This window comes from Grampus griseus, assembly GCF_964374135.1.
Source record: "Grampus griseus genome assembly, chromosome: 2".
Classification (NCBI taxonomy): domain Eukaryota; kingdom Metazoa; phylum Chordata; class Mammalia; order Artiodactyla; family Delphinidae; genus Grampus; species Grampus griseus.
The window spans coordinates 15,721,338-15,865,516 of record NC_139018.1 but is presented as its reverse complement, the minus strand read 5'-3'; the positions used below and the strand labels follow the sequence as shown (position 1 = coordinate 15,865,516).

The 144,179-nt window shown below is 39.9% G+C and overlaps 2 protein-coding genes across 2 annotated transcripts; one reads left to right on the top strand and one right to left on the bottom strand.

Moving 5' to 3' along the window:
* Positions 1 to 62,355: 62,355 nt before the first annotated feature.
* GALC (galactosylceramidase) lies at positions 62,356 to 121,743 on the bottom strand (the record flags this gene model as incomplete). Its single annotated transcript, XM_082648577.1, has 17 exons — positions 62,356 to 63,022; positions 68,626 to 68,702; positions 70,134 to 70,297; positions 74,442 to 74,622; positions 75,633 to 75,783; positions 77,846 to 77,932; positions 78,648 to 78,737; positions 83,897 to 84,024; positions 85,666 to 85,790; positions 86,723 to 86,878; positions 94,127 to 94,257; positions 98,228 to 98,266; positions 100,153 to 100,292; positions 102,295 to 102,408; positions 103,977 to 104,040; positions 104,301 to 104,369; positions 121,549 to 121,743. The coding sequence occupies 17 exons, from the start codon at positions 121,741 to 121,743 to the stop codon at positions 62,876 to 62,878; spliced, it is 2,058 nt and encodes a 685-aa protein (XP_082504703.1). The 3' UTR covers positions 62,356 to 62,875.
* Positions 121,744 to 142,383: 20,640 nt separating this feature from the next.
* Positions 142,384 to 143,772, top strand: GPR65 (G protein-coupled receptor 65; the record flags this gene model as incomplete). Its single annotated transcript, XM_082648845.1, has 1 exon — positions 142,384 to 143,772. The coding sequence occupies exon 1, from the start codon at positions 142,747 to 142,749 to the stop codon at positions 143,770 to 143,772; it is 1,026 nt and encodes a 341-aa protein (XP_082504971.1). The 5' UTR covers positions 142,384 to 142,746.
* Between the last annotated feature and the right edge of the window lie 407 nt (positions 143,773 to 144,179).

Genomic DNA, 144,179 nt, shown 5'->3' with positions numbered 1-144,179 from the left:
ACAGCTAAAGGTGTCCGTGGAGCCTGTGGGCCCACTGTGAGCTAGACTTTATCCAGGACATCATTTATTACCCCGTCACTGTAACAGGGAGCCATGATGTGGTAGGCAGAATTCTAAGATAATTCCCATGACATCACCCTCGCATAATCTCCTCCCCTTGACTTCACGGGATACTTGTGAATAACATGAGATATCACTCCTGTGACTATGTTACATTATAGAGCAAAAGGAATTCTTGCAGATGTAATTAAAGTTACCAGTCAGTTGACTTTGCATTGATCAAAAAGGAGATTATCTGGGTGGGCCAGCGTTTTCTCCAGCTATGGCAGAGGAAGGAGTGAGAGTAATTCAGAGTGTGAAGGGGAACTCAACTTAAGGGATCCTGCCACCACTGTGATGAGGTAAGATGCCCTGTGATAAGGTTGATGACAAGAAACTTGGCCCCTAATAGCTGAGAGAAGCTGACCTCTGACAGCCAGGAAGTGGGGACCTCAGCCCTACATCACAAAGAACTGAATTCTACCAACAACCTGAATGCAGTTAGAAGCAAATTCTTCCTCAGAGCCTCAGAAGAGATTGCAGCCACCTGAGACACCTTGAGTGTGGGTCCCTGACCAGAGAATCCAGTTGAGCCATGCTGAATTTCTGAGCTAAGAAACTGTGGGATAATAAATGGCATTGTCGTAAGTCACTGTGTAAGTGAACTGTCATACAGTGAAAGAAAACTAATATACCCTTCCTTCCCCTCTCCTCCCTCAAACACACAAATTAGTTATGTATGTATGAGGGTAGTTACATATATAGATAGATAGATAGATAATAGATATAGACAGACAGACAGACAGATAGATAGATAATGCTTATCACAATGCTCTCAAAAGCTCGTGTCCTCACACAAGTTACTTAAGCTCTCCCACAACACAGTTTCCCTGTGTGCAAAAAGTGAGGATGAACAAAAGCAAAAGACAGGTTACCTTGCTAACTAATCTCTACGTTTCTTTCCAGTTCTAAGATTATCAAGACTCTATTGTTGTAATGACGTGCATAATTTGACAGATCCCATTTTAGTTTACTAACCTTCCTGTATTAATGTTTATTCATAACAATTTTAATAAAAATAGTTACCCTTTCTTAAGCCTTTACTGTGTACCAAGTACATATATTATTTCATCTACTCCTCACCAAAATCCTATAAAGTAGAAACCCTATAATGGAGAATTTAGAAATCATCCACTTTCTTATAGGTTTGTTTGTTCACAGTATTAATCAAGCACCTACTATATGCTGAACACTGATATAAGCCCTAGGGATACAGTGGCAAATAAAGCATTAAAAAAAAATCTTGGTGCTTTCATGGAGCTTATTCTACTGGGAAAGCTAAACAGTAAATGAGTAAACAAGTAAATGAAGATGTTTCAGATTTGATAAATGCTATGAGGGAAATAAAGCAAGGTAATGGGATAGTGAGTGACTGAGGTAGAGAGTGGCCTCTTTGGGCTGAGATCTGATTAATGAAAAATATCCCATAATGCAAAGTTTTGGGGGAAGAGCAGTCCAAGCAGAAGCTACCGTGAAGACAAAGACCTGAAGCAAGAAAGAGCTTCGCATAGTCACAAAAACAAGGGCCAGTGCAGAAGCTGAGGCTCGAAACAGCTAAGCTGCCAGGTTCGCCCAGCTAGTAACTTGTAGAACGGGGATTTGAATTCAGGTCTAGCTGCTGGGCCTGGGATAGTACCTATAATGCTCTTCAGCGGAGGTTGGCAAACTGTGGCCCCTGGGCCAGATCCAGCCCATCACCTGTCCTTGTATAGCTCAGGGGGTACGAGTGGCTTCTACATTTTTTAAATGGCTGAAAAAGTCAAAAGAAGAACAATATCTCATAACATATAGAAACTCTATGAAATTCAAATTTCACGGTCCATAAATAAACTTTTGTTGTTACACACCCATGCCCACTGGTTTATGAATTGTGTTTGGCTGCGTTAGCACTGCAATAGCAGAGGGGAGCAGTTGTGACAGACACTGCAAGGTCCATAAATCCTAAGATATTTACTATCTGGGCCTTTACAGAAAAAGTCTGCAGACCCCTGCTCTATAGCCTTTTATCACACCATTTAAATCAGAAGGAAAAATCTGCAACAGTGAACCACTATGATCCCCATTGGAAAACCTGGGAGGGAGATCCAGGAGCCACGCTTTTCCACTGCTGGGGCTTACAGGCAGGCAAGAGCAGCTGACAACCTGTAAATAGATGTCTTGTTTTATTGTTAGGATTATTTGTGCTAGTTTGTCATTACCATATCTTCAGCCCTAAGGGGATGGTTAAGAGAGGGGAGAGAATTGAGAAGCAAAGAGACAGAAGGCAAATACACAGGATAAAAAGGGGCGTGGTCACTACTTCCGAAATGGGGGGAGGGGAGACAGACCACTTACCATCATGAGGAAGAGAGTTAGCATTTAATTTTTTTTTTTAATTTTTCTTAAATTTTTAAAAATTGATTTACAATGATGTATGTTGTTTTAATTACTGCTATACAGCAAAGTCATTCATATATATATATATATACACATACATAAATATATATACATTCTTTTTTTGTATTTATTTTTTATATTTTATATTCTTTTCCATTATGGTTTATAATAGGATATTGAATATAGTTCTCTTATCCATTCTATATATAAAAGCTTACATCTGCTCCCCCCAAGCTCCCCCTCCATCCCTCCCTCCCCACCACCCCTGCCTTGGCAACCACAAGTCTGTTTGCTATGTCTGTGAGTCTGTTTCTGTTTTGTAGATAGGTTCATTTGTGTCATATTTTAGATTCCACATATAAGTAATAGCATATGGTATTTGTCTTTCTCTTTCTGACTTAACTTCACTCAGTATGATAATTTCTAGTTGTATCCATGTTGCTGCAAATGGCATTATTTTGTTCTTTTTTATGGCTGAAGAGTATTCCAATGTATGTGTATATATATATATATATATATACACATATATATATATATATATATATATATATACACATACACATATATATATACCACATCTTCTTTATCCATTCACCTGTCGGTGGACATTTAGGTTGTTTCCATGTCTTGGTGATTGTAAATAGTACTGCTATAAACATAGGGGTGCATGTATCTTTTTGAATTACAGTTTTTTCTGGATATATGCCCAGGAGTGGGATTGCAGGATCATATGGTAATTCTATTTGTAGTTTTCTGAGGAACCTCCATACTGTTTTCCACAGTGGCTGCACCAACTTACATTCCCACCGACAGTGTAGGAGGGCTCCTTTTCTCCACACCCTCTCCAGCATTTGTTATTTGTAGATGTTTTAATGATGGCCATTCTGACCAGTGTGAGGTGGTACCTGATTGTAGTTTTGATTTGCAATTCTCTAATAATTAGCGATGCTGAGCATCTTTTCATGTGCCTATTGGCCATCTGTAGGAAATACAGCATTTTAAATGGACTCCCAGAAGACCCTCTGAGAGTGGCTTTGAAGAATCACAAGGAATCCCCGCCTCATTACTTACTGGTCAGCACAACCATTTTAATGACCCTAACCCCCAATTATCTCAATTGCAAACCCTATTTGGGGAGGGGCCCCTGCTGTTCATTCTCAAATCACCCTCTACGTGCAGCCTGGCACCATGAGACCTGTGTGCTCACCTTGTAGACCCAGCATCTGACCTATTTTCTGCTTATGGGTAGGCACTTAATAAATGTAAGCTGAATGACTAAAGGAATGCTGTGACAATTTAATGAGATGCATGTGAAATTAGACCTATATTAGATGTATGTTACAGCCCATAGCCTATGATTCAGTCTGTTCAAGAGCTCGATACATATTAGTTTCTTTTCCCCCTTCTCCTTCCTATTTGAAAGAAGCTAAATCAACTTGCCCCTCTCCTTGCTGGCTGTTGCAATTTCACAAGCTTGTCATGCTAAACACCAAAATGCCACCTGCTGAAGTTTCATAAACCCTAGGGGAAAAACTAGACTCAAAAGCAGTTTCCTTGAAAAATTACCCTGGTGTTTCTTTCAAAAGCTGTTTGCCGATGACATAATCACTCATAAGAACTGACTCTTGTTCTCAGCTACCATTCTCAGATACAATGACTTATTTCCTAGAGAAAATTGAAGAAAGAAAAGTGTGTCGACCTTTTCTGCAATTCCTCATGAAGAACATTCTCCTTTTGTTGTTTTTGTAACTTACTTGGTCTGGTCTCCCAGTAGCAGGGCTGAAAGAATGAGTACAGCCACTAAAAGAGATTTCACAATAACTCCCATTCTTTATGTGAATTTCCAGACCCCTTGTAGATCACAACAAACCTCTTTTAAAACACTCCTTTTCTTTCTCCCTTCCACTTCCTTCTCCAATGGCAGCTGCTCCCACATCTGCACAGGTGAAACTGGAGGTACCTGAGTTTTACTTGTTTTAAAGGCCAAAAGGAGGTCCTGAAAAATCAGTGATTTGTCTTCCCACTTACCCGCTGGGATACTTTGGGAAAGCTATGTAACTTATCCAAGCCTCAGTTCTCTCATCTGCAAAATGGGCATACCGTTGCCTATATCACAAACTGTCATAATGAACAGATGAGCTAATGGGTATGTAGGCAAAGTGCTTAATATATTGCACTCACTAACTAGGGCCTTATTACTGTCTTTGAAAATTATGTTAATGATGTGATTAGAAGCAGTCTCATGTTATCTAATAATAGCTTTCACCAACTGAGAGCTTACTACAGGCAGACCTCGGAGACATTGTGGGTTTGGTTCCAGACCACCGCAATAAAGCAAATATCAGAATAAAGTGAGTCACATAAATTTTTTGGTTTCCCAATGCATATAAAAATTATGTTTACACTATACTGTAGTCTATTAAGTGTGCAATAGCATTATATCTAAAAAAAATGTACATATCTTAATTTAAAAATACGTTATTGCTAAAAAGTGCTAACCATCATCTGAGGGTGGAGGGTTTGAAATACTGCAAAGAATTACCAAACTGTGACAAAGAGACATGAAGTGGGCAACTGCTGTGGGAAAATGGCACCAATAGACGTGCTTGACACAGAGTTGCCACAAACTTTCAACTGGTGAAAAATGCAGTATCCAGGAAGCATAGTCCAACAGGTCTGTCGGTATGTTGTAAGCCCTGTTCTAGGAGTTTTTTTCCATGTTTTTATGTTATCCTTGCAACAGTTACAAGAGGAGGTTTTATCATCCCCAGTTTACTGAGGAGAAAACTTGGCCAAGTTTATCCACAGGTGAGCACTGGGGTTTGAACCAGAACTACACTTGACTGCCAGTCCGGACTGCTCGTCTTGAAAACACCACTGTGGGTTTATAGTCCAGAGAGACTCACAGAGACACTAACTACCAACTGGAAAGAGAAAAAAGGTTCTGACAGTAACGACACGTGTTCTTTTTAAATTTTTTACAGTCTTTGGCTTTGATTTCCAGAAAAGTGAGCTCTACTCCTTGGACAATTTGCCCAGACTTCCATAAATTCTCAATAAATATTCATTTCACATAAACAGAAAAAAAGAATCATACAAATGATTTCGTGTATTACAATGTAATACAACTAGGCAAAATCCAAACACTAAAATAACAAAGCGTAGAAAAAACAATGGAAAGAAATACTCCAACATGTTGATAATAGTCGTCTTCTAAAAGTGATTCCTACCCTACTTTATATCTTCCTGTATTTTCCAAATTGTCTATATATTCCTATGCAGCACTTTTATGAAGGAAATACATATTCTTTCATAAAATGAATATGATCTGTTTTATCAGTTGATTGCACAGAAACCAGCATTTCTCTTAATATCTGAACTATACAGTGGAGGCCAACTGCTCTTGTTTAAATACTCCAAAGTTCCCTTAAACACATAAAAAATTAACATCTTCTATTTAAATTCAACAATCTATTCTCTTCCACTTTTCACATATGCTGGTTTAAGCCTGACATTTAGAAACTGCTTGAAACCGTTTCTGGAATGGAATTCCGCCCAAGAAATAAAAGTTTATTTTCTCTCTGGTTTTATGCCATTGGACTGCTTTGCCCTCTCTCATCCAGTTGTTCTACAAAATTCTTGCATATGTTTACCAGCCATTACCATTGTGCTAAGTACTAAACAAACATCAAACTGATAATAGAGACAAGTAAACTATATGAAGTGTCGTTCTGCGTCAGACCTAAAAGCCAGCATCACACCACAGTCAGAAAGCTTTGAACAGGCATCTTCTAAAATGTGCCACGAGTGGGACTAGGTCCTTTTGCAGACTGTTAGTATTCTGAGAAACCTGTTGCATTAGTCAAGGCTCTCCAGAGAAAGAGAACCAAGAAGAAATATAGATAGATATGAGAGAGAGAGAGATTGAGCTTAAAGAATTGGCTCACACAGTTGTGGAGATGCAAGTCCAAAATCTACAGAGAAGGCCGGCCACCTGGAAATCCAGGGAAGAGACTCAGTCCAGTTCAAAGGCCATTTGCTGGCAGAATTTCTTCTTGTTCAGGGGAGATCAGTCTTGGCTCTATTTGGGTCTCCAGCAACTGGATGAGGCTCCTCCACATCATGGATGGCCATCCGCTTTACTCAAAATCTACCAATTTATTGCTAATCTCATCCAAAAAATACCTGCATAGGAACATCCAAATTAATGTTTGACCAAATATCTGGGCACCATGGCCTAGGCAAGTTGACTCATAAAATCAACCTTCACACCTCTGATGGCTGCCATGGTTCAGAAATGAGCCTCAGAGCATCTCTAATTCCCCTCACAAAGCCCTTCTGTAGTCGACTTTTAGTAATATTTTCAAAACCCCTGTGTCATCTGTTTATATTTCTAGGAATGAAAATTCTTGAATATAAAATTCAAACATAGGAACAGAAAGCTGTCAACACTGAAGTACAGAACAGTCTCATTAATTAGGTTGATTCTGCAAATGATCCGTCAGAGAAAATAATCCTGAATTATTGGATGTTTAAAGATACTCAAGCTTATTAAGTACAGCTGTATATTTTAGCCAAAACAGGATTGCTACAAAGTAGCCAGTCAATTTCTTTCAGGATCTGCTTAAATAATCAGATTTAAATGATCAGTAAACAGCACATCAATTACTGATATGGAAATAGGGGCCGAATGGATTTTCAAATAACGTGTTCTCACGGGAGGTCAACCATGTGCTCTGCAAACTAGTTTTTTTTTTTTTCTTTTTTTTTTTGCGGTACGCGGGCCTCTCACTGTTGTGGCCTCTCCTGTTGCAGAGCACAGGCTCCGGACGCGCAGGCTCAACGGCCGTGGCTCACGGGCCCAGCCGTGCAGCCTAGTTTTTGTTATTGATAAATGTAATTTTTCAAGCTTATGTCTGACTTGAAGTAGATTCTATATTAGTGAGGTCCAAATTATTAATGTTCTTCTAAGTAGGGGTAAAGCAGTGTTTGTCTAACAATTTCACTGAGTATATGGACTTTTTTTTTTTAAGACACAATCCTTTCCATTAGAGCAATTCCAGGGAAGAAGCCAGAAAATGCCCCATGTCTTCCACCATGAGGCATGCCCCTGTTACTGTGGTCAGTGGAATTCCTGAGGGGAGAAATACCTCAGAAGGACATAGAGGCAAATGTCTAGTGCAGGACCTGACTAAGTGGCTGCTGGATCAGAATCTGCGTCTCCTACAAGGCCAAGCTGAAGAATAATTTGCAAGTTGATGCGAGTGCAAACCGGTTTCATGATAGGCTCAAGGGAGACAGAACAAATGAGGGCAGTTTATCAAATGGGGAATGAAGAGTTATTCTAATGATAAAACTAGATTGATGGGGTCTCCTTCCCAAGAAGTTTTCTTTCTAAAATTCCAAAGCTCTTTCACAAGCGTGACTTTGTTCACATGGAATTTGTGGTCGCCCCCTTTTAATAACAGAGAGATAGTCAAATGAAAAACTCTTGAAACCTCTTAGCGCATTTTACGCACAGGACTTGCCCAGGCTCACGCCTCTGCATCACCACACTTCATGCTTTTCCCTGATGGCCAGTCACTGCCCATTCAAGACTCCATTTTTCTTTAAAGCTTCAAATAAATAACTTATAACACAATCACTACAGTTGGCCACACTCTTCTCGATTTCAGTTTATCCTATTCTTCATCCTTTTGGCCTTGAACTGCACTGACTGCTGATGACCAGCCTCACATCCTCCCCGTAACGTGTTGGCAAAGAGACCGGGATTCCATTTCCTATGAAAAATTGCTGGGTAAACATGGGTGTGGTTTGAAGCCCTCTGCAATTATTCTGCTTCTGGATATGTCTCAGAGCTGAACAGCTTTGAATATGTTCGTTCAGAGGCCCCCCAAATTCAGGAACAGGCGTTTCCTGGGCACCTCCTGAGGCGATGAGCAGAAAGCAGGCTGAGGTCCAGGAACACTTTGGTTCAAACACTTGCCTTGGCACTGAGTAGGTTAAGTTACTTCGGCAAACTGGAGTCTCCGTTTCATCCCTTGTAGAATGGGGATAATTCCACATGTCTTGCAGGCTTAACTAGACATAATATAAACATAAATGGCTGAGCGCAGTGCCTGTCACATAGTAGGTACTCCATAAATGTTGAATCCTCGATATTAGAAAAGGAAAAATTGGGCTATAGAATTCAGGTAGTTTGAGAGAATGGCTGCGGGAAGAGATCTACTGGAAAGAAAATAATTTCTTCTTCATACTGATGCAGCATTTTTATAAGAAGTTTGACACATTCGCTTTCGGTTTTAATAAAGAGAAAAAAAGACATAGTTAAACTGGCTGCCTGTGAATTCAGCTCAGCTCAGCTCTGTCCCTGAAGGCCGTGCTGACTCAGAAAGGCCTGGGTACCTCAGGGGGTCTTTCTGTACAAGAAGCAGAAAGAAAGACGTACATGTCCTCCAAGGCAGGGGCCAGAGTGGTCTCAGAAAGCCCTTGACGACAGCAACTGCCAACACCACGTTCTTCCCACTTTTCTTCACGGCACACCTACCTGCTTACCTTCCCCAACTCCACAGGTGATTGCTAAAGTCACCTGGAACGTTAAAAGGCTTCCACCACAAGGGCTCGGAACATCAAAGACCATCCAAACTTGGGCCTTCCTCACTGATTGTTGGGACATGTCTGCCCACCTGCTTTCAACATCAGAGCTAAAAGAATCATCTGGCAAAGGCAACCCCCGAGAGGGAAGAGCCTTGCACGTTCTCTAACGCTGAACTGTTGATTGTACAGAGGTAGATGCTGAGATTCGTTTGATGTATTTATGGCCCCTACTCTGTCTGTTGCCTTCAAAGAATGCGATGACCAAACACCACAAGGCTTCCTCAGAAACTCACCATGGCCCCAATAAATACATACATAATATGACATTTCTTTGACGTTTATTGGCTTCCCTGAGGCTCGTGGTATATGAAATACAGGCTGCTTGAATTTTAAACAGTATCCTACTGACCCAGTTTGGGTTATTGTTGAAAACTACTTTATCTATGGACTATCCCCCCAATACAAGTAAAATAAAAGAAATGGGTATCAAGGAACTACACACATGGATATTGGCAGGTGCTTGAAAGTCGATGGAGACAGACGGCCATTTCTTCCCCGAGAGGTGGAGAAGCGGCACCGCAGAAGGTGATGCCTCTTCCAGGAGTCTGACCTCCCATCTTGTAAGAAGGAGTCCGTTGCTCTAAAGGTTTAATGGCGTCACTTCATTTGGGGTGAATTTAGCCAGTACATAAATGCCCTCCTTTCATATAGGTGACAACTGTGCTAAGAAAAACTAACATTACTTCAGGGCCCAGAGTCAAGTTTTTCCATTGGAACCACCTGCACCAAGAGTTAACCTAAAATCCCCCAGGAGAAGCAGGCATTGGCATGCTTCCTTCTGACATCTTGCACCAATATGCTCCAACCCACCGAGGAAGCCATAGCTGATCTTCAAATGGCTGAGTTTTCTACTGCAACTCTTAAGAAATGCTATTTGTAATTGTAACCAGATTGTCCCCCCAAACACGCCATAGAATCTGGTAATGAGGGTAATGTTCTTCTATAAAACAACAGTTTCATAAAATGATCAGAGCCTGGCCCGGTGTCCTAAACACTTACCTACCCCCATAAAGTGTTGGATTAGACTAAAGTGCCATGGGGACATAACTGATGTAATGTTTCAAAATCCTAAATGCAGGGCAAGGGATTTTTAAAGCTGGATAATGGAGAGAATGGAATAATACAATAAAAGCTGGCTCAAACGCTGAGCCTGTGATACTTGATTTATTGTTTTAATATAATGCTGTAAAGGCCATGCTTGATTAGACAGCAGTATTTTATTTATCTGATAGCCATGATCCTAACAAGGGGTGTTTAACAACAGCTTTATACAGGGGATGGTGGTACACACTGATGAAGCTGGTTTCAGGATGTTCCCTGAGAAAGGTAACAAAGCAGCAGGGAGAGGTCCCTGAGAGCCCCTCTGAAAAATAGAATTCCTCACCTCTCCAGCATTGGCTCTGTGGCTTTAGAACTGCCCCCCAACCCTGCAAAGCTCAGCAAAGTGGACACAAGATGGAGACCTGGGTGAACAATCACAGCCCTGGCCCTGAACTTATAGTCTGGGTCCTCCCTAAAGCTAGCATTGGGGAGCATACACAGCAAGGGAAGAGTGCCACAGGAAGGTAGGGAGAAAGAAGCACCCCCATCTTCCCCATCTCCCTAAAGACCCGTCTCTGCCCTCTTGGAATGTATGAGAGAAAATGCCAAGCCATGGGGCCAAAGTTCCACTTCATTCTGGGGAGTTTTTCAAGTTGTCCTCAGCTGAGAGACAGAGGATCAGGCTTGGTACATTGGCTGACATCCTTCTTAAAAAATTCAAGGGCTTCCCTGGTGGCGCAGTGTTTGGGAGTCCTCCTGCCGATGCAGGGGACACGGGTTCGTGCCCCGGTCCGGGAAGATCCCACATGCCGCGGAGGGGCTGGGCCCGTGAGCCATGGCTGCTGAGCCTGCGCGTCTGGAGCCTGTGCTCCGCAACGGGAGAGGCCACAACAGTGAGAGGCCCGCGTACCACAAAAAAACAAAGAAACAAACAAACAAAAATTCAAAACTCACCACCTGTGAGCTATCTCCAGCAGTTCATTGTCAGACTGTCCAATGGTAGGGTCTTTGAATGAACTACCGTATATAACCAGTATTGCTGGAACAAGAGAGTTTCAAAGGTTGTAATGAAAACTCAGAGCTTCTCTTCAGAATGTATTCAGTGGGAGACGATTTTTCTTTGCAGTTGATGGAGGTCTGTCTGAACCCTGGCCCACAACTAATGAGGCCTAGATGATAAAATCCATCCAATCACTTCTCAAATACCATCTCAATTCAGAAATGGGAAGGTCCAGTTCTAGGCAATAGTCACATGTGACTTGCTTTCGAATCTTCTCCCCTCGCCAAGAGAGTGTCTATTCCACAAAGACTCTGTCCCTCTAGAGGGTCCTCTTGGGTTGTCTCCTTCTAAATGACCTTAGACCCAATATTTCCACAAGTCTGCGCCTCTGGCCAACTATTCATGTACCTTTCTTTGACCTGCTTCCCTATTTCCTCCTCCCTCCTGCCCCCTCTCCCACGTCAGACCCAGCCAATCTCAATGTGCCCCCAAATTACCAGCACAGACAATCCACTCTCCAAGTAGGTCCCACTGAAGCCCCCAAATGTGGGGGGAGGAGTTTGGCATCAGCTGTCTCCAAAGAAATCCTCTTCACAAATCCGCTCTCTCTACCCTTTACATCCTACGGGTGGGTGTGCCTACCACCGAGCCCCTGCTCCTTTGAAAATCTGCATTTAGTCTGGCATCTCACTTTGGAATTTCACGTCTATGGTATCCTGATGCCTTTATTGGAATTTCCAGTTTACTTCCTATCACATGTGTGCGTTTGCTAGCACATGCCCAGCATGTGTTTAATAAATAAGCACTTACTAAATGCCTCTACCCATAGCAATAATGTGAACATAAATTACAGCACACTGAAAGCACATCAAGTGACATCAAGTCTGGAACACGATCAGGGCACATCTCCGCTTGGCTAAAACCCGCAGCGGCCTCTCATCACACTTAGGATCACACACCCTCCCTATCACACGCCGTCCAGCCCCTGCCTGACTCCCAAGCGTCATTCCCTTCCCATCTCCATGCACTCTTCCTCCAGCCACACCAGGCTTCTTAACGCTGTTCTTTCCCCAACACCCCAAGCTCTTCCCCATCTCAGGGCCTTCGCCCTCCTGCTTCCATAGCCGAAATCCTCCTCCCAGATCCTTGCTCTCACTTGGATTCCAGCCCAAAGAGGCCCACCCTGCCTACCCAACTGGAGTAGATTTCTCTGTCCCACCCCCTTCCCAGGCACAAACAAACCCATTCTTATGAAACATTTTCTTCCTGGCATTTACTGCACTCTGAAACCATCCCTTAAATTTTCTGTTTGCTAATAGCGTGGACTGAATGTTAGTTTTCCCCCAAAATGTGTATGTTGAAGCCCTAACCCTCAATGTGATGGTATTTGGAGGTGGGGCCTTTGGGAGAGAATTAGGTTTAGATGAGATCATGAGAGTAGGGCCTCTACGATGGGATTAGTGCCCTTATAAGAGGAGGAAGAGAGACCAGAGCTTGCTCTCTCCCTCTCTCTCTCTCTCTCTCTCTCTCTCTCTCTGCTACACGAGGACACAGTGAGAAGACAGCCATCGGTAAGCCAGGAAGAGGGTCCTCACCAGAACCCAACCTGGTGACACCCTGATCTCAGACTCCAGCCTCCAGAATGGTGGGAAATAAATGTCTGAGTTTAAGCCATTCAGTGTGGTATTTTGTTGTAGCAGCCCGAGCTAACTAAGACAGCTTATTATCTGTCTCTTTTCCTCCCCCAAGCAATGAGTGACTCCCTTACAATTTCCATCCAAAGAAAAACATCTCCCTCTTCCCAAACGCATGATGATCTCCCAAGCCCATAAGCTATGATAAGGGCATAATAATAACTGTTAACATGTATTGAGTACTTACGTGGGAGGCAAATGGCTAATGGGTATTAACAATTTAACAAAACCCTCTAAGGTTGTTGCCATTATTATGCTCATTTTCTCCTGAGGAAACTAAGGCACAGAAAGGGTTAATAAACCTGGTCATGGTCACACGGCTAGTATACGGTGGTGTCAGAATTTGAACACAGACCATCTGGCCCCAGAGCTTTGATTGTTACCCACCATGCAGTGTGCTGTCTTGTACTTCTCACCACCTCTGCGAGCAGGAGGGAGGTCCACCAGAGGGGAGACGGACACAGTCATCTCCCACCACCACACCCACTCTCTGCCTTTCCAAGTTCTCATCACAGCTACAGATTTAAGGTTGAATTTTTCACACAAAGGCACAGAGCAGTCATAAATTTATAGATGTTAAGATGCTAAGATTTTCCCACTCAAATTCTTATTCGCTTAATCATCATTTTATGATGCTTCTCTGAATTTTTTCTATCAACATCTGCTTGGCACTAACTTGAATGCTAGACTATGAAATCCGTTAATTGCTTACTGGCAGTGTCACCCGCATGTGCGTCGCTCGGCCACAGGATGGATGTCACTCCCAGATCAAGTCAATGAGAACATCTCCTGCTCTCTTCTCTTTCCCTTTCTTCTGTCTTTCTTATTCTGAGAGAAAGCAGAGAAGAACTACAGGAGTCAGGCTCCAAAACATTTATTTCTGGGCTCTATAAAAACAGTAATAGTGACCGTTTACTGAGTACTTCTTGCAGAGAGGCAGTGGAGGACAGTGGTTAAAATCTGGACTCTAGGGCTTCCCTGGTGGCGCAGTGGTTGAGAGTCCGCCTGCCGATGCAGGGGCCACGGGTTCGTGCCCCGGTCCGGGAAGATCCCACATGCCACAGAGCGGCTGGGCCCGTGAGCCATGGCTGCTGAGCCTGCACGTCCGGAGCCTGTGTTCCGCAATGGGAGAGGCCACAACAGTGAGGGGCCCGCATACCGCAAAAAAAAAAAAAAAAAAAAATTCTGGACTCTAGAGCCAGAAAATCTTTGAACACTCACTTGAGATTTTGAGAAAGTTATACCCTTTCTCAGTTCCCTCATCTGAAAAATGGGGATACATCCATCATAGAATATTTTGAATATTAAATGAGTTAAAGTATATAAAGTGTTTAGAACAGAGTTGGTATACAAATGCTATATAAGTACGATAGGTCTGTCAGTTTTGGGCAAGAGAGTATAAAAGAGAGGAGTGTCAGAAGAATGGGGGAACCCCAAAAAGAGTAGGAGAGGGGCTCAACTGGCTTGTGGATTAGTCCAAATTGGCTGAAACATACCCCCAAGAAAATGCAATTACAGATAAAAGGTTTTCTGAGTTGAGATGAAACATTAGAGCACAGGGCAGAGAAGAAAAGAGAAATTCTTTCATTTAGGGGTGGTACAATTTTCCCTATTGTCTTTCATTGATAATCAGTTTCTAAATGCCCACGTGTCTCTCCCAAATAGGCTTCCAGCCAGTACAAGAATCATGCTCTACCATTCCCCGCCGCCAAGATGTCCATGCCCCAAACCCCAGGACCAATGAACATCAACTCATTGGCAAAAAAGGACTTTGCAGGTGTGATTAAGTTAAGGCGTTTGTGAGGGGGAGATTATCCTTGGTCATACAGGTGGGCCCACGGACTCACAGTGTCCTTATTAGAGGAAAATTTGAATACGGAAATAGACAGTTTGATGATGGAAGCAAGAGACTGAGTGCTGGAGGAAGGGATCACAAGCCAAGGAATGCAGGTGGCCGCCAGAAGCTATGAAAGGCAAGAAAATGCATTCTCCCCTAGATTCTCCACAAGGAACCGGCCCTGCCAACATCTTGACATTAACCCACCAACTATTTAAAGTGGTTAAGTAATTTGTCCAAAGTTGTAAGGCTAATTCCTAGCCAAACGGGACTTCAAGCCCAGTTTGAGTCCAAAAATAATTACATTGAATTTAACATCTAAAAATATGTAAAACTTAGATTTTCTCTCAGTGGTCTTTCTTATACTTTGGGAATCTATTATCACATGTCTGCTGGTGTGTGCTAGCAGAGGACCACACAAAAGAACTAGAAAGAATTGATATTAACAGCAAAATTCAGGATCATCAATGCCCAAGATGCAATTGTTTATTTAAAAACCCTAGGTATTTGGACCTGTAATTATAATGTTATCATGTTTTATGGAATGTACTATTTCGTTATATTCAATATTTCTAAGCATTGTAAATGGGGAACAAATAAGAGGTGACTTACATGCAAAGATGCTCATCATTGCTAATTATTAGAGGAATGCAAATCAAAACTACAATGAGGTACCACCTCACACTGATCAGAGTGGCCGTCACTAAAAAGCCAACAAATAATAAGTGCTGGAGAGGGTGTGGAGAAAAGGTAACCCTCCTACACTGTTGGTGGGAATGTAAATTGGTACAGCCACTATGGAGAACAGTATGGAGGTTCCTTAAAAAACTAAAAATAGAGTTACTATATGATCCTGCAATCCCACTCCTGGGCATATACCCAGATAAAACTCTAATTTGAAAAGATACGTACACCTCTATTTTCACAGCAGCACTATTTACAATAGCCAAGACATGAAAACAACCTAAATGTCCATTGACAAATGAAGATGTGATGTGTGTGTGTGTGTGTGTGTATATATACATATAAAATATGGAATATTAGGGCTTCCCTGGTGGCGCAGTGGTTCAGAGTCCGCCTGCCGATGCAGGGGACACGGGTTCGTGCCCCGGTCTGGGAAGATCCCACATGCCATGGAGCAACTGGGCCCATGAGCCATGGCCACTGAGCCTGTGCGTCCAAAGCCTGTGGTCCGCAATGGGAGAGGCCACAACAGTGAGAGGCCTGCGTATCGCAAAAAAAAAAAAAAAAAAAGGAATATTACTCAGCCATAAAAAAGAATGAAATAATGCCAGCAGCAACATGGATGGATCTAGAGATTATCATATAAGTGAAGTAAGTCAGAAAGACAAAGACAAATACCATATGATATCATTTATAAGTGAAATCTAAAATACAACATGAATGAACTTATCTATGAAACAGAAACAGACTCACAGACATAGAGAACAGAATTGTGGTTGCCGAGGAGGAGGGGGAGTGGGGGAGGGAAGAATTGGGAGTTTGGGGTTAGCAGATGCAAATTATTATATATAGGATGGATAAACAACAAGGTCCTACTGTATAGCACAGGGAACTATATTCAATATCTTGTGATTAAATCATAATGGAAAAGAATATATATATATGTATAACTGAATCACTTTGCTGTCAGCAGAAATTAACACAACACTGTAAATCAACTATACTTCAATTAAATTTTTTAAAAATAAAAAAAAATAATAAGGTGTGCCTCTTGAGGTTGCCACCTATGTAGAAGGCCCCAGGCCATGATAAACATTTAATTATAACAACTGTACAAATACACCAGTGATTTTTATTTTCCTCATTTTACAGTTGGGGAAACTAAGGCTTGGAGAGCTTAAATAACTTGCCTAAAGTCGCCCATTTTATGAGTGGCAGAGCCTTGGGTGAAACCAAGAGCAGTCTGCTTCCAAAATCCATGCTCTCTTCTGTAACCCCACTGAGCTGGGAGAAAACTACCAAACTCTATCTGCCTTCCCCTCAAAAATCTGTCATCCAGAAAAGCGTTCCACCCCATCCTCAGTCCCTGATGATGACTCAGTCTGAGGGTAGCATAACAACTAGCTCTGGGGAGAGATGGGGCAGAAAGGCCAGAGGCAGAGTGAGAACTGCTCAGCCCACCGTTTTGTAGTGCTCTGCAAAGAACACGATGACTTCTTGGGATGAGAAGAAGGGATGAGCTAGAAAAGTATTCATTTTGTTGAGGCCAAGTCTGTCTGCACATGACCTCAACCCCGTTCCCATTCCCCGGTCTCTGGGGTCACAGAGAACAAACCTATGCCCCCTCCAGGTGATGAAGCATTCCTGCCTCCTCCCTGTTTTTATTTGTCTCTAAGCTAAACACTTTCCTCTTTTTCAACCACCCTCGGTGAGACCAGGTTTCTGTGTTAGGATCTGTCAGAATCGGAGATGACTCTCTAACTGGCTGCTGCCTTGATTTGATTCCTGCCATCGCAGCAAAACAGACGCCTCAGGACACAGAGAGAGAAACTGGTCAGAGACTTGGGGTTTGTTTTTCTTTTCCTTCAGTTACTACTCAAGACAGTGCAATGCAATATCTAGCTCTTCTAATCGCTGCTTCCAGCCCATGGTCAAGGGAGTGATGACTTGAATGAATGGCAGCCGTGATCCCCTAAGCTGGCACTGCTCACATACACACAGGGGGCGACATACTGTGGTAGCCCACACCCCGCAGCCAACCCCATGCATGACCAAGAACCTGCTTCAGTGGGGTAGGGGGAGCATCACCTTTGATTTCCTCCCCAGGACAGAAACATTCCTGTCTCATCCAAGGCATTCAGGGGAGGTTCCTCTCCATCTCCAGAGATACAGGCAAACATAACCTCCAGACACGGAGCCCCCTGTCACAGGAATGCCATAAATATCCCAGGGGAGAGGGCCCTGAGCACAGGGACAGTGGCCATGCTCAGTTAAGCCAATTTGTTCTCATGAAAAAGGAGAAGTTCTTCCTTCCAGGTGAGCCCCTGTGGGGTCTTCAGGCCCCTGAAGGGAATCTGACCCATGATCTCCTGTAACAGTTTCCATTTTCACCATCTTGGCTCTCCTGTAGAGAATACCATTTACGATGCCCTATTTCACAACGCAGTACAACTGAGGTGTTTAAGAAAATCAATGACTCATGGTGCGTTCTTCTCTAAGAAAGACGGCACCACCTCCTTCAGACAAAATCCCCTAAAGCATACCTGTGCTGAAAGAGGGGCGCACAGACTTGACCTGGATTTTGTCACAAAACAACCGATTTAAACACATATTGACCTAGGAGGATGCTACCACCTTGCAAACCAGATGCAGGGCTCCTGCCAAGAAATCTCTGACTTTCCAACAGTACGCTTTGGGCTCCAGGGTCCTCATGGACTTTGGTTCCGTAACCATTTTCACCAGGGTCTGGGAGCCCTGAGGTCTGTGGAACAAGTAGAATCAGGAATCTGGGGTTCAGGTTCTGTCTCTGCTTGTTTTCCTTCTGGGATTTTGCACAAACCCCTCAGGCTTCTGAGCTTTGACGACCTCATCTGTGGAATCACTATCAGTTCCCACAGCAATACTTGCCTTCCAGGTTACTGTGAGAAGTAATGAGGGAAGCACTGTGTCGCACAAACATAACTTGTGGGATATGATCAAGGGGCAGATTCAGTTCTCACCAGCTCTATGGGTTCATCTCCCAGAACTGGTTTTTTCTTGCCCCTGTATCAGATTTAGGGCAAGTCACATGATTCTTCCAGACACCTTAAAGTAATCAAACAAGTCTTGGTTGGGTAATTCATATCTTTGGGTCTGAATGGATAAATAAAACTTTTCACTTCTTTGTTCACTCACAGCTTCTCCGTGTTCACTGTGGGCAAGAAGGTGGGCTGCCTGCCTGGGAGGAGGGAGCATTTGCCTTCTCTTTCCCATCCTGCACATTCATCCCTTCTCCTCAAGCTTGTTAATCATGGTTTCTGACCCTTCTGGATCAGAGCTTGAGGGAGGGAGAGAAGAAAAGGAGTTTCATCTCGGGATGACCTGGCGTGAACCCCCAGCTTCCCTCCTGGGGCTCTCCCCTGAGCCTCTGAAACATGCCCTCCCTGGCCCCATAGCTGGGGGTTGCTCTGCTGTAGTTCTGTTGACTTGGACAAATGCCTCTCTTCCAGCCGACATTCACGCATCCTGCTTTAGCCCCTGGAAATCCAGAGCCCCCTCTCCTCTGTGGTGGGAGGCACCTCACCCCTGCTGGTTTTAACATCCTGGTTAAAACCTAAGACAGCCCCACTGTCCACAAGCTCGGCCCCATCTGCTCCACAGGGCCCACTTCCTTTGCCTAGAGAAGCGCTGGGAGTGCAGCTGACCCCAAGGCAGCCGCAATCTCTCCATCACTCCATCCTCTCAGCAACTGGCCGGTCTCTCGCCCTCTGGGATCCTGGAGATGAGTCGTGTACCCATCTGTGGTACCCACCAAGCTGCCAGAGACACATAGTATGTTGTAGTACATTCTCTGGGCAGACTCCTTACTGCCCTCCTCTCTGGACCTGAGGTGACGCACCCTTAGGAGACCAACTCACCCCCCCAACACCTCCATCTTCAATTCTCTTTTTCATCTCCCACCCTCTTGCCCATCTTTCCAACCTCTTTGAGGCTGGAGGTGAGTGATCAGGAGGAAGTCAGAACCCACGTTTAGTTCACAGTCTTGCCTGTGGTTTTCCCCCTTACTTTGGATGGTAGCCTCTATTAACACTAAGATGTACTGGGCACTGGACCAAGCGCTTTATGAGTATTCTCTCATTGAATCCTCATTACAACCCATGAGGAAGTTGTGCTGTTTGCCTCACTTGACAGATGAGGAGACTGAAGCTCAGAGAGGACCAGGTGACTTGGCTGGGATCACAGAGTCCATAAGGGGCAACGGTTGGATTAAAAAGCTGTTGGGTCTCATTCTGAGGCCAGTGCCCCAATCACTCTCTCATTAGACACTAGAAGGCTTGTGTAACCATCAAATCAGTCATTTATTTGATAGTCTATGAGAAAGCCTTTTGTAAAACGATAAAGTATTCTTCAATTATTTATATTGTTATTGTAGTTGTAAAAAACAGTAATTTTTATTATTCCCTTCTATTGGTATGGCTTTGGGCTGCTCATATAAGACACATTAAACACTCCAAAATGATTTAAACTGAGGCTGGGAATTGGGAGGTGATAGAATAAGTGTTACAGCAGCCATTAAAATGTCTTAAACATTAAGATTCCTAAAAATGGAATATTTAACTACATTAGGAGCGCCAAGTGAAACTGGCTAGTTTCCCAAAGCACAATCTCCAGTAATTGCCACTTGACTGAATAGTGAACCGAACAAACTGACACGTAGGCAACACAAATGATGTTCAAGTCCCCCCCACACACCATTAGGTACACGGAGCTTCACTGATTCCTCAGAAAACAGAACACCCATGCTTTGTTTTGGATACATACAAACATCAGAAAGATTTGCACAGGTTTCCCCTCTACTTAAAAGAATTTAAAAGAGAAAGTTTTCCATTCAACCATTACATGGGTGAAAAGGATAATAATGTCAGTGGCTAACAGGAAATGAGTCGCTGCTCTTTGCCGGGCGCTGGCCTGAGCGCATCAAAAGAAAGGCTTCCTTCAACCTTCTCAACAACACTCTGAAGTAAAACCAGGAGGATTCCCGAGTTACAGAGGGGGCTTAGGATAGTCACCGTGGAAGGCAGAATAATTCCGCCCAGAGATGCCCACATCCTCATCCCTGGAACCTGTGAGTGAGCTACATGGCAAAAGGACGTTGCAGGGCTTCCCTGGTGGCACAGTGGTTGAGAGTCCGCCTGCCGATGCAGGGGACACGGGTTTGTGCCCCGGTCTGGGAAGATCCCACGTGCCGCAGAGCGGCTGGGCCCGTGAGGCATGGCCGCTGAGCCTGCGCGTCCGGAGCCTGTGCTCCGCAACGGGAGAGGCCACAACAGTGAGAGGCCCGCGTACCGCAAAGAAAAAAAAAAAAAAAAAAGACGTTGCATATGAGATTAAGTTCACGATCTTGACATGGGGAGATGATGCTAGATGATCCAGGTGGTAATCACAAGGATCCTTGAAATCACAATGGAATCACAAGGAGACTTAAAATACGGAGGAGGGAGGCAGAGGGTAAAGTCAAATTCAAAGTCAGATTTGAAGATGTTACATTGCTGGCTTTGAAGATGGAGGAAGGGGCCATGAGCCGAGGAGTCCAGGCAGGCCCTAGAAGCTGGAAAAGGCAAGAAATGGATTCTCCAGATTCTCCAGAATCTCCAGCAGGAACACAGCCCTGCTGACACCTTGACGTTAGCCCACTGGGACCCCTTTTGGACTTCTGACCTCCAGTACTCTAAGATAGGAAAACCGTACTGTTTCAAGCCACTACATGTGTGTAACTTGTTACAGCAGCAACAGGAAACTAACACAGTCACCTCACATTAGTAAACGATGGAGGCTGGGTTTGCGCTCTGGTGTGCCTGACTCCAGATCTCATCCTGTGCTTTCTCACTGTTGTGGTTTGAATTGTGTCCCTGCCTCCCCATCCTCAAAAAAAAAAAATAATAATGTTGAAATCCTAATCCCCAGTATCTGTAAATGTTACCTTCATTAGAAATAAGGTCTTTGCAGATGATCCAGGTAAATTGAGGTCATTAGGGTGGGCACTAATCCAAAGTGATTGGGATCCTTATGAAAGGGGGAATTTGACCACAGACGTGCACAGAGGGAAGATGATATGAAGAGACATAGGGAGAAGACAGCCATCTACAAGCCAGGGAATGCCTGAGGCTACCAGAAGCTAGGAGAGATGCCTGGAACAGTCCTCACACCCTCAGAGGGAGCATGGCCCTGCCAACACCTTGATTTTGAACTTCCAGCCTCCTGAACTCTGAGACAATAAAACTGAACTGTTCTAAGCCCTAGGAAAATGGCACACCCACAGTGCAGAACAACCTCAAGGCATTTGAGTCTACAGCCTAAGGGAGACACATTCTCCACAGCCAGCATTAAGGAAGCTATTAATAAGAAACTGGAAACAATACCAACTTACTTGTATGCATAAGTTTTTATTTTATAGGTACTTTTTACCAGTATAAACTTATCTGATCATACCACGATCATGTAAGCAAGGCAAGGATTGTGTCACTAGCATGGCGCTATCATAGTAGTATGTATGTTTCAGACACCAGCCTTAGACTCTGCAAATCCTACCCCAGTCACTGACTCAGGAAAGTTACTAACCTTTGATGATCCTCGGTTTCTTCATCCGTGCAACAGAAATCATCATAATAGTTCCTGCCTCATGAGGTTCTTGAGATGGTTAAATTAGAGAACATGTAGAGTTCTTCATCCAGCCCCAAAGAAGCCCCAAGAAAACCCTTTTATATGATAGGAAAACTGAAGCTCAGAGAAGTTAAGTGATTTCCCTAAGTACATTTGGCTTCTAAGTCACAAAACCAGGACTAAAATCCAAGGCTTCTAAATACTAAGGCAGGGGCTTCCCTGGTGGCGCAGTGGTTAAGAATCCGCCTGCCGATGCAGGGGACATGGGTTCGAGCCCTCGTCCAGGAAGGTCCCACGTGCCGCAGAGCAACTAAGCCCATGCGTCACAACTACTGAGCCTGTGCTCTGGAGCCCGTGAGCCACAACTACTGAGCCCGAATGCCACAACTACTGAAGCCTGCACGCTCTAGGGCCTGTGCTCTGCAACAAGAGAAGCCACCGCAATGAGAAGCCCACGCACCACAGGGAAGAGTAGACCCCGCTCACCGCAACTAGAGAAAGCCCGCGCGCAGCAACGAAGACCCAACGCAGCCAAAAATAAAATAAATAAATAAATTTATAAATACCAAGGCAGAACTCTTTGCACCATAATATCCTGTCTCTCTATTACCTTTCATTTTCATTATTCTTTGGTTTAAATAAATCTGAACCTTTTTATCTTTTGAGCAATTCTAAATTTAGTTCTGCTTCCCATGCCCACCCCATCAGTCAAGAAAGATTACCGTTTCTATAAACCACTAAGTCTTCTTGCCCAATTCTTTTACGAGACCCTTTATGCCAAGAACTAAGTCATCTTATTGCCCAACAGCAAAGTAGTTCTCTCAAGATAATGCCTTCTCTAGGTAAAACACTGAGACGTAAAAAGATGGAAGACGCCTCAGCCCCTGCCGCCAGCCCCCAAACTGCTGACTCCCCCAAACCTGCCATATTGTATTCCAGAGTCGCCATGGTTTGGCAAGGCAACCCTGAAAACTCACGAGTTCTTTTGGTGTTTGTAAATAAACGCAGCACCCTGCAGACTGAAAAGCTGCCTTGGGACCTCACTTCCCCCTCATTATATTTTCTGCATTTATCCAACCATCTCAGAAAGCGGTTCTCCTTAAAATTATGAGTGCAGAATGAAAAACCCATCGGGATTTAATGACCATATTTCAGCATCTTATTGCTTAAAGGAAGTTGGCTTTTTCAGTGCTTTTGCAACTGTGCAAACAGGAAGCAGATCAAAAAGGTAGAGGGAGAGTTTGATTTTTTTTTTTAACCTCCACAAACCACCCATCAAAGTTAAACTATTGATAGGGAGAAAGGAGAAGGTAGGAAGAACCACGGGTGAGGAAGATTGGAGAATATTAAAAAAGACAATCTCTCAGTCTAATAAAATACAATTAACTGAATTTCATCAAGGCCTCTATAAAAAATACACAAAGAATCAATATTAGGCATAAAACCCAAAAGTGGGTTGTTATCTCTAAACCAGAGAAAACATTTCATTAGGCTGAAGGGTTTTATACTCCCATTGGGAAAATTGCATTTTCCTCTCACCACTCCTTTGCTCGCTACAGAAACTCAATTGAAAAGTCAATCATCAAAATCACTTAGCAAATGTCAAAAGGTACTGCCACTTTCTAAATATATTTGTTTATGGAAAATTCAACCCCTAGAAACCCTGGCACCTTTCCTCTGAACTGACTCACACCCCTCCATCATTTTGCTGTTTTTACTTTTTCACAGATTTCTTTTTCTGTTTGCTTGTTTTTGCTGTTGGAAACAGAAAGCCCATTTTATAAGGTTATGGCGAACAGCTTTTCCCTCTAACATTTCAATGTTCTTTCATAGCCACTGCACCGCTGAGCCCTCCTGCTGCCCCGAGTTATAAATAAGTATCGCTCTTAAGTCCCACTGGCCACAGCAAGAAAAGCCTTTTCCAGGCTAATCACATGCGGGGTAGTCCTTCCACACATCTTCTCTGGAAAACACTGTTGTTTCATTTACCCTCTGCCCAGTAACAATGCTGGTTTGGTTTCAGGTCCTGCCAGCCCCAGCTGGACAAGGCACGCCCCTTCCTTCATGACTCACCAAAACACAAGTGGAACAGATACACAGAGACCCCAGGAGCGGAATGTGAATATCAGGCACACACACACAGTCAGAGCTGGTACTTAAAGAATCACCTGGAGACCTCAAGTCATAAAGTCTTGAACCAGATAGAGCGTGATGTAAGACTGCTATGCCTGGATACCAATGACCTGACTCCTAGTAAATAGTAACCACAGTAAAATAGCAATTGATGGGGTACCTCCGATGGGCACTTGACATGTTTTATCCTTCTACTTCTGAATTCTTTCTTCACTGGCAGCTGGGGTACATTGCTGCATTTTCTGGGCATAGTGTTGTTAAACTCACATGTAATATATCTGAACACGCTTTATCAACTATCAAGTGCTTTAAGACAGGAAAGAATTATTTTGCCTAGCACAACTTGTTCTGTTCATCACCAGTCTGTGTGTGTATTCATTTATTCAGCTAACTAAATTAACCAGACTGTCTACATATTTCTAACATTTTGCCTTGTCCATGTGGATGTCTCCTAAAGATGACAGATGGTGACAATAGTGGACAGCTGCAGCACAGTCCTGGTCCCTAAAGAACATGTCTGGTGTCGGTGTTCTAATAATCCTTGAATTTGGAAAGCCACCTCTGATGCTGTCAGGTCCAAACCCTTTTCCTGATCACCCAGCTCTTTCCAAAAGAACTTTCCATCATCAACAGGGAAAGTATCTAAATCTTAAAAGGACTTGTAAAAAAAGAATTTACTTAGTACTGAAGGATGTACTTTACCTATGTGTCGTGGTATATTTCATTAGCACGTAACCGCCATGAAAACCTTGGTCTGCATTGCCAACAGCTCACACACAGCCTGGCACTCAGTGAAAACATAATGACAACATATTGCATCCACAAAATATCAAAAATCGGACTATAGTTAATATTAAATTGTGGTAGAAAAAGAAGAAATTGACTACATCATACAACTGAGTGAAAATCAGGATTGACAAGTAATTAGCAGGATCACAGCGGTGTGGCTAATGTACACTAAAGCCATTTAATAAATTAGCATTTGAAGAACAAAGGCAAACGTTGGGATTATTCAAGTAAGGGTGGTGGCAGCCAGCAAAGGACTTTTAGCCATAACATTAAACCTGCCTAAATCACACATGGATCTGAGTAAAGATAGTAAGAATTATGGTAAGAAAGCCAATATGATACTTCACACAATAATAGTAAGAATTATATATTAGCTATATGTAAATATATAGTTTAGTTTATAATATTTTAACAGCATATTCGTATCCATAAAACCTTTGACTTCCAACCTCTGATCAGAGTAATAAATCCCCTTTTCCATGCCAGAGAAAGCTACTGAGACTTTAACCATAGTCATGCTGTCATCTAGTGGACATCCCTTAGAACTGCGGTTCTTCCATCTCCTGGAAATTGTTAAGAAAGGATTTAAAGTGCTAAGGTTCATGTCAGACATCGCTTTTCCCTTAGGAGGCTAATTTGTGGAATTCCTTTATAGATTTCCTTGAGTGTATCTCAGAGAATTCTTACACTATCCCTTTCTCCTGTCTTGGTAGAAAGATATTTTCAAATATGTCAGTGACACTCGGCGAGTCAGAATAGAATTTCTGTTTATCTGCTTTTGTCTAAAAATGAGAAGCTTCTCACAAGAGAAAAGATGTCCCCTGGAAAGAAGCACCATCAGAGGGGCAATCGCCTGCCTTTTGTTGAGCTCCATGGCGTGTCTTTGAGGAGCTAGACCTCAAACGGAAACTCTGGCCAATCGCTTCCTCTTTTTTTTTCTTTTTATTGTTGTCCTGAGACATTTATGAACACTGTTTTGTGACAAAAGTGCTACTCTTTGGAAAGAGATGTTTTGCTTTAGCCCCTTTACATGCATGGCTGCAGGATTGAGGTCACACCAGGAGGAGGAAGGACATGAATGAAAAAGCAGAGAGGCTGGGCTCTTTCCTCAGCTGTGCACCCTGAAGGAGTCATCTCTCCGAGCCTTAGTTTCTCCTTCTGCCAGAAGGGCAGGGGCATTAGATGATGAAAGTAACTCCTCACTCAAAAGCACATTCAGGTACATCTACCTACATATGTGAGCTTTACTGCCCTATGAACAAAGCAAGTACTGTGCCAGGATTACAAACACATATAAATAGATAAACATGTAATACGAATAAGTACATAACATACACAATGCATTAGTTTATACATTGCCTGCTATACATAAAATAATATATAATGCATAAATATTTATATATATATGTATTTGCCAAAGTGATAAGCCAAAAAATGCTGTCCTTTTATTATTTTAATTAATCTATACATTTTCGCGATATCTCCTGTGCACTAGAGCAACGCAGGTCTCACATGGTGACCATCAGAATGCTTTGGTTGACTTGGTCTCCGCCTGGGAATGGCAGCTAAGGTGGCTTCCTCACCACAAACTGCTAAAATGGCCATTCTCCCTGGATCCTGCAGGCTTTGCAGAGGTCCTCAAGGGAAGAACTGTTTTACCTGCACACCCCGGGGTGCACTGTTCTGAAACGCATCACCCTCCAGGGCAACACTCCTGAGGATGTGATCAACCACTGCTGAGCCCCTGGTGGCCATCTTGTCTCTGTTTGCTCTGTGGTGTCCCCATTCACTCAGCAGGAAAGGCGAGCTTTTGGTTTTAACTGTAATATAGAACTGGCTCTTCACTGGTCGAAGGCTGTTCACAGGACTCCCAGAGGCACTCAGATGGGTGCCCCTTAGGGATCTGCAGCTCCCAGCTTGGGGAAGCCTGGCGAGTTGGACACACACACACACACACACACACACCCAAGGTGCCAGCTTCTTGACTTGGGCCACCTACGCCATCTCTCTGTGCTTTACTTTCTGCAAATAGTACTTTACAGGATTAAAAGAGCTCACTTTGAAAGTAGCAGAAGCAGAGGCTGCCTCCAAGATGCCGACTCCCTCTTCTTACTGGAAGGGACTTCTGCCCCTGTTCCCTGGGTCTTTTCCTTCTCTGCTGAAGTGAGTAGGTCCACCTAGAAGGCAACCTTAAGGTTCCCTCTGCCTCTCTCCATAACCTGCAGCCTTGTATGCCAGCCCCGTGGGGTCTTCTCCTTTGGAAACCCCAAGCCCACCCCCACTGCTGCTGCATCTAGAAGCACTCAGGAGCCCCAGTCGTCCCTCTTGAAACACCTCAGCTACAAAGCCCTCTGCCCAGCCCCAATCAAAAGGACCCAGCTCTTTCAATTCTCCAAATCTAGAATCCCTTGACTCCTTCTACAAAGGATATTCATCTTAGGTGGCCGAAATAGCTCAGTTGGGAGAGCGTTAGACTGAAGATACTCATCTTTGCCATGTATATAAAAACCAGAAGCAATCAAAATGACTAAAAACAGGGACTATTAGATTAGGGTCCACAACCTCTAATGAATGTAACATGGCCACTAAAAATTACAATTATGAAGCCACATAAAAATACAGTACATTTTACAAAACTGCAAACTATAGACTAATGCTTTGAAGACTGATTATGACGATGTCAAAATGTGCCTATACACGGGCAAAGGAATCCAGAAAGAGGGAAATTGCTTTGTTGTTAGGATGTAAGTATTATGGCAAATTATTTAAAATTTTTAAAATGTCCTTTCCATTGTTATAATGTCTTCTTATAACAGATAAAATTTGACCTAACAAGCACGAAGAGCAGAATTTATTTAAAATTTCCATCTTAAATGGTTAAAATAAATAGAATGCTAAAAATAACAGTGTTGAATTAAATACACGTACTACAAGTTTATAGTAATGATAGCTCTCATTTCCAGAATACTTAGTATATGCCATGCGTGCATAATCTCATTTAACCTGATAACCATACTTATAGGATTAATTTACCTAGTTTCACACATGAGGAACCTGCAGCCCAAAGAAGGGAAGTGTTGTGCCCAAGATCAGAGAACAAAAGGCAGAGGTGAGGGAGGTCTGTTTGGATTTCCAAGCCCAACGATGGGGGGGCAGGGGGCGGTCACTTATATTGCATGATTCATTGCTAACACAGCCGAGCACCTACGGAGTATTAACATAAAAGTTTGGTAAAGTTTTCTGCCTTATTTAGCAGTGCAATCATGCCCAAATACTTCATTTGGGTAATTTATATTAGTGGAAAATGCTTAAAAGCAGGTTACACTTTTCACTTTGCCTATCTCTGAAATGCAATTAATGGGCTACAGGTAAACTATGTGATACTTATTAAAATGGACTTTTATTGCATCCTAAATAGCTGTGGTAGCTTCACTGCAAATTTTAAATGTGCACTGCCTTTATTTTCACTCTGAAAATACAGTTGATATGATTCCTTGCTAATCCATTTCTTATCTGATTAGTATTTGATGACTGAAGTTCAGCAGCTGACACATACTAATGATTCTGTCTACAACAGTGGAATAGGGAAGGGGTGGTGTGACCCACACGAAAAAGTGCCTGTGATGTTATAGACTAATTCACATCTGCAAAGCCATTTAAGCCTTCAAGAAAACACTGTACTCATGTTTTGTCATTTGGCCTCTCAGAACCTTGCATGAAAACATAATTCATCTCACACAACTGGTGTCCTAGACGTTCCAAGTAAAACAAGTTGCTGTTATCGAATTATACTTTTTGGCCCCCAAAAAGTATTGAAAGGGCCCTGCATCCCAAGCCACTACAGAAATCACACCCTCACCCCCAACAATTTTGTCTGCTAAAATTAGGTTCAAGTGTGTTTGATAAACGAGGAGACGGAAAGTTGTCATAAAGATGATAACTACAGAGGAATATAACGATAGAAGAACAATCCCGATTATTTGCTTTGTTGAGAGTGGAGGGCAATTATGGTCAGATTATCAATCTTTTAGCCTCAGCCCTTTATATTCTACCAGAAGTTAATGGACAATCCATAACACATGGAGAACGCATCACTGGCATCACCATGTCCCTTATAATCCAGACAAGATTGGCTGTAACCCCCATTTCATTTCAACCATCCACAAGATTTCTGGGGATTCATGCCTTTCCATGGCCTCTGATTTAGAGTCCTGCTTCTGCCGAATTGGCTAAATTTCTGGATTATCTCCTCATCCGATCCCTGTTCTGCTCTGCACCAACCCTCCCCGGGGACATCGCAGTTTCCTGTATCTGCACAAACCACCTTTTCTCTTTTTCTGTCTCTCTCAATTTCTCTCTCTCATACACACACATGCTTACATACATCATACATGCATACCCACAACCATGCCTGCATTCACATGCACACACAAGCACATATACATTCACACAAGCACACCACATAGAAAAAACATACCCTTGTGTGCACAATATACTTCACCAAAGATCTCAACAAACTGGGAGGGGGGAGAGCTACATTACTAACATGCAGCCCCTTGGTGTTGAGCATTGGTCACCTCTGTGCATAAAATTCCTTTGAGCTCTTTACCAACAGGGGCACCATGATGTTTAGCTGTATGTGTCACCCTGACAAGGTCACAAGATGCCCAGATATCAAGTTAAACTTTATTTTGGGGTGTGTCTGTGAGAGGGTTTCTCAAAGAGGTTAGCATTGGAATTGATGGGCTAAGGCAGGTGGCGCTCCTCAGGTATGGGTGGGCATCATCCAGTCTGTTGAGGGCCTGCATAGAACAGGAAAGTGGAGAAAGGTTGGATTCACTCAGCCTGACTGCTTGAGCTGCTGGGACATCGGTTTCCTGTCTTTCCTCCTCCTGGTGCTCAGGCCTTCAGACCTTGACTGGAAACTCCATCTCGCAAAGAGCAGATCATAGGATTTCTCAGCCTCCATAATTATGGGAGCCAATTCCTCATAATAAATCTCTTTCTAGATTTACATATACATGTACATGTACGTATACATATACATCCATACCCTATTGGTTTTGTTTCTCTGGAGAACACTGACTAATAGAATAGAAGCACTTCATACTTCTTTGGCCTCTGGCCCCCTCTCCAGCTTCATCCTCCCTCCTCCTTCTCCCCAAGTCCTGATATCTATACACAGCACTTTTTTTTTTTTCTTTGCGGTACGCGGGCCTCTCTCTGTTGTGGTTTCTCCTGTTGCGGAGCACAGGCTCCGGACGCGCAGGCTCAGCGGCCATGGCTCATGGGACCAGCCGCTCCGCGGCATGTGGGATCTTCCCAGACCGGGGCACGAACCCACATCCCCTGCATCGGCAGGCGGACTCTCAACCACTGCGCCACCAGGGAAGCCCTATACACAGCACTTTTGAAATTCCTTGGGTTGTCTTGACTCCTAAGAACCCACAGTGCTTCCACTTCCATTCCCAGATGCCTTCTCAAGATATTTTCCTAAAATAGCTCCCTTCCTGGGAATATTTCCAGTAGCAGATGTTAAAATAATACATTCTTTCCCTCTTCTTTCCCTGCTTCTCTCTTCCCTACTTTTCTCATGCCTATTTTCTCCCTGACCTACTTTGTCCTGGTAGCCAGGACAATAAACAAAAGCCATATTCTGGATTTGATAAAGCCCAGTAACACAAAGAATCATTAATTAAGTTTAACACCATTCTATCTTTAGGGGTATCCCACTAATCTACAGGACTTTACTGGCCCAGTCTGTGTTAAACACAGAGTTTACCTGTATATTCCTTGGCTTGGGATCCAAACCATCCAGAATCCCCATCAAGTTCATGACGCTCAGCTCTATTCAGGGACAGCTGGTCATCCCTCAACCACAAGATTTGAAGCCTAGAAGGCAGATGTTCAGTAATCCAAGAAGAAAGAAAAATTAAGAAAAGAATCCCATTTACAACTGCATCAAAAAGAAATAAAATACCTAGCAATTAATCTAACCTAGGAGGTAAAAGACTTGTACTCTGAAAACTATAAGACACTGATAAAAGAAATTGAAGATGATGCAAACAAATAAAAACATATATCATGTTCATGGATCGCAAGAATTAATATTGCTAAAATGACCATAATACCCAAAGCAATCTACAGATTCATGAAATCCCTATCAAATTATCAATGGCATTTTTCACAAAACTAGAACAAATAATTCTAAACTTTCATGGAAACACAAAATAACCCAAATAGCCAAAGCAAGTTTTAGAAAGAACAAAGTTGGAGGTGTCACACTCCCTGACTTCAAACTATCAAACTATACTACAAAGCTGAAATAATCAAAATTATATGGAACTTGGGGGGACCTTCAAGATGGTGGAGGAGTAAGATGTGGAGATCACCTTCCTCCCCACAAATACATCAAAAATACATCTACATGTGGAACAACTCTTACAGAATACCTACTGAATGCTGGCAGAAGATCTCCGACCTCCCAAAAGGCAAGAAACTCCCCACATACCTGGGTAGGGCAAAAGAAAAAAGAAAAGACAGAGACAAAAGAATACGGGTGCTTCCCTGGTGGTGCAGTGGTTGAGAGTCCACCTGCTGATGCAGGGGACATGGGTTCATGCCCCAGTCCAGGAAGATCCCACATGCCGTGGAGCGGCTGGGCCCATGAGCCATGGCCGCTGAGCCTGTGCATCCGGAGCCTGTGCTCTCCAATGGGAGAGGCCACAACAGTGAAAGGCCTGCGTACCACAAAAAAAAAGAGAATAAAAAAGAATAGGGACGGGACCTGCACCTCTGGGAAGGAGCTCTGAAGGAGGAAAGGTTTCCACACACTAGGAAGCCCCTTCACTGGTGGAGATGGGGGGGTGGGCGAGGGGGAAGCTTCAAAGCCACAGAGGAGAGTGCAGCAACAGGGGTGCAGAGGGCAAAGTAGAAAGATTCCTGCACAGAGGATCAGTGCCGACCAGCACTCACCAGCCCGAGAGGCTTGTCTGCTCACCTGCCGGGACGGGCGGGGACTGGGAACTGAGGCTCGGGATTTGGAGGTCAGATCCCAGGGAGAGGACTGGTGTTGGCTGCATGAACACAGCCTGAAGGGATTAGTGCACCATGGCTAGCCGGGATGGAGTCCGGGAAAAAGTCTGGACCTGCCTAAGAGGCAAAAGACCATTGTTTTGTGGTGCGCGAGGAGAAGGGATTCCTCCCCGTGTGCCTACAGAAGTCAGAGCACTGCCTAAACGAGCTCCAGAGACAGGCACAAGCAGTGGTTATTAGCTCAAACACCACAGATGGGCATGGAACGCTAACGCTGCTGCTGCAGCCACCAAGAATCCTGTGTGCAAGCACAAGTCACTATCCACACCCCCCCGGGAGCCTGTGCAGCACACCATTGCCAGGGTCCCATGATCCAGAGACAAGTTCCCCAGGAGAACACACGGCGCACCTCAGGCTGCTGCAATGTCACGCCAGCCTCTGCCACCACAGGCATTCCAGTTATAACTACTGTACCCCATCTTCCCCCCAGCCTGAATGAGCAAGAGCCCCCTAATCAGCTGCTGCTTTAACCCCATCCTGTCTGGGTGGGAAGAGATGCCTGAGGGTGAACTACATGCAGAGGTGGGTCCAAATCCAAAGCTGAACCCCAGGGGCTGTGCAAACAAAGAAGAGAAAGGGAAATTTCTCCCAGCAGCCTCAGGAACAGCAGATTAAATCCTCACAATCAACTCGATGTACCTGCATCTGTGGAATACCTGAATAGACAATGAATCATCCCCAAATTGAGGCAGTGGACCTTGGGAGCAACTGTAGACTTGGGGTTTGATGTCTGTGACTGATTTCTTTCTGATTTTTATGTTTACCTTAGCATAGTTTTTAGTGCTTGTTATCACTGGTGGACTTCGTTACTGGTTTTGTTGCTCTAAATTTTTATTACTTTTCTTTTCATGTAAAATTTTTTTTTCTTTCCTTTTTTCTCCCTTTTCTTCTGAGCCATGTGGCTGACAGGGTCTTGGTGCTCTGGCCTGCTGTCAGGCCTGAGCCTCTGAGGTAGGAGAGCTGAGCTCAGGACATTGGACCACCAGAGACCTCCTGGCCCCATGTAATATCAATCGGTGAGAGCTTTCCCAGAAATCTCCATCTGAACGCTAAGACCCAGCTCCACCCAACAGCCAGGAAGCTCCAGTGCTGGACGGCCCATGCCAAACAGCTAGCAAGACAAGAACACAGCCCCACTCATTAGCAGAGAGGCTGCTTAAAATCATACTAAGTTCACAGACACCCCAAAACACACCACCAGAAGCAGGCCTGTCCACCAGAAACACAAGATCCAGCCAAACCCACCAGAACACAGGCAGCAGTCCCCTCCACCAGGAAGCCTACACAAGCCACTGAACCAACCTCACCCATTGGAGGCAGACACCAAAAACAATGGGGAATATGAACCTGCAGCCTGGGAAAAGGAGATGCCAAACACAGAAGTTAAAAAAATGAGAAGACAGAGAAATATGCAACAGTTGAAAGAGCAAGGTAAAAGCTCACAAGATGAAACAAATGAAGAGGAAATAGGCAGTCTACCTGAAAAAGAATTCAGAGTAATGATAGTAGAGATGATCCAAAATCTTGGAAATAGAATGGAGAAAATACAAGAAGCATTTAACAAGGACCTAGAAGAACTAAAGAGCAAACAAACAGTGATGAACAACACAATAAATGAAATTAAAAACGCTCTAGAAGGAATCAATAGCAGAATAACTGAGGCAGAAGAATGGAAAACTGACCTGGAAGAAAAAATTGTGGAAATAACTACCTGCAGAGCAGAATAAAGAAAAAAGAATGAAAAGAATTGAGGACAGTCTGAGAGACATCTGGGACAACATTAAATGCACCAACATTCGAATTATAGAGGTCCCAGAAGAAGAATAAAGAAAGAAAGTGTCTGAGAAAATATTTGAAGAGATTATAGTCGAAAACTGCCTTAACATGGGAAAGGAAATAGTCAATCAAGTCCAGGAAGCACAGAGAGTACCATACAGGATAAACCCAAAGGGAAACACACTGAGACACATATTAATCAAACTATCAAAAATTAAATACAAAGAAAAAACATTAAAAGCAGCAAGGGAATAACAACATAACATACAAGGGAATCCCCATAAGGTTAACAGCTGATCTTTCAGCAGAAACTCTGCAAGCCAGAAGGGAGTGGCAGGACATATTTAAAGTGATGAAAGGGAAAAACCTACAACCAAGATTACTCTACTCAGCAAAGATCTCATTCAGATTTGAAGGAGAAATTAAAATCTTTACAGACAATCAAAATTTAAGGGAATTCAGCACCACCAAACCAGCTTTACAACAAATGCTAAAGGAACTTCTCTAGGCAGGAAACACAAGAGAAGGAAAAGACCTACAAAACCAAACCCAAAACAATTAAGAAAATAGTAATAGGAACATACATATCAATAATTACCTTAAATGTAAATGGATTAAATGCTCCAACCAAAAGACATAGACTGGCTGAATGCATACAAAAACAAGATCCATATATATGCTATCTACAGGAGACCAACTTCAGACCTAGGGACACATACAGACTGAAAGTGAGGGGATAGAAAAAGATATTCCATGCAAATGGAAATCAAAAGAAAGTTGGAGTAGCAATTCTCATATCAGACAAAATAGACTTTAAAATAAAGACTATAACAAGAGACAAAGAAGGACACTACATAATGATCAAGGGATCAATCCAAGAAGAAGATAAAACAATTGTAAATATTTATGCACCCAACATAGGAGCACCTCAATACATAAGGCAAATGCTAGCACCCATAAAAGGGGAAATCAAAAGTAACACAATCATAGTAGGGGAACTTAACACACCACTTTCACCAATAGACAGATCGTCCAAAATGAAAATTAAAAAACACAAGCTTTAAATGACACATTAAACAAGATGGATTTAATTGATATTTATAAGACGTTCCATCCAAAAACAACAGAATACACTTTCTTCTCAAGTGCTCATGGAACATTCTCCAGGATACATCATATCTTGGGTCACAAATCAAGCCTTGGTAAATTTAAGAAAACTGAAATCATATCAAGTATCTTTTCTGACCACAATGCTATGAGACTAGATATCAACTACAGGAAAAGATCTGTAAAAAATACAAACACAAGGAGGCTAAACAATACACTACTAAATAACCAAGAGATCACTGAAGAAATCAAAGAGGAAAGCAAAAAATACTAGAAACAAATGACAATGAAAACATGACAACCCAAAACTTATGAGATGCAGGAAAAGCAGTTCTAAGAGGAAACTTTATAGCAATACAACCGTACTTCAAGAAACAAGAGAAATCTCAAATAAAGAACCTAACCTTACACCTGAGGCAATTAGAGAAAGAAGAACAAAAAAACTCCAAAGTTAGCAGAAGGAAAGAAACCATAAAGATCAGATCAGAAATAAATGAAAAAGAAATGAAGGAAACAATAGTAAAATCAATAAAACTAAAAGCTGGTTCTTCTTTTTTTTTTTTTTAATGGAATCATACAGTATCTGTCTTTCCTCTTTTTTAAAATTAATTTACTTATTTTTGGCTGCATTGGGTCTCATTGCTATACACGACCTTTCTCTAGTTGTGGCGAGCGAGGGCAACTCTTCATTGTACAGCATGGGCTTCTCATTGGGTAGCTTCTCCTGTTGTGCAGCACAGGCTCTAGGCGCACAGGCTTCAGTAGTTGTGGTTCGCAGGGTCTACAGCACAGGCTAAGTAGTTGTGGCGCACAGGCTTAGTTGCTCCACGGCACGTGGGATCTTCCCAGACCAGGGCTCAAACCCGTGTCCCCTGCATTGACCAGTGGATTCTTAACCACTGTGCCACTGGGGAAGCCCTAGAAGCTGGTTCTTTGAGAAGATAAACAAAATTCATAAACCATTAGCCGGACTCACTAAGAAAGAAAACTGCAGGCCAATATCACTGATGAACATGGATGCAAAAATCCTCAACAAAATACTAGCAAACAGAATCCAACAGCACATTAAAAGGAACAGACACCATGATCAGGTGAGGTTTATCCCAGGAATGCAAGAATTCTTCAATATATGCAAATCAATCAATGTGATACACCATATTAACAAACTGAAGAATAAAAACGATATGATCATCTCAATAGATGCAGAAAAAGCTTTCGACAAAATTCAACACAAATTTATGATAAAAACCCTCCAGAAAGTAGGCATAGAGGGAACTTACATCAACATAATAAAGGCCATATATGACAAACTCACAGCCAACATCGTTCTCAATGGTGAAAAACTGAAACCATTTCCACTAAGATCAGGAACAAGACAAGGTTGTCCACTCTCACCACTATTATTCAACATTGTTTTGCAAGTTTTAGCCACAGCAATCAGAGAAGAAAAGGAAATAAAAGGAATCCAAATTAGAAAAGAAGTAATGCTGTCACTGTTCGCAGATGACATGATACTATACACAGAGACTCCTAAAGATGCTATCAGAAAACTACTAGAGCTAATCAATGAATTTGGTAAGTAGCAGGATACAAAATTAATGCACAGAAATCCCTTGCATTCCTATACACTAATGATGAAAATATCTGAAAGTGAAATTAAGGAAACATTCCCATTTACCACTGCAACAAAAAGAATAAAATACCTAGGAATAAACCTACTTAAGGAGACAAAAGTCCTGTATGCAGAAAACTATAAGACACTGATGAAAGAAATTAAGGATGATACAAACAGATGGAGAGATATACCATGTTTTTGGATTGGAAGAATCAACATTGTGAAAATGACTCTACTACCCAAAGCCATCTACAGATTCAATGCAATCCCTATCAAACTACCAATGGCATTTTTCACAGAACTAGAACAAAAAATTTCACAATTTGTATGGAAACACAAAAGACCCCGAGTAGCCAAAGCAATCTTGAGAAAGAAAAACAGAGCTGGAGGAATCAGGCTCCCGGACTTCAGACTATACTACAAAGCTACAGTAATCAAGACAGAATGGTACTGGCACAAAAACAGAAATATAGATCAATGGACCAGGATAGAAAGCCCAGAGATAAACCCACGCACATATGGTCAACTTATCTTTGATAAAGGAGGCAAGAATATACAATGGAGAAAAGACAGCCTCTTCAATAAGTGGTGCTGGGAAAACTGGACAGCTACATGTAAAAGAATGAAATTAGATCACTCCCTAACACCATACACAAAAATAAACTCAAAATGGATTAAAGACTTTTAAGACCAGATACTATAAAGGTCTTAGAGGAAAAAATAGGCAGAACATTCTGTGACATAAATCACAGCAAGATCCTTTTTGACCCACCTCCTAGAGAAATGGAAATAAAAACAATAATAAATAAATGGGACCTAATGAAACTTAGAAGCTTCTGCACAGCAAAGGAAACCATAAACAAGATGAAAGACAACCCTCAGAATGGGAGAAAATATTTGCAAATGAAGCAACTGATAAAGGATTAATCTCCAAAATTTACAAGCAGCCCGTGCAGCTCAATATCAAAAAAACAAAAAACCAATCCAAAAATGGGCAGAAGACCTAAATAGACATTTCTCCAAAGAGGATATACAGATTGTCAACAAACACATGAAAGAATACTCAACATCATTAATCATTAGAGAAATGCAAATCAAAACTACAGTGAGATATCACCTCACACTGGTCAGAATGGCCATCATCAAAAAATCTACAAACAGTAAATGATGGAGAGGGTGTGGAGGAAAGGGAACCCCCTTGCACTGTTGGTGGGAATGTAAATTGATACAGCCACTACGGAGAACAGTATGGAGCTTCCTTAAAAAAAACTAAAAATAGAACTATCATATGACCCAGAGATCCCACTACTGGGCATATACCCTGAGAAAGCCATAATTCAAAAAGAGTCATGTACCACAATGCTCATTGCAGCTCTATTTACAATAGCCAGGACATGGAAGCAACCTAAGTGTCCATTGACAGATAAATGGATAAAGAAGATGTGGCACATATATACAATGGAATATTACTCAGCCATAAAAAGAAACGAAACTGAGTTATTTGCAGTGAGGTGGATGGACCTAGAGACTGTCATACAGGGTGAAATAAGTCAGAAAGAGTAAAACAAATACCGTATGCTAACACATATATATGGAATCTAAAAAAAAAAAAATGGCCATGAAGAACCTAGGGGCAGGATGGGAATAAAGATGCAGACTTACTAGAGAATAGACTTGAGGACAGAGGGAGGAGGAAGGGTAAGCTGGGACAAAATGAGAGAGTAGCATTGACATATATACACTACCAAATGTAAGACCTATAGCTAGTGGGAAGCAGCCGCATAGCACAGGGAGATCAGCTCGGTGTTTTATGACCACCTAAAGGGGTGGTATAGGGAGGGTGGGAGGGAGACACAAGAGGGAGGAAATATGGGGATATATGTATACATAAAGCTGATTCACTTTGTTATAAAGAAGCAACTAACACAACATTTTAAAGCAATTATACTCCAATAAAGATGTTAAAAAAAAAGAGGTACAAACCGCTTACAATAAATGTCACAGGGATGTAATATACAGCATAAGAGATGTGTTCAATAATATTGTAATAAGTTTGTATGGTGACAGATGGTTACCAGACTTATCTAGGTGATCATTTCATAATGTGTGCAAATGTCAAATCACTATGTCGTACACCTGAAACTAACATATATTATATGTCACTATATTTCAATTTTTAAAAAGGACTTCAGGTATTAGAAATATCTGGTAAAGAATACAAATTATGTTTGATGTTTCTCTAAAAGTAGGAACTGAAACATAAGTAAGAAGTAATAATCTAACAAAATGACCAGCATAAAATTTTTTAAATAAATTAAGAATATGCTCGTAGTATTAAAAATATTACCTTGTGATGATGGATGTTCATACATTAGGTTTAAAAATAATCTTCTTTCCAGAAAGCAGTTTAGTTTTATTAATTTGGGAGGAAAAAAAGCATCCCTGTAATAGTTTATTTAATGATTTAAAAGATAAAATTCCAATTTTCATTTGTTTTTTTAACTTGCCAGCCAAAGAAACACATATCTGTTACATTCGCTTCTTCATAAGTATGCCAAAAGTAAGTGTACTGGGTATAAATTGAATAGCCCGAAATACTGAATTTAACAGAAGAGATTGTTTTAAACAAGAAGACACGTGATTATCTTCTGTGAGCGAGCTTATGCTTTTTTCCTTTCCTATTCTATTGTCAGAAACGTTGCCCCCAAACACATGTGAATTCTACATCTCTGACCAAAGACCTAAACTCTTCTCTGTTTACACAGAAATAATTCCCTAGGTTAATGCCTGCAAATTACATTTATTAAATACAAAAAAAATCCAAGAAGACTGTTGGGGGCGTGGAGTGCCAAGGGCATGATTCCGTGTCAGAACAGAAGCCTGCCCCAGACTCTTCGTAGGGGGAACCAGAGGGGATCATGCCAGCAGGAGGGATTTCAGGATAATTCAGTAGGAGTGGGCACGGAGGGGACAGCTGGAGTGTTGCTTTCAAACCTCAGTCCCTCATGCCAGACACCCGAATAGAACAGAGTAGGAAAAAATAGAACAAAAGCATGAGCAGATGTGAGCTCAGAATGCCAGGTGTCATCTTTGTTGTGATGGAAAAAGGAGAGAGGAAGGAGGGGACCAACTCCCTGGATCCATGACCTTAAACATGGGGCCAGTTCTCAGTCACAGATACTCAAGATGATACACAAAAAGCCTGCTGCCTCCAGTTTCAGGGTTTCTGCCTGGGTCTTTCTCCTTTCGGCGGCCTCCTCGGGCCCCCGGGCCCTTCTCTCTCACCTCTGTCCACCCTCCCTCTCACCCCACGTTTGCTCTGTGCACACAATCACAGGCTCAGAGAAGACCATTCCTGTTGCTCCTGCCTCCATGGGAAACTGAGGATGCTTCCCACAGCCCTCAGGGGAGCTGCATTTTCACGCTGTAAGGGGAAAGCTGCTCTCTTGGCCAGGAGAGTTCATCCTGCCCCAGGGCGTAGGGAAAGGGGGTGGGTGGAGGGTATATGATGTGCCTGTATTTTTGTTAGAAAATGTTCCTCTTTGTTCCAGAAATCATTCTCTGGCTCTGCTGGCTTCCTTTTTTCAGTACAAAAGGAGTCAGCTTAGCCAAGGATTATGAGCAATTTGGGAGGTATGATTTCCCTGCCAAGTTGCAAAGAAAATGCAACTGGTGAGGCAATAAAAGGATCAGGGAAGAGTGATGGCCTGGGAGTTTGCTGAAAGCAGCAGCCAGAACCACAGGGGAACATGAAATGCAGAGTCCAAGAGGCAATGCAAAGAGCTCTCCAGCTGAGCTCCAGCATCTAATCACAGGAAGCCCCGGGTGCAGGGCTTAAGAAGCAAATGTGGGCATGCCACTCATGCCCCCCCCCGCCCTGAGCCGGCTCTCCCTTGCCTCTCTGCTATCACGCTGCCTCCCCACCCCCGCCCAACCCTCAGCCTCCTTGACTGCTTTCTCCTCTCCCTGCTCTCCTCTTCCTGACCTCCAAACTCAGAATCTCCCAGGGCTCAATCCTTGGACCTCTTTTCCACGCAATTCTCATTCTTTAGCTGATCTCATTCATGCTGCAAGGACCATCCACATGCTGATGACTCTCCCCTTAATCCCCGACTCATCTATCCACCTGCCTGCTCAGCAGCTTTATTTGGGTGTCTGACAGTCATCTCAAACTTAACATGTCCCAAACAGAACTCTTCGTCTTCTGACCAAAACCCATACCTCCTCCCCTCTTATTCATCTCAGTAGATGGAAAAATCATTCTTCCAACTGCTCAGACTAAAATCTTAGAGTCATCCCTGAACGTCCCTCTTTTATTTAGACCATGAGCAAAGTCTATTGGTCAACTTCTAAGTCTACCTAGAATGCAACCGCTTGTTACCACCTCATCACTCCCATCCCGGTACCAACCTCCACCCCTCTGCATCTGGACCATCACAATAACTTTCCAACTGGTCTCCAAGTGTCCACCCTTTCTGCAATGTACTCCACTGGGCCTGGGAGTCAGAGCAGACCATTTCCCTGTTTAAATCGTCCAAGGATTTCCAATCTTACTCAGCATAACTTCCCGCACAATCTGTCCTCTGCTGTCCACCATGTCTTGTTTTTATTCTTAGCACTTTGTCATACCTGCCATGTTAAATAACTGTTTTATTGTCTAGAACAGGAATCAACAAACTACAACACCCAGGCCAACCATCTGTTTCATAAATAAAGTTCTGTTGGAGACAGTCATGTCCACTCATTTATATTTTATCTGTGGACGCGTTAGTGCAGAAACAGCAGAGTTGACAGTTGTACCCAGAGACCTATGGCCTGCAAAGCCTAAAATATTTATGGTCTGACCATTTACACACACCATAAATATATTGACAGACAGCCCCTCACACAACCCCCAGAATTCCCCTGGGGAGGGGACGCCTATGTCTTAGACGCAGAACATTACAGTGCAGGTACTTAAAAAGGAAAACATGACCTTATTTGGATCATACCTTTGAGACTAGGACATTTAGCTTATAATAAAATTAGTAATTTAAAGGTTATTATTTTAATGATCACCATCGAGTATTCATGTATTTATTCATTCAATATATATTGATTGAGTGCCTGCCATGTGCCCATTATTGGGCAGGTAACAGAGATAGAATAATGAGCCCAACTGACATGGCTGTGTTTTCAGAAGCTTGTGGTCTAGGAGAAGGCAGACAAAAAACAGAAATTAAACAAATGTTTATGTGCTTGTAAATTCCACAAAGGAGAAGCACAGGGAGGGAAACACAATGAAAGAAAGAGAGGGAGGAAGGAAGGAAGGAAGGAAGGAAGGGAAGGAGGGAGGGAGGGAGGGAGGAGGAAAGAAAGAGAGACGAGAGATGGAGAGGAAGGCAGGAAGGGAGTAAGAAATGAAGAAACAAGAAAGAGGGCTTCCCTGGTGGCGCAGTGGTTGAGAGGCCACCTGCCGATGCAAGGGACACGGGTTCGTGCCCCGGTCTGGGAAGATTCCACATGCCGCGGAGCGGCTAGGCCCGTGAGCCATGGCCGCTGAGCCTGCGCGTCCGGAGCCTGTGCTCCACAATGGGAGAGGCCACAGCAGTGAGAGGCCCGCGTACGGGAAAAGAAAAGAAAAGAAAAGAAAAGAAAAGAGAATGGATTCTGCAACTTCTCCACACTCCTAATTTCATCTGACCCACTGTGATTTTCTGGTCTAAGGAACGTGCCCTATTCATAGCTAACTGGCTGGGTAACTCCATCTTACATTCCTAATCAATCTCCTTCCTTTGATCAGGAAAAGGACCCCACTCTTTGCAGGCCCCCAGGGCCCACTGCACACAGTCATGTCACCACACCCATCCACACCCGTACAGTAAAGAGAGGTCTTCTCTTCCCAACCTCTTTCACCAGACTGGGGGACTTCTAGGTGACTTGCTAAAAATGGGAAGATGATCCAGCCTCCCAGAATCCTCCATGACCATGACGGTACAGTTCCATGGATTCATTAACTGTTTTATAAATATATCCAAAGAAGCTGATTCTCTGGTGGTCCCACTCAGTGGTGATACGAACATGGAATGGACTTATTTTCTCCAGTAAATTCTCTGCCCAAAAGAATCTGCTCTGCAAATATCTCCCTGCTGGAGAAGGGGATTGTAATAATATCTCAGGCCATTCCATCACTTTTTGGTCACTTTCAATTATTAGAACAGTATAGTTCCAGTTCCTGAAGACTCAATCTTCATTTTAACTCTTCAAACTCATACTTGATTCTAAGCCCTCTCTGCAAGGCAGCCTAGACCCTCTGCCCTGTGGGTCCCCCCTCACTCTCTCTGTCTCTTTTCTGTTTCCTACTGCTGTGGTGTTGGAACAGGAAGACAGAGAGCTGCCTGGGGCCGAAGACCCTCTCAGTTGGTGGCCCCTGTTTCTATGTCAAAGTCTGACGAGACATCAGTCATCTCCGTGGGATGGGGCTTCAAAATGGAGTCTCAGGAGCACACTTGGGGATTCTTGGGAGGGAGAGGAGTCCTCAGGGTCTCTCCCCCCAGGAAGCCCTGCTGGGTCTGTCCTTATCCCAGCTCCCTCAGCACCCCCAGAGGAGGCACCCCAGGGGAGGCTGCAGGGACCCATCTCCAGCAGGTACTCTCTCTCAGGGAGATCTGAGACAGGCAGCCAGCCACCCCTTCTGGGGCATGTCCTAGAACAAAGGTTGCCCCTGCCAGGCCCACAGAGGTTGTGCAACGTCAGTGGAGCTGTCTCTGGGAAGTCCACCTACACAGCCCAGCAGCCTGGGAACCCAGGCAGGGAACCACTAGTTCCCACACTAGTGGGAGACGGGATGGTTTAGACTCCTTCTTTGGATTTGGGAGCCTCCTTCCCCTTATTTTGGGAAAGAGAGCAAAAGGAATAGTCTCTCTTCACCAATAATGCTCACACACACATACACACATCAAGAGGCTGCCTCTTCCTTGCCCCCAGCCCCTCTCCACCAGGAGAGGGTTAGGGTGACAGGATAAGGCCACTTCTCCAGCTGGTGTTCTCTTGGAAAGCCCTGCAGAGAGGGGCTGGGTCCACCTGCTAGCAGTTCTCTGAATTTGGAACATGGGGTCCTTAGCATCATTGGGTGTCAGCCGTGGGGCTTTGTGGGCAATTCTAGGGAGAGATGATTGCACTCCACGGCCAACACCAGTCTGTTACACTATTTTAACAGCTCAAGACCAAATGGGTGAGAGCATCAGAATTCAAACATACCACACTGAAAAGATGGGAAAAGCCCCAGGGAGGACCCCCTGGTTCCCTGGTTGGAGCCCTCAAAGCACGGTGACATCTCAATTGGTGACAACTCATCTGTCAGCAGCTCAACCACACACTCACTAACAACCAACAGAACAGGAATGTCATCTTAGGTGGCACCAGCAGGGGCACCAGACATGGGGGCTTGTCCCCCTGTTCTCAGTGCCAGCCACACCGAACATACGACAGTTATCGAGTCCCAGAGTCGGATGGGCACTTGGGAATCAAAGATGGATGGCACCCCACCACCACCACCTTGAGTGACTGTGAGCCTTAGGGAAGAAATGGATCCAACAACAAACCCCCTCGCCATAGGGGAAGGCGCCACAGCAGAGGCTGGCAGCTCCCCAGAGAACCAAGAAACCTTCTCAGAGGCATAGCAAATGTCCTGGTTTTTGAAGCATAGCTAGATCAAGAGGGAAATGTCAGGAAGAGATGAGATGAGGAGATAATACATCAGCTTTTCAAATAAGACTATAAGGGGGTGTCTGCTTCACCTTCACATGCCCAAGACCTGAGGACCCCGGAAATCCCCTCCACAGACAATAAATGGATACCATTATCCAAAATGGTCCATGCCAGCCACCTTTCTGTATTTGAAAAGCTTTGGAGTGGGACAAGAATTAAAGTTTCTGGGAGTTGATTCTGACCTAGAATTAGAAACAATTGGTGGCCGTTCTAGAAAGGCAGATTTGGGGCTCAAAACAGCTAATTTCTAATGATTGTAACTCTCCTACAATGAAGACATCTCTAGGCAACTAGGGACACCTATCACTAGAGGGGTCAGGCAGAAGCTAAACCACCACAGGTCAGAGCTGCAGAAGCGGGGGTTCTCCTCTCATCCAGCCTCCGAAGCACCTTTCAAATAACTCGAAGATTTGCTGATTCTGTTCTGAAGAGAGTACCACTCGTTTGGATGCCTCATTTCCAACACGTGTATTGAACAGTAATCTCTAGAGTCCACAGATCACCAGAACAGGAAAAATCCGCCAAAGAGCACAGTTTATGAAAAGAGCTTATATGTCAAATTATTCATTATTTGTCTGCACCTATGGCCAAAGGACTGGAATTCTTGCTTTGAGGCTTCAGTGATGGAGGAAAGAAGGCTGCTGTCAAAAATATTAAAAATATAACTTCTTATTTTTATGTCACTAATGATAGAGGCGCTTTCTTCCCGCAAAACTGCTTTTTTTAACTTTCCATCGTGGTTGCCATGGTGATTTGAGCTGGTGCCTGACTCCTGCTATGAGACCTTGGCTCCCTGCTGTGGTCCAGCGTGTTCATGGCTGACACTCCCAGTTTCTCTTCAGGGACCTTGGGGTTCTGTTTGAAACACTACATGGTACCTTATAAACACACATACATACACATACACAAATACAAGACAGTGCAAACTAAGTAAAATCACCAGAACTCCCATTCAAAGAGGACTTTTGTTAATATGGTGAACATACTCTGGAAAATTCTCTCGTTGCCTCTATTATTTAATGTGTGTGGGCTCACAGGTACACTGCTTTTTACATAAAATGGATCATAATGTACTTGATCTTTTGAAACCTTAATTTATCACTTGAAATGTCATGTGATGGTCATTGATCTTGAGCAACAAAAATAATAACGTCTAATATTCACTGAGAACTCAAAAGGAGACATTGTATTAATTCATCTAATTCTCATAAAACCCCAGCCAAGAAAGTTATCTATTATGTCTACTTTGCTGTTATTATCTCTGTTTTCCAAATGGCAAAACTGAGTACATTCCAAGATCTCAAAGCTAGTAAGTGGTAGAATCGGGGTTCAAACCCAGGCTCTCTAGTTCCAAAGCCTGTGCACTTAATTGCCACATGACACTGTCCCTGCGAATGCCCCTCTTTTTCAAAGGCTATTTTGTGGTATAAATGTACTGCCATTTATTTCCTCAGTCCCCATTTGATGGGCATTTAGTTTGCAATATTTTGCAACTGAGAGCAACACTCTGATAGCAGTACTCTGATGCTTGGATATGCCTCCTGTTACCTTCATGAGATGATTTCCTTCTTTGGCAGAGACTCCTCAAAGCAGGATTGCTAAATCAGGGGATTGACCTGCTTTTACAAAGGTTTTCTGACCTTACAGCGGAATGAGGGTGCCTCTTCCCCCCCACATCCTGGCCAATACCAATTTTGTCGTTGGTAATTTCAGTTGCAGTTTTTGACTGTAATAAGGTTGACAGCTTTTCATTTCTATTGACCTCCTGGTTTTCTTCTTTTGAGTTACATGTCTTTTCCTTTGCCTGTTTTTTAAATTAGCACCCTTATCTTTTACTGGTTAGCTTCTCACAGCTCTCACTGTGTACTTGCCAGGGGGCATCAATTATGGGCAGTAGATTGGCTCCTTCAGCACCTACCCTAACCTCCTCCTGTTCAGGGAGCGCTGAAAACCATACTTTCCAGACTCCCTTGCAGCTAAGATTGCAAATGTGCTATCGTTCTACCCCTGGGACATGCTGGCAGGAAACTTGAGAAATTGGGTCAGCACACCAGGCACATGTGGCATTCACGTTTGTTGCTCTGGGGTCACTGGGCTCCATGGGGCTTGTGAGTCAACAGTGCTGGCTAAAGCTTCCTGATCTTTGGCTCACAACGGTGACCCTGGGATCCAGTGACCATGGCAGGAGACAGCAGCTTCCTCTGCAGCATCCTGGGTGAACCAGAGCAGCAGTTGCCCTGGCAGGCCAGCTCTGAGATCTCCTCCTTCTGCCCTCCCAACAATTCAGGAACAGCTTAATTCCTTGTGTTAAATCCCTTCCTGCTTAACCAGCCAGAGTGGGTTCTATAAGCTGCAACTGAACCACTAAATGTTAAACCATGCTAAACGTGTCTTAAAATATTTTTCCAAGTTTTCCATTTAACTTACAATACTGTTTCTGCTGTTCCCTTGCCATTTAAACAATATTTTGTTTGTAGTCATATTTTTAAACTCTTTATCTTCATTTATGGCATCCCTGGAAAAAGTTTTTCCATGGCAAGTTGATAAACGCTATATTTTCTTTCAGTACAATTATTACTATTCGCAATTTGTATGTGTGTGTTGGAGGAGAAAGGGGCACAAGAACTATGACAACTGCTGTAATCAAATAATCCCCGTGATTTTTAAATGTCATCCATAGACACCTGAATGCACACTTCATTCTATCACAAGGGTTGGCAAATTTTTTCTGTAAAGGAACAGACAGTAAATAATTTTGGGACTGCTCAAATGGTCTCTGTTGCAACTACTCAGCTCTGCCTTTGTACCATGAAAGTTGCTATGGATAATATGTAAATGGATGGGCTTGGCTGTATTTGGCCTGCTCGTCTTAGATTACTGACCCCTGTTCTACATCCCCTATTTGTTTATTCTTGGGCCATTATCATGCGCACTGCATGACTACAACTTGAAAGTTCTTTCTCATTATACTTCTTTACAGATCTTTTCTGGCTATTCTTGAATATCTATTTCTCTAGAGGAACTTTAGAATTGCTTTTTCAAGTGAAGAAAATCTTATTGGAATTACGATCAGAGAATTGCTTCATTCATTAATAAATTTAGAGGGAATGTCATCCTTACAAAATTATCTTCCAATCTCCATTTATTCAAGTCTCCTATTGTCAAGAATTTTGTTCCTAGGGCTTCCCTGGTGGCGCAGTGGTTGAGAGTCTGCCTGCCGATGCAGGGGACACGGGTTCGTGCCCCGGTCCGGGAAGATTCCACATGCCGCAGAGCGGCTGGGCCCATGAGCCATGGCCGCTGAGCCTGCGCATCCGGAGCCTGTGCTCCGCAACGGGAGAGGCCACAACAGTGAGAGGCCCACGTACCGAAAAAAAAAAAAAAAAGAATTTTGTTCCTAAAGAGGCAATGTAGGCACAAAGTCCAGTCCTAGTTCTATCACTTCCTGGCAGTGTGACTTTGGGCAAGTTACTTCTCTGTGCTTTTATTTTCTCACCAGTAAAATGTGAATAGTAGCATTTCTCTTGCAAGGTGTTGGGAGAATTCAGTGATTTGCCTGGAACATAGAAAGCATTGTTCACTTGGTGCTCTAAACTTGTTGTTACATCTGTTAAATCATAGTGGTTATTGCTGTGGGCATCCCATCTATTTCTAACTTTAAAAACTGGTTCTAGTGTTTCACCATCAGGCATAATGAAAACCTATTGAAATTTCCCTAATATGATCTATTACTATTTTACTGTTTTGTTTATCCAGAATATATATTGACTTTTATCAAATGCCTTTGCCACGTCTATTGAAATCACCATACCTTTCCCTCTTCTTTATGCATCAAAATAGACAATTACTTTAGCAGGTTTCCCCTACTGATCCATCTTTGATTTGTTAAAATGAACCTCTCTAGGCCATGGTGCTAACCTTTGATGCATTGCTATGCTTTAGTTGCTTATGCTTTATTTGGGAATTTTATATCAATGTTCTTAGGAAAGATTAAATTGCTTAACTGTTTTGCTCTTTTTAAAACATATTTATTGGAGTATAATTGCTTTACAATGGTGTGTTAGTTTCTGCTTTATAACAAAGTGAATCAGCTACACATATACACACATCCCTTAACTGTTTTTAAGAACTACCCTCACCCATTATTTTATACCAATGGTGTGCTTGTTTCAGAAAGATAATTCAGAAGCTTTACTTCTTTTTCCCTGTTCTAGAACACTTTTAAACAGCCTTGGAACCATCTGGTCCTCAATATTTTAAAATTATCCAAGCGGACACTGTTTGTATCTGACGTTTTACAGCAAATGGCTCAATTTCTTCCATGATAATTGATCGCTTTCTTTTTTCTTTTCAATTCATCTTGAGTCAGTTTTATTAAGGCCATTTCTTACAAAAGCATTCATTTAGCCTATTTTTTTCCAGTTGTTAGAAGATAATCTGTGCTCAGATTTACTGGTTACAGAAAAGCCATAAAATTTTTCTAGTTCACATTTGTTTAGTTTTAGTTATTTCTTTCCTTAGGTTTATTCATTAATTTTTTTTTTTTTTTTTTTTTTTTTTTTCAGTACGCAGGCCTCTCACTGCTGTGGCCTCTCCCATTGCAGAGCACAGGCTCCCGACGCGCAGGCTCAGCGGCCATGGCTCACGGGCCCAGCCGCTCCGCGGCATGTGGGATATTCATTAATTTTTAATTAAAAAGAAAAAATAGTCCACTGTTATATGTACTTCACTCTGTGATTTCATAGAAGCCTTCCGTGTTCTGTCCTCCCCACCCCAATCAAATGCACAGTCTTTAACAGTCCTTACAAATGCCATCCAATAGGAGAAGAAGCCCCCAGGCTGCATGAGCCAGGACACAGGAAGGGGAGAAAGGCGAAGAAAAACAATGGTCACTGGGGCAGGAGCCTACAAGAATGACGCTTAACGCCCACTACACAGCAGAATCACCTGGGACGCTTTTAAAATAAATGCCAGTGCCTGGACCTCTCTCCAAACTAATTAAACCAGACCCTTAGGGGTGGAACCTGGGCATCCACATTTTAGGTCTCCTCAGATGATTCTATGTGCACCCGTGGTCGAGAACAACCAGGCTCTGGAAATATGGAGGGAGGGAAAAAATAAAACCTTTAAAGGAATGTGGCATCATGGTGTCCAACCCACATCCACTCAAAGACTTGAGCCCTAGATGAAGTCAGTCCCGTGGACCAGCTTTAGGGATTCTGTTCCAGACACAATGGCTTAGGTCTGGCTGTAGGAGTCTGAGAAACAGGATCTCATCCTCACCGCCTAACACAGACTTCTGGCATTAGTAATGCCTCAGGGGGAAAATAAAAAATCCCATACACAAAAATAGAAAAATTCTGTCCCAACGAGGTGGAAGAGCAGTGCCTGAGGCATAGAAACCAGAGTCAGTTCTTGGGGCTCACTGCTCTCCTCTGCGTCTGTGCAAATGCACCATTTCCTCTGAAAGGTTTAGCATCATGGGAATAAACCCTGGAAATAAGATTTCAATGTCTCTCATCTATGATCTAGAAGTGATACACCACAGGATGGCATTTTCAAATGGAATGTACGGTTCAGAAGAGAGTCCCTGGACTCTCAAACAAGATAAGGTAGAAACTTTATTGCATAATTATTCTCCACTCAACCTCATTCTTTTCCTCCCCAAATACCCAACCATCTTTAGCTAATCCAGCAGGTCAGTCTTTTCCTATTTTATTCTTCCATTATTTTTTAAGGCTCAGTAACTTATCTTTAGTGCTGGATAACATGCCAGCTAGTCAGGTTTTTAAAATTCCCCATATTTAATCTAACAGTAGTTTTATACATTTCATATGATAATCAATGGCAACTCTGAAACCTCCAGCCTCCCTAGTAATTCAGAATGGAGTCAGACAGAGCAGTCCGGGTCCTAACACTCACTATGTTTGTATGCTTGGGCACATTTTCAAATTTTAGTTTTAAATATTACCTACCTCATGGGATAGTTATGAAGATGGAATGAGATAACCCATGAAAAGTGCTTAACACATTGTCTGTCACCTTGTAAACACTACGTCCACTCATCCAACAGCTATTTATTTGTTGTGTTCTGTAGTACGTATCACGGACTGGGCTAGGCACAACGGATAGAGTGATGAGGAAAATCAAACTTGATCCCTGCTTCCATGGAGCTTACAAACTAATTCTCAATAGATGCCGGCTTTTATTATTTCAAGATGCTAAGAGTGGGAATGATCCTTTCGCTGCTAAAAATAAATAGTGTGAGCGGTACAGCAAGAATTTGCAGCTTTTTACTTGGGCTTGCTTATTCCCAGATGGCAGGTATTTGTAGAGTTAAGTTTCATGGAAAGAAACAAATGCAGCCCTGAAGGGCTGGGTAGCTTTGTGACTTTGATTTAACTTGAAATGACAGGGTTTGGGGTGAGGGGTGGGGTGGGTATAGGTACAGGCTGAGACAACCAACTTCCTGCTTCCAAGAAGTCTTCGCAGTGCATTGTAACTTTTAAGTCACTTCGCGTCTCTGTGCTTTAGTTTCTTCCTCCGCCAAAGGAAGATAATGTGCCAGACTCTAAGATCCCTGCCAGCTCCAACATTTTCCAGTAATTTTAAGTGTGTGTATGTGGCTTTTGTTTTTCCCTAAAAACAATGATGATTCAGGTCTGCCAGATTTAATGTAGCAGGACTGAAAACCACCAGGCAAAATGCTTTTCCACAGATTGAGATTTTAAATAACACTAACAAAGACAAGCACCAGGTGGCAGAGGCTGGTAGTTGTTGGCCCCAGTATTCACTTTCCCTTTCTCCTGAGCAACTGAACCCAATTTTATTTGGAGTGCCAACGTGCACAGCTAAAAGACCTTAATTCCCAGCCTCTCTGGTGACTCTGGCTAGAATGTTACTAAATTCCAGTCAATGACATGTCAATTGGTCTTTCCAGTACATCTTCTCAAATGCAAAGGGCCAGGCCCTTTTTCCCCTCAGGAAGAGCAGTCAACAAGAAGCATATATGGGAAGAAAAATGCTACTGAAACATGCAAAAGAGTAATTTTCAAAAGTCAATTTTTTTTAGCAAGCTTTTTACTTAAACATCACCATAAGCCAGCAAGCCATATGCACTCTCTTTAGAGGATTAGGTAAATGGTTCTTACACCCTTTATACTGCTAGGGGAGGGAAATGTCATCACAGAGTAATTGTAGGCTTTTCATTTTACTTTCATTCACAAATGTTTATGATCATTGAAGGTTTCCCATGCACTCTTCTATCCTCTATAAAAAACAGCCAAAAACCCTTGGGTTTTAAGTTACATTTTTATTAGAAAATGTAATGCAGTACTCCAAATGAAAGATTTTATCTACTTCCATTTAAAGAATGCCAAAATGCACTTCTATGATAAAGGCATCTGTATTAGAGTCCTCCAGAGAAACAGGACCACCAGGATGTATACATCTAGAGAGAGAGATCTATTTTAAGGAATTGGCTCACACAACTGGGAAGGCTTGGCAAGTCCAGAATCTGCCGAGTAGGCCAGCAGGCTGGAGACCCAGGGAAGAGCTGCAGTTTGAGTCCAAAAGCCATCCACTGGCAGAATTCCCTCTTCTTCAAGGAAGTTCAGTCTTTTTTTAAATTAAGGCCTTCAGCTGACTGCATGAGGCTCAGGCACGTTATGGAGGGTAATCTGCTTCACTAAAAGTCTACTCATTTAAATGTTCGTCTCATCTAAAAAATACCTTCACAGAAACATCTAGAATAATACTTGACCTGGGTATCATGGCTTAGCCAAGTTGACACATAAAATTAAACATTCTAGCATCTTAGGTAATTTTCTTTGCAAACCTTAATTATTTGCAAAGGTAATCACAGTTTATGTAAATCTGTCACAGAGGGTACGCAGGAAGAGACTTTGGGAGGCTCTGTGGCCTGGACTGGCCAGGGGAGGCTATACCTGAGAAACTGATCTTCAACTTACCCAGTCTTACAGGAAATTCTCAAATGATCCTGGGGTTGTTACCAGTTACACAAAAGGAGTAGCCAGGCACACATCTAGTCTCCAGAGCAATTGGAAAGAGACAAGAGGGTAGAGATACCCTGAATCCCATTTGTAAACAATCTGACCATATTCCCACACGTTAGGCAGTATCACAAGCAGCTGAGAAATCTTATGAGCCTTCAGGGCCAGAAAGTGTGCGACCCCACCTGGGAGGGTGCCACTGTGTCCCCCAAACTGAAGAGCCATACAAGCACATGGTACCACCTTGCATATCAATCTTTAACACGGGTTCAAAAACACTCCCCACATTGTGTTCAATACATACCACACAATTCAAAAACATTAAACAGTGCAATCTGTCAAACAGATGCAGAAAGTAATAAACTGTCTTTCCAGTATAATCTTCAAATCACTGAATTTCATGCTTCCCTCCCTCAGTGAATGTGAAAATTATAAATATCCTGTTGGAATGAAATCACTTCAAGCTTCTCACCCAACAATCCCCACAATTCCTCAAAGTGTTTGCATTTTTTTGTAGTTGAGTAACAATTATCAATTATATGGAGCATCAAGTTCAATTTTTTTGGAGAAGGAAGGAAAGAGGGAGGAAGAGAGAAAGAAGGAAAAAGAAGGTGGAAAAGGAGGGAGAAGGAGGAGGAGAAGGAAGAGAAGGGAGAAGGGGAGGAGGGGTGGGCTGAGGAAGAGGAGGAGGGGGAGGAGGGGGAGGGGGAGGGGAGGGGGAGGGGAGGGGAGGGGGAGGAGAAGGAAGAGGAGGAGAACGTGTTTTAAGACAGTTTCAAGTTACCCATGGCCTAGAATCAAGCCAAAAGGCTATTTTCAGAATAATAAAACCAAATTACATTTCTGACATATATACAGAGAAAACAAGTACTTCTTTCAAGTGAAAGAAAAATATCAAGATAAAAGAAAAATCAAGTGTTAGAAAGAATCCACCTATGAGCAAAACTGTGGCTTCTAAATCATGCCTCTTGATTACCTCTTGACTCTAGTCTAACTTATCACAATGTTTGGACACCATGATAGTTTGAAATATTACTAATGGTCCTGTGAGAATGATAAACTAGGCTTTTCTAAGCAGGTCACATATCTCGAAGAATGGAATCTGCCACAAAGCTTATCTATATTACTTTAGAATGAAGTAAAATACCATTTGCAAAATGATTTCACTCGATGAAGCCATTTTGCTGCAGTGAAAATGTACAAGGCATTGTATGATCATCTGCTCTATGGGAAACAATGGATAGCAAACCGTACTGATTTGGAAAAGAAATTACCTCTTCAGATAAGCAAACTCTGAATTAAATAAAGAAACACAGATTTACAAGCCACAGAATTACAGAGCAAGAGCCGGAAGGAGTCTCAGCAACCAGCCTCGCTTCTTTGCTTATAGGAACAGCAGCTTCAGTCCAGAAGGCTTAAGGGATTCAATCAGCCAATGAGTAAGAGAGCAGGCGTTGAACCCAGACCTTAGGACTCACGTTCAATACTGCTATCATGGCGCTCCTCCAAGTGTGACTTTTAGGTGTGTGCTATGATCTGAATGTTTATGTCTCCCCCAAATTCATAGGTTGAAATCCTAATGCCCAATATGATGGTATTGGGATGTGGGGCATTTGGGAGGTGATTAGGTCAAGGGATTATTATTTTCATAAAAGGGCTCCAGAGAGATCCCTAGCCCCTTCCACTGTATGAGGACTCACTGAAGGGCTGCTATGAGCCAGAAGGGGAGCCCTCACCAGAAGGGGAGCATGCTGTTGCCTGGATCTTGGACTTCCCAGCCTCCAGAACTGTAAAAAAGAAAGGTCTGTTGTTTATAAGCCACCCACTGTGTGGTGTTTTGTCCTAGCAGCCAAATAGCTAAGACAGTATGTGAAGTAACTTTAGCCGTTTACAAAGTGTTTTCACCTAGAGGTTTGGTTTGTCTGCTTTAATAAATACAATTCATGGTTCCCAGTACCCGTATATAAACACAGTGTATCGAATCAAACCTGACCAGAAGTCAAGTCCTTGCTGAGCACCTATTAATACTGTGCACCAATACAGGGAATGCAGAAGCATGAGGTATTCTTTACCCAAAGGGTTAAAAGCTACTTAAGAAGATCAAGCTGCCACCTGAAACAGCGTCCAAGTTATAATAACATGTGGTTCATATTATTAGTGTTAAAAGATTTTAGAAAAGACCATGAAGGCTAAATATTAAATTAAACGAATGGAGCGTTCCATTTTCAGCTATGAAAGAATAGTAACTAGAAATGGACCAGTCCTTCCGCTGTAACCAACTGTTTCAGAAAGTAGACAACACATCCCAGGACTGTGATCCCTGAAAGAAGGGAAATAAATGAGGCAAGCCCTGTGATCTCCTATTTCTATGTGGAGGAATTTATCAGATTCCAGTACACAGAGGGGAAATACGAGTATGGGGGCGGGGTCTTATAGAGCTGTGGAGATAGGTTCAGAGTTGAAGGAGGCTGAGACACCTGAAATTTGCAGTGCAGAGCACCTGAGAGAAGGAAGCTACGCAGAATGAGGTCCAGAAATCTGCAGAGGGGTCCATTTGCATCTTTGGCTCTAGGCTAAGCTATGTATTCATAGTGTGAATCTCCATGGGCCAGGCAAAGCATCACCAGGGAGAGAATAGTTACAAAGGACCTATTAGCTGAACAACTATTAAAATTCTCACAGAGCTGGGAGATCCTCAAGGTCTGAACTATAGTGGAGCTGTATAGTGGTGAACTCATTCAACTCCCAGAGAATTCCACGCTTTAAGTACAGGGCTACTCCAGACCTGCAGTAAAGGCTACTCTGGATCTGCCCTGACAAAGCTCTAAAAGCTCCAAAAGAATCAAACTGTCAGAGCTCAAAGGAGAAATAGAAAACACAATTGTATTCAGAGACTTTTAACACTCCTCTCTCAATAATTGATAGAACAAGTGGACAGAAAATCAATAAGGACATAGACTTCTTAAACAACACTATCAACCAACATGACTTAATATTTTAAAACATTACAGTCATACACTGCAGAATCTGTATTCTTTTTCAAGGGAACATCAACTAAGATAAATTGGGTCATAAAACAAGTTGATATATATTTAAAATAATTGAAATCAAACAGAATATTCTCTGACCAAAGCATAATGAAGTTAAATATCAATAATAAAAAAGAAATCTAAAACATCCTCAAATAATTGGAAATTAACCACCACGCTTCTAATTAACACAAAGGTCAAAAAACACAAGGGAAATTAGAAAACATTTTGAACTGAATGAAAATAAAAACATGACATATCAAAATATGGGAGATCCAGTTACATTAGTGGTTAGAGAAAATTTTAGTATTAAATGCCTATATCTAAGAAAAAGAAGATCCAAAATCAAAAATCTAAGCTGACATCTTAAGACGCTAGAAAAAGAGAAAATTAAACCCAAAGTAAGCTGAAGAAAATAACTAACAAAGGTACAAGCAGCAATCAATAAAATAGAAAATAAAGAAACCTAAGGAAAAACATCTAAGAAACCAAAATCTGGTTCTTTGAAAGATAAATAAAATTTACAAAACTCTAACTATACTAATAAATATAAAAAGAGAAAAAGCACAAAGTGGCCATATCAGGAATGTCTTACAGACAATAAAAAGGAAATACTGTAAACTAGTTTATGCCAATAGACAATTTATATAAAATGGACAAACTCCTTGAAAAACATAAACTGCCAAAACTGACATAAGAAATTTAAAAATTGGAGAACCCTGCTTCTGTTAGAGATTCTCAGCCCCAACTCCTCTTCTTTGACCTGCTTTGTGATACTGGAGCTGGGGTCTGTAAACACTTCTCTTTTGCCGGAGAGCAAGGAGGGTACTGCAGGGACATTCAGAGGAAAGGAGCTTTCATCCTTGAGACCATGTGCTTTCTTCTTCCTGCTCCTGTGGTGTGGGGCTAATGGCAGCCCTGGGGACACCCTGTGATGCACCCCTTCCAGTGAGGGCTGGGACAGCCAGTACTTACCCTCCAGTAGTTTTCACCAACACTCCAAGAGCTTTCCCAGAAAGTTTCACCAGCACCACAAAAGGTAACTTTGTAGAGAGTTTCAGCAGCATCCTGGGAGGCAGTTTCCCAATGAGTCTCAAATACAGCCCGGAAGGCAGTTTCCTGCTTGCCAGACCCAGTGCTCACCATCCCAGCTAAGTCCTATGCCATCCTCAGTGCCACAGCCAAACCACCTCCAATGAGATCTGAATCCCGACCTTGCAAGGAAGCCCTCTTCCAAATGTGCTCCTTCCTTGAGCACTTCTCCCCAGTCAAGGAAGTAGCTGGTCTCTACATCTGCCATTTCTGTATTCTTTAGGTGTCTCTTCACTCCTTAGTAGTTAATCCTATTACTAGTTAGTATCTCTCTATGTTAAGTTTTTCCTAGTGTAGCTTCTGCCTCCTGACTGGACCCTGACCAATACAACTGATGGATTCCATCTAAGATTTAAGAAACTCACAAACTCTTTCAAAAAATAAAGAAGAGGAGGGAACACTTCCCAACTGATTTTATAAGGCATCATCCTGTTACCAAAACCAGACAAAGACATTATACGAAAAAAAAAAAAACTAGACCAATATTCCACATAAATATAGAACCAAAAACCCTTAACCAAATACCCAGAAATCAAATTCACTACTATATAAACAGGGTAATAAACCCCAGTTGGTCATGCTATATCTCAGGAATGCAAAGTTGTTTTAATACGTAAAGATCAAACATGTGACATACCACCTTAGTAAAATAAAGGAGAAAAATCATGTAACTATGTTATTAGGTATAGGAAAAGCATTTAATAAATTAAATCTCTATTCGTAATAAAATTCTCAGCACACTGTAAATAGAAGGTAACTTTCCTTAGATAAAGGGAATCTACAAAAAAGAAACTCTACAGCTAACATCACACTCAATGACAAAAGATACTTTTCTCCTAAGATCAGGAATAAGGCAAGGACATCTGCTCTTACCACTTCTTCCCTGCCTTGTACTGGAAGTCCTAACCAGCGCAATAAGACAAGAACATCAGAAATAAAGCAGACATACTGAAAATGATAGGGACAGAGTAAAGGGACAAACTAGGTAATTAGTTAATCCCATTAGTGTATTGTAAGTAAAAAAAAAAAAAAAAGTATGGGAGGCCCCTGTAAGTTAATGATCACTCAATAAAGCAGGTTTACTTAACCACAAAACCAAGCAGGCCTGCCTAGCAGCAAAACCATGCGACAAAAGCACGAGACATGCCCCAAAACAATAAAACAATGGTGGCATGAGACCCACATCTTGCCCAGTGAGCTCAGTAAGTTAATGATCCCTAGGACATGCTCTCTGCACACATAAAAAACAATAATTTATGGAAAGGTGCTCGTTGTACAGAGACCTGAAATAATTTTTACAGTCCTGGCTTGACCATGTAAGGACAAAAAAACTCCCCTGCCCAACCTGGAGGAGAAGCTGATGACGAAAGCATGACGTCTACTCAGAATGAAGAAGAAAGTGGTCTTTTCCCCTCCCCACTTTTCCTTTGATTATAAAGCTGCAGCCCACCAAGTTCTCGGGCACAGCACCCTGTTGCCCGCCCACTTGTAAGCCTCACAAGCGTCCTATTCTAATAAATCACTTCTTATCTATCACTTTGCCTCTCACTGAATTCTTTCTGCACTGAGACATAAAGGACTGGGCTCTTCAGAGCCCCCCGAAACAACACCTATATGTTTCAGAAAGGAACAAGTAAAATTATCTGTATCCACAGATGATATTATTATATATGCAGAAAATTCTAAGGATTTTTTTAATGCTACTAAAATAAGTGAATTTAGAAATGCAGTAGGACTGCAGGTTGACAAAAGAAAATCAACTGTATTTTGATGTATGCAAAACAAAGAACTGAAAAATAAAATGAGAAAACACCATTTACAATAGCATCAAAAAATAAAAGATTTAAGGATAAATCTAATAAAATATGTGTAAGACCTGTACACTGAAAACTACAGAAATTGCTGAGAGATATTATAGAAAGCCTAAAAACATGGAGATGGAACATGCTCATGGATTGAAGGGTCAATATTATTAAGATATCCATTCTCCCCATCTGTACTTTCAGTGTGATCCCAATCAAAATTCCAAAAAGGCCTTTGCAGAAATGAGTCTAAAATTTATGTAAGTGTAAAGGACCTAAATTATCCAAAACAATTCTGAAGAACAAAGTTGGGGGATTTAAACTGAGTTCAAAATTTACTATAAAGCTACAGTAATGAAGACAATGTGGTATTTGCCTAAGGATAGACACACAGATCAGTAGAACAGAATAGGGAGTTTATTATTGGTTGTACACATATGTGGTCAATTGATTTTTGACAAAGGAAGGTCTTTTCAACAAATGATGCTGGAAAAAATTGAATATCCATATAGGAAAAAAATGAACCTCAATCCTCACCTCTCAACATGTACAAAAATAACACAAAGTGGATCACAGACCTGAATGTAAAAGCTAAATATATTACACTTCTAGAAGACAAAAGAGAAAATCCTTGTGAACTTGGAGCATACAAAGATTTCTTAGGACACCAAAAAAACACCTACCATAAAAGGAAAACATGATAAATTGGACTTCCAAATTAAAATTTTGTACTCCTCAAAAGATATAGACTTGGAGAAAATTGACAAAATACATATCTGATTTAAAAGAAAAATTGCACCTGGAATGTATAAAGAGCTCTCACAACTCAATAAGACAGAGTACCACATTTTTTAAATGAGCAAAAGATATGAACAAACATTTCACAAAAAGAATACATGAATGAGAAATAAGTCCTTGAAAAGATGCCCAGCAGCTAATACACCTACTACAAACTCACAAGAAAGCGTTAAAATTAGAAAGAATAACAATAGGAAGCATTGTCAAGAATGTAGAACAACGGAAACTCTCAAACATTTCTAATGGGAGTGTAAAATCATACAATTATTTTGGAAAACAGTTTTGATAGTTTCTTATAAAGTTAAACATACACTTCCCCAAAAGATGAAGCAATTTCACTCCTTGGTATTTACCCAGAAAAAATGAAAACATATGTCCACACAAAGACTTGTACACAAATGTTCACAACAGCTTTATTTGTAATACCAAAAACTGGGGGGACAAATCGTGGTATACCCCTTCAATGGAGTACTCTTTGAAATTAGGAGCAAATCTTTGATATACACAGCACATAAACAAATCTCAAACACTTTATGCTGAGTAAAAGAAAACATTCATAAAAGGGTACAAAGTGTATGATGCCACTTTTATGTTTTGGAACAAAGGAAACTTAACAACAGTAATAGAAATCAGATTGATGGTTGCCTGGGATCGGGGTGGGGATGAGGGGAAACGCCTGCACAGGTATACGAGAGAACTTTCTGGAGTGATGGAAATGTTCAATATCTTGGTTATATCCATTTATCAAGACTCACTGAACTGTAAACTTAAAATGGGAACATTTTATTGTATGTAAGTTATACCTCAAGAAAGTTAATTTTAAAAACTATGTAGGGACCTAAACTGGAAATCACTTAGACTTGGTTTTAATTTTTAAATTTTCTCTGTAATCTGATTTACTCTAATATTTAGCTTCTTGTCTCCAATAGTAATACAAAACTTCATATCAGTTTAGCCTACATTAAATCACTACAAATTCCAAAATTGTAGAATTAGTTCAATAGTTTTAAACTTTCATTATAAAAAATTCCAGAATTTACTTTATCCACATGAATGATTGATTTGCTTCTAGGAGGTACACTAATGATTAGATACAAATTATACTGCATTAGAAATATGCTCACCTATACCTAAATATATTTGTACTTTAACAAAAGAAATGCTTCTAACCACACAAAATATTAGAGGATGATCCAATTCTATAAAGTAGATAGGTGTTCCTTTTCTTCCAGGCACGAGGAGATAAAAGTATTCACTAGTTATTTTAGTCTGTCACCAGTGCCACAAGAGAAGACAGACAATGAAAGGCACAATGAAATGAAACACAAGAAAATTGCTACAATTTTACCTTTGGACCCACTCACAGCATTGGCTACATAGGGTTTTCTTCCTCCTTCCAGTCACCTGGGAAAATGATCGCAGAGAGTTATAAGGGTCACGAGACTAAAAGTTGGACCCAAGAGAATTAAAAAATGCAGATAACCCAATTAATCTGCTAATATTTATTACTGTAGAAATAGCGTTAGAGGTAGTTTATTAATGGGGCATTCTTCAAATCATCCCACTCCATATATCTATAATTCAAAAGCCTCATCTTAAAAAGGAAAAGAAAAAAATACTTTTTAGAGTGTAAGCATAACATGTTGAAGTGGTTTTCAAGAAGCAGAATTTCCAAATTTCACAATTTGTATGGAAATACAAAGACCCCGAATAGCCAAAGCAGTCTTGAGAAAGAAAAACGGAGATGGAAGAATCAGGCTCCCCAACTTCAGACTATACTACAAAGCTACAGTAATCAAGACAGTATGGTACTAGCACAAAAACAGAAATATAGATCAATGGAACAGGATAGAAAGCCCAGAGAGAAACCCACGCACACACGGTCACCTTATCTTCGATAAAGGAGGCAAAAATATACAATGGAGAAAAGACAGCCTCTTCAATAAGTAGTGCTGGGAAAACTGGACAGCTACATGTAAACGAATGAAATTAGAACACTCCCGAACACCATACACAAAAATAAACTCAAAATGGATTAAAGACCTAAATGCAAGGCCAGACACTATCAAACTTTTAGAGGAAAACATAGGTAGAACACTCTATGACATACATCACAGCAAGATCCTTTTTGACCCACCTCCTAGAGAAATGGAAATAAAAACAAAAATAAACAAATGGGACCTAATGAAAATTAAAAGCTTCTGCACAGCAAAGGAAACCATAAACAAGATGAAAAGACAACCCTCAGAATGGGAGAAAATATGTGCAAATGAAACAACTGACAAAGGATTAATCTCCAAAATTTACAAGCAGCTCATGCAGCTCAATATCCAAAACACAAACAACTCAATCCAAAAATGGGCAGAAGACCTAAATAGACATTTCTCCAAAGAAGATATACAGATTGCCAACAAACACATGAAAGAATGCTCAACATCACTAATCATTAGAGAAATGCAAATCAAAACTACATTGAGACATCATCTCACACTGGTCAGAATGGCTATCATCAAAAAATCTACAAACAATAAATGCTGGAGAGGGTGTGGAGAAAAGGGAACCCTCTTGCACTGTTGGTGGGAATGTAAATTGATACAGCCACTATGGAGAACAGTATGGAGGTTCCTTAAAAAACTAAAATTAGAACTACCATACCACCCAGCAATCCCACTACTGGGCATATACCCTGTGAAAACCATAATTCAAAAAGAGTCATGTACCAAAATGTGCATTGCAGCTCTATTTACAATAGCCAGGACATGGAAGCCACCTAAGTGTCCATCGACAGATAAATGGATAAAGAAGATGTGGCACATATATACAATGGAATATTACTCAGCCATAAAAAGGAACGAAATTGAGTTATTTGCAGTGAGGTGGATGGACCTAGCATTTGTCATACAGAGTGAAGTAAGTCATAAAGAGAAAAACAAATACCGTATGCTAACACATATATATGGAATCTAAAAAAAAAAAAAAGGTCATGCAGAACCTAGGGGTAAGACAGGAATAAAGACGCAGACCTACTAGAGAATGGACTTGAGGATACGGGGAGGGGGAAGGGTAAGCTGGGACAAAGTGAGAGAGTGGCATGGACATATATACACTACCAAATGTAAAACAGATAGCTAGTGGGAAGCAGCCGCATAGCACAGGGAGATCAGCTCGGTGCTTTGTGACCACCTAGAGGGGTGGGATAGGGAGGGTGGGAAGGAGGGAGACGCAAGAGGGAAGAGATATGGGAACATATGTATATGTATAACTGATTCACTTTGTTATAAAGCAGAAACACACCATTGTAAAGCAATTATACTCCAATAAAGACGTTTAAAAATTTTGTTTTAATAAAAATGAAATAAAGGTAATACGAACAACAAAAAAAGCAGTATTTCCAGTGTTCTTCAGCTTCCTGTTACAGCAGCATTACCCACGACGAGGACACCAGCTCACTAGACACACAGTCAGCATGAATAGATACATCACAGTGATGATCAAGTCCCTGCCATCTGCATGATCATGTGCAAATAAGATGACGAGAGCTACCTCAGCATTAACACAAGGCTTCGAGGTCTGAACACCCAAACGACTCTGCAGGATTTGACCAACGTACCTAGTGCCCTATGTACGGGACGTATCGGGTTATATTAAAGATTCATCTGTTTCCCCTTGGAATTCTAAAAAAAAAAATCTTCAAGATGGTCAAGCAAAAATATATTTTCCTCCTCATTTACTCTCCATTTTTTGTAGCTTCCAAAAGGCTCCTATATTGATCCATCAAAACCAGAAATGGCTCTGAACCAAAACCAAAAAGAAAGAAAATCCAGAGAGTGTTCTATGGCACTCTGTGAGTATTAGTGTATGGCTTCCACACGAAAGTTGTCAAACTGTGCAAATTCAAAGGAGTGAGTTCCAATCGCGGCCCAGCCATTCTTCGGGAAGTTCACAGAGACGTTTTTCCAGAGAGGCTTGCCATTCAGCGTGCCAGAAGAGAAACCACCCTGGAGTGGGGAGAAACACATCCCTTAAAGACACATGAAACTGATCCTCTGAAGTCTGTTTCTTAATGGATGGCCCACCTACTTAGTGCAACAAATATCCTTCTCACTGAAGATTTACCACAGCAAAATGATTCCACAAGTTTGAGCAAAAGTTTGAAATACAGAAAAAATTTTCTCAAAGGAAATTCTTATCTATTTATATAAACAGTTTCCAAGGTACAAGAATACCTCAATATTTCCTTGTACTCCAACAAAATGCTGTAAAACTTGCAGAAATGTAATACTTTTCATAACATTACGATAAAATTTTAGATAAAAGTTCACTAAAATAAAAAAACATTTGTCATTTACACGTACTGGCATGTACATGCATTGTACTGACAGCTTACAGCCACCAGCTCTTCAGACAGGACTGCTGGGGTCAAAATGTTTTATTTATTTATTTATTTTAAAGGCTTTTCTTATTTATTTATTTATTCATTCATTCATTCATTTGGTTGCACCAGGTGTTAGTTGTGGCTCACCTGCTCCTTAGTTGCAGCTCGCCAGCTCCTTAGTTGTGGCATGCGAACTCTTAGTTGCGGCATGCATGTGGGATCCAGTTCCCTGACCAGGGATCGAAGCCAGGCCCCCTGCGCTGGGAGCGCAAAGTCTTAAACATTGCGCCACCAGGGAAGTGCCTCAGAATGTTCATTTAAGGTCTTCATTAAGGAGCCTCAGCCCAGCTGGGAGAGGAGTAATTAACCTTCGTTTTATTGCTTTATCCTCATGTACAGAATACCACTTCAAAGTTATATCAAGAGCCTACACTTAAGTTAGAAAAACAGTAACCATCAGTTAAACTGATGACTGGGGAGAGGCAGGGGGTTGAGTGGATGGAAGAAGAGAAATATCCACAGGAACAACTTCCTAGTCACTGACAGAGAAAGATAAAAATAATATCCTCCTCAGACGGCTGCCATTCCTACTTAGCTAAGTGGTTGGCACACAGCTCTTATTATCATTATTATAGCATGCTTATGAGCATATATCCACAGCACACTCATTCCAGCTACATTTAAAAGTAGCTAATTTCAAAGAGTGAAGAGCAAAAGATCCAAAGCACTAGGCCAAGGATCAAAATAAAATCTGCTCTGAAGTCATAAACTTATACTGGAATGGGCCTTCATTTACTTATTTTATTTTATGCATGGAGACACGGTGACTTAATGAGACTAAAAATCAAAGTCACAGATTTACCAGCAACGCTAGGACTTGAATTTGAGTTGCCCAACTCCACATTCAGAGTCACATACATTTCTGCTACTACACACCTGCACAGCTACCTTCAGCTCTGCAAGTGCTTACTGAACATCTTCTGCCACATAGGGGATAGTGAATATTAACACTGAGCCAAGGAGCTTATGTACACAAATTATATTCAGCACTAAAGCTCATCCTCCCCCTGCCCCTCGCCCCCTGGGTGTCAGCCAACCTATCCTCTGGCAGCTCGTCACACAAGACCAGTCACAGCAGTGCCCTGTGCTCAGACTGCTCTTCCCACCACTCAGCTCTCAGCTCAAACATCACCCACTTCAAGAGGCCTTCCCTGACCTCTCTATCTAGAGAATCTGGCAGGGAAGCTACTTTAACTCAATATCTCATTTTTCCTTCATAATTTTATTTATTTGTTTATTTGGAGCAGGAGTGAGCCAACCGTGGCCCACAGGCCAGCCACCTATTTTTATAAATTAAATGTTATTGGCACACAGGCACCCCCATTCATCTACCTATAGTCTATGGCTCCTTTCTCACTACAAAAGCAGAGCTGAACAACTGCAATGTAGACCAAAGGGCTCACAAAGCCTAAAATATTTACTCTTTGGCTCTTTAAAGAAAAAAAAAGTTTAATAATCCCTGTCCTAGAAGAATACAGGCTCTGAGAGAGCTGGAAACTTGTCTGTCTTGTTCACTGCTGTATCCCCAGTACTTAGAACAGTGCATGTAACAGATGCTTAATAAAAATGTGTCGAGTGAAAAATAAAAAACATCTAACTCTAAAACAACCTACAGAGCCTACCTCCATTTTACAGATAAGGAAACAGAGGCTCAAAAACGTGAAATAACTTCCTGGAAGTCTCAGCATATATCAGTAAGGAAATATGAATGCTGACCTGTCTGGTTCCTAACACACCTACTCCTAAGAATATTAACTTGACTCATTAAAGTGCTCACCATATATTGGGTACTGTAACAAACTTTCATATATATATATATATATATATTTATATATGATACCATTCAATCTGCATAAGGGTGTGTCTTCATGAGATTATGATGGTAAAACAGAAGCGGAGCAACATAAAATATCTGCAAGTGACTATTAATAGACTTCAAAGTTTATCGTTCTAACCCCCATGCAACAGCGCTAAGATAAAGCATCTGATGTGTGCTGAGAAGAATTCAAAAATGGCCAATTTCAAAATCATAAAATCCTCATATTAGCAGTAATTTGGAAAATGAACATCATAAAAGATGTTGTTTTGTTTTGTTTTTCATGTATGCGACAAATATTTATATGTCAAATGTTGCTTAAGTCACTGGGAGTTTAGGACGAACAAGAAAAACAAGGTCCCTGCTCTTATACAGCTTACATTCTAGTAGAAGGAGACACACAAACACACATGATACCTAAGAGATAAGTGGCCTGTGAAGAATTAAAACAGGTTGATGTGATGATGGGCGCCTCAGAGACCGCTCTGGATTATGTGCCCAGAGTTGGTGGAACAAGAAATAATGGGGTAGGGGGTGGAGCAGGTGTAAGTCAGCAATATCCCCGCCCATCCCAGTAGCAAGACTGGAGCTAACTCCTAAAAGTAGTAAATCACATTATATAAAAGACATACCAGAAGAAAACAGCTGAAATAGTTCAAAGTGGCTGTGTCAGAGGAGCAGAACACAGAATGGGGTGAGGCGGCAGGAACAGCAGTGAGGAAGGAGGCAGGTGTTTTTGATAAGCCCTTTTTTTTTAAACATGTATGCAAAATATCTAATAAAATTCAGGAAATTTACCTTTTTAAATCCTATTCAAAATTTCAAAAAATTCATAAAATTACTAAAAATAAGCCTAACAAGTAATGTGGAAGAACTATAAAAATAAAACTGAAGGACACAGCGGGAGATCTTAATAAATGGTGAGATGCAGCATGTTCTTGTTACCATGTTCTTGAATGGGGAAACACACTATTCTTTTTTTTTTAGAAAAAAAGTCTTTACTGAATTTGTTACAATGTTGCTTCTATCATGTTTTTTGGCCTTTTGGCCACAAGGCATATGGAATCCCAGCTTTCCAAACAGGGATCGAACCCATACCCCCAACATTGGAAGGTAAAGTCTTAACCACTGGACTGCCAGGGAAGTCCCTGGAAACACATTATTCTAAAAGAATATATTACTTTTGCCCAAATTGATGTATAAATTCAGAGTAATACTAGTAGCATTTTTCATGGAATTGAAAAGATGTTTTAAAAATTCAAATAGAAGAGTAAATATACTATTGAAATAGCAAAGGTAATTTTTAAAAAGAAATAATGAGGAACTTGCCTCACCAGATATCCACTCATTCATTCTACAAGGGTTCTTGCTCTGACTGTGTGTGCACCAGGCACTTTTCTAGGTGCCAGAGAGCCAGCAATGAATAAAACAGACGCCTGTCATTAAAGGAGCTTGGTTTTAGTGAATGGAGCAGGACAAACACACAGCGATCAACAGAACATGTAAGATGTCAGGAGGTTAACAAGAGCTTCAGTGAAAAATTAAGGAAGAGAAGAGGGGCAGAGAGTGAGATGGGGTGCTATCTTATAGAAGGTGGTCAGGAAGGAACTCTGAAGGAAGTAAACCATGTAACCAAAGATTTTAGAAAGTAAACACAATTTAAGGTGGGATGTTGGATAATAACAAACAAAGCAATTAAACAGAAAAAAAGCTCAGAAATAAGCCTATGTACACATGATGATTTGTTATGTCGAAAACATGGCTTTTAAATCATGGGCAAAAGGACAGTCTATGTACTAAATATGACGGCTATCCACTTGTTTTTAAAAAATTAAGTTGGGCTCTTCTCCTTATGAACCACAAATACATTCCAGATGGATTAAAGACTTAAACATTTTAAAAAATCCTAAACTTTATTTGGTTTTGGGGAAAAAATGTTCCTGACCTTGAGAAAGGGGAAGCCCTTCTTAAATAAAACATAAAAGCAATGAAAAAAAGTGAAATATATGACAGTAGCAAAGTTTAAAACTTCTATTCACGAAATATACCATAAGCAAATTGAAATACATGTGACAGAATAGAAGCAAATATTTGTGACACATATAACAGACGAGTTACTACCCAGAATATATAATAAATTCATACAAATCCATCAGAAAAAGACAACACAATAGGAAAATGAGGAAAGAGTGTGAATGGGTAACTTCAGAGAAGAAAAAACACAAACAGCCAATAAACATAGTAAGATGTGCAACCTCCCTAATTATCAAGGAAATAAAAATCATGTCTATTAATTTGAAAAAAATCTTTAAAATCAGTAATATCAAATATTATTATAACTGCTATAAAAATTGATATAGTTTGGCTAGCAATAGGGGCAGGATCTGTTAAAATTTAAAATCCAATTCTAAGACCTAGTATCTGCCTAAACAAATAACAGCACATGTGTACTGTTATTTGTTCCAGCAGGAACCACCTCACACCAAAGGCACATAAAAGATGCCTCCCCTCTATCTGCAGGTAAGCCAGCCCTTACTGCCTCAGTTCACTGCAATAGGGAAGAACTAGGAACGAGGTTACGCCCATCAAGTGTGGTTTTAGTTATATAAACTGTATCACACCCAAACTGGATTTTCAGTAACTATTGTTACTGCCAGAAAAATTAGTACTGTCAATTTTGGTGGTTGAGTAAGAGAAGAGAACGAGTTCAAAAAGTTATTTGAATTCCATGTTTTATCTCTATTGTAACCTAAAGAAAATTATGACAGGACTGTTGGCAGAGAGCAGTATATTATACAGAAGAATTTCTCTACACAGTATCCCGTGGAAGCATGTCAATCAATAGCTCATGATCAACCAATAATTCTGACAAATATTTTTAGATTTCCATGATACTACCATCAATCTGGTATCATCTCTGACAAAGAGTCATGGAAACTAACTTCTAAAAAAGTGTGCTTATAGCTGAAAACCAAATCATTCTTAACCATCAAAAAATAAATTTATGTGACTTTGCTTATACCTATTAGCTCCAATAAGAATCTTGGTTTAAGAAAACTTGAAAAAAAAATTGTTCAATTATTGATTCTGCCAATTACTCCTGCGTTTAAAAAACAAAACAAAACAAAACAAAATACTGGGGGTGATAAAGTCAGCTGCTGATGGTTCTCGGGTGGGTTTACCCAGACACACACTATCATCCCAGGGACTGGTGGTTTGCTGGTATCACGGCAGACTCTCTGCCTATTTTCCACTATTTATCATACTTTCCCCCTTTGATAACAGAAAACGTTAGAAAAGCACAAGAAAAGAATATTTTTACCTCAGGCATTCTGATCAGCAATACTTACATTAATAGTTAAAGTGAGTGTATACCATTTTTTTGCTGTAACGTCAGCATGTCCTGAAGTATATATGATCCATCCAGCTGTAACACAAAGAGATTATCCCAGTTGATGTATTTTTAGAATCTAAATCACAGAATCCCATAACTCAGTGGGGGTTCTTAGGCGCATTTGTATGTAGTAAAGTCAGCCTTAATAAAGATCGACATTTCCATACCTACAATTGATTTAAAACAAAACATCCTTCATTCAGGCATCCATCCAGCATGCAGAGAGATCCTACTCTGAGCCATATGTGAGCTCACAAGAGAAGGAGCAAAATAAACTTATAAACCAAGCATGGTACAATGACGCACTAGCGTGTATAGTTCAGGTCTGCATGTACACCTGATTGGACTGAATATGAAGGATAAGGAGGAAGAGTCAAAACCTACCATAAGATTTCCAGCTAGTGTACCTGGCTACATGGTAATAGCACTCGCTGAGAATGAGAGAGAAAATAATAAGCTAATTTTTGAATGTATTATATTTGAATGCCTGAGAGAAAGCCAGGATGAGATGTCCAGTGTGCAGTTTAAGACACAGAGCAGTGGGGACTGAAGTCAGAGATTTAAATCCCTAGTTCCAATTCTGCCACTACCTCATTTTGAGACCTTGGATAAAGCAATTAACTTCTCTGGCACTCTCTTTTGGATTGGAAAATGCAAGGTACCTTCCAGATCAGTCATGCTATGATTATGCAATTCCTATTCTAATGTCCTCATTACCCACTCCCTCTTTAATTTTTATTTTATTATTGGAGCCCTTTTCACCTTAGGAAGAGGCATAGGGGAACAAACTGTAGGAGAAAAGATTTTTTATTAATGCAGGATGAAAGTCAAGAGACTATGAATCAAGAAGAGTCACCACCAATAAGGTGTAGTTTCAACAGAGCGGTGTTGGACCCAAACCACTTGGAGGACCCAAACCAAGGTGAAGAGGATGGGATTCAACTTGAACGGATTCTAAGCACCTATTCTGGATAAAATACTATTCTACATAAGACAAGGACTGTTAAGATGAATGAGAAAAGTCCAGCTGTTTTCAAATTATTGACTAAATTAAGAAATAGGAATTCTCCATCTTAAACAAATCAATCCTTCCTTTTGTATTTCCATAAGCACACCAGCAACATTCTTATAGTCTTGCTTTTAGTTATAGTGTTTCCTGAGTATTCTCTCCCTACTACTACCACCACACCCCAATCTCTGGTAATCCTACTCTGACAGCCTAGCTCAACTCTACAATAGCCGATAAGCTTTGAACAATTTTCTCTTTCACTGAGCTGCCTCTGTCTGTACTAATTAACACTATAATTCTGAATCGTTTGGCGTTTGCTTACACGTGTTGAATCTCTTCTCAATTAGATGTTCGAACACGATGAGGTATAAAGCTCCTTCATTACTACCATAAGTAACAGACAGATACAGCAACATATCATATAGTAACCATGTGCTATAGAAGAAGCCACTTACCTAGATCACCTGTAACTCTGTAGGTTCCATTTGCAAAAATCCAGAAGAAAACTCCCCTGGCACTTCTAATCAAAATGCCACCTTTATTCACTCTTCCAGCAATGAACACACCTCCCTTCTCAGGGGTCTCTAGGTACACATCACACTTTATAGTCAAATTGGACCTGCAAAATCAAAGTGTTAGTGCTTTTAATTATGTCATTTCAAATGTAGCACAAATGGCTCTTTTCACAGTCACATGCTTCCAAACTTCTAATCAAGGTATGTGATTTGCTAAGTCCACACTTATACCAGGGATGGGCTTCATTGATGATGGTTTCAAGTTTTACATGATGGAAGTCAAGTCATTTCATTGCCTCTTTTAATGACTTACTGTTGGAAAATAATATTTACTGTTTTCAAGCTTCTTAAGAATATATTTCCTGTCTTTCTATAATAAAATAACTTCTCATTCTAAGAATATAAGGAGAAGCCATTTTTTCTAGGAATACGTAAAAGATAAGTTTCCACATCATTCTGAACAAAAAGGTTTATTACATTTCCATCAGCAAAGAGAAGCAGTGGAGACTGCTAGGAACCTCTGGGAGAACAAAAGCTGCTTTTGAGGCTAATTTTTACATTTAACCCTAACAAGACACAGTCAACTCTATGTTGATTCTACAGTAGGGCTTTTCACACTTGAGCAGTATTGAAATCACCCTGGAGGGCTTATTCAGTTCAGTCTGCAGGCCCCACCCCTCCGATTCAGTAGGTCTAGGGTGGGCCCCTTGAGTGTGCATGTCTAACAAATTGCCAGGTGATGCTGATGCTTCTGGTCCAGGAATCTCACTTGGAGGACCGTTTTCCCCTACAGAGTACCTAAGTCTGTGCAGAGGCAGTAAAACCCTGGTTTTGGTATCACTGACAGGAGATCAAAGGACAAGAAAGGTTCGGCCAACCAGGAACTACCAGAGCTTTAACAATGACATCTCCTCCAGGCTTCCTTTTACAAATGCTACCGGATTCCTTCTGCAATGAAATAACCACCCCAATCCAATACGACCTCTGAAAATAATTCCCCTCCCACTCAAATTCTAAGTGCAAATGGAAAAGAATTAGAAAGCTTGCACACAGTCATGTAATAAAGCAAGCAATTTATCTAAAATAAAACTAAGAATGCCAAGAAATATATTTTGGAAATGGGGAGAAATTATGTGACTTTTACATTTCTCAGAGTTTCCTGTCAGTGAATTTTGCACAGTGAAATTTTACTTTGTAAAAGAAAACATAAAAAAGAAGCACCTACAGCAGGTACACAACCATCAGGAAAATCTACATTTAATCATTTAATTAAAGCTCGGCTACTTTACGGGAAAATCAAATGCCAAGTAACTAAAGCCCAGTCTCTCTTGTATGTCCTCCCACAGCAGAGGGAGTTTTTCTCTCTGTAGATTATCACCAGCATGAACCCACCAAGGATCAGCCTTGTTCCTTACATCCCCTACCTCCCTGCTGGCTCATCAGAAGTTTGAAAGTGCTACAGATCCTGTCAGCACCAAAAACTTATTCTATTTAGAGGTAGAGTGAGAGAAGATCAAACGTTTTCCTTTTATACATTACAGTCCAGAATAAGTGATTCTTGCATCACAGCTTACAGGCAATTTTACAGATAATGAATAAAATAGAATAAAAGTTTGGTTTAGTCTTCCACAGCCATAATCTCTTGGAAGTGCTGAGAGAACAAAAACCAGCCAACATAATTAAGCAAATTTGATCAAAAGGATGCAGAATTCAGGTCTGTGCAGCGAAAGGTAATTTTGTGATTGTCCTCAGATCCCAACCAAAGCTTACTAACAAGATGGAAGTCTTTAACAGCTTTGGTAAAGCCTACCATTTATAGTCAAATTACTGTGCTGATACTTAACTAAATCTAAATATGAAAGAAGGTCTGTCCTAAACACAGTTCTAAGAACTGATGGCACTGTGCGCACATAGAGCCGATTTACTAGAACAGCACTATGGATAAACTCCACTAACTTACTAACTTTCCCTTTCCTCCTCTCAGAAAGAAGACAATGATTAAAACAAGGCTGTGAGGTATAGTCCAAGAGCATGGGCTACAGCACCAAACAGACCTGGCCTCTTGCCCTGGTTCTGGAATTTAAAAGTATGGGATCTTGAACAAATCTCACCCCAAAGCCTCAGTTTCCCAGTCTATAAGGTTAAGAGGATGCTACCTTTGCCAAAACGTAGCTATGGGAAGCTCATATCAGTGTTTAGTGTTACCCAGTTTTCATTCTCTCCTTTCCCTGCAATAAATGGGCATCACAGACAGAGAACAGAAATGAACATGGGATGTGTGTACATCTCTAAACAGATCTGGCTCCCTTGAATCCAGGATAGGATAATGGGAAATAACACAAAATAAATAGGATGAGACCAAATTTTAAAAGATCTTGGAAGTCAGGCATAGAAGTGCAGATCTGGTTCAGTAGCAGGAAAGAGTCACTGCATATTCTTTTTTTTTTTTTTTTTGCGGTACGCGGGCCTCTCACTGCTGTGGCCTCTCCCGTTGCGGAGCACAGGCTCTGGACGCGCAGGCTCAGCGGCCATGGCTCACGGGCCTAGCCGCTCCGCCACATGTGGGATCTTCCCAGACCGGGGTACGAACCCGCGTCCCCTGCATCGGTAGGCGGACTCTCAACCACTGCGCCACCAGGGAAGCCCCACTGCATATTCTTGAGCAGTGAAAGAACATGATGAAAGCAGGGCTTAAGAAAGACAAAAATAGTCCTTTCTTGACATGCATAATTGCCATTTCCTGGTTCTTTTTCTTTCAGAATATGTCACTCCTTCCTTCTCTCCCCACTTTCCCCCATCCTCCTCTTCACCTCCTTACACACTGCAATAGTAAAGACTGAGTATTGCTATTTAAATACTGCAAAACCTTCAAAGGTATGAAGAGCTTTGTTTAATCTGTAGGCGGTGCTCTACGTCATTTCTCTACTACAATGAAAGAGTCTCCCAGTTTTTCTGGAGTCCCAGCCAGAAACAATAGATTTGGGGTTCAGAGAGAGCCCTATGTAGTGTTCATGAGCGTGGGGGATATGGGTTGTCACAGAAACTTAAAGGTTTTCTATGGTGGCTGGCTTCCAGACCAGTGATCAAAATAACAGGGACCATCCCTTAGACAATTAAACACAGCCACCTGTCTTACTGTAAGACCATTAGTAACAAATGACGAAATCACAAACCCCGCTGACATGACCAGAATGTCCAGATAAAGTGTCTGGTACAGAGATGTTGGGATAAACAGTATTTCTGTTGTATAAGAAGATAAGCCATTGAAGTTATTCTAAATTAGGCAAGAATTCTTTACTCTACCCCCAGTAACTCTCCAAGGAGCTGTAAGGGTTCTAGAAGCTCTGGATAGGAGTTTCTTAAGACTTACTATCTGAGCTTGGGACTAGAACTGGGATTTATAACAGGGAGTAAGGCAATACAGAAAGGATAGAGACTTTCTGCAGCATTCTACAGATAAACAATTCAAAGTTCTTTTCCAAATTATCTTCCCTTCCCTGCCCAATTTCCAAGCTACAGATATGGCTATTTGGTGACTTGACATTAATAGTTACTATCACTAAGCCTGAAATGCTTGTGTTTTATGTTTCACAGTAGCATTATACTAGTTAAAAGAAAAAATAGAAAAGAAACACCTAAAACAGTTATAATTAGTCAGTACACTGGAATTCCATAACTGACTTCTCAGTTTTGCTTTGGCCATTATATTTTAAGTGAAGAATAAATACATCTTCTCTCTTTATCAAATGCCTAAATAAAAGAGTGGAATTCTCTAGCCAACTAAAAGCTGATTTGCTTTTTACTGTTGCCATCTACTGTCACCTGGTAAATAGATTTTCCACAAAAGCTAAAACAATGTAATTCAAGTATGAATCCAGCAGGTGGCAACACCATTTCAACAAATCAACTCTCCAGCAAAAACAAAAACTTAAAAAACAACACGCAAATCACAAAGTCTGCTTATAAATAAATCTTAAATTATCACTGGGTCCAAAAGTCCTCAATTTTTATATTAAAATCAATCTGATCCTGCAACAATTACTATTAAATTGGGCAAATCTGAGGGAAGGACACTTAGGCAATAAAACAATTGGCTGGTTTATGGCCACCACGATATTCAACAATTATAACACACCTATTAGGTTCTTGGACAGAAGAACTGTTGAAAAGTCCTGGCTTCAGAATGTACCTGACAACATCACAAGGTTATTGCAGCCAGATCTACATAAGGATGTCAATTTTACATACCATTTGTAATCTCCTATAATACTGATGGTGTTGAATGCATCAGCAGCCCAAGTGATGGGCCTTTGATTGAGAACCTGGCGCAGCGTGAAGCGATGCTCTCCAGGGTCTTCAATATTCATAAAGTATTCAAATACACCAGTCTGATCAGCAAAATTCGGAGCTTCACTAAAAAATGGGTAATCTGTTCAGAACACAATAAATTCTTTGTTTAGTATCAAATCTTACAGAATCTCTCCTCTCTGATATTTTCTGGTCCATTTTGATATACTTTTGAAAAGTTTTAAATAAGTAAATGATACTTATAAACAGTCAAAGTTTAGGGTTTAGGTTACTAAAGAGCTATTGACTTTTACATCATCTTTATTAAGTATCAATGTGATCAGTTTGACCTACAGACTTTACATACTTAATCCATGCAACTGCTTAAGAGGAAAGATCATGAGTTGTGGAATAAGCAGACCTGGGTTCGGATTCTAGCTCAGTCGGTTCCCCAGGCAAGTTGCTTAACGGCCCTGACTTACCAAGTTTTCAGCTTCTCAGAGGTACGAAAGCAGTATGCATTCAGCAGAAACTGTACCTCAACTTCTGAATTTTGATCAGGATGCCCTCCTGTGATGCCGGGTAGTGGCAGCAGGCTGCAGTGAGCCACACTTCCATCAGCCACGCAATCACGAGGGTGAACAACAGATACACTCAGAGCCATTCTGTACCCAGACAACCACTTTGCTTTTCACTTTCAGTACAGTCATCAATAAACAACACGACATATGCCACACCTCATTAGGCTTCGTGTTAGATGATTTTGCCCAACTGCAGGCTCACGTAAGTTTTCTGAGCACATGTAAGGTAGGCTAGACTGAGTTATGAGGTTTGGTATTTTTGACTTATGATATTTTCAACTTACGATGGGTTTATCAGGACCTAACCCCACCGAAAGTTGAGTAAGATCTGTATAACTTTCATTCCAACAATAACCTCTACATTTTTTCTGGCACTGAAACTTACAGGACCCTCAAGTTGCGATTTATCTTGAAGTAACACAAAAATTAGTTCCCGTTTACCACGTAGAGATTTAGAGCTAAATTAATGTAGTTCTCACAACCACTCCATCAGGCACCGGTTTGACAGGTAGGAATCTATCCACTACTGCTGAAATTGGAAACCAAGTTAAGCTTTAGTACAAAAACTTACCGACATTGAAGTCATCCTTATAGACACAGGGAAAGGGCTGGGACTTCGGAGGCAGCAGATAACTGCCTTTGCTGCCGGTGGTGAGCGTGGTGAGTGTGAACAGCTCGTCCTCTTGCAGTTCCAGCGTGAAGCTGCCACCGCTGTCTAGGAGCTGAGAAAGAAACGATGCTGTGTTCAGGCCAAGTGCTTTGGCTCATCTCATTTGGGTCAAATAGCTTTTTAAAAAATAAGCTTAAGATAAGCCAAACTCATTTCTTTTAGAATTTCCTAACTACTTGTGAAGGACACACTCAATATCAAGGCCCTTGGAATCATTTTTCTTAAGTTATTTATAAGATTTTATACAATTAAACATTCTAGAAAGGATATTAAAAGAATTTCTTTTCACAGAAGGAAGAAGGACTAGATGATCCCCAAATCTATTTCCATTACTCTGTCTTTTCCATTAGACTGTACTATCCTTAACACCTGTGTATAATTCAATACACGCAACTAAGAGATCTGCTTATTTATTTTTTAGGACTTTGCTAAGGTAGAAAAATCCATAAAATCTTATTGTTGACTCAGCTGTTAAACACAGAAAACGTTTACTATATAAAAAAAGTCCTACTCATTACATGTTCAATACGTATTTCAATTAACAAATTACATTTAGGTCACATTTATGACCTTGGCATATAAAGCCATAATCTCTTCATCTATAGAATGAGGGGAAGAAAACATACTTCATAGGGCTATTGTGAGGATTAAATGAGAAAATGTTTATAAAGTTCTAAGCTCAGTGAGTGACCTACGAGAAACCTTCCCTACATCATAGGTGTCCTATGGTAAAAGCAGGCCTCTGAAGACACTGAAGTCCTTTGCATAATTGTCACAGGCGCTAAACATTACGTCCACTTTATGAAACCTGAGTAGCTCTTTTTTTCTACTTTATATTAGAGGTTTATATCATACCTTTGCTTTAATAAATTGTTGGTCAGATCTATGAAATATCTAATACCATATTCTGGCTTAGGAAGAACTCCAAATGATATTATTTTTCCTATGGGGAAAATCAGTTTTATTATGCTATTTCTAGCAATGTGTTGTGCAAAAATTAGAGACTATTCCTTTTTTCAAATTTAATATACAGTGGGCGTTCAGTTATTGATACTGACTAGTTGAGTCACAGAACTTTAATAATTACCATAAAAAGTAGCAGATTTGTGTCAGTTAGGTGAAGCGATGTGCTTGCATGGGCCAATTCATTCTTTGAAACATTTACTCATGAGAAACCACCATTTGCTAAGCTCTACACTAGGCACCTGGGACAAAAAAGGTATAAAAGGCTGGGACCCAATCCTCGAGGCATCCAATGTAGTTGGGAAAGTGTTTACTAGGTAAGTACATATCCCTAGGTGGCTATGACCTAAGACTGGTGGGGAAGGCTTCAGAGGAAGCAACACTTGGGCTGAGTCTTGAAGGATGACAATGATATGAACAGAAGGCATTCTAGGACAAAGAAAAGGCATGTGCAAAGTCACAGAAGTAATTAACTTGGCATGCCATGCTCTGAAAAATGCAAGATGTTTAGACTGTGAGGAAAGGTCAGTTTAGTAGGACATGCATCTAGAAAGGAAAGCAGTCTTTTACCTCATGAGGTGATAACGTGGGTCACACGCCACACTAAGGAACGTGAACTTATAGGAAAAATCACTAAGGCATTTGAGCAGGGACTGACAAAAATCAGATCTGCATTTAGATGCATCATTCTGGTAGTAGTGTGATGGGTGGCGGGGAGTCTGAGAAAACAAGAGATAGTTCCCGAAATCTGAGAGAGACATAATGAGGAACTGAAACAAGCAGTAGCCGTGGGAATGGAAAATAAGGAGTGGGTAGGAGAGATATGTGGGTGATATTGTCTATACTTGGTCACTGATGGTACGCAAAGGGTGAGTGGGAATGACAGTCTCAAATGAGACTCAAATTTCTGACGAGCAACCAAGTGATGGTTGCTACCATTCACCAAGACAAACTAAATACCAAGAACAAACACATCTACCGAACCATACTGCCTTGAAGAGGACTTCTATTTAAAAGAATGGGGGCAAACTTTACCTCTATTATGCTTCAGCCATAAAATCAGTTATGAAATTAAAAATTAATTCATTAATCAAATTTCTGTTCCCTTTACTGTTGCAATGCTCACACTATAGGAATTGATTTAAAACTACCCATAGAGAATCCAGTTGTTTGAAAAGAAATCTCTCCGATGGTTTTCCAAGTTTGGTATACCACACCTGCAGCTCCGGTATTTCACTCTAAGGAGGAAACACAAAGAAAGCATAGTTGAGTGATTCATAATCTCCTCTTTGAGGATTTCTAAAATCTGTACCAGCAAGAATGAATCAATGACAAGGTGCATTCTATTTCTATTTACCAAAGATCCACCTCAAATCTTAAATAGTAAACATTTTGAAAGTAGGAAGACATTATTCAAGCAAATACTTTATTTCTTAAAAATACTGCAGATTTTGGGCAAATGTTCAAAAAGATTTTAGTGTCTTTGCTTCAAAAATACTCATTATTATACCTACGTAAAAAGTTCTTTAAGAATTTTCTGGCATTAAAAAACAATTCTTACACGATTAGTAGAAAGAGCACTGTATTTCTGTATTCAAATCTAACAATAGGTAGAAATAACAAGAATCTTGTCTCTTTTTTTTGTACAGAGTACTGTAAAGATCAATGTTTGAAAGTTCCCTCAACTGCACAAATGATGCTCTACCAAAAAGAACAACTTTCTTGCAAGTGACCTTTGTTAGGATTCTTCAGAACCACAAAGAGCATTACCTCCTAGTGGCTTCTGTATGTTTGACCAAAACTAGTCAGCAGACATAAGACACCAAGGCATTTACCCATTCATATGCAAACTCTTAATCACTTGTAAGACTTCACTTAAGAACTGCTAGCCCGTGATAAAATATATAAATTCTCAAATCAAAATCAAAATAAAAGTTCCACTTATTTACTCACAAAAGAACCCTTAAGGCTGAAGGTAGCAAATTGTCGTGAAACATTGAAATAGGGAAGAAGTGGCCGTATACACATGGAATGTTTATGACTCTGAGTAGGAAAAAAAAAAAAAAAAAGAATCATGTAAGTTATCCGAATGATATACAAGCCATTTGGGGGGGAAAAAACAAACAGACATTTAATGCCTATAGATTAACAGAAATGACACATAATAGGTGACAAATAACAGTTTATTTCAAACTTTTAAAGACATTTTTCTTAAAAACCTTTATTGAATGTCTATTGTGTGTATGCCTAGTCAAAGTAAAACTCAATGGCATTTTGACTGAATCAAACTTTGAATTCCAGTCATTCGATGGCACACAGATTAACTTTTATGTTCTGTTTTCCAAGTAATATACATCAAAACAAAAGTAAATCTTGGGACATTTTCACTGAAAAGGCATCTCACCTATATACAACCTTCAAATACACAACTGAGGTCAGCTAAATACATATAACAAATCTCACTGCCAGCAACATTTTTTTCAAAATAATCAGTACAATGGGCTGGGATCAAAAGAAGTCTGAGACATCATCCCGACTTTAGGGGATTCAACAATCACAGAGGACTTACAATATAAGGTTCTGGGACAGGCTTTGTGGGAAAATTTTAAATTACAATTACAGTTAGAGATTTCAATACCTTTCCTCAATAACTGATATACCACTAGACAGAAGATCAACAAAGACACAGGTGATTTGAACAACACTACCAAGTAACTTGCCTGGACTGACATCTATAGATCACTTCATCCAGCAATTGCAGAATGCATATTCCTGTCAAGTGCACAGGGAACATTTACTGAAGTACACCATATTCTTAGCCATAAAAGAAGTCTCCATAAATTCAAAAAGATTCAAGTCACAGAAAGTCTGTTCTCTGACCACAATAAAACTAAATCAGAAATGAATAACAAAAATCTCTGGAAAAATTCCAAAATATTTAGAAACTAAATAACAAATTTCTAAATAATTCATGCCTCAAAGAAAAAAAGTAAAATAAAAGGTGAAATTAGAAAGAATTTTGAGCTGTATGAAAAGCAAAACACAACACATCAGGATTTGTGGGATGCCAATAAAAGAGTAGTTAGAAAAAAATGTATAGCACTGAACACCTAGATTAGAAATGAAGAAAGGGTTTGAGACTTTAGCTTAAGATACTAGGAAAAGAAGAGCAAATTAAAACCAAAGTAAGCATAGGGTATGTATGGGATTAAGAGACACGAACTACTATGTATAAAATAGATAAGCAGCAAGGATATACTGTACAACACAGGAAAATATAGACATTATTTTTTAATAATTTTAAAGGGAGCATAATTATAAAAATACTGAATCACTATGCTGTGCATCTGAAGCTAATATAATATTGTAAATTGACTACATTTCAATAAAAAAATTTAATTAAATTTAAAAAAAGTAAGCAGAGGAAAGAAAATAATAGAGATGAAAGGATAAATCAAACAAAAACCAGAAAAACAAGAGAGAATAATTGAGAAACCAAAAGTTGACTCTTTGAGAAGATTAACAGAATTGAATAAACTTCTAGCCAGACTAATCAAGAAATCAGGATAAAAAGAAAACACAAATTGCAATTATGAACATTAAGAAAGGTGACATCAATACAGAGTATATAGATACTAAAAGAATAGTGGGGAATAATATCAATAACTGTGCCCAGAAATTTAACAACTTAAAAAGACAAATTTCTTTGAAGACACAAAAACCCAGTGCTCAATGAAAAAGACATGGACAAACTGAATAGCCCGATATCTGTAAAGGAAGTTGAAACTGTAGTTAAAAAGTGTCCCACAGAGAAAATTGTGGTCCCAGATAGATGGCTTTACTGGGAAATTCAAGTCAACCTGGGAGCTTTGCTCAAACAGGAAGTAAGAGCTAAGGCAGAGTTGTAAACTGCCTGCCTGAGTATTGAGGCATGCCCCAACTGTACACACAGAGCCCATCAGCAAAGGCTGGGACACTTGCTAGTTCCAAACATAAGGAAATCTGTACAGTCATGATCTGACCACTAAGATAATTGAGCAGAGGCTTCAGTGGCCACAAACGATAAAGCTAACAAACTACAGAATTTGTTCAGGAAAGTCACAAAGCAAATAAACAGCAACAACCACAACAAAGAGCAACAACCACAAATACCAGATAGGAGGAAGAATCTGATCTCCAGAGTCTCCATGCTATTTTATGTAATGTGTCTAGTTTTCAACAAATCATTATGAGATTTGCAGAGAACCAGGAAAGAAAGGCCCATACACAGGCATAAGAGCAGTTGACAGAAACTATGTCTGAGAAACCCTAGTCGTTGCTTATTAGATATTAGACTTCCTAGACAAAGACATTAAATCAGGTATTTAAATATGTTCAAAACACTGAATGAATAATGAATAAAGGAGAGATCTGCTTCCAGAATGGCAACGGGAGGAGCTCCATGAACCTGCTCCGAGTGAACCTGATGAAAACTATTTAAATAATAATTACAATAAAGTCTCTGGAAATGGTCCTAAGGCCATGCAACAAATATAGAAACATTTATTCAATAAAATCTACTAAAACTCATGGCATTTAAACCATGATCGACTCCCTCCCTGTCCCTCTCAGCCTAGAGTGACAGAAACTCCATGCCAAGTAGGTACAGCCAAGAACACAGGGTTCCCTCCCTCCCAGCTCCCAGATGAAGACAACAATATCTTCGTGAGAGAAACAGAATATCAGCATTTCTCACCCCCCTTCCCCTCAGCTACTTGATGCTGAGGACAAGTAGCCATGAGTGTGGCCAAGAGGCTGAGGGTTCCCTTCCTCTGTCCAGGTTCCATTCACAGACTCACCTTAAACAAGGCACACTGAGAATATGGGGGTTCCAAACCCCCACCCAGCACCATACTCCTAAATCAGAGGTGTCACTAAGAGAGAAACACACCCTTGTCCCCATCCCCAACTCCAAGCTTCAGCTCAGGGATTTTGTCCAGGGAGAGAGACAGGTTATAAAACAAAGAGTTCAGAAAGTCTCCCCAAAGAAATTGATTGTACTTAATGCAGAGCATGGGGAAGTTCAAGAGTAAGGGTGCTCTTAAAAATAATGGAAGTTTTGGTGGCAAGCAAATAAAAAGAGACTGTCAGCTTCATTAGATGCATAAGCTAAACCACTGCCCAGCTATTTTGACAGGGAGAACCACAAAAAAAGAAAGCTAAGAAGAACCCTCCTGATGTCAGAATAAACCTAAAACACTAACCTCAAAATCCACCTCTGCAAATAAGCTGGAATTTAATTGGATCAGCTTATGGAGCAATTTAAGCCCCTGAGCATTGCTGAAAACAATAGAGCAATCCACCAGTAATCAGTGAGGCAATAACAGAGAGGTGCACCTGCCCAAAGCTGCACTGTCTAAGAAGCAACATTTGAGGCCTCTCAGTGTGGGGGAGGGGGTGGGTGGAGGGAATAAACTTCACTAAATTTCTCCAGCCAATCACTAAGCAAACAAGCAAGCAAACAACAAACCCCAGGAAAGGAGGGAATCAGTACCCAGCATTACCACAATATATTATATAAAAGGTCTGGCTTTCAACATAAAATTAGGAGACATTCAAAGAAACAGAAAAGTGTGGCCCATACACAAAAACTAGGCAACAGAAACCACCTGTGAGAGCAACCAGATGCTGGATTTAACAGTTGAAGACTTCAAAGTAACCAATATAAATACATTTAAAGAACTAAAGGAAACAAGGCTTAGAGAAGTAAAGGAAGATATAATCACAATGTCTCATCAAGCAGACAATATCAATTAAGTGACAAAAAAATTTTAAAAGAACCAAATGGAAATTCTGAAATTGAAAAATATAATAACTGAAATGAAAAATTCACTAGAGGGGTCAACAGTAGATTTGAAATAGCAGATGAATTAGAGGATTTGAAAACAATCGATAGAAATTGTGCAACCTGAGGAACTGAGGGGAAAAAAAAAACAAAGGATAAAGAATAATGAACAGAACCTCAGAGAAATGTGGGATACCATTAAGTACACCAACATATATACAATGGGACAGTAGAAAACAGTGGAGAGAGAAAGGAGCAGAAAATATATTCAAAGAAAAGTATCTGAAAACTTTACAAATTTGATGAAAAACATTAATCTACAGATCCAAGAGGCTCAACAAACTCCAGGAGGAATAAATACAAAGAGATGCACATACAGACACCCAGTAAAAATGCTGAAAGTCAAAGAAAAGAAGAAAATCTTGAAAGGAACAAGATCATTTACAAGGGAACCTCAATAAGATTAATAGTTGGTTTATCACCAGAAACAATGGAAGACAGCACATTCAAGGAAAAACTGTCAGCCTAGAATTTTATATTAAGCAAAACTACCTTTTGAAAAATGAATATCTCACTGGAATGCAGTTAATAGAAATCTGAAGTAGACTCGAATAAGTCAAGATTTCTACACTAAATCCTGGAACAACCACTTAAGAAAATAACTCACTAAAATATAGTAAAAAAAAAATTAAAAGAATTTAAATATTACATCACAAAATATTGACTTACTGCAAAAGAAAACAGTAACAGAAGAATAGATAAACCAAAATAATGAGATGTATAGAAACTAAAAAGTAAGCTGAAAGATGTAAATCCAACTATATCAATATTAACATTAAATGTAAATAGATTAAGCAATTGAATCAAAAGGTCAGACTAAATATTTCAAAAAGCAAGATCCAACTATATGCTGTCAAAAAGAAAGACAACTTAGATTCAAAGAAACAAACAGAGGAGGTTGGATCAAGATGGTGGAGTAGGAGGATGTGGAGCTCACCTCCCCCCACAAACGTGTCAAAAGTACATCTACCTGTGGAACAATTCTCAAAGAAAACTAACTAGGAACTGGCAGAAGAACTTCTATACAATCAAAGCTGCAAGAAGGATCTCCACGTAACTGGGTAGAATGGCAAAAAAGGCATAAGGTTGGGTCCTCCACCCCTGGAAGGGATCTGAAAGGAAGAGAAGGTTTGCTCTCAACCTGGAGAGTGAGTAGGTCAAGCCACAGACTGGCTGTCCCAGTCCTGGGATCCTATGCAGAGGAGAATAGCTCCCCTGTTTTCTTTTTTTTTTTTAAGAAGGTGTTCAGTTGTGTTTTATGCTATATTTTCCAATACTAACAAAGTGAATTAATCCAATAAAAACAACAAAGAATTACCATAGTTTCAACGATGATGGTGAGGTTACCTAAGCCATCCGTCAGAGCTACATAGCTTCCTCCTTTTTCTAAATGGCCAACTGTCTTCAGGTAATACCAACCTGGTTGAGTAAACTGAGTGGTATGAGCTATAGACAAGCAGAGAAAGACCCAAATAAGATTAAACTATGATAATAGGATTCCGTCAAAAAATAAAAAGTTGTTTACTGATTTGAGTCTGAAAGAAAACAGAACATGCCACCCCAAAATGTGCCACTTTAGCACGTGGATTATTTTGAGCTGATGGCAATCAAGACCTAGCAGACAAAAGAAAAACTTCTCTCTCTTTTAACTGCCTGAAAGAATTTAGATAGGGGACCTGGCACAGAAAGACAGCTACTACCAGAGACAACTTTGTATCTGAAAGATTCACCTGCATGGCAGGGCAAACATCTGCTCTTCTCTTCCTATGAACTGTCTTCCTCCCCTTTGAAGCTCCAGGTCCCTATCCCATTCCTTAGCTCAGGATGGCATTATAAACCTCAACTGCCTGACTGCAAATTTGAGTCTCTTTTTTTTTTTTTTTTTTTTTTTTTTGCAGTATGCAGGCCTCTCACTGTTGTGACCTCTCCCGTTGCAGAGCACAGGCTCTGGACGTGCAGGCTCAGTGGCCATGGCTCACGGGCCTAGCTGCTCCGCGGCATGTAGGATCTTCCCGGACCGGGGCACAAACCCGTGTCCCCTGCATCGGCAGGCGGACTCTCAACCACTGTGCCACCAGGGAAGCCCTAGTCTCATATTTTTATGTACAAAATTAAATGTGTTTTTTTTCCTGGTGATCTGTCTTATAGCCATTTAATTATTAGATTAGCCAAAGAACCTAGGAGGGTAGAAGGAAAACTTCTCCACCCCAAGTCTGATTGAGTCTAACAGCCATTTTCTATTTTGGAGAAGAATATTCACCAGTCTCATGTTTCAACTTCTAGTTAAATGGTACAATTATGGGAATATTCTTAGAATGACTGGTGAAAATAAATGAACCACACTCTGTCAGTTCAAGACTACTGAGTAGATCTTTTTTAACCAAGAGTAAAAAATAAAGTTATCCCCTCCCAACTTTTGATGATCTCTATTTAACCCATCCTAATATAACTACAAAGAATATGGTTTTTAAAAAGTTAACAAAATATTCCAAAAACTAAGCTTTATGGTTTAAAACAAGTTTATTTCCACAATATGTATTTATTGGGCACCTCCAAAGTTGGTCCTGAAAATGTACTGAGCAATATTCCTTGTCCATTTTGGGAGGTTAACTGTGTTAATTGACACAATTAACCAGTGACAAAATTAGAAAAGTACATTAGTTCACATAGATAATGTGGGACCAACTATTTCAACATTTAAGGGGTTAACCAACCAGGATATACAAATCCAACTTAATATTTCCATATTTTTGAAATAACAACCTGAGTTTAGTATAATGTCATGGTTACATAATGTCATGACTACAAAACTCTGAGAAAAATATATCAACTAAAAAAAAGCCTGGTCTTAGAATAACTGAGAATGGAATACAGAAAGTAGTCTAGTTATAGAATAATTGAGAATGGAATACAGTTACCCAAAAGGTTCTTACAAAACACTATGACAAATCTTGCTTGAAACAGAGACACACTTAAAACTAACACACACACACACATACACAGTGTTCATATAATCCCCTCTAAGTGTTTTCTGCTTTGTCTCTTAGAGAGTAAGTTAGGGATTGAGAGATGGAATCTGAACCATACCTGATATCCAGATAGGAGCTTCTACTACATAGTGCCCGCTCCATGGCTCCTGAGCAGTCATCAGTCCACAACGCCCATATGGCAACTGTTCATAGTAACTAGCCACCAAATTCCAAGCAATTGTGCTAAAAGATTTGTTTGATTAAAATGAAACACCAAAGCAGCTTGTAATAAAAATGTAAATATCTACAAGCCTATAGTAAAAAAGACCTTATCAGAGTTTACACAAACATATGTAAATGACAAAAAATTACCACCCAAAACAAGAAAACATAAGTTGCCTAAAGTTCACCCACATTTTGAAAAATCAAGTATTGGATGCATCTAAATATTTTTAATGGTGAATCATATAATAAAAAATACAAATGTACATGAGGTGTACAGTTTTACTGACGAATGGTGTAACCAGAAGATGAATCATGACCTACCAGTACCAGACATGTCACAAATGTGAGTCAAATACAAATAAAGGCTTTATCCATACTTGCTTTCCTTTTGACGGTCAGCATTCTAAATGCCCCAGTTTCAAGACATAATTTTATGAACTTCACTCTGAGCTGTTGCAAAGTTTTACAAATGAGAACTCTTAGAGTCAGACTGCCAGGGTTCAAATGATGGTGTAGGCAAATACGGTAAGGGTTCCCCAGAGGAAGAGAACCAGACATAACTTTCTTGACATAAGAGAAGCCATTTTAGGCCTAAGCCATTTTGTGATCTAAGCCTGGCCACAATGCTTGCCCTTACAGAACAGTCTCAGTAGTAAGTGATTTTAAGGGAATAAAAGAACATAAGAACAAACAGCTATTATCAGGCCAGGGAGATAACCATATCTGAGACAATATATCAGACCCCAAATAAGCTCTATTACTTGCAGCTTCTTGCTTTTTTTTTTTTTTTTGAGTTGACACAGCTTAGGTATAGATGAAGGAAATAAGGCAAATGTTTAAAATCATTGCATTTAGGTTGTGAGACTACGGAAGTCCATTGTACTTTTTTCTACTTATCGTGTTTTGAAATTTTTCAAAATAAAAACCTTTAAAAGTTTCTAATAACTTACGCAGTCATGTAGCCATTGATATAATTCTGATTCAATATGCGACCCCAGCAGCCTGCACCCACATCACTATTTAAAGTGCTAAAATCTTCAGAAGACCAAAGTTTCTTCTCAGTCAACCTAGCATCCTTTACTGTACGGGTCCCAGGGTAATGAGCTCTGGAAAAGAAAGGGTGGGAGAAAATGTAAAAAGGTCAGAACATGGCACTTATATCTATTTATTGAGTGAATAAAAATACACATCTTCTCCAAGATTTCTATTTTAAAATAATGGGCAGCTTCCAGGTTGCTGTCAGACTGTAAGCATCCTCTTCCCACTCTGTGTCTCAGAACACCCTTAGAATGAGATAAACCTATAACACACAGAATGGGAAGGAAGACAGCAATGGATGAGAAATTTCTTTCTGGAAACCATAACATGGAGGGAAGGATGTTGACAGGTAGAGGCAGCAGAAGAGGCCTAGAACACTCCAAAGATGAATGAGGTGGAGACAGGATTCAGACTTCCCAGGGGAAACAGAGAGCTTGGACAGTAGGAAGGAAGGAGTAAGAAAGAAACGAAAAATAAGACTAATGGGTCTATTATGTAATGTAGTATCTCCTCCCCTGCTCCCACTCCTTGTAGACAGAGAGGCATTTATTGTTTATTCCCAGGCAAAAACAAAAACACTAAAACAAACAAAAATGCACAGAGAATTCTTCTTTGAATAACAAGAATAGATCTTGGGAAAACTAGAAGTTATTATCCCAGAGCAGTGTGGTTCTCAACTTGAATGCTTTTTGCCTGGTGGAGAAGGGCAGGGCAGGATTTGCTACTGGCATCTACTGAGTAGAGGCCAGAGATACTGCTAAACATCCTGTAACACCCGTGACAGGTCCCAACAACAAAGGATTGTCCAGTGAAAAGTATCAGTAGTGCAGAGGTTGAGAAACCCTGCCCCAGACTAATGAACCCCTCTCTTGTTCTAGCATTTGAGAGGAGTCAGCCTAAATATAAATGTATATTTATTGTTCTAAGAGTAAAATACTGCCATAATGATGATTGTGGAAGTGACTGATTATTGAATATAAAAACAATTAAGAAATTTCAAATGGAAAATAGAAAACAGACCAACAGTTAGTATAAGAATTAGAGAGCACATGAACCAAATAACTTTAGGGACAAGAATGTATACTTTCTAGGCCAACAACTATTTACAAATAAATTAACAATAATACAAGCAGAATAACAGAGATTGGATTATATCATAATTCTAATCTTTGTGGTTTGGTGTAGTAGTATTCATAACATTAAAAGAATGATTGTGAAAACCTTTAGTTTTTACTTATTTAATCCATTTAGATCATGAATCTTTTAAGAAAAAAATATCCTACTTGGGAATTAATTATACTAGTAAAGACGAATTAAGGCACAACATTAATTTGGCATTCCAGGATTTTATAAGGAAGAAATGGATAAATAATAAAGAATATAAAGAATTAGGGAAAAAATGAGATTCCACCAAGGTTTTGTTGAGTCACTGAACTCAGTTGAAAACAGGCATCTATTCAGTATTGTAAACATATACAACAGAGACCCCAAGAGCAAGCCAGCACCTAACAGGGTTAAGAAATTATTGTTCTGGTACTACAATTCCCAACTTGGATAATCTGACTACTATTCTTTGAAATTATATAATTTTAATAAACTTTTACATTTTAGATTTATTCTATATCCCAGAACTTCATTCTATGGTCATGATATTTGATTTTGACACCTCAACCAAATACTATTTTTAAGACTCATCTAGTTATCACTCAGCCAAATGTATATTTGGTGTGTCTCTGGTAAAAAAGTACTTATATAAAAAAAATAGCCTGGAAAATAATATGCCATTATGTTATTAATGATCTCTAGATATTTAGATTTTGAGTAAGTTCTAACTCTATCTTTATGGTTTTCTACATTTTCCAAATTTTCTATAATGAGCATGCACTATTTTTAAAATCTAAAAAAGTATCTCTTTTAAAGTTACAGAAATAGGTATCATATCCCTCATTCAAAAAACAATGAAACTGTTACATTTTAAACCTGATTGATTTATCAAATGATCTGAGAAAAGAGGGGCAGAACTGATACTAAAATCCAGGTCTCTCCCAATGTCCAGATCCATAGTTCAACAAAATGTATAAGTTCTTTAAGAATATAATTTTTAAATGCATATAATTAGGCAAAAACATCTCTATCATTTCATGGCATGATTTTTCAAACTTTAAATGACAAGATTAAAATCAATGAAAGTAAACCAAGGTTTATCCTAACAGAAAAATATATGTGTATTAAAAGAAAAATAGAACTTATGAATGAGGTGGACCATGGTAGCCCACTTTCTGAAACTCCCCCAGTACTCCTCCTGAAACCAAACAGACCAACCTGATGACAGAAAGTAAAAACCCACAGACAATATCTGCATCAAATCTAGGTGACAGGAAATCCCCAGGAGCCTTGCAGCATCAGGACTGGCCAGGATCAACAGACAGAATATGGAAACAGTGGAAGTGAAAGGGGACTAACAGGTGCTCACCACCCCCCAGCAGCAGACTCTATCCTGAATGGAAGAATTGAGAACAACTGGCTAAAGTGAAAATGTCTTTACAGGCTTGAAATTGGGGCCAAGTGCCAAAAACAGTAAATTCACTAAGAGATCAAACACAATACTGTGACAGTTTAAACCAGATTTGTCCAATAGAAATACAATGTGAAGTATACAGATAACTTTACATCTTCCAGTAGCTACATTTTTTAAAAAGCAGAAGAGAAATTTTAATTATATACTGTTTAACCCAATATATCCAAAATATTATCATTCAACATAAAATCAATATAAAAATTATTAATAACTTACTTTTTTATATTACATCTCTAAATTCCAGTGCATACTTTACACTTATAACATACCTAAAATCAGACTAGCCATATTTCAAGTGCTCCATAAACACAAGTGGCTAGTGGTTACCATATTGGGCAATACAAGCTTAAACCCTTAACTATTTCAGAAATAGGTAGCAAACAATCCTTTCTGCAATGGTAGAGTCTCACCATAAGAATAAGCTGCTTAAATTAGAATCCAAATTGAATAAGACAGGAACACTTAGGATGAGGGAGAGACAACATTTACACAGTAGGGAGAATGGGGCCCAGAGGAAGCAGACCCCAGAAAGTACTGTAACTGCAAAACAAAAATCTGCAAACATAGCGCAGGTCAAGCACAACATGAATGGGGCAGGGAGGCATACTCTTTCTATGGAGATGGGAGCCACAGAATAAACATCTCCTGAACAAAATTCCATTGTACGGCAAGAGCCAAAAATTGGAAACAATCCAAATGACCTTTAACAAAGACTAGATGGATAAATTGTGTTATATTCCTACAATTGAATTCGAAACAGTAATTAAAATCAGCATGACTTAATCTTATAAATATAGTGTTGACCAAAACAACAGATACTCTAAGATGCCGTTTAAATAGTTTTTAAACAGGAAAAATTAGTCTATGATGATAGAGGTCAGATTAGTAGTTGCCTTTGGTGCAAAATGAGAGGCTACTGCTTAGAAAGATTTCCAAGAGGAGAGCTTCACAGATACTGATAATTTTCTATTTCCTGACCTAGGTGGTAGTTGTATAGGTATGTTCACTTTATGATAATTCATTAAGCTATACTCTTATGATCTTCTATATGTATGTATGTGTGTGTGTTTGTATGTTATACTTAATAATTTGTAAGGAAATGAAATTATTAGACAACAGAGGTATATAAAACTAAAGTGAGAGAATTACAGAATAATTATTTTAAAAAGAAAAAGCATTTTAGAAATGAAGACTAAAGTAGAAGGAACACAGATTAGACACTGTCTAATAAATAAAGAGATTAAAAAAATTTGAGAGAAATATAGAATAAAGACAATATGCAAAGGAGATCCAATATGTGTAACTGGGCTTTCTACAAAGAAAACCAAAGTAATGGAGCAGGATGATTATTTAAATTAAGATTTAAGTAAAACTTACTGAAAAAAGAAAATACTGAAATATAGATATTCAAAGGGTGCACAATACTTACTGGGAAATGGTAAACAGTATAAAAGTACTAGACTCTAAAGTTAAGGAGAAATATTCTTTGGACATACCAGAATTATGCCAAGTTATTTATCAGAAAAAATAAGTCTGGCATCAGAATTCTCAACAGCAACATTTTATGTAAGTAACCAATGGAGCAAATTTTATGATACTCAAGAGTTAAGAAAATATGAGTCAAGGATTTTATACCCAGCCAAACTGTCCTTTGAGTCTAAAGGCCACAGATATATAGTAATAAACATGTAAAAGTTCAAGAAATATTGTTTCCATTAGCACTTTCTGAGAAATATAGCAGATATTATGCTTCTGACACTCAAGAGACTAAAGGAGATACTTCAGTAAAAGACTTACAGGTGAGCACTGAATATGCTTAACAGTAGAGCTTGACTAAAAGAAAGGGTAATTAAATAGTATATAAACATTACATTTTCTAATAATGTATAACTAATATAGTTGACACAAAATAAGAGGAAAGAAAGTGAAATGTAAACTAAGTTTGCCAGTTAGCTGGGAGTAAAAGATTACAACTTGCAGCTGACAAATCAAGATCATACAAGCTTATGCTCATGTAAGAGCACAAAGATTAAGAAACTCTGGTAATTAAAATTCCATTGTAGGAGAGAGGGGGAGGAAGAAGTGGTTATAAAATAATTTTAATATTAATTACAGTAAACGAATAGACAATATCTAAATAGAGAGAGAACCAAGATTATTAATATAGAGCAGATCTCAACTTCAGCACTACTGATATTTTGGCTGGATAATTCTTTGTTGTGGGGGAGTTATCCTGTGCATTGGAGGATGCTGAGAAGCAACCCTGGCCCCCACCCATCAGATGCCAGTAGCACCTACGCCAGTGACAGTCAAAAATATTTTCAGTTATTGCCAAATGTTCTGTAGGAGGCAAAATTATCCCCAGTTGAGAACTACTGGTATAAAGGTATCAGCATAAATGTAATCAATAGAATCAAAACTTGTTAAATAACGAAAAAGACACTTCATTTAAAAAGAGCAAAGAAAACAAATCACATAGCAAAAGAATGTGTGTGGGGGTGTATTATATATATATATATATATAAATATATATATGGTACAAATCATTAAATGACAAACACAGTAGAAAAGAAAACAAAACCTTCAGGTATGTCAATAAATATAAATGAGTTAAACTCACTAAAATATGAAGACTTTCAGAACAAAATCTAAACCTATGCTATATGCAGCATCACACCTAAAACAAAATTACCTTGAAAGGTAAAGAATAGAAGTATGGGCAAAGATTCTATCAGGCAAATACAAATAAAAAAAAAAAGGCAGCGTTCTCTCTTAGTTACATGCAAAGCGAAATTCAACCAAGAAGCATAATATGAGACAAAGAATAACTTTTTCTAATAATAAGTTACAAACCATAATAAAGATAAAACATTACTAATACCTATGTACCAAATAACACAGCAACAACTTTCAAACAGCAGTAATTTCATGAGATTGAAAGGAAAAATAGAAACTCACTAATAAGAGGAAACTAACACTCTTAGTAACCTTGGATAGTTTAAGCGAACAGAATAATTAGAATACAGAATAGCAAAACAATGCAATCAGTAAGGTGGATAATATACACTCAGTTCTCATATCCTGATAGAAAATATACCCTAATATAATAAGATAAAAAGACGACCTTGGGAAATTTTATGAAAAAAATTAAATAATACATTCAGCATTAAATGACCACAATGCAGTAAATTAGAAAATAATGATAAAAAAAACAGACTCTATGAGATAGACCTAAAGCAGTGCTCAAAGAAGAATTCATTGCATAAGATACCAACATCAATAAAGATAAAATGAATTAAACATCCAACTTCTTCGTGAAGATACAGTGAAATCCACACTTTCAATTATTTTTTCCTAGCCAAATATATTCAAGATCAACACAACTTTTTTCCTTCAAGATTTGAGCTATTTATGCAAGTTTTAACAATAAAGGCAAAAATTACATTCTAATTTCAATGTATAAAATATTAAAATACATTTTACTTTTCTTGCCAAAAAATAAATAAATAAATAAGCCTAAATCTAATCTAATCACGCCTCTATCAATTTCTAACAAGAAACAGCATAGATGAGCATTTTAAACTTAACTACAAAGATGAAATCAGTAAAATCCAGACTGTGAGAAGCTTTACAGGACAAACAATCCAGTTTCTTCAACAAATGAAAGGAAAAAAAAAGAGATGGAGCAAGAACCAAAAAATTAGAAGAGACTTAGATATCAACTAATCATAATGTATGAATCTAAATTGGATCCAGATTCAATCAAATAAAACTATAAAATAACAATAACAGATATTTGATAATATCAAGAAACCATCACATAGTTTCTTGTGATAATGGTATTATTTATGGTGAAATGAAAGAGTTTTTATCTTGAGAGATAAATGGTAAAATTTTTATGGAAGAACTAACATAATGTCTGGGATTTGCTTCAAAATAATGTGAGGAGGAAGAAAAGAGGAATGGATAGGCATGTGAATGGAGAATTGTTCATGGGTTCATAGTTATGGAGGCTGAATGTTGGGAACATGAATATCCACCATATTATTCTGACTACTTTTGTGCACATTGAAAATTCTTCGTTAAAAAAAAAAGCACACATAGTTCAAGCAGAGCCTTCACGCTGAATAAAGAACAAACTCCACATATATACGTATTCTATTTTTCAAATGTTTATATACATTATCATGATAGACAAAATTCAAATACACTTAAAAAAAAATAATACTGCTGGAACCCAGTGAGGTCAAGGCCCCAAAGGCTGAAAGGCAGAACTGGACTAAGGAGCAGGGTCAAAGCCATACTGCTAAGGATATGTGACAAAAGTCACGGTCAGTGATCATATCATACCATTTACCTAAGTGTTCATGAACCCCCAAGCACAGGAAGTCTGAGGGTTAGGAACTAATTTCACAGCACTGCCTTTATGATTTCTAAAATGTAAACACTACTCTGCCCCTTAATCTAAACAAAGCCATGTTTTATTACTCCAAACATTAAAACAATATTTTAAGTTACCAGTACATTATTCCATTGTCATAGAAAGATTCCCAAAGTATACACATTTCAAAGAAAAAAGGAATGAAATATCATTTATACATGCTTTGGTTAAATAAATACAAGAAAGCTACCTTCTGAAAATATAATCTAATGGGGAGAAGGAGGCAAAAACAAAGGCACAGTCAATATCCACAGCAAGCAGTCAGAAACTTAGTTTTCAAAGTAAAACATTCCTTACCCTATGACATCAATCACCCTCAAGAGCTCAGAGTCAAGCAGCATAGAAGCAGAAATGGGCTCCCAGAGATTATCACTCGCTATGATTTTCACTTGCTGGAGACCTTGATAGTTCAGCATTCTTCTTAACACCTTTCAGAGAGAGAAGCAGAACATAGGAAAGGTTAAAAATGAGTTTTCAGCGGCTGAATTACAATGAAGAAAGCTAAAATGTCTTCAAACTCAGCATCCTGGATGATAGTGTCAATATTATTTCTCAATAGAAATGTGCCCCGTGTGGGGGGAAAAAAGCATTATCACTAAGATAATCCACTTCATGGGAATGTAAGGAGAAAAAAAAAAAACGAAGAGGTAAAAATGTTTTAGAGGGATTTTCTCTCTGAATTTAAAATTATGTTTAGCCATAGAAAATTTGGGTGCAAGGGTGGAAATATTTTTTAAAAAATCAGAGCAGTACTACCCACAAAAAAACCACTATTACCCTGGTATGCATTCTTTCATGAATTCTCTTACGCAGACACAATAAATTGGGATCAAATTAAATACACCATTTGGTAAATAAAATGCTTTAACTTAGTTTATTTTGAGTATTTTCCAATGTCTTTAAATATTCTGCCATTACTGAAAAGATTACAGTTCTTAGTATTTTGTACCATACTAGAAGTAGAAATAAGAAATATTCTGCTGTTACCCTCAAGTCTTTAATAGGTATACACAGGACAGGCAATAAAATCTGCCTGTAGGACTATCTACCCACCAGATTAAAAGTAACAAGCTAATTGTAACAGGAAATAAATGAACAAAGCACAGAGTGCCTACTCTGGTATTTAGTTCTGTATCTGGGCCCCATGAGGACTCTAAAAAAAGCACAAGATGGGGTCCTCACCATTAGGTGGCAAACACACTCACCAGGACACTAAAACTAACAGAATGTCCTAGAAAATCAGAGAGTAGTGTATACTGAAATGTATAGATTGCCAAAATATAAAACAAGACAAGAGAAAAGACATTATTTCACCTAGGAGAAGGAGGTTCAGATTTCAAAACAGAACTAGTTTTGTTTTGTTTTTAAATAGATCTTTATTGGAGTATAATTGCTTCACAATACCACGTTAGTTTCAAAACAGAAGTAGTTCTTGATGAATGGGTATGCATAAACCCACTGCTATACCCCCAAGCACTCTGAACTGTCAGGTTCATAGTAGCAGGTGCTCAATAAACATTGGTTGAATTAATTAAGATAAGAAAGAACAAAGATTTTCACAAGCTCTCTTTTCACTTTCTAACTTTTCTGAACTAAAGAAATTTCCAATTAATGTGCTCTTTTAGGAGGCAAATAATGAATCAATTCCACTCTGGAAGAAATCTGAACAGATCCTTAATAGTAAATAAAGACCAACTCTCAAGATTCAGTAGGATTGAGACTCCCAAGCTCTCTATTAGGAGACCAATCTTGAGTTTCATCACCGTGAAATTCTTTCTTATTCTTACAGAGAGGAAGGAGAACAACTTAGTCACATTTGCATTTATCGCAATATTATATCTAGTTTTTCTAGTGCTATTCCTAGACCATCACCTCTAAGATTGCTTACTTTTAAGTAAGTATATATTCAAATAATACTCCAAAATATACAAGCCTATAAGCTATGTTTTATAATAGATTGCCAAAATCAGTATGAATAGCAGCATTCTTTGAGCAAAGTTTTATCTAATGTATTCCAAATGTTTTTGCTGTGGAACCCATCCCTTTCTGCCCCCTAAAAAGCCTAGATAGAAACCCTACCTATAAGAGAAATGAAAAGGAAGCTGTTCTGATTGGACTGAATGAGAGTTCAGAGACTCACACATCCATTTCCGTCCACCACCCTCAGATCCTAGATGGGATTTTCAGACACAATTTTAAAACATCACTGAAAACCAGAGTAAACCATAAATACAATGTAAATAGCAAAAATAAAAGAAATAATAGCCTTGCCACCTTTACATACATTGCTTGTTTGTACTGTATTTAGTTCTACTCTTAAAAACAAATCCTCATTATTTCCAGGGGCCATCTTATTATACTATACGGAATATATATTCATTAAGCTTATTGAACCTGAACACCTACATTCATCTGCCATTATTGAACCCTTTCAATAGGCATTTTAACAAACAGGACGCAGATTCCAATAAAATCTTGCTACAAAAATGGCAAATGCAAACTAAAAGTTATTTCCTGAGACATGTTACTGCAGGTAAACTAAAGTTTCAGGGAAAAGGAAATGAAGTCTGAACTGTTTGAAACACTGATGATGAGTCCTAGAACAAGAATTACAGTCTTTCAAATCAGGTAAGCTGAATTAGAATGCAATGGAATCAGCAACAGACTCTTAATAGTAAAAAAATAAATAAATAAAATAACCACCTTAGTTGCAGACCATTAGTTTAAAAGAAAAAGGAAACTAAATTCTAATTCTTCCATCAAATGAAATGAACACAATTAAAAAGACATATATAATCCCAAGGAGAAAAAAAAAACTATGAAATGTCAAATTTGGGAAGATGAAAGTCCATGACTGCAGCAACATGGTCCACCTGACTATAGGGTTACACAGGACACAGCCACTAACTTGGCTTCTGCTCTGTCCCCCTGCTGCTCTCATCAGACCTACCTGCACTCACAGCAGTCATAACTTTCCATGAACAACTCTTGTGCTTCAATCTTACACTAGTTCCACTGTCCCACCTCCACACCACCACACTCTCACCACTTCACTGGTAATGCCTACAGCATGGAGTTAACTTTGAGTTACCTGGCTCTGGCTTCATTCAGTCCTCTAAATCTATACCTTCTCCTCCCCACAACTAGTGATTAAATTGTGCTGTTACTGCAGTGAACATAATGGCCTACTGATGGCTCAGTGCCCCCACTTGTCTAATCCATCTTTCTCCACTTGCTCTTCCCCCAAATCCCTTTACCTTCCAGTCTTCACTTCTCAAAGGCATGGCCCTGCCTTAGCAACTTGGGGAGTTCCTATCCATCCCACCTTGAAGATTCCAACTAGTCTTCCAACAGACTTCCCAAATCCACTAATGCAGAGGTGTCACCTCCTCTCTGTACCTTCTGACAACCCTGTGCATTATTGTGCCAAAGAAATTATAGCTGATATCTTAGTTGTTCATATGGGACTCTACAGTCCCCAGATGTTAACTCTTTTGGGGCAGAAACAGTATTTTTTATCCTTGTATTCCAAGCATGTACACAATGCCTGACAAACTAGGTGTTGAGTAAATGCTTCCTGGCAGACTGAATGAATAAATAAATGAAAGAAATTTAGTGGATATTACCTGCTTAAAAACATAAGACACTCAATTTAAAGAAAAAAAATTTTAAAACTGAAAGAAAATATAACCACAAAATTATATTTCTTGGAGGAAAGACACATAAAACAAGACAAATATAACCATAAAGTAAACTAAAGAATATCTCCACCTGAAAAGTTAAACTGCCATTTGTTTTCCAATGACAGAAGGGGTTATTATTCTCAGATTTTCCTTTTCTGAAAAATAGAAATAATAGGAGTTACCTCATAAAGGAGGTAGTAAGAATTAAATAGAGATAAATATTTAGGAAAAGTGGCTCAAAAAGTAACACACTTTGCAAATGTTAGTTGCTACCTATTTGCTAATCACAAATACAAACATGTAACACACTCCAATATAATAGGCATTCCAAAGAAAACAAGAATGAGATTATATACTATAAATTTTGATATATGACGGTGAAAGAAAAATCTACATTTCTTGAAGTCCTAAAAATCTAAAATGATACAATTGTTTTTATAGCGATTATCATAATTCCACAAATAATGAATATTTAAGTAGGAAAACTCAACACAACTCTACAGACAAAGGCAATTTGGGGCATAGAGGGAATTACATATGCCTTAATCAGGAATATAAATATTATTAACATTTTGCTTGAATTTTATGTTATAACTAGCAAAATAAATAACTGTGCTATAAAAAATATGGTGTTCCTACTACTAATTTCCATGGAACCATAAAGGAATTTTTCACTAATAACTTAAAAATAAAAAGACTTTAAAGTTGTACAGACCTTGATATAATTGATGTCAAATGCCCTCTCATTCCAAATCTGCAAAACAGAAAGTCAAAATGTCAGAATTGAAAGTTTTTGTGTCAGAAAGCAAATATTATCATTAATATTAACCTTTCTCCATTAATATTATCTCTCATCATCTTTCTTATCATCTGAAAATCCATTTTTCTTACTTAAGGGAATGTCCTGTTATTAAATTTATAGATATTTATAAGACAACATAATTTTTAATTAAAATATTATTTTTAAAAACCTTAAAATATTTGGTGGGTATTTTTCAGAAAGTCACCTAATTCCAGAGATTTCTAAAAATGGAATATCCATTCAATCATTCAACAAAGATTGACAAGGCAATGTATGCCGAGGACTATAGCAGGCACTGGAGACCTAACAGACACAGGATTGTTGTAATAATTCTTATAAGATCCCTACATACAAAGCCAAGTATTTATAAGGACAATGTACAGGAGTAATTTTTTTAGTGCACACAGAGAATCACAACGATGTGCTACATAACAAAAGCAAACTCTTAATGAAGACAGATAAATGGAACATGCACAAATCTCTCAGGCTTAGAATCATGTAGCAGGAGGTTTTAGAGTTAAAAGAGAACTTCCACGACTTTCAGTTTGTAGCTGAGAGATGGGCCTAGCCTCCAGGTACTCTTTTCAGCCTCCAGTGATACTGGAAAGTGTTCTTATCAAAGAAGCTTCCTCACCATAGCTTGTGATTATCAAGAGTCTAAAAGAGATGTGAATAACCCATTATTTACCAGAAACATTTTCTAAGTGTGACTTTACCATAAGAGAATGCTGTTTGACCCAAACCTACATTTAGTTTCACTATGGGTTAAACATACCCTGACATTTAAGAAAGTTCTCAAACAATTTTGTTGTAATCTTGGGAAGGATAACAAAAACAAGCATATTCTTGATTCTGGCTTCCTAGAGCCCTTGGCTCATCCTCATGTCCTATATCATGTCCTGTGATACTGTAGTTTATCTGTTCCAGTGTCTGCCTCTCTCACTGAACTCCTCAAGAGCTTATTAATCTTGGTATCCCTAAAACATAATAGTCACAATGCCTCAACACAGTAGAAGCTCAATAACTGCTTGCTAATTGCATGAAAACTTTTAAAATCAGTTTTGACAGACAGCATATTAACAAGCAAAAGTGTATAGAGACCCACTATGAGTGTGTGTGAGGCTCTATGGGGTACAGTGCAGGGTGACGTATCCCTCCAGCCTGCCAACAGACCAGCTAGAAACACAAGATATCATGTTTTACATTTTTAAATCATTAAAAGGTGTTAAATAACGGTTTAGGAAAAGGGTAGGCAGATTTCTGCCAGCTTGCCAAATCTGGCCCACCATTTGTACTTTTTACAGCCTGAAAGCTAAAAATGGATTTTAACAGTTTTAAGTGGTTACATTTTAAATGATTATATAATTACCTACATAATATCCTTAATATTGCCTTTTGATCCACAAAGCCTAAAATATTTACTCTCTGGCCCTTTAAGAAGAAGTCGGTCGCCCTCTGGTTTAGGACCACAGAAGACTCATGGAGCAACATGAGATTAATCATTCATTAAACTATATAGTAAACACAATATTGTTGTAAGAACTAGAGAAACCAGGGAAAGCTTGGAAGCAGGAGAATTTGACCTGGGGTAGTACCAAAAACAAAAACAAAGAAATAGTTCCGGGAGGCATATACTAAGTACAGTTTTCTAAAGTGGGAAGAATTTGGATGGGCAGAGAGAAAGAATAAATGGTGACATGTAGTTAATTTGTTAATAGACACCAATAGAACAAATTAGTCTCATGACACAAAGTAGTCAACAAAGTGCCACAAATTACTTTAAAAATTATAAATAAATGTCCAAAGGTTAATCATGTTCTAAAAAATATATTACATACTCCGATATAATCAATGTCCAGATCATGATAATGCTTGGCGCCCACAATCCAACTCACGACATAGTAGGCAGTCAGCTGAAGATTTACATAAGGCCAGTTGAAACCTTTCCCCAGCCATCCAGGGAACGACCATGGCAGCCCTGCAGAGAGGAAGAGGCAAAGCTGGAGTAGGTATAAGAGTGCTGGCACTATTAAAAACAAAGCAAAATAAATAAAAAAGAACAAACACAGGCTAAGCAAAGAGCCAATAAAGATCTGACTAAAGGAAAGATTACACATCATGCACAAATTCTCAAAATCCCTTCCAGTTTATGAACACAGTAATTCCTTATTGACCCCGAGAGTCAGGTTCCATAATTCCAAATGCTCTTTCAAGAAAAATAAACAAAAACAAACACCTCTCTCAATGATACTTACCAATATAAAGAAATGTAACCTACAATTTAATTTAACTTCCACACCTCCTGCTAAAAAGATATACAATGTTCAATTTTTGTTCTCTAAGGTCAAATCAAAGAGTTTTGAAAGGCTTATGCTTAACTATTTCTGTGAGGTAAGTACAATACAAATTCCTTATTCACTAGTACATCTTCTTACAACCTGAAGCTATTTAAAGACTAATTAGTCAGGTAATCAAATTTAACAAAACTAGTTTGTCCTATGTCAATACAAATGCCATTGACTCAATAGGGAAATATACCTTCGTTACATGATATAGAACAAATAATCCACATTCTTCCAATACCCCAGTTATTATTAATCAAAAAAAAAATGAGAAGAGTAGAGAAGCACTAATTAAGATTCTAAATCCTAATTCTCTTACTAATATATTAATATTAAAATAAGGTCAACATTAAGTTCCTTAACTGTTAATATATATTACCAATCTAGTTCACCACTGAAAAAAATTAAAATCAAAGTGACAAAATGCTTATTTTTCTAAACTCTAGAAGAATGCCTAAGTGTATCCAAATAATAAATGTGACATTAAAATAATGGAATGTTTTAAAACAATGAAATGCCAAATACATTCTGAAGGCCCACCATGTGAAGTCTTTGTTAGGACATGGTTCAGCATGCCAGATTTTCTGCATTTAAATTAGAACTGACCTTGAAAACAGCACAATGGGCAAGTATGTGCTGAAGTCAATGATGCTTTTTACTGCTCAAAACATTTCTGGAATCTCTTACAAAAGTCCATTTAGAAAGAACACACTGACCTCCTCATTTTTTTTTAACTTAGAAAAACTTAGGCTTGTCCTTTAATTGGATGGTTGAAAATGATTTTTAAAATAACTTGAAATTAAGTCCTATAAAATGGATCTCAACTCATGTAATTTAGCCTGAATGTATAAGCCTGTTTAAAAAAATCAAATTCATTTCAAATGATAAAAGTATGTCACCACTGTGTATGTTTGAAATCTTTTATAGGTCTGTGCACTGCTACAGGAGAACAGTGCAAGGAGTACAGTCCCATTTAAGAAGCCATCCTGCCGCTAGAATCTAAGCTCCACGAGGACAGGAATTGGGGGCTGGATTGTTCTAGGCATCCCCAGTGCCTAGAACAGTGACCACCACATCCTCGAGGTTCAAAACAAACACACATACAAACCAAAAAAAACTTCTGTATGTACCTCATCTAGAAATGGGGTCTACTACTGCATGTAGCACACAATTTTTGCAAATAGTTGGGATATACTGCTGCATACAGTATACAATTTTATAAATAGTATTGCCCTTTTACAAATTTTGATGAGAAATTTTGTTGAGGAAATTAGTATAGCACCACAAAAAAAAGAAAAAAACAAAAAATCGAAAACAACAGAATAAGGTTCTAAACCTGATTTTGACATTTACTACTTTTCTGACCTTAAGTCAGTGGTATAAGCTCTCTAAGCCTCCACTGCTTCTGTAAAATGAGAAGAGTAGTGTCTTACTCCAGAGGTATGATAAATATCAGACACAATATATATGAGCAAAGAAGGAATCATGCCTGGCACATGCTTTGCTGCTGGTAGCATACTGGTAGTATTAACAACATTATTAATACTACAGTATTAATAGATACTCCACACACATGATTCAGAATTTAAAAATTAAAGGAAAACAGACTACAAAAGTACATCAAACTTCACTTCTTACCCATGAGTGTGATCTTAGGGTTCCGCTTCTTAGCTTCCTTCATTAACCACCACTCATATCCTCGGAAATAATTCTCATCTAGTGCATAGTGCATGTGGGAGGGCTCGGTGCCATCTGCATGGGAGAGAGCAAAACAGAAAGGAAACTATCTGTTAATGGCGCTTTGTAGGCCACTCTCCCCTACACACATACACACATTTCAGAGAAGTAGTATTCCAGATCCAATCCTGACGTAGGGCACATAAGAATAATCTTATATAACTTAAGGATGGATGATCAAAGCATATTATTTCATTTTTTCATTACCATAAGCAACATAAAGGTCTTAAATTATAAAACCACAACTTTCTATTGTAAGCAGTGTTAAGAAAAGTTGTTATCAACTCATATAATTGAAAATTCCTAGGACTATATTCTGCTGGGATTTGGTCTCTCTGGGGTTTTCAAATCCCTATGTCCACCTTTAAGTTCAGATCACCTCAGCTTCCAGCTTCTCAATCCTAGATGTGAATCCTGGGCTCCAAAGCCCCAATTTCCATACCCCAGGCCTTGAGCCTGTAACATGCCTTGTTAAATCAAGACAACAGAATTTTGAGAAAAAAGGAACGAGTACACTTTCCCACTGTAAGAAAATTCTATACTAACCTCTACAGGGTGTCAAGGTAGGTAAGTGACATCAGTCCTCACATGTTACCACATTTCACAAACATCTGCCCTTGGTAAGAAAGGCCTCAGAAGGAGAGGGGCCCTAGCCCTATTCTTCTTAAAGGTGAACATCAGAATTCACAAGAACTACCTGCTTCTGTATCTCTACCTCTAATTTAGCTTCAGCAAATGAAGGTGGCCAGTCATTATCACTTCTGCAAAATAGGGTTTGACAATAAAATGCATGTCTTTTATAATAGGTTGGGGATAGTTTTGTTATGGGATTTTCTTTTGTTTTTCATTTGCATTGTTTCTTTCAGCATGAATTAAATACCAATTCCACTACACAGATATATCTATTTAACAAAAGCCACTTCCAAGTCACTAACAGGTACATGGGCATATAGACAATACTCTAAGGTTCACTATAATGGAATCTAACTGATAAAAAGTAAGTTATATACAATCATTGAGAGAATTTTCTTCCTGAAAACCAGAGACCTATAAATTTTTTAATTGACTACATGTACTACACAAAGCCAAAATTATGCCAAGGAAGATTGAAAATTTAGTGGTTGAAAATGATTTTATTTTTAAAAGACAAAAAAGCTATATCTCTGAAATATCTCTGAAATTACTTATATTTTTGCCACATATTTTATTTAAAGCTAATAACATCTTACATATTTTATACATTAAAATCTTTCTTTTTTTAACTTCTCAGTAAAATTCCAAACTCTCCCTATGCTCTGTCTAGTAAATATTAGTTTATAAAAAACTGTGGATTTGTTTACTGCTTAGTACTTCAACTAAATAAGCAATCTAAAGTCCACAAGCTGCTTTGTATGGAAAAAATGCATATTTTGATATAATATTTTAAAAATAATTAGAATGAAGAAGGAACAATAAAGAACAATCTAAGCAGTAATCAACATCAAAAATGTTGGCATTCTTTATATTCTGAAACCACAGTCCACAAGTTTAAGTATAGGTTTAAATATTGGGGGAAAACGATGCCATTCCACAAATACTCCTACCTGTTGTCTGCCCATCACCACCTATTTCAACTTTTAGAATATGCAAAGAGGCACCGAAGTTCGGCTGGGGAAAGAAGTAACAATATTAACACTGTGATTCATTGTATGAAGGACAAAACACTTTAAGACAATTACTAATCACTGCCTTTGGTTTTGCAGATGAGAAAACCAAAGCAAAACTTCAAATAAACAGCAACTTATTCCAAAAGTAATTTGCCTAGTTTTTTAAAAACTAGAATGGTGAAGGTACTAAAGACTATTAGTGACATTCACCACAGTTTCTAAGATATCACAGAAAGCATTAAATAATTATTTTTTCATTACCTTAAAGAGATAATCCAGTATTTGAGAACGATAGGGCTCTGGGTAATTTACTAGAAGTCGGGAGGTTGCCTAAAAAATAAAAAGTTTTCAAAAGTATGAATAAAACAAATCCAATAATGAACACCTTTTCAGAGTGCTTATGCATGCCATCTAGCATGCCCGTATTTAGCCAGCTCTTGGGCAGCACTGAGCTGCGGAAAGTCGTTTCCCAGGTTATCTGTTTGCCTGTCTTGGTTTTGCCCATCATTGGGCAAATACGGCTGTTGTCTGTCCCATAGCTAAAACATAGGTTCCAAGCAACAACCAGGTTTCTCTTCTACTGAGATGAGGGTTGGCTGGGAGGTAAGCTTGCTAAGTCTATTGATGAATCTCATTATTACAAATTTATCTTGAGGACCTTGACTCACAGAGTGGTTTTTAGAAGAAATGAAACAGTTTCTCTGTCTTAAGGCTGTTTGTCAACTACAACATCTGGGGGCCAGAATGGGAAAGATGAATCTCAGGTAATTTTTCCCCTCAACGTCTTGCAAGAAAATACTACAAGCAGCACTGCTTAAAGGAACCTCCACTCTCCTCATTCTTATTAGATTTATAGGTGCTACCTCTTGCTATTAAGAATGACCACACAGTGATTCCCCAGGCCAGGCTGTACTAAGGAAACCTCACACAAGACTTTGCATCAGAATAGAAAGAGAGAGGTGGAAGATGCAGGAAACAACACTTGATCATACCTAAACCATGGCTGATGACTGCTTGAACAATCACAAAATCAATAACCCACCAAGTATGTATACTTTGGGGGGCAACAGTAGCAAGGGGAATAAAGAGATAGGTTTTAACATGAAACAACCAACACCTTGCCAGGTGTATGCCAAGGGCAAGACTTGACTTCCATGGGGCTTGATGTTCTATTTTACTCTCATATATGCTACCACTGGTGTCTCAGCCCCTGCCACTGACACACAGGCCCATGGAGCTACTCTCTAGCCACTTCAAGCTCAACACATCCCCAACCAAACATAGCACTTTTTCCTAAATCTGTTTCCTTCTCATGTATTTGCTATCTTAGTAAAGAATAACACCTGTCTGAGCCATAAATTTAGGGTCACCCTTTCATCAAACTTTCCATCTATCTTCAGTCACCAAGACCTCCTTAATATCTCTCAAATCCATCCCCTCATCTTCAACCCCACTACCTTCCTAGGCTCTCCTCAATTATTAGAACAGCCTAAATGGTTTCAGGGTCTCCCATCTGCCTCCCCATATTTTATCCTCCATACTACTTGTCAGATTAATCTTCCCAAAACAAAACAAAACAAAAATCTAACCATGAAACTACTCTGTTTAAACATGCCAAGACTTCCCTCCCCCAAGAGCTTTCAGGATAAAGTTCAGATTGTTCAGTTTTATACCCAAATCCCTTAATTATTTGGTTTCTAACTCTGACACTTTACCCCTTATCACTCTCACACCATCTATCTAGGTCTAACAAACTAATTTTTCTCTTTCTTCTGTCTGGAATGCATTCTACACCTTCATTTGGCCAAATCCAATTCATCCTTCAGCTTTCAGGTCAAACTCCACCTCTTCAAGGAAGAACACCTTCTGCTTCTCCCCATAAGTTTGACGTAAGTCAGGGGTCCCCAACTCCCAGGCCACAGACCGGTACAGTCGGTGGCCTATTAGGAACGGGGCCGCACGGCAGGAGGTGAGTGGAGGGCGAGTGAGCGAAGCTTCATCTATATTTACAGCCGCTCCCCATCGCTCTCATTGCCGCCTGAGCTCCACCTCCTGTCAGCATTATGGTGAGTTGTATAATCATTTCATTATATATTACAATGTAATAATAATAGAAATAAAATGCACAATAAATGTAACGCGCTTGAATCATCCCGAAACTATCCCCCCTCCCCCGGTCCATGGGAAAATTGTCTTCCACGAAATCGGTCCCTGGTGCCAAAAGGGTCGGGGACCACTGACGCAGATTGGACTGTGGACTCCCTCGGCACAAGGTCCACATGGCTACCATAACTCTTCTATCCCTGCACCCTCATCACTGCTTTACTTTTCTGTTTCACCTCTAAGTTCCTTGAGGACAAGGACTGTGTCTTATTCAAGTTCATATCCCCATTTATTCTATTATTCAATAACCATTTATTTAATATCTTTTATGTTATCATTTGTTGCACTGCACAGGCAACATAATATAGGCTTTGCGTCCATGAAGCTGGTATCCTGATTACATCATTTACAAGCAATGTGACCAAGGGCAATTTATCATAAAGTGGGTTATCTTATTCATTCAGCTGTCCTAAGACTAAAATAAAGTATATGTAAAGGACTTAGCACAGTAGCTGGCACATAGTAAGCTCTCAAGAATTGACAGGCACTGTATACACAAATTGTTTTTAAAAATAGAGTCACTTTCTCAAAGAGCTTACAGACTAGCAGAGGCTCAAATATTAAAGTGAATGAATGCTGTATATGCACACTAACCTATCCTTGACCCAAGGTAAACAAAGCTGCCTGCTCTGCATTATGCTAACGATATACATTGTTGTTAGAACAGTGTGTTTCACTGTTTGGGGGTTATTTTTCTCTCTGTGCTCTTCTATCGCTAACACAGAAAGTGCCAACTTTGAGTAACCACACCACATCATTACTCTATTGCAAGCCTACAGTCACACCGAATGCAAAAGCATTAGTCAATGGCAATAGTCAGTTAGGAGCAGTACAGCCAAACGTTGAAACGTACCATGAAGCAATAACAAATTACCAAATTACTAATCACGCTCCCTGAATAAGGCCTGGAGCTCTTTACAAGCAGCCCAGGAAGCCTTAGCACAGTAGCTGGAACATAGTAAGCTCTCAACAAATGGCAGGCATTGTATACCCAAACTGGAACACGTTTTTCATTTAAAATCCTTGGAATAACTTCCTCCCCACTAATCTATGAAACAGAATGATATTAACCAAAATTAGTCGTGTGACAGATGCCATCCTGTGCTTTGACATCTATCCTCACAATGTTCCTACCAGGTAGGTATCACTGTGTCCCCAGAAAAAAACCTGAGATACAGGGAAGTTAAATAACCTGCCCAAGGCTGTACAGTGAGTGGCAGGGCCCAGAACAGATCCCTAGCAATCTGCTCTTCAGTCCATGTACACCATACTGCCTTCCCTATCAAATATGAAGATTCCTAACACTTATTGCCACAAACTTTGCTAGGTACCAGGGACTTCAGAAAGAAGTTTAAAGTGGTGTACAAATATAGTCTTGCAACCATTTTCATCCAATCGTATTTACCGAACTCCTAAGATGAGTGATGCATTACACATAAGGACACTATTAGAATAGATAACAGTCTCCTATTCTGAGTTACGAAACAATTCTTCTCATTTTAATAATTTTAAACTGAGTTAATAAACATAAAATAACAAAACATTTCCATTTTCAGCAAGTTAAACAATGGATTTAATATCAAAGTAAAGATATTAGGACATTATGAGTCCTCATTTTAAGAAATACTGGCTATTCCAGGTTTAAACCACAAAAATAGAAAGGAGAATGGTAGTAGTGAAGAATAAATACATTAGCCCATTAGTCTACTGTTTACCTTGAAATATGCACCAGCACGTATGAGTGAGGTTGCAACATTAGAAAATAAAAATGTAAAAATCAGCTGGGTTAGGGAAAAGATTTTTTTTTCCCACAGTAGAAGGTCAGATCTGTGATCAGACTACAGACCAAGTTATCCACTGGCTTTTCCTTCTTGTAATGCAAATGCAAAACTTAATCTCTGATCACCAAGGCATCCACTTTTCAAAAATAATTATGTTTTCTGGTACGTCTACTTAAAAATGGTACCCCAAATCTCGTCGGTAACTTGAAACCTTAGAGTTTTGCTAAGTTAAATGATGGAAATTAATTAAATATATAGATAATTTCCAAATAATATAAAATGCTAAAACATTAATTACTGAACATAGGTTTATCTACTTTTGGTTTCTTATCACAGACAAATAAAAGATATTTAGATCTGTTAGAAAACATGTCTTGTGCTACAATGAAAAACTGTACCAAAAAAGAAGCATATGCTTCTAGAAATTATAAAATATATTCATAAATTTGCCAACCTACAGAATACTGGTATAACAGTTCACAATTGTTTACTTCCTAGTTTTCACTAGAAATTAAGGTTTATAAGAGTCAAGCATTCTAACTAATATATGTAATTAAAATACTGGAAATAATAAGGGAAACAATTCTATCAAGGAAAGTAGGATGTATTTTGGCTAAGAAAAGGTATGAGGTAGGGAGATGTATTTTTGTTAGGGAAATGAAAGTAATTTTGTCCTAAAGTAGACAAAATGAATGGATATAGAAGCTGGGGAAAGAGAGAGAGAGAAGAAGAGAGGGAATTTTACCTGTGTAGTCAAGCTAGCTAAAAATGAAATAAATTTATTATAAGGATTTTTTTAAATAAACTTTAATAGTGTACTTATGTAAAAACTAAAACTTAATTATCTTTCATCTGCTAAGAAGACAAATTTTTATTAGACTATTGGTCTGCTCTTGATAAGCCTGTGAAAGGTTTTTCTTTACCTTTTAAGTAACCTGCCTAGGAAATAAAGATTCTGTGTTTTATCAAAATAATATTCTATGCTTCACATTATCTTTACTGAATCTTTAATTACTTAAAAAAAAAAAAACGTGAGTCTTCTCTATTAAAAGAGCTAAGGTTGTGTGTTTGGGGCGGGGGGGGGGGTGTTAAACTGGGATTAAAATAAGTAACTTTATGTATTTGCCCGTGAAGTTCTTGTCATTTTGGTTAAATGGATAACTAAGTATTATTTCACAGTGACCAACAATCCTATTTAATCAAGTATTTTAACAGCTTTTGATATTTTGACAAACTTCCCAAAATCAAATTCTAAATGAAGTCTTTTTGACCTCAAAATAACTTTGAGATTTTCCAGATGGGCCCTGGAACATCTCAAAAGATGTGGTCTTTCTCCTTATAAAAAGACAGACATTAAACTAATTAGGCTTATTTGGTATGTTAAATTGCATGGGAAGCACTGTCAAAGACATAATGCTAAACCTTCTTTAGGTTATATTTGTATTGATATATGTTACTAATATATGTGTTCCAGAAATTACATGAAATTCCTAGATACCTGCTATATCCTGGTATAATGTTATCACTTGTAATTCTAGTTATTAACTTAAAATGTTGTATGTCACAGAAATAACCTAATTTCCTTGTCATTTGCATTATAATAAACTTTATCAGATCTTTAACATGGTCGTGTTTAAGTCTTTTTGTCATTTACAGACAATTATTTACTCTGATGCTTTTGCAAAAGTGTTCTTTGAAAAGTGCTTCATCTTCAAGAAGACTTGTGAAAAGGACTCTAACTTAAAGTACAGGATTCTGATAATTTTCAGATCATATTGCTCAACTGGGTAAGAATTTACAGAACTCTAAGGTAAAAAAAGATTCAGGGCTTCCCTGGTGGTGCAGTGGTTGAGAGTCCGCCTGCCCATGCAGGGGACACAGGTTCGTGCCCCGGTCCGGGAGGATCCCACATGCCGCGGAGCGGCTGGGCCTGTGAGCCATGGCCACTGAGCCTGCGCATCCAGAGCCTATGCTCCGCAATGGGACAGGCCACAACAGTGAGAGGCCCGCGTACCGAAAAAAAAAAAAAAAGATTCATAAAACTGTTAACTAAAGATCAAGATCAATCAGAATTAATTACAAGAAACTGAATGAACTGATGAGGATAATTATAATTTTTATGACTTTTTATCTGAAACATTATTAGTTCTTGAAAGGTTTTTTTTTTCCCCCAGACTTAAGGAAACCCTTTTTCCTAAGCTGTCTATGACTTACAGCAATTTGGTAAAGTGTACCCTTATAAACAAAGATAAAACGAATTTCTCCCTACCTGATCCCTTCAGAATTTAGAAACTCTTAGTGAGTATTCTCATTTTCATAGCAATATATTTATTTGCATAAGTTCCTAAGAATCTGTCCTCCTTGTAACAGGACACAATTGGAAACATTGATTGTATTACTAAGGTTTTAACTGGAATGTCATATCTGAGAGAGATGAGCATAGACTCAGATATGACCAGACAGATTTAAGGAACTAAGCTTGACTTATGGAGCCAATAAAGCTCCTTGGAAAAATCAGCCTGGCAACTTGCTTACAGAAGCCTTACCAGGTGAGTAAGGAAGGTCGCTTCCTGGCAGATGTAGGAACCTCAGGATATTTGGTGGACCTCGAGAAGAAAGGAATTCACCCAAATCTATCAGTACTGCAGGGAAAGTCTGATGGTAAGCTCATAGCTTGGCTTCCTACCTTAAGAGAGACTTCTAAGAGTCCAATCTGTGATTCCTTGTGTGAAGGTCCAGCAGAGTATACTTGAAAGAGCCTACATGGTCTATCACTATTCTTGTTGCACTTAATAAATAATAAATTAATTAATTATTAAATAATCAGGCCAGACTTATTTTGCAAGTAAATTAGCCTTATTTGGGTTATCTCTGATAAAAGGTGGGGGGAAGGGGAAACTATAGGACACCCTGTGGATATCAGATTTTAGTCCTGTTAATTGCCTTTGAGGTTTGTTTTCTACCTGTAAACTGGACTGAATACTGAAGTCTTCTCACTTCCTCTAATATCTGGCTACAACTCTCCAGATATTGTTTCCAACTTTTTCCTACCTTTCTGATTTGGAATAATTGAGAACTAAAATTGCCCTTTTCCTGAAGCCATGCAAGCTAAAGTGGGACAACTAGATATAAACTCCAGAGAAATCACTACAACAGTTCATGTATGAACAATCTTTGTGCCTCTTGCTGCATGGACCACTCAGAAAGAACCCCCCCACCACCAGAGATATTCAGACTACAAACCAGGAAAATCTATGATTGCCACCATCTGTCCCCACCCCGTCTGAATATGCTTCAAGTCCTACATCTAGAAATCTCAACTGGCTACCCTCAGGCCTCAGACTAGGTTTATAATCTGCTCCAAACACTAACCATTGTTTTTCTTTTGTTTCCGTAGAAGTGCCTCTTATGAAATAACCTGAATCAAATATTTGCACCATAGAGGCCTAACTTTATAAACACACCTGCATCGCTGCCTCCTCAAATGAGACACAATCCATTAATTGAACTGACCTATTCTAAGACAGTGGTTGGGTGCGATACGGAGCAATCCACCAACTCAGCACAGATTCAAACCTACTTACACCAGATGTCCCCAGATGTTAATCATAACATTATCTAATCTTTGAATGGATCCCTAGGGCCCCAACATCACTGATCTCGTTTCAAGGTGTGACCCTTTAAGCTTGGGTCAATGGCTACCAGCTGGATTTCAGGACTACTGCTTGTTCGATATAATTATTACAGGAGTGCTACTAAAATCCTTTCTAGGTTACAACATGCCCTATCCCTGACTTTTAGTAAATCAGCTACTCAGGCAGTTAACGTCCTCACCACTGACTCTGATGCCTAGGCATGAAGGGTGGATTGTAGTGTAATCCCCAACAGTTGGTTTTTCCTTTTTTGTAATGGAAGGGCAGGACTTAAGCTTTGATTGCAAGGCATCCACTCCAGAGTTATCCACTTCAGAGATAGCTATCTCAAATAAACACACTGCCAGCCACAGAACTAGATAAAGAGCCAGGCTGGGGTTGGTGGGAGGGGGTGGGGGGGATTCTTTGTTTGAGATCTTGGTTGATTTCGATAACTGACCATCATTAGGGTCATTTTTTTTTTCTCTTCCTGCACTTTAAATTTCTACTCTTAAGTTTTGAACTCACCAATAAAAAGTGAGCCCACAAAACCCTAGGCCTCACCCTTGACCCTAATGAAAGCAGAACCCCAGACCCACACCCCCCTCTCTACCTACAACCTCCCTGTGTGGCCCAGGTGTGCCATGTGCTTCCCAGGACCTGTGAGTAATAAACTTTTTATTTTCAAGGTTTTCTGACAGTTATCACTGAGGGCATCTTGCAATCATAGTAAATAGCACAGAGAGGAGCTTCAAGATGGCAGAAGAGTAAGACGTGGAGATCACCTTCCTGCCCACAAATACATCAGAAATACATCTACATGTGGAACAGCTCCTACAGAACACCTACTGAACGCTGGCAGAAGACCTCAGACCTCCCAAAAGGCAAGAAACTCCCCATGTACCTGGGTAGGGCAAAAGAAAAAAGAAAAAACAGAGACAAAAGAATAGGTACGGGACCTGCACCAGTGGGAGGGAGCTGCGTGAACACAGCCTGAAGGGGGCTAGTGGGCCACAGCTAGCCAGGAGGGAGTCCGGGAAAAGGTCTGTAACTGCCAAAAACGCAAGAGACTTTTTCTCGCCTCTTTGTTTCCTGGTGTGCGAGGAGAGGGGATTAAGAGCGCTACTTGAAGGAGCTCCAGAGACGGGCGCAAGCTGCGGCTAACAGCGCGGACCCCAGAGATGGGCTAAGGCTGCTGCTGCAGCCACCAAGAAGCCCGTGTGCAACCACAGGTCACTATCCACACCTGCCCTCCCAGGAGCCTGTGCAGCCCGCCGCTGCCAGGGTCCCGTGACCCAGGGACAGCTTCCCAGGAAGAACGCACGGCGCGCCTCCGGCTGGTGCAACATCACAGTGGCCTCTGCCACCGCAGACTCGCCCTGGATCCGTACCCCTCCCTCTCCCCGGCCTGAGTGAGCCAGAGCCCCCGAATCAGCTGCTTCTTTAACCCCGTCTGCTCTGAGCAAAGAACAGACGCCCTCCGGCAACCTACATGCAGAGGCGGGGCCAAATCCAAAACTGAACCCCGGGAGCCGTGCGAACAAAGAAGAGAAATGGAAATCTCTCCCAGCAGCCTCAGAAGCAGCGGATTAAATCTCCACAATCAACGTGATGTACCCTGCATCTGTGGAATACGTGAACAGGCAATGAATCACCCCAAATTGAGGAGGTGGATTTGGGGAGTAATGATTTTTTTTTTCCCTTTTTCTCTTATTGTCAGTGTGTATGCGTATGATTCTGTGTGTGATTTTGTCTGTATAGCTTTGCTTTTACCATTTGTCCTGGGGTTCTGTCCTTTTTTTTTTATTTTCTTTTCTCTTTTTAATAAACTATTCAGCACGTGCTATCATTGGTGGATTTGCTTTCTGGTTTGGTTGTTCTCTTCTTTCTTTTTTTTTAAATTACTTTAAAAATTTTTTAATAATTATTTTTTGTTTTTTATTTTAATAACTTTTTAATTTAATCTTACTTTATTTATTTTATCTTTTTCTTTCTTTCTTTCTTTTCTCCCTTTTATTCTGAGCTGTGTGGATGACAGGCTCTTGGTGCTCCAGTCAGGCATCAGGGCTGTGCTTCTGACGTAGGAGAGCCCAGTTCAAGACATTGGTCCACCAGAGAACTCCCAGCTCCACTGTATTATCAAACAGCAAAAATCTCCCAGAGCTCTACATCTCAACGCCAAGACCCAGCGCCACTCAATGGCCAGCAAGCTACAGTGCTGGACACCCTTTGCCAAACAACTAGCAAGACAGGAACACAACCCCACCCATTAGCAGAGAGGCTGCCTAAAATCATAATAGGTCACAGACACGCCCAAACACACCATCAGACATGGGCCTGCACACCAGAAAGACAAGATCCAGCCTCATCCACCAGAACACAGGCACTAGTTCCCTCCACCAGGAAGCCTACACAACCCACTGAACCAATCTTAGTCACTGGAGGCAAACACCAAAAACAACGGGAACTACAAACCTGCAGGCTGCAAAAAGGAGACCCCAAACACAGTAAGTTAAGCAAAATGAGAAGACAAGGAAACACACAGCAGATGAAGGAGCAAGGTAAAAACCCACCAGACGTAACAAATGAAGAGAAAATAGGCAGTCTACCTGAAAAAGAATTCAGAATAATTATAGTAAAGATGATCCAAAATCTTGGAAATAGAATGGAGAAAACATAAGAAATGTTTAACAAGGACCGAGAAGAACTAAAGAGCAAACAAACAATGATGAACAACAAAATAAATGAAATTAAAAATACTCTAGAAGGGATCAATAGCAGAATAACTGAGGCAGAAGAATGGATAAGTGACCTGGATGATAAAATAGAGGAAATAACTATCACAGAGCAGAATAAAGAAAAAAGAATGAAAAGATTTGAGGACAGTATCAGAGACCTCTGAGACAACATTAAACACACCAATATTCGAATTATAGGGGTCGCAGAAGAAGAAGAGAAAAAGAAAGGGACTGAGAAAATATTTGAAGAGATTATAGTTGAAATCTTCCCTAATATAGGTAAGGAAATAGTTAATCAAATGCAGGAAGCACAGAGAGTCCCATACAGGATAAATCCAAGGAGAACATGCCAAGACACATAGTAATCAAACTATAAAAAATTAAATACAAAGAAAACATATTAAAAGCAGCAAGGGAAAAACAGCAAATAACATACAAGGGAATCCCATAAGGTTAACAGCTGGTCTTTCAGCAGAAACTCTACAAGCCAGAAGGGAGTGGCAGGACATATTTAAAGTGATGAAGGAGAAAAACCTACAACCAAGATTACTCTGTCCAGCAAGGATCTCATTCAGATTTGACGGAGAAATTAAAACATTTACAGACAAGTAAAAACTAACAGAATTCAGCAACACCATACCAGCTTTACAACAAATGCTAAAGGAACTTCTCTAGGCAGGAAACAACAGAAGGAAAGGACCTACAATAACAAACCCAAAACAATTAAGAAAATGGTAATAGGAACATACGTATCAATAATTACCTAAAATGTACATGGATTAAACGCTCCAACCAAAAGACATAGACTGGCTGAATGGATACAAAAACAAGACCCGTATATATGCTGTCTACAAGAGACCCACTTCAGACCTAGGGACACATACAGATTGAAAGTGAGGGGATGGAAAAACATACTCCATGCAAATGGAAATCAAAAGAAAGCTGGAGTAGCAATTCTCATATCAGACAAAACAGACTTTAAAATAAAGACTATTAGAAGAGACAAAGAAGGACACTACATAATGATCAAGGGATCAATGCATGAAGAAGATATAACAATTGTAAATATTTATGCACCCAACATAGGAGCACCTCAATACATAAGGCAAATACTAACAGCCATAAAAGGGGAAATCGACAGTAACACAATCATAGTAGGGGACTTTAACACCCCACTTTCACCAGTGGACAGATCATCCAAAATGAAAATAAATAAGGGAAGACAAGCTTTAAATGATACATTAAACAACATGGACTTAATTGATATTTATAGGACATTCCACCCAAAAACAACATAATACACTTTTTCCTCAAGTGCTCATGGAACATTCTCCAGGATAGATCATATCTTGGGTCACAAGTCAAGCCTTGGTAAATTTAAGAAAATTGAAGTTGTATCAAGTATCTTTTCTGCCCACAATGCTATGAGATTAGATATCAATTACAGGAAAAAGTATGTAAAAAATACAAGCACATGGAGGCTAAACAATACACTACTTAATAACCAAGAGATCACTGAAGAAACCAAAGAGGAAATCAAAAAATACCTAGAAACAAATGACAATGAAAACACAACAACCCAAAACCAATGGGATGCAGCAAAAGCAGTTCTAAGAGGGAAGTTTATAGCAATACAATACTACCTTAAGAAACAAGAAACATCTCAAATAAACAACCTAACATTACACCTAACGCAATTAAAGAAAGAAGAAGAAGAAAAACCATAAGTTAGCAGAAGGAAAGAAATCATAAAGATCAGATCAAAAATAAATGAAAAAGAAATGAAGGAAACGATAGCAAAGGTCAATAACACTAAAATCTGATTCTCTGAGAAGATAAAGAAAATTGATAAAGCATTAGCCAGAATCATCAAGAAAAAAAGGGAGAAAACTCAAATCAATAGAATTAGAAATGAAAAAGGGGAAGTAACAACTGACACTGCAGAAATACAAAGGATCATGAGAGATTACTACAAGCAACTATATGCCAATAAAATGGACAACCTGGAAGAAATGGACAAACTCTTAGAAATGCACAACCTTCTGAGACTGAACCAGGAAGAAACAGAAAATATGAACAGACCAATCACAAGCACTGAAATTGAAACTGTGATTAAAAATCTTCCAATATGGACTTCCCTGGTGGTGCAGTGGTTGAGAGTCCGCCTGCCAATGCAGGGGACACGGGTTCGTGCTGCGGTCTGGGAGGATCCCACATGCCGCGGAGCAGCTGGGCCCGTGAGCCATGGCCGCTGGGCCTGCGCGCCCGGAGTCTGTGCTCCGCAACGGGAGGGGCCACAACAGTGAGAGGCCTGCTACCACAAAAAAAAAAAAATCTTCCAATAAAAGCCCAGGAGCAGATGGCTTCACAGGCAAATTCTATCAAACATTTCGAGAAGAGCTAACACCCATCCTTCTCAAACTCTTCCAAAATAGCAGAGAGGAACACTCCCAAACTCATTCTACGAGGCCACCATCACCCTGATACAAAAACCAGAAAAGGATGTCACAAAAAAAAAAAAAAACACTACAGACCAGTATCACTGATAAACATAGATGCAAAAATCCTCAACAAAATACTAGCAAACAGAATCCAACAGCACATTAAAAGGATCATACACCATGATCAAGTGGGGTTTATCCCAGGAATGCAAGAATGTATATTCTTCAATATATGCAAAATCAATTGATGTGATACACCATATTAACAAATTGAAGGGAAAAAACCATATGATCATCTCAATAGATGCACAGAAAGCTTTCGACAAAATTCAACACCGATTTATGATAAAAAAACCTCCAGAAAGTAGGCACAGAGGGAACTTACATCAACATAATAAAGGCCATATATGACAAACCCACAGCCAACATCGTCCTCAGTGGTGAAAAACTGAAACCATTTCCACTAAGATCAGGAACAAGACAAGGCTGCCCACTCTCACCATTCTTATTCAACATTGTTTTGCAAGTTTTAGCCACAGCAATCAGAGAAGAAAAAGAAATAAAAGGAATCCAAATGGGAAAAGAAGTAGCAAAGCTGTCACTGTTTGCAGATGACATGACACTATACACAGAGAAATCTAAAGATGCTACCAGAAAACTACTAGAGCTAATCAATGAATTAGGTAAAGTAGCAGGTTACAAAAGTAATGCACAGAAATCTCTTGCATTCTTATACACTAACGATGAAAAATCTGAAAGTGAAATTAAGAAAACACTCCCATTTACCACTGCAACAGAAAGAATAAAATACCTAGGAATAAACCTACCTAAGGAGACAAAAGACCTGTATGCAGAAACTTGTAAGACACTGATGAAAGAAATTAAAGATGATACAAATAGATGGAGAGATATACCATGTTCTTGGATTGGAAGAATCAACATTGTGAAAATGAGTATACTACCCAAAACAATCAACAGATTCAATGCAATCCCTATCAAACTACAACTGATGTTTTTCACAGAACTATAACAAAAAATTTCACAATTTGTATGGAAACACAAAAGACCCCGAATAGCCAAAGCAATCTTGAGAAAGAAAAACGGAGCTGGAGGAATCAGCCTCTTGGACTTCAGACTATACTACAAAGCTACAGTAATCAAGACAGTATGGTACTGGCACTAAAACAGAAATATAGATCAATGGAACAGGATAGAAAGCCCAGAGATAATCCCATGCACATATGGTCACCTTATCTTTCATAAAAGAGGCAAGAATATAGAATGGAGAAAAGACAGCCTCTTCAGTAAGTGGTGCTGGGAAAACTGGACAGCTACATGTAAAAGAATGAAATTAGAACATTCCCTAACACCATACACAAAAATAAACTCAAAATGGATTAAAGACCTAAATGCAAGGCCAGACACTATCAAACTCTTAGTGGAAAACATAGGCAGAACATTCTATGACATAAATCACAGCAAGATCCTTTTTGACGCATCTCCTAGAGAAATGGAAATAAAAGCAAAAATAAACAAATGGGACCTAATGAAACTTCAAAGCTTTTGCACAGCAAAGGAAACCACAAACAAGATGAAAAGACAACCCTCAGAATGGGAGAAAATATTTGCAAATGAAGCAACTGACAAAGGATTAATCTCCAAAATTTACAAGCAGCTCATGCAGCTCAATATCAAAAAAACAAACAACCCAATCCAAAAAAGCAGAAGACCTAAACAGACATTTCTCCAAAGAAGATATACAGATTGCCAACAAACACATGAAAGAATGCTCAACATCATTAATCATTAGAGAAATGCAAATCAAAACTACAGTGAGATACCACCTCACACCGGTCAGAATGGCCATAATCAAAAAATCTACAAACAGTAAATGCTGAAGAGGGTGTGGAGAAAAGGGAACCCTCATACACTGTTGGTGGGAATGTAAATTGATACAGCCACTGTGGAGAACAGTATGGAGGGTCCTTAAAAAACTAAAAATAGAACTACCATACGACCCAGCAACCCCACTACTGGGCATATACCCTGAGAAAACCATAATTCAAAAAGAGTCATGTACCACAATGTTCATTGCAGCTCTATTTACAATAGCCAGGACATGGAAGCAACCTAAGTGTCCGTCAACAGATGAATGGATAAAGAAGATGTGGAACATATATACAATGGAATATTAGCCATAAAAAGGAACAAAATTGAGTTATTTGTAGTGAGGTGGATGGACCTAGAGTCTGTCATACAGAGTGAAGTAAGTCAGAAAGAGAAAACAAATACCACATGCTAACACATGTATATGGAATCTAAAAAAAAAAAAAAAATAGTCATGAAGAACCTAGGTGCAAGACAGGAATAAAGACGCAGACCTACCCGAGAATGGACTTGAGGACACGGGGAGGGGGAAAGGTAAACTGGGACAAAGTGAGAGAGTGGCATGGACATATATATACTATCAAATGTAAAATAGATAGCTAATGGGAAGTAGCCGCATAGCACAGGGAGATCAGCTCAGTACTTTGTGAACAGCTAGAGGGGTGGGATAGGGAGGGAGGGTGGGAGGGAGACGCAAGAGGGAAGAGATATGGGGATATATGTATATGTATAATTGATTCATTTTGTTATAAAGCAGAAACTAACACACCATTGTAAAGCAGTTATACTCCAATAAAAACGTTAGAAAAACAAAAAAAGAATAAAAAGAAGCTCAAGGACCAGTCCCTCCACAGCACTGGTTATCAATAGGCTGAGACCAGCCCAAAACATCCACCCAGCAAGCAAGCATTCAAGCTGGTTCTGAATTGCATCTAAGGATACAAGCACCAATCTGACTCAACCCAACAAACAACCCATTCAACCAATTCAAGAATTCTGCCTTACCATTTTCAAATAAAATCAGTTTTAGCTATGATCTGGGGTACAAAAAAGAAAATCCCTCTCACCCAAAGATCTGCCACCATAAACCCCATGGACCCAAAAGCTACAAACACAAGGAGATAAAACAAAGACAAGACAATGGTTACAAAGAGCATGAGACAGGACTAAGTAAATTGTTAGGAGCCAAGAACAATCAAGCTACTGTGGCAAGCTCCCAGGCCTAGGAGCCACCCATCAGCATGACTAGGGAACTAAGGAAATTACCAGCTGTGCCCACACAAATGTTGCATTAAGCTGGAATGGCCCTCATGTCTCCCTTAACATAAGTATTTTAAAATGCCCAGATAATACAAACTTATCCCAAGTGACACAGCCTAAAAAAGACTAAAAAGACATGCCAATTAAATGCAATTAGTATCCTGGATGGGATCCCGAAACCGAAAAAGAGCATTAGGTAACAACTAAGGAAATATGAAAGGAAGTACAGACTTTCATTAACGTAATTAATATTGTTTGGGACAAATGTCCCGTTCTAATGTGGGATGCTGATAACAGGAGAAAACTGGATACAGGGTATATGAGAACTCTGTATTGTCTAGGCAACTTTTCTGTACATCAGAAACTATCTTTAAATTAAAATTTTATTTAAAAAACAGAAAACCGCTTGCTCCAGAGATCCTTGAATCAGGAAAATAGTTCTCTCAACATTTAGTATGAGAAGGCACTGGCGCATTTGTTAAAAAGCAGATTCTCAGGCCCCACTCCAGAACTGTAAAGTCAGAATGGGAGCTGGCGGGGAGGCCAGAGTCTGCATGGAAACAAACGACCAGGTGATTCTTACGCATCTTAACGGTGGTGAGTCACTATCTTGACTGGTGACCCATCGTTTCCCTCTCCTCACACACATAAATAGCCACCAATGAGGCATTGCCCCTTCCAGAGGGCAACTCACCCCCTTAGGCCTTTGCCATCCCAGGGGAAAACAACCCTCCAACAGTAAACAATCCTAAACTATCAGTTGATACTGGTGTAGCCTGCCATTAGAAAAAGGAAAAAAAAAAAAAAAAGTCCCAGTTTCTAGCCTCTCACCTTCCTAAAGAGGCCTTGAGATACCTGCTGTGCCTCCAAACAAAAACTTATCCGGGTGCTTCCCTGGTGGCGCCATGGTTGAGAGTCCGCCTGCCGATGCAGGGGACGCGGGTTCGTGCCCCGGTCCGGGAAGATCCCACATGCGGCGGAGCGGCTGGGCCCGTGAGCCATGGCCGCTGAGCCTGCGCGTCCGGAGCCTGTGCTCCGCAACGGAAGAGGCCACAACAGTGAGAGGCCCACGTACCGCCAAAAAAAAAACTTATTCGGTAGTTGACCCTTTGAAAGAGCCCAACCGCATCCTGCAGTACTGGTCCAGGACTCCCGAACCCCCTCCCTAAAAAAGAAGAGGCACAGCCAAAGCATCCCACTGGGGCATCCTCCTCAGCAGACGGATGCTCCTCGGCTCCCTGGCCGTCTCTGGAGCGACCCTCCCAGAGTGCCCTCTCCAAGGCGAAGAGACCCCACACACACACAGGCCCCGCTGCCCAGAGAAAGGAAGGGTTTGAGCTCCAGCCTTGTCACTAACTAGACCTGTCACTTACTCGGTGGACCCCCGGATCTGTTAAATCTAACTGGCTCTACAGGTTCATTTTAAACCAGCAAACGCAGGTTTCAGCCCCGCGACGGCGGGTCTGGACAGCCAGGCGAAGGGCGCCCGCCGGTAGCCGGGCCGCGACGGGAGAGCGTCGAAACGCTGGGCTACGCCGCGGGGGCTTGTGGGGCGAGACGGAGCTGTGCCCTGACGCCACCCGTGCGTCCCACCCCCCGCTGCTCACCCCGCCGCCGCTGATAGCTCCGATGCCGTCGAACTCCCGGCCCAGCCCGTCGGAGTCGTCGAGCACGTACGCGCTGCCGGGCGCCAGCAGCGCGCACAGCAGCAGGGGCACCGCGACTTGGCCCGCCGAACCCGCGGCGGCCGTCATGACTTTCACTTGGCGTTGCCGGGAAGCCTGGAGTAGGTGCTCAGCCATTGTGTGGGTCACATGACTCCGGCGCCCGCGGAGGCGGGTCCGGTTGCCGCCATGATGGAGAAGGGCAGGAGGCCGCTGGCGTCGCCGCCGCCATGTTGAGTGTGGGCCGCAGCTCGTTGACGCAGCCGCCGTAATGTTGGGGGAGGGCGGAGCGAGCCTTTCCTACTCGGCCGAAGTTCACGGTCCGAGTTAAGCCTTCGCGTGTATCTGTTCGCTGCCTCTCCTTCGGCTTCACCCACTGGAGCACTTTATCGAAGGGGAGGTGGATGTCCAAGGCCAAGGGAGCAGGGCAGTGCGTGGCCTATTATGGACCTCCCCGAACGTCTCCGGGCGCTTCTGCCACCTGCCAGTACGTGGCAGAACGAGAAAGAGGAGCAGGCTTGAGTCTCTATCCTAGTCCCTGTTCAGCTGTCACCTTGGTGGAGTCACTTAGCTTTATGAGCCTGAGTCTCCTCTTACGTAAGACGAAGCAAGAAGAGCAGCCGCATGGGGACATATGATTAAATGAAATACGAGTAAGGCAACAGACAGGCAGTAAATCTTAGCTGAATGCGTGACACACTTAGCAAGCCTTAGTTGACATGGATCTTCATCCTGGTAACAACTTCATCCTGGTAACAACTTCATCCTGGTTGCTTCATAAGGTACTTGCCGCTGCCAGTTGAAATGGTTCCAGGCAGATAACCCTAAATTGGCAGGGAAGTTGTGGATTGTCCTGGGATTCCTGCCACATCCGGCATTGGTCTGAGATTTCTGATTTCCTTGGTATTGAAACAAATTGAAGAGACTATTGAGAGGCTGCAGAGAAAGCATCTCTGATCCCCAGGTCTGATTGTTTTGCCCCTTAACTGCAAACGTAAATTTAAGTGTCAAGACTACGATTATACCAGGAGGAAAAATTTATCTGGGCAGTCCCGTAAACACACTCGTCAGGCCCTTATGATATCTCTAGGTTCTTAATGGACAATATGCTTACTCTTTCCACCTTCCTAAATTACTATAGGTCTATTGTGATTTACCAAGGACAGTCCCAGCTTGTGTCTATTGTCCTAACATAATTATTGATAGTATCCCTTTCACCCTCAAAAATGTTCTGGCTTGTATGATAAATTATATAGTTCCCTGTATATTGGCCACTTGTTTTCTTCCATTTCTTCTTTTCCCCATACAGCACTTATCTGAACTACCTTCCTTACAATCACCATTCTGTGATTCAAGTCAGTAACTTGTCAAGTTCCATAGATGTACCTTCTCTGAACTCACTCTGATCCATCTGTTCTAATAAAATTTTAAACATGAGCGGAGCACCAGTGGATGCAAGACGTGGCTGATAAATCAAGTAACTGCTAAGCTTCCTACCAACCCTGAGATTTTATATCTGGGATATGCATGTAACATCTGCATAATCATGTAACTAGAAGAAAATAGAGGAAAAAATACCATACAAGCGAAACTGGGAAGTTGAAACCAGAACCCAGCATATGTTATTCTGTAACACACTGTTGCACCTTGTATTTGGAAGGCACACCACAAATATTTGTGCAATGTGTGATATTTGTAAAAGAGGAAACAGAATATTTAACAGTAAATATGTACCACTAGTTCCCATTAGTTCATAACCAAAGTAATTCCTTACCAGGGAAAATGTCTCTTGTTGCAAATTTCTAATCTACGCTCAGGAAACCATTAGACGAGAAAGTTTCTAATAGGGCTTCCCTGGTGGCGCAGTGGTTGAGAGTCCGCCTGCCGATGCAGGGGACACGGGTTCGTGCCCCGGTCCAGGAAGATCCCACATGCCGCGGAGCGGCTAGGCCCGTGAGCCATGGCCGCTGAGCCTGTGTGTCCGGAGCCTGTGCTCCGCAACGGGAGAGGCCACAACAGTGAGAGGCCCGCGTACCGGGGAAAAAAAAAAAAAAAAGTTTCTAATAAAAAAGCAGTAAATACAAGCTGAGAAAGAGAGATCCTTGAACTGCTGGGCACGGCACTCAGATGTGCTCAAGACATGAGATAAAGGGAAACGGCCGTTATCAGACAAGTGATTGTGTGTTCGGCTTCCCTTGCTTCTGTGGTTTCAGGGTCCCTGATATACACCAGACAGTAGGAAAGAAGCGTGTCTCAGTTCTCAAAAGTCAGATGAGTTTAAAAAGTAAGGACAGTTTTTCTCTTAAATAAGCAACGTTTCTGAGTATCACAGCTGTACTTCAGCCACAGCAAATTTCTCAGTTTTCTGAAGTGATCAAAATCAGATGGTCTTGAGAAAAGTGAGCAATCTTGCCTTTTAATGAAACGTTATTGATAAAGTCTGTTGTCTCACTTTAAGAAATGGCTTTACTTTTAGAAGTCTGAATTAGGTGATGGTGTCTTAAATCACTGGAAGAGGATGGGCTTTTTAAAACATGATATTGGGACAGCTGGATAACTATTTGGGAAAAGATCAAATTTTAGATCTATACCTCACACCACACATAAGTATAACCGCCAAATGGATAAAGCTCTAAATGTAAATAAATGAAACCTTACAAGTTCTATTAGAAAACATGAGTAAATTCCTGTATAACCAGGGGTCTGGATAGGACTCAATATCTTGACACAACAAAATAAATTTTGATTTTTAGAAAATCACTGAAAAATCATATAAGGGGGTAAGAAAAAAGAATTATTTATAAAAGAAGTTGGAAACATTTCTTAAAGTAAGAGTCCTCTGGGGCCAAAAGTATGAAGTATTTTCTTATCATGAACTATCCTGTAACATCTGTCATTTATCTGATCTTTACAACTTGTACGTAAGTTGCTTGATTGCAGTTGTTAATTACATCACCCGCTATTCAATGACTTCTCTCTGTAAACTCAGGGCTTTATATATAAAGACAGTAAAAATGGTTCAAAGGATAGAACCCACATAACGGAATAAATTATATATTGCTTACTAAACATCTTCTTAAGCATAACTACAGATAAAAATTCCTATAGTAAGGAGCAGTGTGGTATAGTAGTTAAACGATCAGCCCTGGAACCCCAGACTACATAGCTTCAAATCTCTCCTACCACCTACTAGCTGTGTGATTTTGGCCAAGTTACTTTACTTCTTTGGGCTTCAGTTTAACCATCCATAAATAGAGATGATGATAGAGAAGTTGATATGAAGGTTAGCAGAATTAATATTTATGAAACATTTAGAAGAGTGACCACCATATTTATATTTATATATATATATATATAATCATACTGCATGCTATGAAAGGGTTTATTATATAAATAATAACATAAATAGAATACAGATTAACTATAGTGTAGCTCTTGAGTTTATTGCTCTCCACAAAACTAAGACAGTCCTGAGGAAAAGGATTCTTCCTGTCTTTGTACTGGTCTGAATTTTTTTTTCTGTTTTCGTTGTCTACACTCATCCAAATCCATGTCCCGTGTGGCTGATTCCCCTCATGTGAGTCTTGGTGGGAGGCAGATTCCACCTCTTTCAGGAGTTAAGGCGCCACATCCTCCCTCTTCTCACCCCCAGCAGCATGGGCTCTAGAGCCCCAGTGACCCAGCTCCCTCAGTCAGTTCCCCAAACCTGTGACTTTGATCTTGGAAGAGTGATTAGATGTATGGACAGCTGAGAAAGCACCCTGGAGCAGTGTCAGAGTGCAGAGGAGGTGGTGGCATAGAGGCTCCACCAGATGGGCTTCAAGTGCCAGGAGCAGTAGGGTGAGAAGTGCCATCCTAACCTATTGCTCAGGCAGGATGACCTGGGCTGTCTTTCTAGTCCTTTGGCCCATTTCACAAGACAGGTTCTGCAGCCTTAGCAGCAATTCTGTGCCTTATCTTGATTTCTAAGTCTTTCATTTTTGCTCAGGTTAGCCAAAGATGGTGCTGTTGTCTGCAGCTGAGAACCCTGACTGATACACCAGGTAATAATCAAGACCAGTTGTGACCACTGCAAAGAATTCTCAGCCTCTGGGTCTGCATTAACCCTACTTTAAACACTGCCTTCACCACCTGTAGTTCTTTTGTTGGTAATTGTTTTTTTGGGTTTTTTGTTGTTGTTTTTGGGTTTTGGTTTTTCTTTTGGCCGTACTGCGCAGCATGTGGGATCTTAGTTCCCCCACCAGGGATTGAACCCACACCCACTGCAGTGGAAGTGTGGAGTCCTAACCACTGGACCGGCAGGGAAGTCCTTGTTGGTAATTGTTAATGCATGGATTAGTTCCAATAAAGGAACTCCAGGAAGTTTTGCTGTCCTCCTGTTTCACCTGTGATATGTCTATTCTTCTTTGGATCGTCAATACCATTTTCTGCACTCCTACCAGGGGAAGAATTCTAGAGTCCACCTAATTTCAAGTCTTAGGCATGAAGAAAATAAGAGTACAAGAGGTTCCCATGGCTCAAAAGATTTTTTTTAAACATCTAGTACAATTCCATCCCACAAATGTAAGGCAAAGCACATACATAATTTGAAATTTTCTAGTAGCCACATTAAAGTTAAAGAAAAAAGCAGGTGAGATTAATTTTTGATGATACATTTTATTTAACCCCAGATATCCAAAATATTATTGATAAATATGTAATCAGTATGAAAATATATTAATAAAAGATTTTGTGGGGGTTTTTTCATACGAAGGTTTCAACAATCTAGAGTGTGTCTTACACAGATAGCACACCTCAATTCGGATTAGCCTCATGTCAAGTGCACAATAGCCACATGTGGCCAGTGGTGCTGGGGTTGGACTGAGCAGATCTCATGTATGCCAGGCCCTGGGTTGCCTCTGGCTGCTAAAGATGAGATTGAAGGATATCCACTCTTTGCTGGGGCTGCCATAACAAAATACAACAAAACAGTGGTTTAAACAACAGAAATTTATTTTCTCAGAGTTCTGACATTCAGCATCAAGGTGGTGGGAACTTTGGCTTTTTCTGAAGTCTCTCTCCTTGGCATGCAGGTGGCCACCATCTCTCTGCATCCTCACACGGTCTCCCCTCTGTGCATGCACATCCCTGGTGTCTCTTTGTGTATCCAAATTTCCTCTTCTTATAAGGATACCAGTCAGATTGGGTTAGGGCCCATGCTAACAATTTCATTTTAACTTAATCACATCTATAAAGGCCCTATCTCCAAATACAGTCACATTCTGAGGCACTGGGGTTAGAGCTTCAACATATGAATTTGAGGCAGACAAAATTCAGCCTGTAACAATATCTAACAGTGGTTCAGTTGTAACAAACTGGTAAATGTCAGTAAAATGCTTTCCTGAGTTCCAAGAGCCATTCTGGCAAATTATTGAAACTGAGGAGTGGGTTGTGGGAACCCCCAAATGACAGCCAGTTGGTCCAAAGTACTGGAGACTGAGGTCTTGTGACCAGCATCTGAAGTGGAAACAGCCCTGTGGGATGGAGCTCTTACCTTGTGGAATCTGGTGCGTACTCCAGGTAATTAGTGTCAGAAGTGAACTAAATTGAAGGACTTCTAGCTTGTGTCTGGAGTACTGGAGAACTGGTTGTTGGTGGAAGGAAAACCCCCACACACTGGGTGTCAGAGGTGTCCTGCAAGGAGAAACAGAACAGTAGTGGCCAGTCGTCCCAGGCACCAGCCTGCAGCAAACATAACCCCACCATGTGCATTCATGCCTATTTGTAAGAATTACCTGCCAGTACTTGTTCTACATTCACTGCTGTGATCTTCCTCCCTAGATTTCCGACTCCCGTCTCCATACTCTGACTGCCAGTATTGTTTTGGGCTCTATCCCTCCAGTCACAGGCTACTTCAGCAGCCCTGGCTTCTCACTTTGCTTAATTGATTTTGACACCAACAGTTTGGATGAAAGACCTCCCCCTCCTGCATTCTGGCCCCATGGAAGCCTCAAATGCTGTTTGGTTTCCATCCCCCACTCACTGTACTTCTCCCCAACATCAGGAGAGGATAATTTGGACAACAACCTGCTTTCCCACCCCATCTCAGACTTTGATTACTGGCTAAATTGTTTCCCTCTAAAATTCATATATTGAAGCCCCAACCCCCATTGTGACTGGATTTGGAGATAGAAACTTTAAGGAGGTGATTAAAGTTAAATGAGATCATAAGGTTGGGGCCCTGATACACTAAGATTAGGGTCCTTATAAGAAGAGACACCAGAGTGCGCTCTTGTGGGCTCTCCCCCCGCCCCCTGCTCTCACATCCTCTCTCTCTCTCACTTCATCCCTTCTACCCCACCACCTCTACCATGTGAGAACACAGTGAGAAGACAGCTGTCTGCAAGACAGAAAAAGATCCCCTACCAGAAACTGAATGGCAGATACCTTGACCTTGGACTTCCAGCCTCAAGAAGTATGAGAAAATCAAGGCTTCTACTGTTGAAGCCTCCCAGTCTACGGTATTTTGTCATGACAGCCTGAGCTGACTTATACACCTACTGTCTGTCTGTACTGCTTGCATGTCCAAACCATAGGATTAAAATTTCTTTTTTTTTTTTCAGACAGTTGTCTTTTAATTAGCAATAAGTAACCATGATTATTAGGAAATTTTGTTTAAAATGAGTTAAGTATATGCCATAAACCCAGAGAGTTAACAGAGTATTTTGGCTACAAAAAGGGAAAATTTCTTGAACACTGACAATTGCCTGAATTAATCCCAAATTCATAATTTCTCCATGTCACAACATTCACATCAACTCAACAATATATATACTGAATTTGTTATCTGTTCCTGTGTCATAAAGTATCCAAAGTTCGGTAGCTGAAAACAACAAATATTTAGTATCTCTCAGTTTCTGTGGGTTGGGAATACTGGATCACCTTCACTGAGTGGTTCTAGCTCAGAATCCCTAGTGAGGTTGCGGTAGGGATGTTAGCAGGAGCTGTAATTATCTGGAGGCTTGAAGATGTACTTCCAAGATGGTTACTCAGTATTGTTGGCTCACTCAGATCCCCACCACGTGGACCTTTTCTCACGACAGGGCAGCTGGCGTCCCTCAAGACCAAGTGAGCAGAGAGAGAGAGAGCATGAGGAGGAATTCACAGGATTATTCTGACCTAGTCTCCAAAATAGTGCACCATCACTTCTGCTTTATTTTCTAGGAATGAGTCATCTAGTCTAGCCCACACTCCAGGGGAGGGAAATCGGGCTCTACCGCTTGAAAGGAGGGGTGCCAAGGAATTTGTGAACATATTTTAAAATCACAACACTTACCCATGATGCATTTCAGCAAACCACTCATATGATATAGTATTAAATATTGCAGTAACTAATATTTTGAGGGCTTATTCATAGAAATGGGTATGATAAAATGATATAAGGGATTTACTCAGTTACTACACGTTTGCAAAGATACTTTAGCATCCTCTAAAAAAGCACCAAGGAAAATAAACACTCTAGCATTATTTTCTGTAAAATGGCAGGTATTCCTATCACTCTTGGGTTTTCACTATAATCTCTGCTCTGCTCTGCTCATTCTGTGGATTCTGGTATGACCCACAGCTTTGGGTAACAGAACCTGCCTTCCCCAGTCCAGATGCCATAGAACCCACAACACTTAAGCTGGCTTCAGATCCTCCCTCCTGTCTGTCCCTAGCCCCTCTGCCCCAGTTGACTCAATTTTTTGCCAATCATTTCTACTTCTCTGCCCTATCCTTTGTATTGAACCTCCTTAAATATTAGTACATGTCTTGGTTAAATCTAAGTTCATGAAATATTTTTTCGATCCTAAAACTTAAACGATTAGCTGGTTATCCCTACCATAAGCAAACTCAACAGATAATTCCACAAGGACTTACACTTCTTATCCTGACTTTAAAAATTAAGCTAATCAGCAGTCTGCACATCCGCAATACATCAGAGGAAACTATTTGGAGTTAATCTTCTTAAATTTGGTTATTTCAATAAATGAATATAACAAAGGAATTAAAAGGCATTTATGCAATTTACAGACATCATGAAATACATATTAGATGTTCTGAAAAGGTATTTAAGATATTAAAGACTCTAGTCCTTAGTTTGATAACATATCTCCATTTTAACTGTTACTATACTTACGTTCAGACTTAAGCTTTAAGTTAAAATCATTTACAAGTCTGAAATGAGAGGCTGTATTAGCTCAACTGTTTTGAAAAGGGCAGAGCCAAGTGAACTAATGGTACAATGGTGCAGAATGGAATTTAAATACTGATGAAGGGATAATAGGGCTGTAGGGGAACAAAATCTGCCACCCCAAAATGTGTCTCTTTGGTATGAGAATTGATTTAGACTGATTATTTTTAAGAAACAGAAGACTTGGGAAGTTTTTCTTGCTACCTCCCCCCTTAACTGTCTAAGAGAATTTGGATAAAGGGCCTGTTCCCAGATTAGAGCTATCACCAGAGATATCTGCAAATGTGGACTGTGATGGGGGAAACTCAGCAGAGCCTAGAGATCAGAGTCCTCTGTGTGCCCCATTGTCTCTGCACGACCCAGCAAACATTTGTTTACCAAACATTTGCTTTTTCATCTCCATATGAATTGCCTTCCTCCTCTTTGCAGTCCTGAACAACTACCCCCAACATCCTCTTTTGTCTTTAGCTGAAGATAATACTTAAGGTGAGGATTTCAGCCATTTTAGTGAGTTACTCAGTTTTCCTGGGCCTCTCCAGTGCATACATGCTATTAAACTTTTGTTTTATTTTCTCCTGTTAATCTGTCTCATGTCAATTTCATTCTTGGACCAGCCAGAGGAACACAGAAGGGTAGAGAAAAATTTCTTCCTTTCTGACAGGGTTAAAGTACCAAAAGCAAGCAAGAATTTGAACATAAAGTGTTTCCATACTCTTCCCTTTTTAGAGGTTCTGTTCTCCCTGCCTCTCCACCACCCACCCCAACAGTCTCTTACCCAGGCAACCATCCTGTACACCAGTTGTTCTCAAACCTTGGGGCAACTGAGCCAACGTGCCACAACTACTGAAGCCCGCGTGCCTAGAGCCTGTGCTCCACAACAAGAGAAGCCACTGCAATGAGAAGCCTGCGCACCGCAAGGAAGAGTAGCCCTCGCTCGCAGCAACTAGGGAAAGCCCTCACGCAGCAGCGAAGACCCAACACAGCCATAAATAAATAAATAAATAAATAAATTTATTTGTTTATTTTAAAAAATAACTTTGTTCCTTAAATAAACAAAACTTTGGGCATCAAAACTACTTGGAGTGTTTTTTATAACACACATCACTGAACTCCAGCCCCAGAGCTTCTGATTCCCTGGGCCTGGGGTGAGACTGAGAATTTTAATTCTCCAATGTTCAGAGGTGACATTGATGCTGCTAATCCAAGAAGCATACTTGGAGAACCATTGATGTAAATGGATCTCAGGCAGCTTTGCCATAATGTAGAAGCCAAGTAAGGTTTTATCTGACAACTTAATATTCCGCCACCCCCCCCCGCCCGAACACAAGGAATATATTTGCATCCTTAGAAAGGAAGCCTGCTGGTAAAAGTTTCAAGACCCCCCCCCCCAATAAAAGTCATCTAATAGTTACATTTTAGGCTCCTTGACAAGTAATGAGAAAAATATTTTTGCTCAGTAGTCCTATTCAAAGGCTTAATAAATGTTTGTTGAATTACACATTTTAAATCAAACACATGAAGTGGATTCCAATCTCAGGCCATAATCAGAGATGCCAGAAATAAAATATTCTTTATCTTTCTGTAACTCAACTAAAATTCCATTTCAATACCCCATTCTACCAAACTGGTGGACACTTAATCACAGTCAATTCAGGATCCTACGTCTTCTTCCTCTGGATTCTGCCTGTGTTTACTTTGCTAGGACTGCCATTACAAAACACCACAGACTGGGTGGTGTAACCAGCAGAAATTTATTTTCTCACGGTTCTAGGGCTGGAAGTCCAAAATCAAGGTGTCAGTAGGGTTGGTTTCTTCTGAGGTCTCTCTCCTTGGCTTACAGATGTCTACCTACTCTCTCTGTCCTCACCTGGTCTTTCCTCTGGCATGTGCATACCTGGTGTCTCTTTGTGTGTCCAAATCTCCTCTTCTTATAAGGACACCACCGATCAGATTGGATTAGGACCCACGCTAACAGTTTTATTTTAACTTAGTCATCTATTTAAAGAGCCTAACTCCAAGTACAGTCACATTATGACATACTAGGGATTAGGACCTCAACATATGGATTTTGGCAGAGAGGTAAGGGGATGCAAGTCAGCCCATAACACCATCTAGGATCCAGGGAGTTTGTATGTAGGTAAGGCTGGAGAGGTTTACCTCAAGCCCCAATTCTCAAGGCTGCCCTCTGTGCATGCTGGCCTCTCGTGAGATGTCCTCATTCCCTTCTGGTCCTCAGTAGTTAGCCCATGCAGGACTCACCTGGGTTGTCCCCCATCAATGCGGACAAGGCTTCTTCTGTGACACACTGGACCATTGGAAGCGCCATGAGGTGGGCTGAGGCCTTGCATCACTTCTGTGCACCCCTCGTGTGCCCTGACCAGCGCTGTGCTGGGCACAAGGGAATGTGGTAAGTTTGTCTCAGGCCTCTCACACATGTAGTCCTGAGATAGCCTCCTATCTGGACTTCACCCTGGACATGAGAGACAGGATCACTCTCCTCCCCATATCATGCAGTTCATCAGAGTAACTGTCACCCCACCCCCACCTCAGGGATTGCAGGGGAGAGGGTACAAACAGTCAGGATGCAGTGTCCCTGTATCAGGCAACCACATCTGAATTCTCATGACTTCCCTTCTCACAACCCTAAGCCCCAGCCCCACCGGCAGGAAAAACCTTTTATCTGTTCTTGGGGGCCGGAAGATTTGCTTTAGCTCAACAGATATTCTTCCAAGCAGATTGTCTGCACCTCAGTCCTTTTCATTCTCCTGAGTTGCATGAATCCTTTGAAACTCTAAACCTAGGATTGTCTTCTCCTCCCAACCTCGTATTTTTCTGCCAAGAATTCCTTCTCTTGAGGCAATAAATGCAAAATGGCTAATTGAGTGTGGGGGGGGGGGGGAATAGGGATGGGGTAAAAGGAAGTAAGGCTGGGGAAATAAATCAGTATTTCAGAATGTTCCCTGCCATGTTTAGCTGCTACTTGAACTAGTGAAATTGCAGCAAGTGGAAAATGTGGATGCAAAGGACCCTTCATCAGCAGATTAGATTCTTCCACTGTCTGCCCCACGGAGAAGTTGGAGCCAAGCAAGACCACATTCACTTCCCCTTTTCCCCATGGGCAGCCCAAGTGCCCTGCACGGGCCAGTGTTGGGTGTCCATTCTGTGGCCTCAGGAAACCAGATACCAACATGCCAGGAACACCAAACCCCTCAAGGTAGTATTCTGAATGCTTCTAATTGGCTTTTTCTCACCTTGGAGTTGTTTAAATGTCAGAGACTCAACAGCTCTGGAATTTCCATCTCTTCATCAGCTAGCTCTGTAGTTGAAAATACAGTATTGTCAAATATTCTGGACTAAATAAGAAGCAGAGTTATTACAGGTTCTTAAATGTCCTATTATGTGGAACTGACAAAGTTTCAGCATAGGGCAGCCACAGTTTTTCTCCTAATTAATCAGAAGTGAAAGTTTGCGTTTCCTGTGCTTTGTAACAACATCCTTTTTTTCTTTTGAATAGCAAAATACATAAAAATCTGATGTGGATATTAAGATGCCATTTCCCTAAAAGCAGAAGTATAGTCTATTTAGGTAAAATAAGAAATTGTGAGTGTCATGAGATACCCATGTATAGAAGCCACAGATAAGTGGATGTGCAAAACCGAACAAAAATGAGAATTTTGGATTAGAGTGACAAGTAAACTGAAATCATTACTTTCATTTTTTTTTAAAGGCTTGTCTTACTATTAATTTTCTACATTGTACTTAAATTTTTTATTATTTCAGTAAAAATAGAAAGTATTCTGAATTTTTAAGTTCCTATATGCTAAATTACTTTGCAAATGTATTTTATAAACCTAAATGATTACTTTTATTATTTTCAATAAAAGACCTACAAAGGAAGTATAGGAAACCCATTATACTCTTGTTACATCCTGAATAACCTCAAGGTTAAAAATCTTGGTTATATCACAAGATCATCTTTTCCAGTTCTGGGGAGAAATTTTAAAAACCCTACCAACAGGAACTTCTAATGTCCTTTTACAAAGGCAGGCTCAAATTGTCATGATTACAGTTTTTAAAATGAAGTTAAATTTTTCCATCCCAAATTAATTCTGTCCTTATAAAGTAAAAATTTCCTCTTCGTGTGTAATAAAAGTTTATTAAAGCAAGGTTCAAAAGTGAAGTCTCTGGCTTTTTTATATCTCAGAAGTTCCAGGAGCTAATTTCACTTCACATTAAATCACTTACAGGGCTTCCCTGGTGGCGCACTGGTAGAGAGTCCGCCTGCCGATGCAGGGGACGCGGGTTCGTGCTCCAGTCCGGGAAGATCCCACATGCTGCGGAGCGGCCGGGCCCGTGAGCCATAGCCGCTGAGCCTGCGCGTCCGGAGTCTGTGCTCCGCAACGGGAGAGGCCACAACAGTGAGAGGCCCGCGTACCGAAAAAAAAAAAAAAGATCACTTACAGATTTGGCAACAACTGTCAAGGTGTTACTATACTAAGTGAATTTTCATTATAACATCCCATGTCTTTCTCAAATAAAGTTTCAAGTCTCATAAAATTATTGATTTGCCTAAGCCAGTTAGTTCAAGTGGCTTTAGCATGGTTTAGCAATTTCTGATGGAATCTTCTCTTCCAAGAGGAAAATCAAAGGAGAAAATGGTTCTACAATAAAATACTGTATAGCTAATATATAATCCCTTTGAAAAAAAAAACAAAAACTTTACCTAGTTGGCTACCTTGACCCCACCATCATGCCATTAAGCAATGAACATGCTCTTTATACACACATCCGCATTCTCTCTCTGTTGTTTTTCTCCCAGGATCTTGATCACCCTGATTCCATCTACAACAGCCTCTCCTATTCTATACATCCAACGACTCATCCTATCTTTTTGTACCTCTCTTGGAGTATTTATCCATTTTTACTATTTTTACCATTGCGGTTATTAGCGCTTTCTCCTTCCCTAAGTGATAAGCTCCTTATGGGTTAGGGTCAGGTCCTATATATCTGCCAGCACAGTGGTCTCTTAGGAGAGGAGGATAGATATATGTGTTGACAGACAAATGAGTGAGGGAGGGAGTGAATGAATGAATGAGATTCTAGTACATATTCTATCAAATAAAGCACATATAGTATCAATATACAATTGTAATTAAGATGCAAAGAGAAAAGTGAGTAATAAAAATTATACTACAGTAAATAATACATAAAACATCTTTTAAAATACTTAGGAGACTTCTGTTGCTCAAACTTGGATAATGTACATCCTTCTCATTAATATGCTGCTTCCTCATTGGTTTGTGATGAAATATGAGTGCAATTTCCTGTCCCCTCAATAATATTGGTTTCTCTTCTGGGTGCAAGCAGATTTATCTGGCTCCTCGGTCAACAAAATCATCATCCCAAGAAACATGGGTAAGTGTAAGATTAAAAAATAAGACTTTAAGTAGATAACATACTTTTGAATGATTGTCAGTAATATTTGCAACATTTTTTCTAGTTTGGGCTGTATAAATGTGGTCATGCAAAGCATTATAAGACGGGGAGAAATGAGGATGACACATGGCTTCTCTACTTTGAGCAGTAGTAAAGGATGTCAAAATTTACATTTAGAAATAGGTAACACTATCAAAATATAAAAGAGGAATGCTTATGCTCCATTTCCTCTACAGGAAACAGTATATTGGCAAAATGAAAATTAAGTGGTTAGGGAAGAAATGTACCAACTCCTGGCTGTAGAGCTATCTAGCACCACTTCCTCAGCAGTATAAAGGTCTAGTGATATGTTTTTATACCATCAGAAACTATGTGAAATTTGAAAATAATATTTCCAGCATTAATTAATATTTCTAGTATGTATTAATTAATTAATAATTCTTAAGAGATGACTATCACATTGACACACAGTAGAGTGTTAATAAGTAGCTATTCAACTGATAAATGAAGGCAAATGTTTCCTATAACATTTTATCTTCTGATCATTGTCATCAATGGTTGGTACTGTTTTAATTCTGATTTTTACCAACCATCAATGGTTGGTACTGTTTTAGGAGCTGTGGATTATCTTCTTTGGGCATCAGGTAAAAATTAAAATCAGAATTAAAAACTTATCCAAATTTCTCAGCACTGGATCTAAAAACAGTTTTCTCAAAATATGATTAAAGCGATCAAAATAATATCTGAAAAGATGTATGAATAATAAGAATTATATATTCTGTTAAAATCTCAGATTCACACAAATTAATTTAACAGCTCTCCTCTGCAGCGTTTGGTATCATATGTGAAATGTTATTATATAAATTATATACTGAGTGCCTCTGGTTTCTCTGCTATGCTCTGGATAGGTGGCCAAAGATGATCTGCTTTCAGGAAATGTAGGGAACAACACAGGCTACCAGTGTTGTCATTAGAACAATATCAGTTAAAATGTCATGAAGGCTTACCATGTGCTCAGTACTGAGTTTCATGTGTTATCTCATTTAATCCTCACAAGAATTCTGTGAAATGGTTGCTATCTTACGCCTGTGAAAATTGAAACTTAGAGAGGTGACGGAACACACATGGTCACAAATCCCCCAAGAGCTGCTGAGAACCTTTGAGTCTCCAGAGCCCTCACACATGTAACCACAAGCCCCCAGAAACACTGCCTCTGTTGCCCAACCCAGAAGACACCCAGTATCTGCTTCATTAAACCATTCAGTCTTATGGTTGTTTTAGTTAAGGCAGGAAATATTTCTACAGAGAAAGGAATTTATTCCACTGAGAATTTTGTAAGTCCTCTCAAAACTATTTTTCCATTTGACCCTTCCTATTTTTTTTTTTTTAAGATGAGCATTTGTTGAGTAACATGGACAAAGCAGGAAGGGGCACCTTCCTGCTCATCACCCAGTTCTCCCAAGTCCTTCTTCTAAGGAAGAATATTTTCATGGTTTAAGTGTTCTTCCCCAGACGCATGAGCCTAGTGATAGACATGATGTTGCGTAACCGTCAGAGTTCCATCCTCTGTATCTTATTAAATTTTGTGCATCTCAGACATTTTTCGAGTGTCATTTTCCTTCTTCACTTATGTTCTTTAGAAGTCTCTTTAATGAGGATTTTGGGGGCCAATGTTCTCAGTGGTAGTTTATCTTAAAATATCCTCATTTGTGCTCTCATTTTGAAATTTAGTTCTGTTGGGTATTCAGTTATAGGATGACATATATTTTCATAACAATTTGGAAATATCAATCCACTGTCTTCTGGTTTATGTTATCATTGTTGTTGAAAATGTCATTGTCGGTCAAAATTTCATCCTTTGTAGGTAGTCCATTTTTTCTCTCTGGCTCTTTTTTTTCTTAGTCTTTGGTGATCTGCAGCTTGATTGCAATGTCGGCTAAGTATAGATTTCCAGCTCTGTTTGTTTCTAATCTTATTTGGGGTTTGCTGAGCTTCATAAATCTGAGGATGCCATGTCCTTCATCACTTTCAGACATCTCTCAGTCAGCATATTTTCTAACATTGCCTCTCCCCTACTTTCTGTCTTCTGTCCTTGTGAACTTTAATTATACATACGCTGACCTTTTCACTTTATCCTCCATGTCTCTGTGGTATTTTCCTGTCTCTTTAGCACTCTGATAATTTTGTGTTATTTCTTTAGCTCTGTCTTACAATATACTAATTTTCTCTTCAGCTGGAGCTAGGCAGTCGGTTAGTCCCTGTGTTAATTTTTAATTTTATATTACTGTATTTTTTAATTTCTGAAAGGTCTATTTCAATCTTTTAAAAAATATGCCCAGTCATCTTTTATAGTCTCTTGAGCCTTACTCATGTGTTCAGATTCCTTCTATTTCTTTAAATGTATTAAACATACTTGTTTTGTGTTATATATCTATTAATTTTATCTCTAAAGCTTTTGTGGTTCTAGTACTCTTCTTTCTTGCTTTTGCTGAATCTCACACATAGAAGCTAATTTCTGTATGTGTGTAAGTGTGTGTGTTTTCTTCTAGTGTGGTAGCAGGATATTTGTTCTTTTTATCCATCTATTTTTAAAATCGAGTGTGTTTGGGGTTGGGGGGTTTTAATCAGTCTATATTTGTTAGAACAAGATCTGTGAGAACTCTTTAAAGCCTGGGTTGAGGGAGCTTCCCTCAAGGCATGGTTTGTATTTACTTCTTCCACGTGCCTAGAATACTTATTCTTTCATATGGTAAACTTTTATTATGGGTGAATTTATTTTCAGATTATTTAAGTTGTTTATTGTTTGTTTTGTTGTGTTTCTATAAATTACTTTTTATATGTGAGGAAAGAAGTGAAATCATACCATTTCTTAGGAAGACATATATGCTGTATCTGCAGGTTATTCAGATGTTAGTTGTCAAGATTCTTTACATCTCATCTCACATAGCCTTTTGATTTCACTTTTTAACCTTAATTGCAATATAATCTGCATGCAGCAAAAAGGAACATATCCTAGGTGTACAACATGATTCATTTTTACAAACTGAACTTGTTCATGGAATCAACACTCATATCAAGAAACAAAACATTACCCAATTCTCAGAAGTCCTGCTGGTGCCCTCTTCCTGTCATTACTCACCCACCACCACCCCCCCCCCCCCCCCCCCCCGCCAAAGATAACAGCCATCTGACTCCTCTTTCTCTGTTTTTTTTGTTGTTGTTGTTGTTTTTGTTTTTTTGCGGTACGCAGGCCTCTCACTGTTGTGGCCTCTCCCGTTGCGGAGCACAGGCTCCGGACGCGCAGGCTCACGGGCCCAGCCGCCCCGCGGTATGTGGGATCCCTCCGGACCAGGGCACGAACCCGTGTCCCCTGCATCGGCAGGCGGACTCTCAACCACTGCACCACCAGGGAAGCCCTCTTTCTCTGTTTTTTATAACTAAATATTTAATATGACATTCTACATAGTTGTTTGCAACAATGTAGGTGGGCTTTGTTGAGAAGAACGGGAATGCATGATGGTTTTCCCACTTCCAGTTGGTCTTATTTACATTTTTTTATTACCACATTGTGAGTGGTGAAAGATAATTAATTTCGGCTTTAAACCAATTCACAGATGATTCCTGATCTAAACAATAGACCCTTCAAAATTCAGCCTCCTGACTCAAAAAACTGGGAGATCTTCCCCCCACTCCCACCCCGCTCCCGCCCTCCCCGTGGTAGCAGGATATTTGCTCCTTTTTAGCCATCTGTTTCTAAAATCAAGTACAGGAAAAATAAAAGCCTAAATAAAATGTTGCCTTATCCATTATATAAATTACTGAAAAGGAACGTGTTTAACCTTCCAAAGAAAATGTGTTGACAGATATACGGAAACATAAGGACACATTGTCAGAGTGTGAGACATGATGTAAGGTGATGATTCTCACAAGTTTATTTGAAGTCCACACAGTTTAATAGAGAACATAAAAGTGACATCTTTTAGAAAATGTAGGGTTGATTATTTTATATCTAGTTTGCAGAAATTTTCATTCACGTTGTTTTCTTTAATTAGAAGAGCCATTAGAGTTGAAAGACCTGTACGAATCCATCAGTGCTACTATTTAGGAGGAAAGTAGAAAATATTCTCTTCCTTTTCAACAAAGCTAGTCTGTGCCGTAGCAAAAATACCTCAGACATCTAAGGCATTTTTATGTAAAAGGCAGAAGACAAAATAGTTGAGTCAAGAGGCTTTAGAGTTAAACCTAGGATTGCAGCCAAGTTCTACCAAGATTAGACAGGCAATATGGGGCTAATTGCCTAATATGTGGCTCAATTCTTCTTTGTAATATAGGATTGTAATAAACAGCACAGAGTTACAATAAAACATAAATTATAATAAATATGCACGCCATTTTATATGGAGTCCAGCACACAGAAAGCCCTCAGTAAATGGATTGCTACCCTGATTTCTGACAGCATAGATTAACACTACCTGGTTCTTCATCAGATAATATGTACCCTTTCTGCCTGCCTTTTTCTATCCCTCTGCATTGTTTCTGAGCCTCAACCATGTTATTGCATGTAACAATAATTTGTTCATTTTCATTAATGTATAGATTTCATTGTGTTAATATAGCACAATCTATTTACCTCTCTTAACGCTAATAGGCATTCCAGTTGGGGGATATTACAAATACTGCTACTGTGAACATTCTAATTCTACCACACGTCTTTTGGGAACCACATGGATGTATTTCTATTGAGCATATACCTAGAAGTAGAGTTGCTGAACCATATGATTTGCATAAGAGCCAAACAGTTTTCTAGCCAACAGTATATGAGAGTTCCAGGTGTTCTACATCCTCACTAAGACTTGGTATTTGCTATCTTTTTTCATTCCGTTTATTCTGGTGGGTGTGTAGTTGTATCCCTCTGTGGTTTTAGTTTGTAGATTTCTGACGACTAGTGAAGTTGAGCACATAGATCCAATATTAATTCACTATTGGCCTGAAGTTTATGGAACCAGATTAATAGTATAGACTCAGACCCCATTCCCAAGTGAGGACCAGCCAGAGGCCATGAGTACTCAGGGATTGTTTTTTTTATGATAGCTCCTCACAGATACAAAGGTAAGACAGGGAATTTGCCAACGTTCCCTGCTGTCTGTCTGCAAATATCTGTAAAGTTTGTTATTTTGTTTATTTTGATGGCTGAGGCTCCTGGATCCCAGCATGAGTGGGATGTCGAGGACCCCATGCTACCTGTGTGGGCCCATGCCCTGCCACTGGCCCATGCCCTGCCACTGGTCCATGCTCTGTCACTGGCCCATGCTCTGCCACTGGCCCATGCCCTGTCACTGGCCCATACTCTGTCACTGGCCCATGCCCTGTCACTGGCCCATGCTCTGTCACTGGTCCATGCTCTGCCACTGGCCCATGCCCTGCCACTGGTCCATGCCCTGCCACTGGTCCATGCCCTGCCACTGGCCCATGCCCTGCCACTGGCCCATGCTCTGTCACTGGTCCATGCTCTGTCACTTGTTCTCTGCAGTCAAAGCTCTAGTTAGTTCCTCCAGATCCACGTATGCCTTAGGGTACCCAGAGCTTTACTGCTCACTTACCTCTCTGATCTTAGCTCCTGCTTCCTTTTTTTCCTCTCTGGAAGGTTTCCCTATTTATTTAAAGGCTGTTTAAGAGGGGGAGAGATAAATTGGGAGATTGGGATTGACATATAAACACTACTATATATAAAATAGATAACTAATAAAAACCTGCTGTATAGCACAGGGAACTCCACTCAATACTCTGTAATGGCCTATATGGGAAAAGAATCTTAAAAAAAAAAAGAGTGGCTATATGTATGCGTATAACTGATTCACTTTGCTGTACATCTGAAACTAACACAACATTTGTAAATCAACTATATTCCAATAAAAATTTTAAAAATAAAAGGCTGTTTATTCATATTTTTAGGTGTGGAAAAATTAGGTGATTTCAGGAATCTTAGTGCTCCATTTTGTGTTAAGAGTGACATATCCTATGGGCTCTGGATATGGTTTACTCTCCCAGCAGAATACTGGTGCCTTGTGGTGGCAGGTCTCTTTTGTGCTAAGGGCGCGTCAACACTTGGAAAGGGACGGTTTTGAGGTCCTGTAGGCCTCACAGCACACAGGAAGAGGACATGTCTTCCTCCCCCTACATGGTGACTCTACAAAGCTTTCTGTGAAGATTCCCCTCAGATAAATCATCCAAAGCACCAACAGGACTCACTAGCAGAGGAATAAAGCTAGTAGTTCTCTATTCCAATATGGAGAGAAGGATGGATTCTCTGTTCCTACGTGGATGTACATCAGACATTTTTAGAAAGCTAACCTAGTAAACAATCAGGTATAAATGTAGAAACTGATGACCACAGATTTTACCCAGAATGGAGCACATTCTGCCCTCTCTTTCACAAGAGTACGAGAAAGATAACGTAAATCAGCCCACAAAGAAAGCAAAGGAGAAACAAATGAGGTAGTGTTGTCTAATTATTTACGAAGTTTCAGCAAACTGCTATATTTTCAAGTGCTTCACTTTATCAAACTTCTTGTGACAATTTTTTCTTGGCTAATAAGCATATTTTGCAAATAAGTGCCTTATACATAGATTGCACACGAAATAAAAAAAATGAAATCCTATAATCATACAGTTTACCATACACTCAAATGCATTTACTGATTACAAACAAATAATTGAATCCGCCATCTTTTTTTTAAATTAGCTTCTAAAATGACTTTTAACTTTAGTTTTGCGTGCTTAGATTGTGTTTAGTGAGCAATATAATTCCCTCTAACCTGGCATCCCTTGGATAATTCTTATTTGAAAAAGGTCAAATATCTCAGCCTGATTTCATTTACTGAAGTCAATTAGACAATTTTCCCTTTTTAAACACCTTCATTGTATGCAATTTCATGCATTTTGATATCCTCAATAAATGAAATAAAATAAGATTGTTTCAAAACTCATGATGTCTCTTTTAAGCACCCAAACTATTCTAGTTTGTCTTTCATTACAGAAACGAAGCCATTTTAAAAAGAGATGTCAACCTTTGTGAAAATAAAGCCTTCTATATTCACGTTCGCACCAATCTCCTCTGAGTTTCACGAAGAAAACCAAACTGAAGACAGCATTCTATGAAAACTGATGGATAATGTGGCGAATCCTCCAGGGTTCTTCATCAGCAGGCTGTGAGAATAAGCACATGGACTTCTGCACATTAAAATCACTGATCACTTTAGTAACTGCCGGGAACCTGGATCCTGACTTCCAGCCATCGATACCTGTGTGAAACTTGATCTCCACTCATCCTTTAAGACCATTGATGAATCCATCAGAACTTTTGAAAGCAAAGGACAACTGAAGAAATCTTAGTGAAAGAGAGTTAGGTGTTGAAAACAAACTACCAAGAGACAAGACTTATCTTGGTACTTATCATCTAAGAACGCATATAATCAGCACCTAAAAAAGAAAACATGAACAGCACATGTATTGAAGAACAGCATGACTTGGATCACTATTTGTTTCCAGTTGTTTACATCTTTGTGACAATAGTCAGCATTCCAGCCAACATCGGTTCTCTATGTGTGTCTTTTCTGCAAGCAAAGAAGGAAAATGAATTAGGCATTTACCTCTTCAGTTTATCCTTATCGGATCTGCTGTATGCCTTAACTCTCCCTCTATGGATTGATTATACTTGGAATAAAGACAACTGGACATTCTCTCCTGCCCTGTGCAAAGGGAGTGCCTTCTTCATGTACATGAACTTTTACAGTAGCACAGCTTTCCTCACCTGCATCGCGATTGATCGGTATTTAGCAGTTGTCTACCCTTTGAAGTTTTCTTTTCTTAGGTCAAGAAGATGTGCGTTCATGGTGAGCCTTTTCATCTGGATATTGGAAACCATCTTCAATGCTGTCATTCTGTGGGAAGATGAAACAGCTGTTGAATATTGTGATGCCACAAAGTCTAACTTTACTTTATGCTATGACAAATATCCTTTGGAGAAATGGCAAATCTGGTTTAACTTTGCTAGGACATGTGTAGGCTATATGATACCTTTGGTCATCATAATGGCTTGCAACCAGAAAGTCTACAAAGCTGTGCAGCAAAATCAAGCTACAGAAAACAGTGAAAAGAAGAGAATCATAAAACTACTTGTTAGTATCACGTTGACTTTTATCTTGTGTTTTACCCCCTTTCATGTGATGTTGCTGATTCGCAGCGTTTTAGAGCATGATGTGAGCTTAGATGAACATATGTTTGACCATAACAAGCCTGGGAAGCAGAGTTATAAAATCTATAGAATCACAGTTGCATTAACAAGTTTAAATTGTGTTGCTGATCCAATTCTGTACTGTTTCGTAACTGAAACAGGAAGATCGGATATGTGGAATGTATTCAGAGTCTTTACTAAGAAGCTTAATAAATCAAAAAGACAAGGAAAAAGCATACTTTCTATGTCTACAAAAGATACTGTGGAATTAGACATCCTGGAATAGAACCAAGGTCTAATTTTTTAAAGATATGCAATATTATACCATCAAGATTATATTTTCAAAAGGAAATCTCAGCATGAGAGGGGAGTAAAGGTTCCCACTGAGGGACTATTTTAATCCTCTCCGATGGAAATATTTCAAACGTGTGCTCTATAGCTCCCTGACTTTTATTAAACAAGAATGAAACAAAATTGAATATATTCCTAATAACTCAGGGTCATCACTGTAGAATGGCAATTGCTTTTGCATCTGTGCTCTAATCGCTCAGTCCAGTAAGATGTACTGGACCGTGTGTTTTTAAATTGGTGAGCTTCGTGTCTGGTTGTTGTGATTTTTCTCACTCTTTCTATGGATCTCAGACTATCATTTCTCCCAGCCAACAACACCAACTACTAAATACTGCTTCTAAT